A 121,896-nucleotide genomic window follows, 5' to 3' on the forward strand; every position below is an offset into this window, starting at 1 on the left:
AAAGATTAAGTTTTTAACAGCCTAAACCCCAGATTTTAAAATGGGTGGGATTTGAACATCCAGATTAAAACTGGGTTATTCTGGTTAGCTTTTACATCTATAATATTTGCATGACAGTGCTTACCTTTTGTTTAGAGGTTAAAATACACTGCAGATTATCTTTTTATAGAAAATCAATACATTTAGAACAGAAAGCCAACAAAATTTTGTTGGGTTACTTTTTAGAATAAAATGTCAAGTTTTGGAATACATTGTAGAATACTTAAAAGAGATGTAACATTTGGTTTTATTAAGAACTTCAAGAAACATTAATTTTATAGCTCATTAATTTTACAATGTTGTGATAGGCACAACATTATATAAAGAACTTTGCTTTGTGTTGAAGATTATAAAAACTGAATTTTCATTTGGCTAAAACTCCTAGTACTGCACCTGCAAAAAAAGAACATAAATCTGTGTTTGTTCTTGCAGACAAAGGGTGGTTGGGCAATTCAGCATCTGTTCATTAAATATGTGCTGTTGTGCCTGGAGGCAAGTACAAAACCAGGAGTTCTGCTTCATATGACCTGTTCCATTCTAGAAACCTCATCTGTATTGTTCAGTCTTGCAACACTGGCTACAGTCTTTTGTGAATTGAGATTTTTTTGGAACAAATTGAAATAGTAAGATTAAAAAGTCTTCAGCGTGTGAGACACATGATGAAAAGCCTTTGAGAAAAGTATGAACACACTCAAAGTAATCCAAGAAGTCTTTTCAGTCAGGACACAACCTTTTGCTTACCAAGTTTTAATTCATTACATTCACTATGAAATTTGCTAAAACTCAGGTGGTTGTTAGTAACAAAAATGAATACACTTGATTTTAAAATAGATTTATTAATCTATTCCTTAAGATTGCATAGAAACTCCTTGTACAGGAAAAAATAATAACTTCATTTTGCAGAAGATAAACAATACAAAGAGGCTGCACTGCAGAAAAAACAAATATTGGTATATGCTGACAGAAGTAGAGGAAGCTTTCCCAGAACATGGAAACACAGTGCAGTTGGAGGTGATGATAGGATTTGAATGTTTGTGTTTGAGAGTTCTTAACTTTAACATGAATGCATATTTCCTTAGGTGTCAGATTGTTTTCTTCCCACTGCAAAAGGATTTTTATCTTGACCATAGTAAATGTCATGCCAGTAATTCACAAATTGAGTATATTTAACAAGAATTTCAAGTGTGAAATCTTAATATAAGCCGTGTTGTGAATGGCTTAAAGTTCTAATAAAGTTATGTTTTTAAGGAGTAAGATTTCTTACCATCTCATCTCCATTTAAAAGACTAGAGAATGAACTATATAATCTTCGATTTTATGATATAAAATCTACAAAAGTCTTGCTAAATGTAAAGTGCATCTATGTAGTATCATTGCTAATTAGTCAGAACAGCCATAAAACTGGTACTTACTGTAGTAAATATCACCAAGTCTTTGAAATATCAGAAGAGGTATAATTTTCTGCTTTTTAGCTTCTTACTTTGATCCCCAATGTAAAAATAGCTTATAATTTAATGATTTGTTAATTGTAAAAATAGAATCTTGGTGTTTTGATCAGTTGTAACTTTTGTAACTCTCTAGATGTAAAAAACTGCTCTCAGGAAAGAGGAGAAAATGTTATACTTCAAATAAAACAAGGGAAAACTTTATTGTGGAAAGGTAGGCAAAGTCCTATCTCTGCCTATATCCCTACCTTTAAATAATGTCTTTTTTGACCAGTTACTCCCTTTCTGCAGCAAGGGTGGCCCTGACTTCAGCAGGTGAGAGTCTTGCAGATTTCTTAGAAGAGCTATCACCAGAAAAGGGTTCCAGCTGTCTGGCTGGCCAGTCTGAGGACTGAACAACAGCCCATATCTTGGGTGATGCTCACTTTGGTTAAATATTCAAGGAAATAACCAGATATAATCTCAGCTCTAACAGGAAAACTTGGTACAAGTATTCAAGTCTCTGTAAAGACATAAAAAGGGAGTGCATCTTCACCAAGTCTTTGCTTTAGATCAGGAATGTGGTTTTGAAGTGAATCTCCCTTTTTCACCCTTACTGTGCAATGGCTCATACAGCAGAGCAACCAATGCCAAACAAAAAAAAAAAATAAAATGCAAAACGTGCTTCAGAAGCACACTGGAAAAAATTACTATTGTGTTTACATTTGTATAACCATTTTGAGGCCAATATGTGAACCCAAGGAGGGGCTGAGAACTTTTCGACTTGCTTGCTGATTCTGGGTTGCTTTGAAACATGCTGAGTGGATAGCCCTGGAAGGCTGCCAAAGCTACAGCCAAAGTTGCAGCAAATGGCTCAGAATATTTTGCTGGAGAGGTACATGTTTTTTTTACTGGATAAACCAAGAGCCTATTCAAAGAAAATAGCACAGAGACACTATGCTCTGTTTTCGTGGAAAAGCTGGCAGCTTTTCAGGTAATTCAAAGGCTGAAAAAGTGGTGTGAACATTGAGTAACAAATATCTTCTCTTGTTTATTTTCAGGGAAACAACTTTTGTAGATAGGATTTTTATTAAGGAAATATGAAACACTTTTAAGCAGTACTTACTCCTAGTAGTAGTAGTATTTCTCCTTTGCTATATAACTATGAATATGGGTCAAAGAAGCCTATATGACCCTAGTCTGAATTGCTTCTCTGTGTAGATCCACACATATAGCACAGCACCAGTCCTTTGTTGAGGATGCTCTGGGCTAAAGAGGTCCTGTTTGCATCTGACTCTAATACCTCCAAGAAAATCCTTTTCTGACTTAAGTGTTTTGGCTCAGAAGGAAAAGAATAATTACAGAATGATTTAAAAATTATTGGAAAACATTTGAATTTTCTTTTGCCTTTCCCTTTTCATTTTTGTTCAAGTGTGCTAAAACAGCAGTTTTGAGGGCATAAGGCATCTTTGTGACTCAGTTGTCAAATAATACATCAGAGAAGCCAAGTGCTGAGCAGTATTTCCTTACCTTTGCTCTACTCACATGGCCTTCCAAAACCCAGAGTGTGAACAGTTCACTATGTAAGTAAATTTTGGATATCTCTTTTAGTGAGTGTTTCATGGGGACATGAAGTCTGCTGTACTTTGTTGCTTAATAGCTTGTTCTGAACTTTGCATCTGGGGACAGACATGGGGCTGTACAGCTGTGTTGGTGCACTCCAGTGTGTGGGCAACCCCAAGGGCAGGGCACTGCCCAGTGCCTGGGAGGAACTCTGCTTTCTGTGCCCCTGGGCACTGCCCTGTGCTTGGGGAGAGCTGTGCTCTCTGTGCCCCCTGTGCACTGCCCAGTGCTTGGGAGAACTCTGCTTTCTGTGCCCCCTGTGCCCCCTGTGCACTGCCCAGTGCCTGGGGAGAGCTGTGCTCTCTGTGCCCCCTGTGCACTGCCCAGTGCTCTCTGTGCTCTCTGTGCACTGCCCAGTGCCTGGGGAGAGCTGTGCTCTCTGTGCTCTCTGTGCACTGCCCAGTGCCTGGGGAGAGCTGTGCTCTCTGTGCCCCCTGGGCACTGCCCAGTGCCTGGGGAGAGCTGTGCTCTCTGTGCCCCCTGTGCTGCCTTGGCTCCTTGGGGTGCTTTTATCCAGAGCTCACTGCACCATACTTCACAACAACGGCTTCTCTGTGCTTGTTCTGCTGTCTGTGCACCCAGGCCCCATGGGTGAAATATCTGCTGAAATATCCTTTGTGAGACAAAAGACCTCAAGTTTTCTTCTCCACTGCTGCTCAGGAGTAGTGATTTAACTGTTTCTGGTGGCTGCCACTTGCTGCCTTTTGGCCACTGGCCATAGCATGAAGACATTATGATGCTTCTGACTGACTTGTAGCATTTTGCTTTGAATTAATGTGTGACAGGAAAATAAAGAATCCACTACTGTAACTGCTTTGAAAAGTCACTTTGGATTTAGAACATAATATTTAGAATATAATAAATATACTAGTGGATTTCTTGAAGACATCAATATCATTAACAGAATTTATACAGGACTTTCTCGGTGTCTTGTGCTTTCCTAATTTGTGTTGGGACCATTCATTAAAAAGAATAATGTCATATTTCTGTGATGCCTCTATAAATCCTGTATAATCTGTCAAGTAATAGATCTTATCTTAGTTCCAAGAGTAGATTTCTTCTGTATTATTTCATTATAAAACTCTTCTACAACTTGATTTCAAAATTAAATTAGTTAAATGTTATTACTGTTTCTTCTTTCCTGAAAGTGAATTGTGAACCACCTATTTCAGTTTTAAACTTCTGCCTTGGAGAAAGTTAATTTCATTAAAACGGTTCTGATGCATCTTTTGGCTGATAAGTGATGAAATCACTCTGAATCTCGAGGGGGAAATCCTTACAATCAACCACAAACTAGACAAGTGTTCTGTTTAATACCAGAGTTAAAAGAGGATATTTTCAAATACCTTACAAATTCTACTGTCCTTACAAATCTTGTCCTTGCTGCAGGATCCTTTGTAATTAGTTATCCTAAGAACCTTTCAAAAATGTTCAGTTTAAACTTTTGTTGCTGTTATTTCATCTTTTGCTTTTTTGGCACAACATCAGCGTTGGTGAGTGGCTGCTACAGATTCCCTTTGATAAGTCAATGTAATGACAGAATAAAAGGATGGCCTTTATTCCCAGAGAATTCCTCCTAGACCTTATCTGTAATGCCTCATATGCAGACTTCAACTACTGGGAAACTGAATAGGTGTTATTTGGGGTATTCTTTCTGTCTTTATTTGGGGTATTTAATTTCTGTCTCCTACTTGAATGCTTGTTTTTAATATTAGCAAATGGACTGTACAGTCACTAGGGCTCTGATTCTAAGAAATTTTGGACCTTGGGAACAACTGTAAGAGAAATGAGGAAGATCTACATATCAGCTGAATGTTATCTATCAAAACTTCCAGCTTTATGCATAAGAATTTTTTTCTCATGGTTTCTCAAAACAAAGACAAGCTGGGTATGATTATAAGGAATATAAATTCCAAATAATATAAAGAAGAAAATACTCTTCAGTCACAGGGCTAAGCTAATTACATTTACCATGGAAAGCATGAAAAATGAAAATCAGAAAGTAAATTACAATCCAAGAGATGAATCCCTGTCAGAAACTGATGGCTATGAGAAATAGCTTAGTTTCCAGTAGAAATCTTAACTACTCTTGTAAGCAATTTTGCCTATTTTAAGGTACTAATGAATCTTTCCAAAAGTTTTAAAGTGATTTAAGTCAGCTCTTTGTTGTCAATTCATGGGGCCACAGAATGCTGTGTTTATGATATACTCACCCATATGAGTCAATTGTATTGAAGAGACTTTTTTGTGCTATACTTGCAAAAATTCTGGGAGCAGCCCCAGCTCCAAGGGCACTTCCTACCATTGTCATAAATCACTATGTTGATATCTTGCCTTTCTTGGGAAATTCTTTTGTAAAACAGTGACTGCACTAAAATCTATTGCTTATGAAAGTACAGTGAGAGCTGTGCTCTGAGGATTTTTTTTCTCTGGAAGTCAACAACATATTTAGTTTCTTCCTCTCCATCCAGTTTGTGTGATATTTGAGTTTTGTAATTATTGATGCTTCAGTAGTGAGCTTGGAGCAACCTAGTGTTGGTTAATTTTGTAATAAAATACTCTGAGGATTTTTTTTCAACTCTTACCACTTATTCTGTCTGTTTTGAAATGTAGATTGTTTTGCTGTGAAATAGCTTTTAATTACAAAGTTATGCAGATGTAATTTTGAGTTTAAAACTTTCATTTCTTTGTTAGGTGATTTTTAAATTTTCCCAGCACGATTAAACCTTAGATAAGAAGGGCTCTTGGCAGGTATTGTCATTGTACAAATGAAGTTTGATATTTTTTTAATTTAGTGTTTGACTATGTTGAGAGGGGGCTGTAGAAATCAGAAACATATAACTAATCACAGTTGATCATGTTTTTGGATCAAAGTTCCTATAAGCCCAGCTATTTTTCCTGCTGTATTTCTTTTGAAATAAGCCTGAATCCTACAAACTCCTCATTGCTATTTTAGTGAAATATGAATAGTAAAAGTAGTACTGAAGGGTTTTAAAGTTTTTTCAATTATTAATACATGTGATAGACATTGGGAATCTTCACTGATATGTTTTTAACTGTGACAAATTGTCATCTTAGTTGTATTTTTGCATTTCCCAGCACATATTTAGCAAATATAATGTATTTAATTAATTATAATTCATTAATTAGCAGATGCAAAAGTCCAAAACCAGTGCAAATGAGGAAGCACCCAGAATCATGGAGTCAGAAAGATGGAAGATCTTGGAACATACTTCAGAATAAATTTTGATGGACATAAAAAATGCCCTTTATAATATCTTGGTTTTCCGTACTCTTTGGATATATTGCTGATCAGAGCAAGCAAATATTCCTTAGGACTTTATCCTGTTTTCATTGAGATAACAGAAATTCCTGTTGATCTCAAGTGTTTCCCAGTGTGTTTCCACAGTGCTTGTAGGAATATTTTTGTAGCCTAAGACAAGTTGTTTTCCATAGAGAGGAATGTGTTTTATCTGTGACTTCACACATGGAAGCATTTCATGATGTATTTGTAGATTGATTGAGAGTAGGTATTGACAAAAAGAGGTTCAGGCCATTAGAATATGATTCCCAGAGCTTCAAGCAGTTGAACTCTGTTCCTGATGGTGATTTCAGGAGCTGTCAGACTGCCTGCTCTCTGTGCTGTACCAAACAGTTTAAATCATTACACAGTATTTATTAACAAGGATCTCTTCACAGGGAAAATAGCACTTTCTCAGAACACTGTGAACCTTACAATATCTTTACAGGCACTCTTTTTGAAATGCATGTTTCAAATAAAACTAAGAAAAATAAAATGGCAACCTAGAGATCTTGCATAACTTGAAAATGTCAGGTATAATTTCACATGTTTACACATTCTGCATCTCTTTTTGTCAAGCATCAAAGCTTTGATACTAATAGAATAACCCCACTGCCAGTGTAACTTACCTGTAACAATTTTGGAAAAAAAATGTGGATAGTAATAAATTTTAAAAACCTGTTTCTGCAGCTTCTGAGGATTCTGTAATTCCTCTTTGTCCTCCTAGGCAGGAATGGAATGTATAATGAAAGAATATAGAAGACTTTTCCAGAACAGAGGTTATTGAAATGAGCCTTAAAATTAATTATTTCATTCATTAGCACTGCTTCACATTAGTTGGAAAACTGGTACCTTAAAAAAAAAAAGCCTTTTGTGATTCTGCTGTGAACTCTAATGCCTTTTAATATAAATGTGAAATGCTGCATCTAAGAAGCAGCATCTGATCCAAATCCTCCTTGAAATCATCTGCCTGTGACCTGCTGCTTTATTATCTCAGAGGACAGCTAGCAAGAAAATATCAGAGTAAGGAATGGGAAATGTAAAGCTTTGCTGGCAGGATAAGCCTGAGGCTTATTGATGACCTCTGCCTTTCCATTCAGGCTCTGAGCTGAAAGTTTCAGATCCTAAGAAAATACATATGTTTCTAAAACACTTCTTTGAAAATATTTTTTCTGAAATTGAAGCATTTCCTTCCCATGTTTGCACTGTTCCCTCTCATAGAAAATCAACTGGTCAGGTAAGTACTTTTCCTCAGAGCCAGATTTAATATTAATCAGAGGGAAAGCATGGTTCTGTGAGCTCAGCTGGGTTACCTGGGCTCATTTTATGCCAGGCCTGCAGCAGTACTTTGCCTTACGCTTCATTTTATCACAAAGGTTGGTCAAAAAATATTCACTTCTTATTTTTCTTTGCTGCTTCAAATTAAAAAAAAAAACCTCCATGAGGTGGATGAAAGGGGAAAAGTTTTTTAAACCACTTCTTCTTAATTATTTTAATGGAAATCCTTATAGTAGACAGTAGGGAGAAACTGGGTTCTTTCATCTGCCTTTTTCCTGGAGCATTTCCCAATACATGGGCAATTAATACTGCAAATTAATACTTCATTTCCTCATCCTATAGGCCAAATATGAACAGTGGTGCCACAAGTCTTTTTTGATAGTACCTGTTCTACAGCAGAGCTTTTTTTATCTTTAAATTTCAGAAGAGGGGGACCAGATATCACTGAGGGAGGGGACAGTGTAGTTTTGATGAAACTCCTCTAACATTTTAATTTTGGAGGTTAAGTCATCTTGTTTCATAGCCATTGTGCCTGGGGGTTTGGAAATACATCTCTGTGTCACCTGTTACACTGAAGTCATTGTCTCACAGGTGCCAGTGTGCTGACCTAAAGCTTTATTCAAGGCTGGAGTTAGAGAATAAATGTTGCATACTTGGCTGTTATCTGTCTCATGTTTCTGTAGTGATGAGACTTGGAGACATTTAGTACTCAGGGAGGTCACCTGTGGCTGCCCTGATGTTCAGAATACCTCTGAGGCAGTCTCATGATGACTTTTGCATTATTGTTATTAGCAAAAGTAAACAAAAAATTGTACTGCTATGAAGCTGAATGAATATTAAAGGCATTTTTAATCACAGGTTAACATTTAAGAGTACAGCTAACTGTTGAGAGCCTGTGGTTGTGCAGTTCTGGTTGGGAATTCAGCAGGATTTCTGGAATTATTTTTTTTCTGCCAAAATCAGAAATACACCGAACACCACCTCTCTCAAGATATTGCACTGCTGATACTGTTTGGATCTAGTAAATGTGAAAATTATGGTGAAGTAACACTCAACAGCACTTCTGTACCTTCCTGTCTTTTGGGATTCCTCAGTCTCACTCAGACAGAGTTGATTTCTCCAGATAGGGAAAATAATTACTATCAGAAAAGGATGAGATACTGGTGTATTTTCCTGTGCCCCAAAACCTGGTCTTATGGGAATTTGGTTTGAATATGTATTCTTTGGCCTCTTGGCTTGGAACTTTTCACTGTGAAATTGAATTTGCAGTTGATAAATCTTTCAGAGATCCAAACAACGACCTAAAGTTTCAACAAACTTAGTATCTAATTTAGCAGTTGCAATCTTGAAAGGCACAACAAAGTATTAAGGATTTATCTTTCAGACCACAGCTTTATAATACCCTGACCATAATGTTCAACAGTAAATAAAAAAAAAACCAACCAAACAAAAAACCCAAAAAACCAAAAAAAAACCACAAAAAAACCCCAACCAAACAAAAAAACTTGCTGTAGGCATTATCTTTCTGAAGCTGATTTCTGACAAGATATTTTGTTATTAATGCTCTGTTTGGAGAATTTTCTGTTACATCAGTTTGACTTGGATTTGAACTGAGTTCCAGAGGTGAATATTCAGTGCTGCAAAGTGAGTGCTCCACCCAATGCACTGATTATTCAGGTTCAAGAGATTTCTTTTCCAAATTTTCCACCCAATGTGTAGGGACAGAACACTGGGGATGACACAACTACTTTCTGTATTTGTGGGAACTGTTGCTATGAGCAGATCTTAGTCCCATATGTAATGTTTCATTTTCAGAAAGCAAAAAAAACTAACAACTCTTCACACACCACCCAAATAACAAAGAATTATTTATGACTGTTTTAAAATAATTTAAGAAAATTTGATACCTTGATAACCCCATAGTAACTTGAAGATGTTAATTTATTTGATAACATGTGTAAACGCTCTTATCTCAGACTGAACCCTCACAGCAAAAAAAGTTGGACCTATAAACTCACGTAATTCCTGCTTTAAGTGACAGATTTAGTAGCCAGAGTAAGAGAAATTTCCTTTTCTCTCAGTACTTAATCCTCAGATCATGGTTGTGAAGATGTGTCATTGTCAAAACTTTGAACCCAGCAAAGCAAAATGCTGAATTATAGGCATCTTAAATCTAAATTTGTGCCAGGTCCAGGTGACTTTAGCTGAGTAAAGTGAAGTCTTGAATCTGTGGATTATGCAGCCTTGGAGATGGGCAAAACCCAGCCAGACAAGGCCCTGGACAGCATACTCTCTTTATGTTGCTTTTATAGGACTATTGAACTTAAATGATCTTCATAAGTCCCTTCCAACCTCAACCATTCTGTACATATGTGTGGTTTTTTTTTTTTCTGCATAATTAAATTATTATTTTTCCCTGCACAGGAATATGTGAAATTACATGTGATCCTTGCACTGTGCATCTGGTGTTATGCATAAAAGAAATGTGACAGAGATGGAAAAGTAAGTAAAAATTTCATTGGTAAAACATGGTAACATTTTACCATCCAATGGCTTTACCTTCACAGTTCCCATGTCCAAGATATTTGAGGTGCTATCCTCTCAGAGGGGCCTTTATGGAGACATCTTTGTATGAAGGCCACAATTCCTCTTTTCATACACCCTATTTTAACACGCTTAGCCTTGAACCTGAAATACTGCCCAAAAAACATAATTAGTGACTTACCTTTGCACAAAAGGAGAGCCTGTAGAGATGCCCTTGGAAATTGCAATAATGGACATATCTTTCAGTAATGCTTTGGAAAGCAAAAGCGTGCTAATAGAGGGTGCTATTTGCTAATTGTCATAATTGGTCTAATTTTGTTCGTTATTTAATACTAAATCCAGGAGGAATAGAACAAAAATGGTTGATGCATGTAATTTATGGACCTGAACCTAAGCATTTAAGTTGTCTGAATATAATATTTTATTGTGAGATCTTGATGTTAGTATGTTTTTTAAGAATTCTGTTATTAAAAGTTTGACAAGTTACCTTGTGAGTTGGCTGTCTCAGTGGAAATACTGTGACCTGTATAAACATTATTAAAAGAAGGAAATGACAGATTCTCACTAGTCACTACTGACAGTAATTTTAATATTCCTTCACAATGTGTCTTTTGGCCACTGGTGTAATTTTAATCTTGGGATATCCTTCACTCTTCTTTCTGCATGTATTTTAAATGGTCTCTTCAGTTGAAGTTCACTTTAGCACTGCATCAATTAAATAGCCATTAAAAGTAAGAGTTGCACTGTGTCTGGTAAATTTAGGTAAAGAGGATGCTAGTTCTGACAGTGTTTTTTTTTTTCTTTCAAGATATTAAAAAGTTACAATTTTAAGCAGTTTTTATATTGATTTCCAGTATTTTGAAACACAGTATACTTAAAAAATTGGAATAATTATTTTTAAAACCATAATTGCTTGTCTTTAGAATCAGCTAAATATTAATTTTCATCATTCCTCTACTAGAAGTGTCACCAAAATAAGAAACATATATCATGGTATTTTGCTTTCTTTAATTTTATTTTTCTAAAACTCCCCCATTCCAAACTCCTATTTTCAGTATCAGACTGTGGGCAAAATGAGAGCAGTACCAGAACTCATGAGGGAAGACAAATAGACTATTCAGAAGTATTTTGAATTTATTTTTGATGCCTGGATTTTCAGGATTAATGTTTAATGTAACCCTCTTGCTTCTGAGTCTTGTATGGGTTTGGTTGGGATTTGCATGAGAGGTTTGCACAGATAAAGAGTCAGGGTTTGCACTGATTCTTAGATAAAGGTGGTGTTTCTGAGCTAAGCTTAAATCTCTACCACCATGGACTGACTGGTGTGGAATAGCACTGAGAAATGTCTCTTCTAATTGGAATGAGAAAAGTCTAAGGAGTTGAAATACAGAAGTTAGGAAGAGGTGCCTTTCTTCAGTTTTTCATTAGTTCCAAAATGTCTGATATATTTCTCTTCAGATTACTTATAAATGGGGAAACATGGAGACAAATTTAAATAAAGTTACTACAGATTTTTCAGCCTGTTGCAACAGATTAAGCTCAGACCTTTGCCCAAGAAGTTCTGCCAAAGAGTGCCTGAGGCTTTGCTCAGGGAAATATTGGCTGATGCCAGCAACAGCAGAGTGGTGGGAGGCAAAAGTTAAAGAGAGTGGGGAAAAGGCAAGTTATCCCTGCAAAATCTCTTACAATAACATCCTACAGATCACACTCCCCCACCAGAGCCTGAGCTCTGAGTGCATCTTCTTGGTATCCTTACCCAAAATGAATATAGTGAGGCAAATGAGGATACTTGGAGGGAAGGAGTTACAGGAAAAGAAATATATAGCTGGCTGGGGTGGGCTCCTCTAGGTTTGATACTAACTGTTGAAACCTGACAAAAAGTGTGAAATAACAATTAACAGACAAGTTGGTTTCTTTCCATGCCATAACTGCAAAGAAAAGTGACAGCTTGAGGCTTCACTTTCCTTGTGTTGCTTAAGATGGCAAGAATTTTTGCTGGTTTCTTGATAAGTCAAATGCACTTAATGCTTTCCCTTTTTCTAGTATATTAGAGAAGGTGGGCGATTAAGGAAGGAATGAATTGTGCCCTATATCCTGTGTCTGTAGAACACATCTAAAATACACTTTGAGGAATATAAACCACCTAAAATTCAAAGTGAAACTAGCAGTTTCACTGGAATTGGACAGTTGGACCAAGATGGGTTGTGTGGGAGAGAAGGAACAGTTCTTTTGATCAGACTTCACTATATCTTTTAATTATGCAGGCCTAACATAATCTAGTATTTTCCAGATTACAGCAGAAAGTGTGTGTGTGTGTATATATATATATAAAACTATATGGTTATATAGTATTTTTCAGATATTTTCCAGGTATAACTGAATGGTTTCAGCTCTACATTTTGTTAATAATATTTTATTATTTGTTGTGTGTGGAGTCATTGTCTCTTATGCTGCTGCTAATGTCTCTCATGGTTAATTTCAGAAGTGATCTTTGAATAACTTCTGATCTTGCAGTAAAATCCTCAGGTGCAGGTGCTGCTCTGGTCACTGATGTGACTCATGGGGCTGAGCTCCCTGATTCATATCAACATTCCTGGTGGTGACTGCTCATGGTGGGATGGACTGCTTGATAAGGGAGCAGGTATGGGATTTAAGCAGCCTTAGTTAGGTGAGGCATGACTGATTTGTTGATGCCATGGCATGACTCTTCCAACCTGTGTCGAAATTTGAGCCTCAGACACATGTATTTCATAAACAATCTCAACCTTCTGTTTTCTGCTTCCATGGAAGTTGTTCAAATGAAAGTGAATATCCCTAGACACATGTCCAAAATATTACATCCTATTTTCCTAGCATCCTGTTTTTGACAGTATCAGAAGTGTTTTGTTCTTAATGTAGATGAATAAGTTTCCTGCATAGAGACAGCCTCCATGAATAGAATATTTTTATTGCTTATCTCATTTGCTTTGTAATAGACCATAAGACCAGTGGGTCTATACCTTGGGTTGTGCTAATTTGATAGTAAAAATGGTTTACTGGGTTACTGAGCAATAAGAATGTCTGAAAAAATAACATCAAAAAGTACTTTCTTGTACAGAGTTGTGATAATTTATGCATAGTTGTATATACTGGTTTTCTGCTTTGACTATTTTAAGTTACTTGTATAGTTTCCTCTTAGTTTGCAAAAATCAGCCACTCTTACTAAGAACCAAAATTAGCCATCCTTACCAAGAACCAAACTTGAATCTTCATATACTTAAAGCTGAACCCACCAAGTCAGAGGTAGAAAGCTGTAAGTTGTTTGCTGTTAGTGTGTCAGAAATGATATGGTTATCAATTTTATTTATAAATTGGCTATCAGCTACTAAACTGAGTTCTGAATTGCTGATCCACGAGCCTCTTCTACTCACAACACTTGAGTTTAAAAATATTTTAAGAGAATCCCTAAATGCTTCTTTCTGCTATGACTACTTGCCATTGCTTTTGACTTTTGGATCATTAACTGTCCTTTACAATGACCTTTGCTTATTGGTGAACAGGAATGGGCAATAGAGCTTCCCATGGACTTTTAAAGAGCATTTTTAAATCAGATCAAAAGTTAATGATTTATAAAGCTAAGTCGTATGAGTGATATTCACAATGGAGAAGAATCGGGGAGTTCTTTACATTTTAGAACCTTTAAGTCCTTACCTTGTATAGGTTATTTATATAAAAAGCTGAGAAACTCCTACAGCTGAACTGAACAATAAGGAACTTATCTCTTAATCTTCAGCTCAGCTATCAGTTTGTGGTGAAATTAAAAATATTCTTTGACCAGCACCAGAATTTTACCAGTATCTATAGATAACTTATTTTGCTCTGCATTCTGAATCACAAGGAAATATTTCTTTTGTTTTAATTTTCTTGAATAAAAAAATATTCTTAAGCCGTAATTATACTTGCTCCTTCAGCATGGGGAATCCTCACTATTGAGAAGAATGCTTGTTTCATCCTCTGCCTGACATGCACCAAAGGAAAAACTAAATCAGAGGTTTCATATGCTCTGAAATATTTCTGTCAGTGTGACAGTCAATCCACCTAGAGCACTGTCATGTCATGGGTCTTCTTTAGGTTGATACTTCATCTAGAATGGATTTTTAAAAAAAAAATTAACCTTAATACTCTAGATATAACTCAAGATGAATATATATATATAGAGAGAACTGAATATATACATAGAAAGTGTGGGGCATTTGTATGTGTGGAATACATCAGTTTTGAGGATTTAAAAAAGAAAAAATGCATCTAGAAAACTATAAGAGTAAAATCAGACTACAAAGGTACATGACCTATCCTCCCCAATAATAAGAAAATTTTATCAGTAAATGTGCTTATTTAAGTCTGATTATAACATGGGAAATTCAAGGTCATGTCAAGCTTAGTGCTAAAAATGGAAATGTGAGAGGAGCCATTTCCTTCATGTTTTGTGTTTTGTTCATGTTGTGTTTTGTTTTTTCCCCAACATGGAGTTTTTTAGAAAAATATATTTTCACATGTACTGTAATGCATGTCAGGTCATTTTGAGGTCATAAATGAAGATAAAGCTATCATTATAGTAGGCATATCAAACACAAAGATTGGTCTCACTAGGGTTTTTATACTTGTGTCTAGAAGTTCTAGTTCAAAAAGAACCAAAGGGAAATGGCGGGGGGCGGGGGGAAGAGGCTTTTAGCATTTTTAGGACTCAGTGAAACATAAAAGTCTCCACTGTTCTGGATTTGGTGTCTGAGAGCCCTTCCTTTAGAATTGCAGAGCAGTTGAGGTTGCAAGGGACCTGTTGAGATTACTTAGTTACATGTCCCTATTCATAACGCGAAGATTATTTTTTACCTTTTCTTTTACATAACTTTCATGTATCCTCAGTATTCTTAGCATGCATACTTGTAATTTGTTAAGTCTGATAATTTAGCATTCTCCTGGTATTCTTTAGGACCAGGAGACCAAACATCCTAAAGGCCTCCTAGTAGGAGGCTGGAAAACCCTACACTAACTTGGGAAACCAAGGTTCTCTCTAGAACATATCCTGTAAACCAGAGATTTGGCACATCTGGGGGGAATTCCATTGTTGGGGGAATGTCCTGCCATTCATCCAGACCTCCCATTGGGGCACCCTTGTTAGATCTGCTAATTTGTGAGGTCTATAAGTTGTAGAGGTGATCTATCGTGTGTGTGCATTGCGGTGCATCCCACCTTGGCCAAGAGTTGCACCAAGAAGGATCCTTGTTAAAATCCTGAGATAAAAAACTCCTTATCCCTTAACCATGTCTGGCTCTCAATTTTTTAAGACCAGGGAAAGGCATCACTCAGAGGCAGCATCAACCAGAGCAGGCTGTGCAGGGCCAGCCCCTCTTTGTGTCCAAGGATGGAGACTACAAACTCTCTGAGCAGCCTGTTCCAGTGTTCCGGTGGCTGAAAATAAGGAAGTAAATCTAAATGAAATACTGGGAGCTCGTCTATCACCTGTGAATCTCTTGACAAAGAACATGGATTCTGCCCCACTCAGCACATATTTGTAGCAAAGCTCTGTTAGTTTTGCAGTTGAACAGTATGGTGTAGATCAAGCAGTGTATGGCAACTATATGCAGCCAGTAGACTGGCCTAAGTTAAATTGTTTTACAAGCAGCCATTTGTAGCCCTCGCATCAATGATAAATTCAGTATTTAAGTATTGTTTGAACAATATTTCTGGGTTTTTAAAAATTTTTCATCCTGCTCCAGCTTGGCCTTGCTTTACTAGCTACAGGAAGTTGAATTCAATTTCCCAAAAGCACCCGATTTTGCTGTTTATTTGTACTTAGTCATTATGTGAACTTTCCAAGTATCTTGAGATTACACAGTTGTACTATAAACACGGGAACTGGTTTCGTTAAGCTTCAATATTTTGGCCTGATATGATAGGAGATGAGAAGTCCTTAATGTGTGACTGCTGTGGGGCTCACTTGTGTGGCCTCACACAGAAAGAGGGTTGGAATGTCCCAGGGGAGGGCCTTGGCCTGGGAAAGCTTTGGGTGGCTCTGCTCAAGAAGAGCTTGAGTTGTTGCTGTGCACTTGAGCTCACCTGGCACAGCCTGGGGGAAAGCAGGGAGCAGGGAAGAAAGGCCACTTGTCCACCCTGTGGGGACTGGCACACGGCAGGCAAATCATGGCAGTGATTTGATAAAGATCCAGCAATCTCCTTCTCTCTCTCCCCTCATTCCTCCCTTCTTCAGCAGAAAAATGGGAAGTGTGTAGGGCTTTGTGTCAGTTCTAGGGAGAAACTCACCCTTTGTTGTCAGAGCTGTGGTAACACACTTCAGGGATGGGCTTAGGAAGATATTATTGCTCCAAAGGCAGTACAGATCTGAAGGCACTGAGTCTTTTTTATGGTTGTTCTTCCCTCTGGCTATAAATGTAATAGAAAATAATTGAAACTAAACCAAATCCCATTTTGATTTTACAGCGTAAGGGATGCACAACTTCAGTGTTTGTGTTACGCATGCAAAAATTACACTGGGATATTAAAAAAAATAGAAAAAGCAACTTCATGATTTAATTTAAGTGCATTTTTAACAGCATGTGCTTTTTGGTCAGCACACTCTGGTTTAGATAAACACTGTGCTGGCAAATAGTGAGTGACAAGGAGTGGCCAGTTAGCATTTAGCATGTAATCACTGAGTGAGTCATGAAACCAATATTGTAATTATGCCACTATGAGATCAGGTTTGCAAAGCCCCACATTTGCAAATATACAAAGCAGTGACTGAGAAGGTTTGTTGTTTGTTTGGTTTGGTTTTTTTCAAGATAAATGATTTTGAAAAAAGGCCCCTGCAAAATAAATTAGTCATAGCAAACTGGGAGATAAAATTCAAGTTCTGCAGGTGATAGATTTGTTAACTGTTGGTTTTGTAGGTGTTATGTGAAACAATGAGACATACCTGTTGTATTTTGTGGTTAAAATATGTTGCTAAGGTTGTAATGTCAAGCTAGGATTTTCCACCAGTTTGTGCCATCCTGGTAGAGGAGAAATTTCAGAAATCTCATATATGTGCAATTGGTCTCCTCTTTCCCTGGGGAAAATCCCTTAATGGTAATAGCCAACAAGGCTCATGACATGGTTGTATATGCTGTCGGCCTGCAGTATAGAATTACAAATGAGAAGGACAAAAGGATGTATTTAAAGGAATAGTGAGCAGAGGAAGGGACAATTGAGCCCCTCAGGACTGTGAGGCCTCAGTGGCCTCTCTGGAATGGTGGTTCAAGAATATTCAATCAGGATTTGATCACCCTTAGCATGGCAGTTTTATAATCACAGATCATCACACTGTGTGCAATGCCCTAAGAAAGGTCCCAGAAGAATAGCTGACTGTCTCCAGACTGAAGAGTAATCTAAAATCCTGAATATTTGGAAAGAGATGTTTGCTGTTCTGACCTGAAACTTTATTTTTGGGTCTCTGTATATTTAGGAGAGAGTTTGACATGTATTTTGATTTTACTTCAAATGGGACATGCCTTTTCAGAATCCAATTCTGATTAAATTTCTATAACTTAGAATAGAATGCTAAAGATGAAAATAGAAGTATATAGATGCAAATAGAAGGAAAAAGTAAAGGTCTCCTTATTCATCCTCCTATTATTATCCAAATTAAAAAAAAAAAAACCAACTTATAGTGGTGAGGGGGTGGATTTAAAACCTTCAGCCCACTAACATTTCAGTTTAATTTATTAAATGTAATCAAATCTCTGAATTTCTAAAATATGCCCATTCTGTGCTAGTTATTGCCAATGCACGTTTCAATATTTAGTAATCCAAATGTGTAAAAAAGCTGTTGGAGCTTTTAAAAAAAACTCTGAAAATCCATTTACACCTAATTTTAATTTGGTAGGGCTTCTCTGTACCTACTCTTATCCCTGAAGGGTATAAGTGAGATGGAGAATAGTTAAATAGCAAGCACAAATGTTAGATGTGAAATAAAATTAGGTATTCAGATTTAATCCTTCTTTTTATGTTTGGTTGAATGAAAGTTATGTCTGTTTACAAAGAAGCAATTAGTTCTTGAGGACTACTTATTCCCCTCATTAAATCATGTTTGTCAAAACAGAATCATTTACATAGTAATTAATTTTAATACAGCTTATCGTGGGCTCTTATTTTGGTTGAGAAATAGGCCCCCGGAGCAGATGTGCTCTTGCTGAGAAAAAAACCTCCTTTTGGAACCACAACTAAGGCACATGTGGAAAAAATAATGTAGAAAAGACTCACAAAACAATTGTTATTTAATAAATCCTTTGACTAATTTGTTTTGAAATATATGAAGAGCAAGTTCACCAGCTGCATCTTTGCTTGTTTAATCAAGGGTTTCATGGCCTCTTGGCTGACAGGTCAAGTGCCTATTTTTTCTTTATCTTAATTCAGAAAAGCCCAAAACCCTCATACCAAGCAAGAACTTGCTGTTAGAAAAGTGACTTATATGCTTGGAGAAGTCTCTGCATCACATTATTTGTAACTTGTGGTTGTATTTCATGACTGATGATTAATTGCATAGACAAGGGGTTATCAAAGGAAGCAGTAAATCAAGGAACAGTAGTTTTTGTTTCTTTTCCAAAAATTACATAAATTGCATATCATTGGAAATGCTGGCATAGTTATGCATTGGTTGCAGACATTAAAACCTCAGTTACTGAGCACAATTTTTGAAGATTATGATCCCAAGAGCTGCCGTTATTTCTGCCATTTGGAATAAATAGATCAGTTCCTGTCGTGGTGAAAGGCTTCAAACCAGGAGGAGTTCATCAAGGAAGGCATTCAGAAGCAGACTGTAGAATCACACCAGTTTGTCTGGGGCAAGCCATTATTTAAGGAATAGTTGATTGGTAAATATGAAATTATGTGGTCAACAATAACAAGCTTGCAGTGATTGTTGCAAGAAGGCTGTACAGTAAGCATCTCCCTGCAGTTTCTGGGGAAGCAGGAACTGTGGAAGAGGTGCTCCAGTGAATAGGAGACAGAGTGAAAAGGCTTCTCCAGCATCAGTGCCTCAGTAATCCAGCCTACTTTGTTCTTTTGGGCTGGGTTCTGTATCACATGTGCTAGAAGCCAACAGCTATGAAAGCAACTTAAGTCTTTTGCCTCCCTCTTTGGTCAACTGATTCCCTTTCTTACCCTGTGAGGAAGTGTCTCACAGTGCCACATTTTCTGACACAATTAACCCCATCCTGTGATCCAAACCAGAGGCAGAAAGCAAGTCTGTTTCTTTGTTTGGGACTGATTTTTATTCTTCTGCCTGGCCCTCTTCTTGCCCAGAGTGGAGAGCTTGGCTTTCCAGCACATCAGCTGATTTATGCCATGTGCTTAAAGTTGGAAATTAGAGCTGTCATTCTTCACTGCCCGATTTTTACTCTCCAGGAATCTCATTTCAGAGAAAGAAACTATTATTTCTTGTGCGTTTTCCATCCTAGTTTGAAATAATAAGGACGTCAGAATATGAACAGTAGAGACTTTTGTCTGGTTCAAAACATCCTTTGTATAGACATGTCATGACAATCTGAAATTTCCTCTTCTAGTTTATGAAATTTCTCTTTTGTTCCTAAGGAATATTAGGGCTCCTCCTTTCCCTATAATAAGAAGAAAGAAAAAAATAGCTCTGCTGTCGAAATATTTTGAGATGTTCTAGTTGTGAAGTGATCCAGAGAACATCAAGACAGTCATTTACTTGGCTGGGAAGGCAAAGAAAAATAAATAAAATGACTGTAGCAACAAATAAAAACTCATGAGCAAGCCTTTCCCAAGATAATTCCTAGCTCATAATCCTCTCTGTGAAAGGAGAGGCTCGTTGGCTGAAAGAGAAATGCTAGGCTGGGCAGCCTCACATGCAGCCTAATAATTTATGAATATTGCCTTTACACTTCAAGTAAATATTTAGAACAAGTCTTCTTAAAATTCATACTGAGACTTAGGAAAAGAGTTAAATACATAATTTTATTTCTTAATTATTTCTAACATTTTTACTCATCATATTATAAACTTTTGGAAGTTTTTTCTTCTCTGGATTTTAGTTTTGTTGTTCTAACATGTTTTAAGCTATTTTGAAATGTGGAATAGTGTCAAGTTGATTGTTTTTCAAAAGATGTTTTACACTTGACTATAAAATGATAATAGTGGATCACATGGAACTGAGCAAACCATAGAACTCATCTCAGAATATTTTTATCCAGGCTACAACAGAAAACAATTATTGGGATGCGAATATAATCTGGAATTTAGTGGAATATTCAGTTGAACCAACTTTCTCATTAACTTTGAAATGTTCAAATAGCTTATTTCAATCACTTGCTTTTAGAGCTGAAGAGGCAAATACATTAGTGTTTTTCAAATCAATTCTCATGAACATGTTTGCTCTGCATGCAAATGAATGAGCTACTTTGCTTAAAAGCCTTTAAAAATACCTAATCCTGGGAAGCTGGAGCCTGTAATTTTCTGTATACCAGCTTTAATAATGATTAATCAATTCTGGCTCTGGTGAAGCAGCTTGTCTTATGTAAGCAAGATATCTTAATATAAACAGCTCACTTTTCTCATTAAAGTAATTATTGAATCAAAGCCAAGGCAATTGTTTCAAATATGTTGCAGTTCTGCTCTTGTGTGCTGCTCAGAATCAATGCAGCAGAGCCCTGAAATATACTTACCAATGAATTCTCAAAAGAATTTGGAGGCTGCCTAGAGAATCCTTATATGTATCAGGACATTTGGACAGAAGTTTTGTGTTTGTTTGCAAGTTACCTTCTTCCTTTGCTGGTCACCTTTGGTTCCTTGAGGCAGAGATCCTGGAGAGCCATGCAGCAAGAAAGTTTCCTGCTGCCTGCTCCAGGTATAATTCTGTCTCTTTGGAGGAGATGCAGAGCAAACTGCAACACTTCAGGTAAAATTTCCTCAGGTGCTGAATGCAGACAATTTGGTATGAAAATATCCTGTGAGGGATGGAAAAAAATTCGCTGTTGTTCCTCTTCAAAACTGGCCAGGTAATAGGCACAGGATCCCAGTAAAGGGATACCTTTAAGATGATGGGAAGAGAAGGCTGAGGACACTGATGGACCAATCTTTTTCACTGCTCTGTTTAATTTGTACAGCAATAGAAAACTATGCCTCTCCACACAAGAAACAAAACAACTTGCTCCCTGACAACAGAAATCAGCCTCTCCCAAAGCACGCAGCTAGTTCAGAAACTGACACCCAACAGCAGCATGTGCAATTAACTCATACATTTTCAGATTTATAGGCAGTATTGAAAGAGATCAAGAGTCTTAAAACAAGTCATATGTAGAAAAAGCAAGCATGTTCACAAGAAAGGAGGGTTTAGTCTTTGAAATACCCAAACTTTTTCTGTCATTCATTACTCCTCCTTTTTTGATAGCAGCAGTCCAAAAACACTTCTTTCCAGTTGCACATAGGCAGGCTTATGTAGATTGTGCTTTTTATGGCATAACTGGAATAAGAAATTTTCTTAAAGATCTTTGCCATCATTTGAATCTCATACATGCTTACTGCTGAAAGCCCAGTGAAGGCAATAGTAAGTATCCTGGCTTTCAGTACGCAAGTAATAGCATCAGGGATTGTCTGGAACACAGGAGGGTAAAGACACTAAAATAAGAGATAAGTGTAGCAAACCACAACATCTGGTAGCTGACAAGGGAAAAATAATAGCAAAATTAAATGCAAATTAGGAACAGCAAGGAACAATGAAATAGCTTATGAGTAATGATTTCTCCATTCATTTGTCTCTACAGTGCAAGACTTGCTGGGATTTTTTTCTGTTGGAACACACTTTTTTTTTTGTTACAAAAGTAAAACTACAGGTATTCAGCCATGGAAATGTGTTAGTGATCAGTTTGCCCTAAATGCTAGCCTACAGAGAATAGCAAATGTATGTCTGGTTCTTGTGGGCTCTGTTACCGGTGCATCCTCATGCAGGGTGGATGGCAGGTCTTAGTTAACCTGCATAGCTGCAGTAAAGCTGGCTTCATCACCTCTTAATTTAATTGAATCTGAGATCTCTTCACAGCATTTGGAGAAATCTGAAGAAACATTACTTCTTCACAGCTCAGATTCAGCCAGATTTCTCTGAGAACAGAGTGACCGTGTGAATGTTACCAAAGTGACGAATGAGAACAGCGTGCTTGAAGTGTCATTGGATGTTTAATATGAGAACTGAAGTGTGAAAATCAGCACAGGAGTGGTTGCTCTAATGCACCTGCACAGCCCTGCCAGGGTAGAGATGGGTATCATGTTGTTCTGTGAGGTTTCAGAGACTGCAGCTCTGTGTTGGCAGTGCCGAGCAACTTGGGAAAAGCCATATCTGTTGTCCTGGTTCAAACAGGTCATTATTATCCACGAACAAATATGTAGCTGACAATTTGTGATTGCAAAGCTTCCTTTCAGTTATGCTTTTGGCCTGCATCCTAAAGACACTACATTACCAGTGCAGAAATGGAAATCTTGGGGATTGTTTTAAGTGCTGAAGAATCCCTCCCTTAACTTACTTCCTCCTTTATCAGAGGCACAGCTGATTAGATAGGAAGGCCTGCTGGCTGGCGCCTTCCCATCCCCTTTGTTTTTGTACCTCACTGCTCTGTGCTGCTGGGTCATCATCCTATTCATTTTTCATGACCTTACCTCATTACACCCTTTCCAATTGCAGCTTGTTTCTCTGACCTTGAAGTCCTACAGGCTGATCCAAAAGATCTAGGACCATGTTTTTAAGTTACTTTCTGGAAAGGCTAGAAACATGATGACATTTTTCAGCAAAGAAGCTTGTTTGTATGTGTACACTTTTACTTGTGTATTTTTTTACTGTTTTATGATGTAGTATTTGGCTCAGTGCTGTAGACTTCTTTTGCAGCCTACTAGCACCTTCATGAATTCTGCTGTTGAAGGATTTTTGTTTACAAACATTTTATACTTGGTAAATGTTTATAAAAACAAGTGGATAATCAACAAATATTGTGGGACTATCTGTCTCTATTTCACAGGTTTTTAGTCCCACTGCTTTGTTGCTTGTTTCTATATTGACTTTGTATGTTTCTGCCCATCTGAAAATCATGCCATTATAGGGCTTAGAACTCACACCTGTTTATTGCAGCCACAATAGATAATGTGTTGAACTTGTGCTATGGGCAATTAACTGAATTGAAAATATACATATATGCATTTTGATGTGCTTTACCACATCTAGGTGCCTTTGAATAGATATTTCATTTTGATTGTTGAGTTTGTTTAATGTTTGATTCACTGGTTTCCTATACAAACATTCAGTGGATACTCAAGTAGTTAAACAAGGATTATGATCCCTTATTGATGACAAAGTATACTATTGCTTATTAAAACTACTTCCTCCCTGCCTAAAATCATCTTCCTATCCGGTTCAAAGCCTGAAGAGATATGGAAGTTGTATGAGTGTTTTGAGAAAGGCTGAAATAGCCTACCTGTGTGAGAGTGCAAGATCAAGCTGTTATAATCTGCCCTCCCTGTGTGCTCAGTGGGCCGATGTGAGGCACTTCTGGCCAGGAGCTCTGTAACCTCACTTGTGTGGCATGAGCCCCTCAGCATCCAGGGAATTCTGCTTCCCGCGGGAGCCCTCTCAGACCCCATAGGCTGGGTGGAGTGGATGCACAGTCATCCCTACCCAGTCCTGAGAACAAGCACTTGGTGCTCCCTGCAAGGGCTTGAGGCTGAGCTTGGAGCAAGCGGTGCACAGGCAGTGCAAGCCTCATCAAGGCATTGTTTGTGGGTCACTGCATTTTATGTTGGCATCCAGTGTAGGATACCTTTAGGTATGTGCTGCTTGCATGCACTGGCTCCTGGCAGCTCTCTCTAAAGCTGGGAAAGGAAAAACAAAATCTGGATTCATCCACATGCCTAAACTTGGACATAAGTTGGTTTAACAGAGGAATTTATGGGTCTGTCAGTTCTGGCATTGATGTATTTTATTATAAAATCCTGTACTAGATGCATAGGCAGATGCAACCTTGATGTAAATGGGAGGATTTCTGGAGATAAATGTACTCTCTTTTTTTGGTATTTGTGCCTCAGAGAAAAGTTGCACTTATTTGTACCTCACCAGTGCTGTCTCCTTTCCCTATGTTCTCTTGATTGCCTTGCTAATCTTCACAAGGAAAATGGCCAAGATGTTTCATCCTGTTTTTCCTGCAGTTTCAGCTCTTTGGAGCCATTGACTGCTGCTGGAAATCAGAGCAGTTTTTGGGTTAAGGTAGAAGGACAGTAGTCGTGTGAAATAGGGATAGAGATATTTGTTTTATTCTGTGTGTGGCTCCACTTTCTAGTTATAATGACAATACTTTGAATCATAATAACATGATAATCATAATATCATAACGATAACGTGAATCATCATAACATCATAATGAGTAGTAGAGTACCCAATAATAAAAATGCTTTGAATAAAACCTTGCTGCTCAGTGTGCATAAAAAAAATGTGCTCAAAAATGAATTCCAATATATTTGAAAGTAAGAACTTTCATTTAGAAGCATGTAGAGTTCTAGAATCATTTAAAACTTGGCTTCTGTTAATTGTAGCTTTACTTTCATGTGGTGGTTTTAAAGGTGAAACTTGTTATCTAGAAGGACATGGTTCTTAAAAAAAAAGTAGATGGGTGCAGACTTTTGACACGAAAAGAAGTTCTGAGAAAGGCATTTTCTGGGGTTCAGTTACTCTAGAATAAAAGACAATTCATTTTAACAGAAAAATGAACTGCAGTCCAACCTAATATTTATGCCCATTAGTCTTTATAGTGTAAAATTGTTAAATATTAGTATATCCTATATATCAACTTTGTTTCTTAACATAATATTGGCTCTTATTACAGTACATGTGCTAAGTACCTGCTGGCCCCAAAAGATTCAATTCCACTGACTCAGGTTTTGTTACTGCAGCTGCAAAACATTGCTTGACCTGTAGCTAAGGCACAAATATAAATTTACAGGCAGAATATTGAAGAGAATTTAGGGTTATTAAAAATAACTGCTACTAAAGCTGAAAGGAAGTTTGTCTCCTATTTCAGCTGAAATTTAAAAAGTGTCTTATCAACAGCTTTTGAAAATCTCCCTGGAAAGATGAAAAGAAAATTATTTAAAAGAAATGGAATTGTATGTTTGTCAACCCCTCATTTTTTTTTCCTTTGCAACTCGAAAAACCTATTAGACTTGATGAAAAACAACAAAAGCTTTGGTTCATTAAGTGCCTTCAGTTCAAGGTCTTTCACTGACTGCCTAGGCACTGTTGCAGGCTCCTACTAATTAAGCATGTAAAGAACACGTGATTTGTGCTTAGAAAGTATTTTTTACAATTAATTAAGGCAATCTTATAAAAAAGTGTACTTTTTCTATCAGGAGATCTCACTTTTTGAAATGTTGGATAACTAAGGGAAATGAGTAATGTTTGATAAACCTAATTCTTATCCATTTTTGCAAAAATAATGTAAAAATATACCTCTTTCTTTAACTTCTCTTATAACACTTGATTTGGTGTAAGTCAAGCTTATGCTGAAGCAAGAGATGGTGTCTGCTTTAAGGTTATCAAAGCTTTATTTCTTGTAATGACATTGTAGAGAAGGAAAGAGGCTAAAAATGAGCAATTACCTACTGCTTAAGATGCTGTGCCATGGCAGCCACTGCACCAAGGGATAATCCAAACAAAGGCTTCCTCAGCATTCCCGGAAACTGCTCCCATTGTTCTTGCTCTGCTGCTGATGTCAGGTGATGATCATTGGCACTAAGGCTTGTCAGGATGAACATTTTCAAGAGCCCCACGTTTCTGAAAGAGACTGGAAGGTCATAAGAAAATCCAAAGAGGTTTTGAGGATTTTCTCACCCAGTCCCCAGCATGGCTGAGCACATCTCTTGGACAATCAGAATTAAGACTAGGTTTGATCTCTGCAGGAGACATAAATGCAGGGCCTAAGTAAAGTGGGCTGGACATTTGCAACAGTGAGACCTGAGAGTAACTTCTTTTAAATGAGTGGGCTGTAAAAATATGACTTACTCCCACAGACTGATTTTGTTTTAATGAAAGCAAAAGTTTATTTCCCATAAATGTTAATGTTTTGCTAAAGTTTCTATGTTTTTTAATGCCCAGTTCAGCCAGCTGCAATAGAACTGAAGATGCTGCTCAAAACCCAGCAGTCAGGGGCACTTCCTTCTGTCTTAAGTGCGGAACACACGTGGTTGATGGGATGGTTGGGGTGCCTGAGACTTGGTGTCTGTGTTAATGCTCCTGCTTTCATTCTTTGGTGTAATGAATGTCTTTTCATTTTATCTAAAATAGAATAATTTCTTCAGGAGGGATTGCTTCTTTGAGTGTGTACTGCAGAGTATAAGAATCTCCTGTAGGAGACCAACAGCTCAAGAGGATTATTTTATTGAAATATTTGTTCTGACTCATGTGCTGAGAGACGCTGACCTGAGGTCCCAAATATTCTGGCTGTGCCATTTGATCTTTGAGTTGTATGTGCAAGGTGAACACCAACACTTTGCTTTCATTTTTTAAAATAGTTTTGTGAAACTATTTCCTCAAAATGAGACAAATTTCAACACTTTGCCTACACTCCTCCTCTCCTTTCTTCCCTCCTTTCTCTCTTCTCTCTCATTTTCTTTACATCTTTCTTTATATTCAGCAAATAAAAAGCAAACATATTAATATTGTCAGTTAAATTTTTGGCCTTTCAGCATTTATATTCAGCTGTTAGATTATTGTGAGAAGTTGGATATAAGTAATATTTATGAATATATTATACATACCTGTAGTGAATAGTTAATTTAATAAAGACAGGCATTGTAGGCAGAGTTACCCATCTCTTCTGTCATTTATATTTTTATGTTATTTTATAGTCTGTTTCCACCAATAAAAGTGGTCACTGCTACACAGTGCAAATGGTCTATTGTTCAGATTTTAGGCACTACAAGATTTAATTGATTAATTTAATTGAAATGCATGAAACTAACAACATAAAAATGTTGTTTGCTTTTCAGCATTAGATGCTTAATTAGTGATTTGGCAGATAGGACAAGTAGGGAGGGTATTTCCTGATGGTGGATAATTCATTAAGTTGAGTGCCAACAGAAAATCTAAAATCCCTTAACTGCCATTAATTAATTACCAGGAAATACCTGGCTCGGGTGGAGGGGGTCATTAGGCTTGTCTTCCACGTAAAACTGTGAAAGGTGAAAAGAAATCAAAATAACACAGGCAGTGCATTGTGCAAAGCCAGTGGAGAGCCCCAGCAGTGTCCAGTCACTGGGGCTGTGCAGTGACACAAATGGGCTACCACGTCTGTCCTGTGACTGGCACAGCTCAGAGACACAGAACCAGAAATTCATGGTGCCTTTGGGTTCAGTGTGCACTGCTGTGACCATGAGTGGTGCTTGGAGCAGGGCAGTGCTTTTATATTCATATTTAAGAACAGTTAGGCTTGTTAATACCTCAGAGAAAAGGCTTCTTGAATGGTCTAGGAATGCTTAGGCAGTGGCTTCTCTCCTAACACACATTCACACGTGTTGCAGGATATCATGTTGCTAAAGTGTGTCTCTGAGGTTTCTTCTTTTATGTTACAGTCTACAGGTGCTCATTTAGTACTGTAAATTGCTTTACTAATGGAGACAATAGGTAGTCCTTGGTAACAAATCATGTATTATTTTCCAATATATCAAAGGAAAAGGGAGGAAAACCCAATTTCCTCCTACCCCCCCCAACACTCCCTTTCCTGAGATGTCTATGTAATTATTAACCAAGAGAAGTCTTGTTTTTCATTGAAATAGAATCTCTAGTCTGAGGTGTGGTGAACGTGTGATTTGGAGACTTCATGACTGTGGAATACATTTATTTCTGCTCACACAAGTCAAAGTGAGAGGAGGACCAAGCCCAGAGAGGCAGCTTTAGTTTCCTTCTAATGAGCACAGTCATCCTTCTGATAACAATAAACACAGGTAAATAAAATTGGGAACTGCTGCTATTTTCTATCATCTCAAACTCTATCAAGATTTTTCTTTTCTTTTGTGGATGGTTTATTGACTACCTGAGCACTTCAAAGTAGGTTACAATTTACAATTTTAACTTTTTTTTATTGGTTAATGTTATAATTGTCAGAGGAGATTTCCTCTCCCTTCTTCCCTCCTTCAACAGCAATTGGGAGTTATGTTTGGAAGGTACTCACATGCATGTAATCAAAGTTCAGTATTTCAGGTACTTTGGGAGCCCAAACCTATTTCAAGTTAGAGTAATAAAGGTTACTAAAGAGAAAAAACATAATCCCTAACATATTTCATATCAGGAGACAGTATATATGCAGTTATACTGATAAATTTCTTTCCAATTATTAAATTTCCCATTAGTGTGTACAAACTTGCCTTAAATACAACAAATCCTGGAGTGTAATTAAGACAACAGAAACATTCTAAATACTCAGGATTTTCACCTAAGTTTTTATTTCATAAAATGGAGTGTGGTGAGGGTTTCTGAGCTCAGTTTGTGTACACAAGACTCTTCAGAAGTAGATCTGACAGAACATTTGAATTTACTTTACCCAAGGAACATTTCCACCACTTTTCTTCAACAGGCTGTGCAATAATTTTTTTCCACATCCTGACAGCATCAACACCTGGTGGGTGAGCCCTGCAATTTTTCCATCATTGGATTTTCAAGAGAATATGTGTGGCAGAGATAGGAAAATCCCTTTAAGCAGTGGTGCAAGAGGTGGAAACTCAAATGGGACTGAGAAAGAAAGGGGGAACTGTAGGAAGTGTACAGCAAAGAAGTTCATTTCCTTATATTTGTTAAATGAGTGAGTTCCCACACATTCATTTTGGCCAGACTTGTGTTACAATTTTAAGTACCCTTGAGAATCAGCTGATACCAGGCTTAGATAACTTATTGAGCCACTTTGCCTTTTCTTTAATAAAATAAATCAGATTTTTTTTTCCCCCAGGATGCTGTGTCTCAGCAAAATTTTAATGCCTTTAGGAAGAATAGGAATTCTAATGTATCTTAAAAACCCCTGCCACGGTTATTCAATGGCTAGTTGTTTAAATTTAAACAGTGTTCCCATGGGACAGGAAAAACTGCTGATAAGAAACAATGCCGTCTAATGGTAAAGATCTTATGATTGTGATCATTCTATTAATTCATGTACTTTCATAATAGAACAAGATATCTTGTACTTACAAATGAGAGGTGGATATTACTGCATAAACTAAATACAATGCCTTTCAAGCTCTTTGTTTAGAGGCTGTCTAAATAAACAGCTCAAATCCCTCTATCACTGAGATGAGTGGTGGAACTTCAAAGGCAGAAAGAACATGCCCACTTTATCTGATCTAGCAGAGATACAATGGGACAATGACTACAAGAACATTTCTATTTTTTTCAGATGTAAACCTAAGGACAAGAAAAGAATGTATTTTATTGCTCTGTTTTCCCTGTGGGACACACCTAGGAAATATTACAGTGTACTGATTTTTCTAAAGTGAAGATGAAATTGCAGATCATGTCTGCAACCAGTTGCCATTCAGAAGACACAGCTCTGTCTTTCCAGCTAGACAACTAAATTATATTTCTGCTGTAAAAGCTAATATCATATGGCTTAAAACTCAGAGCTGCTGATAGCCTTGTCCTAATCTTAGAATCACCAAAGTGGTTGACATAATGCAGTTATTAGAAAACTTGATTTTTTGATGGAAACTACCTTTAGAAGTTCATATGGAGAGTAATTGCTATACATTCTTCATGAGGAAAACTGACCAAATATTTGCAATTTGTTTGTTTCCTAGAAAATGTAGAGAGGGTTTCAATGCCACTGGAAATCAAAAATAATTAATTGTTCTACTTAACTAAAGGCAATGTATTATGTTATGCATTACAGAAAAATAAATCCCCCAAGTTTCTTGTAGGTAGTAAATTATTTTTTTAATAATTCCTTGTTCAAAGATGCTTGGCTCTAGTCACAATAGTGACTAGTATGTTATGCCCTGATTACTTGATTCCAACAAAAATGGCCTTAAGGTTTGCCAGCAGAAGTTCTGATTAGAAGATGTCCTTAAGTTTGCAAATAATGATTTTACTGTGACATAAAAACCTGTTTTGAGGGTGTGAGGCTCTGAGGATGGAAAAGGTGTGTACAAAGACATGCTTTGTAGCTCACAGCTACTGTTAGAGCAGGAGGAGTTCTTGCTGAGGCAATACACTGCAGAAGGCCCTGAAATTGCTAATGGGAATCTTGGAATTAGAGTTCTTACAGATTCCTTTGCTTGTCTTAGCATTTTATTTCATTATTGCACACTGAGGCTTACTAGGAAATTAGATAATATGTGGATTTTATTTATTATACTCATTGTAATGCAATTAAGTCTTTATGATTCAGCCTGCAAATATAATGTGGGGGGTTTTATGGGAAATTTCAGTTCAGCTTCCCATGTAAGTGTGTGGGAGGAATATGAGAACATTATTTCATTTTTTATATCTACTCTTATTCAGTACCTTTCCCATCATATTGATTTTGTACATTCAATTGTACATTTGGTGCAAATTGCCCTGGCACTTAAATGAGTCTGTGGATATGAAGTTTTTAAGCCCTTTTTTATTTAAACATACCTTTGCTAAGAATCTTTATTATGATTTTTTAGCTTTGACTTTCTCTTCACCAGTTCCACCTGCTTTTCTATTTATTCTCTAGCACAAATGGCAATAAATGCAGCAGAATACTTGTTCTTTTCTTTTAATAGTTGGTAAGGACACAGAGTATATCTTTAAAATAAAAGCATTTTATGAAACTTCATTTCATGCCAATGCTTCAATGTCTATCTAATACTGGGAGCTCCTACACCTATTAAAGACCAAAGAATAAGAATAATTATACTTTTAAAATAATTGACTTCCCATCTTGGGTCTTTAAATTTACCCATTATCTCTTCTCCACTGTAGGCCTGTGCTGATATATATATATATATATATATATATATATATATATATATATATATGTAAATATACATATATATATGTAAATATACACATATATATGTAAATATACATGTGTATATATGCATGTATATATATACATATAAAATAATGCAGGTAGACAGAGCAGTGTGTGTTGTGTATATCCAAGGCAATGTAGGGTGGAGCAAATGTGAAGTTTGTTCTAATGTAGCTCATTCTAGTGCCAAATCTCAGCTGATAGTTGTTCTTCAGATTTTGTAATTTTTATTGGAATCTGCAGTGCTAGCAATCAGAACACACTGGGGATATTTCTATGAAAAACATTTTTATCTTCAGCACCTTTACTAGTGCTGAAAGACATGAGGCTGCACCCAGCTGGAGTTTCAGATCTTGGGGTGCTTGCAGAGTTGGAAGTGATGGGTTGTGTTGTTTTCATCAGTAAACCAGACAACCTGAACACACATATCATTTGCACATGTTGTCAAGACCATGTCAAGGCATAATTCTGGGTACTAAAAGAAAATAATATAATACTTTATTGAATTCAATTCAGCCAACCATTTTTAATGAATGGTACTATTGTTATATATTTTTAATGTATAAAATACTAATTTCTAAAAAACAAGGTTTCTGTGGCTTGAAATAATTTGCTGTTCTGCAAATTAAATATGTTTTTCATTACTCTGCCTTTTTTGCTGACTTCCAATTCCACTGTCTTTTTCATCTACTATTCTTAACTCTTGTCTGAAGGAACTCTGCTTGCTTTAAAGACAATTGCAATTGTCTGGTATTACTTCTGACTTTTAAACAAAGCCAAGCAGTAGCCTTTCTCCTTCCAAAACACCATTGTATTTATTTTATGACAAATGATATGTATTAACAAAACTTCAGGACTAATCTGGAGCTCTATTACACAGGATTATGGGGTTGCATATGCATGTCAAAGTTAATCTCACTGGAAATAAAACAAGCAGAAGTAAGTCTTCACATCTCTAAATTAGCCTTTTAGCTCAAAGTAAAAAAGTTACAATCTATTTCTGAGGAGATAAAAAGATTGAGACTTGCTTTTAGTACTAACTTACATGTGCAAGGGCTAGAGTGTTCATGGCATAGTTCTGCCTGAGAATTAAATTCTCAAAGTAGACTCTAGCCATAAGGACAACCTCCCACAAAATAAAAACATCTTGAAGAAATGTCAAAATGAAAGCCAAATGTCAGAAATTATGAAAAAAAACATTTAATTTCTGATTCCTAACTTTTGTTAGGTGCCCACTGTGTTGAAAGTGAGGAAGAAGCTGCTCTGAACTGTGAATGTTCTGGAGCTGGACACAGAAACCCGTCACTTGTGTCAATGTGCAAACCCCTCTAGTTTCAGCAACAAAAGTGAGTATCTCCTACCTCAGCTTGAAATTGGAATGACTTGACTCCATATAGTTTAAATAGCATAGAAACTATCATGTTCTTGATGTTATTTGGTTTGTTCTGGCTTTACTAAATATCAGTACTCTTCATCCCCAACTAGATCCTAAACTTTTTCTCCTTGATAATATTTCTGTTTCTAAATAACTAATCACTTATTCAGAATGCAGAGACTTCCATTAAGGTGTGGCAGTTGTTGTGTAATTGGAGAGCACCACTTCTCAGGTATTTTGAAAAATACATGCAAGGTATGTGACTGAACTTAAATGAGAATCTGTGGAAATCTTTGCTTTTGGGGCAGGTTCCTTCTTGCTATGAAAAGGATCTGCAGCATTCCCTGATGATCTCCCAGCTGACATATGTCCCATCCTTTCTTGTTTTACTTCATCAGTTATGTCACTCTTCGACGCTTTTCCTATTGCATTCTCATCATCACTTTTCTTATCTCTTTCCACATTTGTTTCCTTGTGCCATTGCCTCATTCAGTACATTACATTCTCCAAGTTCCTTGACAGCTTCTAGATTGATTTCTCTTTTTTTCTTCTATGCAAAGGTTTTGTGTAGCCTTTGATTTATTTTCCTCTTGTACCAGTTCCTTTCCTGCAATTTCAGTTGTACAGCCCTCTTGCAGTGGTCTTAACAATTCTCTGCCTTTAATGGCTTGCACAAAATTAGGATTTTTCAGTCACTTTCTGGGATTTTGAATTCCTCTGTTTCTAGCATTTCTTATTACATCTGGACTTAAAATCATGTTAACCTCAGCTGCAATTGATTCAGCAGGACAAGCATGAGTTTTAACTATACTAAGTTTTAAATATACCAAGGGAATCAATCTAATCAAACTTCTTCTTCAAATTATTTCTCCAGCAATTTTTTTTGCATCCTGCTTCAGTCTCTCTATCTTTCTCCACTAACACACACCCATCTATGATTTGCCCTTCTTAAACTGCTTTTTATAATTTCTGTACTTCATAGAGAAAAAGAGGAGAGTTTCTCATGCCACTTTTACTTTTAGCATAAATTATTGTCACTGGGATTGCCCAGTTTTTGGGATTGCCCAAAGTATGTATAGATCGTGTGCTAAAAACAAGGGAAGAAATATTTCCCCCATGAAATTCTGTTGATCTCTGGAGAATTACTTTGAACTCTTGTTTCAGAAAATCTTTCTTTCCACTGTTCTAAGTTATATATTAACATTATAATTTTTCTAGGCTTACTAGAAGTTCATTTGACTATTTTCATCATTTCAATGTTAAAGGAATTTTTCACATTAAAGATTAGGAAAAAAGCATATTTGGTCCAACCAAATATGTGAAAATGTAGCAACATTTGTGTTTATTTTTACTATTGTGAAAATCCTACTATTTGAGCAAAAATTTCCTGAAATTAATGAATTATTCAAAGTAAATACAACTTTAAGAAGATGCAGGTTTGGTTTGACTTGTGACCAAAATAAAGGGAAATCGTTTTCATTCAGAACTGCTTATTGCAGCAGTTTACTATCAGTGAAGTAAATATTTTACATTTTCTACAGCCTTAAAAATAACACAGCATAATTAATATTAATATAGTGTATTTTTCCATTAAAATATCATTTGTAAAGCAAATTATATTTTATGATTATGTTATGATATTATATTATGACCTTCTCCTTCATTAGGAAGGCTGAGGAAATAATTTAGAATTTATAATGTAGGTTTAAATTCAAATAATATTGTCAACTTTCTTATGATGGATAAAAACTTACATTTTAAACTGGAATTGCAGAGAGAAGTTAATTTTCAGAACTGAGTGGTGCTGCAACATTAAACCAATCTGTACCTACTGCCTGAAACTTCCTAAACTGACCAAGTTTTATGAATATATTTTGTTTCTTTAATTTTTTAAAGATCATGGCATTTGTTCCTTTTTTTTTTTTTTATCTAAATGTAGAGCCAGTGAAAAGGCAATGCAGAAGCTGGGGAGAGAGTTAAATCTTCTTTCTAGTTGCAGACACAGAATTTAATCTGTGGAAGGAACAGTTCCTTCCTTTGCCTTTTCATGCTCTGTTTCCTCACTCTGGAGACTTACTAGACCAGACCAGTCATGGTCTAAAAATGACATTAAATTTGGAATCGCTACTAGAGTTCACCAAGTTATCCTGAGGTACAGCTGTTTATTAGAAAATGTGCTGCTCTCAAATTCTTCATTGCATTAGGTACAATGAATTCTTTTTCCCCAGAATTAGATTTTTCTTCTGAAGTATTTATTGAACTCTGTTTTTGTGGTTCTTGGTTTGTATTCAAAGTTTTGGAAGACGAGCTAATGATTTTATTGCTACAGAAAACAAATTCCAACAATTTTTATGCAACCATTGTTTTTGGATTTGTGGCTGATTTTAGCTTTTGTCATTTTTTCCTTTCTGATTGAATTTTCCCAGTGTGAAACACACACTAATCCCAGGGAAAGGCAGGGGCAATAAGGGATAAACACAGTATCCTGTTAGGAAACAGTGCTTCATAGACAAAACCCTCCTTCTCCTAGATTGATATTGGACAGAGAAAATTTGTTGTGCTTATATTTAAAACCAGTTTCTAGCAGGCCAGTTCACTTGTTCCTGCACTGGGCTGTATCTTATCATTTTATGTGCTGATCTCATCTCAATTCCTATTTAATATTTTATGTGTGGCAGTGAAGTCACATCAGCAGTGCTTAAATTGGCATGAGAGGACAAAAGTCAAATCTTTCCTGCTCCAAGCTGTAGTCCCTAAAGACAGGAATTTTGTGCCCTGTGAGGCAGGAACCTTGTTCAGTCACAGAGCAGGGAAGGTATAGGTTGGATAGGAGGAAAAAAATTTTCAGTGAAAAAATACTCAAGTGCTGTAATGCTCTTCCCAGGGAGGTGGTAGAATCACCATCTCTGGATGCGTTTAAAAAAAGATTGGATATGGCACTTGGTGCTGTAGCCTAGTTGAGGTGTTAGGGCATAGGTTGGACTCGATGATCTTAGAGGTCACTTCCAACCTCCTGATTCTGTGATTCTGGCTCAGTAGGACAGCAGAGCAAGCAGTAAAATATAAACTAAAGTCAGTCCAACTGCAACCTGAAAATCCCAGTTGTGAAGGTTGACCCTGTTTTCTTCACCAAAACTAAAACTTGCCTGTGTGCTTGTGCAGTGTGAGAAACTGAGTGAATGTTCTCACAACAGAGGGACCAACATGAGCCCTTTTTCCTGCCTGAAAGCCACAATCTGTGTGAGTGGCTTTGTGCTGAAGCCTTGCAGGGCTAATCCTTGATGGCAGTGTCTGGCCCAGAATACAGATCAGGTGCTGCTCCACTGCTTTGGCTTTGCTTGTGGGCAGTGTGTCAGCTGTAAAAAGAGCTGATGTATACACCTCTACTAATCCCCTGAACAAGGCTCTAATGAAATATCTTAATTGGAGCTTCCACTAATTTTAATCAGATTTCCCACTGGGAGTGTTAGCCCATGAAGACACCAGCATCTTTTGTGTGCTCAGTCTGATGTTCCTTAAGGCTGCTGACAGGATCCATAGTGGAGATACATTAACTGCAAGCAGAATTAGGATTCCTGTGTGTCCTGAGGGGTCCTCAATTCTTTACAGGTTCTCAGTGCAGGCAGGAAGGCCTTACTAGGGTTCACATGAAGCAAAAGTAGGCATGCTCTGAAGAAAAGCAGATGATGAAGACAATTCTGAGAATGTGTTCTTGAGTGAATACAACTTTGTGTTTGTTTGTAATATGTGTAACCATGAAGGGATTAAAGAAAGAGGCCTGAATGAGAGCTATTGTTAGCAAAAGAAAAACTCACTGCAGAATAGGAAAAAACAACTAAAGAACCAAAACAAAATAAGAAACAAAGGGTAAGCAGGTGCAGAAAAAGAAAAAAAAAACCAGTAGTTTATTTAAACATTTTAAATTTTGAAAGTAAATCTGTTTCCTCATTGTTCTGAAGAGCCAGATCATAATTGCACTGATTTACTGTCTTCTTTGATGCTTTGGGCTGTCAAGTTGCAACAGAAAGTGAGTAATTTTGCTGATAAGAAGGAAATTTTCCTCTAAGTTTGAATTATCTTCTTTTTGTTTTACCTGTTTTTATGGGTATCTATTGCTTTCTTATTTAGGCAGCTTTAGGGACTTTATTGGAAGTTTTAGCCTTAAAAATGAATACTGCAATGAATTCCATTGTCATTAGTAAAACAAGGAATCGTGTAGAAAACCCCAACAAAATCCAAGGCACAGGGAAGTCAGACATACATATATAGTAGGAATGGGCTTCTGTCATGGTGAACTTATACTTGGAAGGGACCAAATAATAAGAGAAATGTTATTATCTCATTTAAGAATGTGGGATGAAGAGCAGAGCAATGATGTGACTTGACTAATGGTGTAGGTCTGAGCTGGGAACAGAATCCAGACTGCCTGACTCCCCATGCAGAGCATTAAACAGATTGCCTTTCTCTCCTCCTTGAGAAATAAGTGAGGGCTACCTGTTTAACAGCCTGGATTTGGTGAAACACACGCTGTGTATTTGATTTAGTGAATTGTCTTTTACCATGATGATGGTATTTTCTAAAAGCATCCACAGTGAAACTCACTGATTATAAATGATTTATAGGTTCAGTGTGTCACTACTGTAATGATATTTCTTTCTGAGCAAAGTGACTGTATCATGTCAGAAGACACTGGTGTTTATCTTTCAGGCAATAAGCACCAGAAAATGCTGCACAGGATTTCTGTTCTTCCTAAGCCACCCTTGTTAACATTTAACCCCAAAACACATGGTCTAAGTCAGAAGGAGCAAATATAAATCTGCTGCCTCAAAAATTATTTAAAATATATATGCAAAATTCCATTTTTTTGGACTTAGCATTATCTAGTGTGTACTGCAGAAAACTCCTTTAAAACCAACCACAGCGATATAGCAGTGCATGTCCTAAAGAAATGTTCTTACAGTCTACCTCTATAAAATCCATTCTTCATTTGTAAATTAGAATCCCAGCCCTGCTGGAGGCTGAATTGGGTAGACTTTAGTCTGAGAGATAGACAAGTTGGTAAAAGGAAATTACCTAAAATGAAACCAAATCAATGTTTAGAGCACAAAAAGGACTCACAAAAGACAAGAAATACATTGCTTAACTCCATAGAAGGAGTGTAGAAGGGTGAATGGTACAATCTGTAGGAATGGGGGTTGAAGTGGAACTTTCTTTACTTAGTACAGTAACTGTGACAAAAGCTGGAGTTTGCACATTATGCATTCCCAGACATGTCCCAGAGCTATCTTTAATGAATGCTCTTCTCATTAATTTAAATGCTGCGAACATGCAGCTAGCAATAAGATAATTGAAGTAGTTCTTAATTTAGAAGCAGGCTCTCTGGTTATTCCACATGAAGAAGCAGAGCTATAAATTGTTAAATTCAAGGCAGAGATATGAATTTTCAGAGATGCATTTAACAGCACTGGGTAGGGGAAGAAAAGAGAAATGCTCGCTGCTCTTTAAAGGAGGAAAGTGACCACGGGTTTGAAGGACTATAAATTGATTTTCCTAAGGCTTACTGTCTTCCAGCAGAGACTTCATCTTCATGGTAATTAAAGCTTCTGGGCCAAGAGCTCTCTTTTTGTTTCCTCCTTGCGCAGCACTAAGGGCAAAAAAGTTCTGGAGCAATAAATTGAGGGACCACAGTAATTCACTAGGAAGAACATTGGGGAGACTATAACACGAATGCAGGTAATACATCATTTCAAGGGCATTATAGCAAAGGAGAAAAATTCCTTCTTTCTTCTGCTGGTGAATTCAGGAACTTTTCATATTTGTTACTAGGACACCTGCCACCCAAAACTTGGCTTTGTGCAGAGGGTTACCTCTCTCCTTATTCATTTGAACAGTTTCCCTGGATTCAATCCTGACTTTACTGTCAGTTATCTCTAATTTCAGTTTTAGCAGACATGTGAGAGTGACCCAGCATTGTAAAGCAGCTCATGTTGAAATATTTTTCTGTAAAAACTTTCAGATGTAGGGAAGTTCAGAGGCTTTAATCTGAAACCATAAAACCTGTCTGCTTCCTTACTGGAGGTTGCTCCAAAGCATTATGAACTGAAGATTAGAACTTCTACCTCTATTGAAGCTGAATTTAGCTGGCTTTGCTATTGTGGCATTTTACGTCAATCTTGTAGAGAAATGATTGAATAGGAATTAATTGTGAAAAAATTTGAAATATCTTAGGAGAGTATTTTATCACTTCTTCTTCAGAAGAAGTGATGTGAACGTGTAACATCTGATAATGAATTTCTACCTCTGTGCATCATACTCAACAGTGTAGTGACCTCTTTAAAAATGTTTAAAATTAGAACAACTCTGGATTTTCTTTGGTTTTAAAACAAGAAAAATCCCCATACTTCTGTAATTTGTTTTTCTAATAAAGCAGGAAAAATAGTTCAATTTAAATATTGTTTGATGTAAGATAACTGAATTTCAGCAAATCTGGCTTCTAGCCTTGCTTTGTATTACTGTATTTGTCTAATACAAATTATGCAAAATTTAATATTGTACTGGAACGACATTCTTAATTGTATAGTTCTTTGTGTCTAAGAAAAAATCCAAAATTAAAAAAAAAATGGAAAAAAGTCATATTTAATGTCATTAGTTTAATATCCAAGTGTAACAAGCCTATGGATAATAAACTGATATTTTAACGTACTGGGAAGCTCTTAGCCTGGCCATCTGTACCTAAATCTGTTTCAGAATGTTCTGTTTTTTCTTTAGGAGTCTGCTTCCTCAGCTGCTGTCAGGGAGGCACTGCTGCCTGAACACTGCGTGTGCAGGTGGGTACAACCCTCACCATTTAAATACAGCTCTAAAGGTTTTCTTACAATGTGAGGGTAAGGAAGAGGAGAGAGATCTTTCTGTGCTTTTTAATGTTACTGCCATGAAACAATCTACTTCAAACACCCTTCTGGCCATCCCTCATGGTGCTGGCTGGCACTGGGAGGAGAAGTCACCCTGTGGCAGCAGGAGTTCCACTCAGTGCTTGGCTGGAGGCTTGGTTGTGGAGAAAAGTAGATGTGGAACAAGGTTCTCAGCAGGTAACAGGAGGGAGAAGACAATCAGGGTGTTAGAGCTGAGTCCTTGGTGTGCTGGCTGGTTTGAAGAGGGAAAATGTGGGACACCTCTTTGAAAAACAGATGTAAAGACTATTTTGCAAACCACTCTCTGTGGTTTGAGCCAGGGTGCTGCCAGTTAGGAGCTCTCCCTCCTGCCTGCCCACTGTGTAGAAATTAGACCACAGTAGGAATCTATTTGCAGTACTTGGATTTTGATGAAGTTTCTTATGTACAATTTTCCCCCTGTTCCATCAGCTCTCTCTCAAAGCTATTTTCTCTGTTATTTAAGAATGGATGTTTTTGTTGTTTAGGATTATTCACTGAAAACTTACATTGATTTATAAGACTTGAAAATTATAAAAATGATAAAAATAAAACCTCAGGGTTCAAGTCTGCTGTTCCTAGTGAGATTAATCTCTTATATATATCTATAGCAACCTAACATGAGCAGGAGCCACCTGTGAAATTTTTGCTTTCCTTCGTTTTCTTATTTTTAAACAATTCTCTTCTTTTCAGCAGCACATATGCCTTTAAATGCCTTTAAATTTTATAATTTTAACTTGTCTTGGAGATTATCTGAAAAGTCTCCTGGATATACACAACTCATGCAGTGGGGCATTGAGGTGCCGCTGTAAAATTTAAAGGACTGAAGAAATCACAACAGTCACAGAATTCCCAGTCTTTTTGGTGAATGATTCAAAGGAAATCACTGTGATTATAATTCAAAACCACAGTGATTAATTCTCAGATTTTTTTTGAGATAATATTGTTAGCAATTTTCTCATTCTGGTGCGTCAAAATGTCTGACAATGGGTAACATAAACAGCAATACAAGAAATAACCAACCCACTGTAGTTTTTTTGAGTGTATTTGAGAGCACAACTCCTGACCAACTGTCCAAAATCTCTTGTTTTCCACCGGGGTTTTTCTAAACAAATCTCTTTTCTCTCAGCATTTGATGCCACTTTTAGCTACTCCAACACTCAGGTTCCTCATCTGAGTCCTGTTCTCCCCAAATATATAGTAACTATTTAAACAGTAAATTAACACATTTATTAATGGATTACACGCTTTGGTGGCAGTGCATGAGATCCTGTAATTCTGTTGTTGTACCTTACTTCTTCTTTCCCTTACTCTTTATTAATTGGATCAACTAAGATTATAAATTCTTCTTTTATTCTTATCAGGAAAAATTAATTGATCTGTGGAATTTGTTGCTTAATAAATACTCAGGAGAATCACTAAAAAGATTTTTTTTTCCCTAAGAATTCTATGTTGGGCAGTTTTGAGTTTTCAAAAACGTAAGAATCATCTGGTTCCTGGAAAAGTCTTGCAAATTTCTTCTTCAGCAAACAGGCAAAGTTTGCACAAAATAAAAACACTTTTGACAAAGAGAAATGAGTCCCAAAGTTAAATTCCAACATTTGAGAAGTGCATATTTTTAATATAACAATTCTGCTGTGAAAGCAAGTGGTGAAATTGGAGTTTAGAAACCATGGTGTTTTTCACAGCATTCCTGGCTTCCCTTTCACTTTACAGCTGGCTTCCAGTTATTTAGTATTTCACATCAAGCATATTTCTAAATGAATTCTGAAGAAAGACTTGGGAATTGTCAGTTGATGGAAGATCAGTCTTCATCTTATAAAATTACATTTTCCTCTTTAAGTAGGATAGCAAACGAAAATTCACCTTGACTTTTGTTTAGTTAGACCTATGGCTAGGGAACAATTCACCTAAAGTCTTTAAAAATCCACAATTCAGTTGCTAAAAAGTCCATCTAGCAAACCCTACTAGCTTTTGTCAAAAAATGGGTTGAGAGCTTTATATGGCACATAAAGCCCTATTTTTCTGTGGGATAACTTGGTGAGTTTCCCACAGTTACTAAGAGCTCGTGAATGTTCACAGGCTCATCCCCAAGGTTACAGCAAAGGAGAGACTTTTCAGACATTGCTCAGTGCTATGGGTACATTCTTGGTCATCCTTTGACAGAAACAGTTCATGCTTAATTTGGGTCTCATGACATATTGAGCAGTACGTATATTTAGAATTAAATCCTTTGGAATCCCCATGTAAATACAACAGGGTTAATGTAAGGCACTAACTCTGGCCTTTCACATGTTGGTTGGTAAAATCCACTGATCAGTACCTTTGAGCCAAACCTTTTAAAGACACTTCCCTGAACATTCCAAAGCAATCTATGTTTGCACTGAAGGAGGTATTCTACACAGAAGAAGGTATTTTGGTGTGTTTCATGTCCTGGTGTTTATGCACACTGTGATCATCTTGGCCACAATGTTTCCACTAACTGTGAAAGAAATGTGTAATTTATGCTGTGATACATCCTCACTCAGAGTGTCCATCATAAAATCCAAGTGTTGAGGGTTGAGCATCCCAACTGAGAAGAGTTTTTTCTCTCTTCCCAGCACTCAGTGCTGTTGCTTTGTGCTACTGTGGGGCATCAGAGCTCTGTGCTGGCTGTTTTTTATTTCTTTATTTTCTTTTTCTTAAGAGAGGGTGGTGTTTGGGGGAAGTTTGTTTTCTGTTAAAAGTGTAAATCCCTTGGTGTAGCAGCAGTGCCTCTCCAGATTGCTCCTGCAGTTAGTCCTGATCCTTTATGGAGTTTTGAATATTGCAGAGTAAAAAGAAATCATTATATTAAATAATATGCTTGTTCAAGCACCAATTATCAGTCTTAAGGTGGAGTTTTGTGTGAGAGTTCAGTCTGGGTGAAAAAAGATGGAACAATGAAAAGCACATCATCTCTTACTGCAGCCAAATATTTGTAAACTGAAGTTGCTGAGCGTGTAAGTGGTAACAGTCATCTTGCAAACAGATGGGACAGTCCTGTGTTTGTGAACTTTTGCCCCAGGAAGAAAACGGGTAAAGGAAAGAGGAGAAAGTACAAGAAATGCTTAGTAATTATTACTTATTGCACAGTATTACCTTGCAATGATTGTTTTACTCAGGCATATGTGTATAATATTCATGGAAGTGGTCTCAGAGTAATTCAGATATCACATGTAGGTGTAATTTTGAAAATTGCCACTGGATGTTTGTGTCATTTTTGGGTTGGTTCCTTTTTCTTAGTCACAGTACACAGTGTGACAGAGTGGTCACTAGACTATTCATGATGTCATAGATTAAATTGCATTCTATAAACAGAAATTTACACCCTGTACTTTCAACTGAATGGAAAAATCATTTAAAATTTGCCATAAAGAGTCTGCACTTTCGTTATGTTAAAATCTACTTTGCATTCTTAGTAAATTAAATTCATAGGGTTTGTGAAGGTGTCTTAGAGTGGTCTGAAATTTAGATGAGAAGGTAATGAATTCAAGGGTAATCATTTTTCCGTGCAGTGATGTTAAGTGCTCATCTGCTTTAAAGCATGAACTTGGTTGCAGAATATTTTAACTTTTGATGGTTTAGAATTCCCTGCGCACCTTGGCTGCCATTAATGCAGGATGTTGGTTTTCATTGGTAGAGTTTTTTTATATCCTGTTTCATAACTGGCAATATCCAACTGTTTCATACACAGTGAAATCATTAAGACTTCCACATGTGGTTAGGAAGGAAATTCTTTCTACAGAGGTTTGTACATGAAATCTATTGGTGGGTTTGTTCATTCCCTTATGTTCTCTGAAATATGCTTTATTACTTTGCAGCACCCTAACAGGGTCATCCTCTCTCTAAAACTCCATTGACACCTTCCCCCAACCACTGCAAGCTGCCCACGGGCTTTCACCATAACCCCTGAGGCACAGCCAGAACAAGGCAGCTGGGGATGGCCTGAAGTTAGTGCTAAAGGCAGAGACACTTCTACATTCAAATCCTCCAGCTTCCAGTACCAAGCTGGTCAGGTCCAGGACACAGCACGTGAAGAAGCTGGGAACAGCCTTTCCATCCTTCAAAGTAATCACCAAAAGTAAGTGCTATTTTAGGATAAGGCTTAACTAACTTCAATTTGGATGCTGCTGCCTCTTTCAGGGTTCAGTTTTCAGTACCAAACTCAGTGCCTGTGCTTGCTTCCATGCACTGTTTGATATCAGGTCCACTATACCAAATAGCATGAATATTGTAGGTTTTCCAAGAGCTTTATGCATAACATTTTTTTATGTTAGTGAAACCAGCTCCTTCATGGAATATCAGTTTTTTAGTTCTGGAAAACACTTGTTTATTAGGCAATAATATGTATAAAAACTGTTGAGTCATAATCATTTAGGGGCTTTTGTGACCAATGATACCTAGTTGTTTTCACTGCAGCCTGATGCCATGGAGAGCCCCTCTCATGTTTGTATTTTCATTAACAAAACCCCACATTTACACTGTGAAGATTTCCAGCATTGCAGATTGCAATGAGAATGAAATCTGTTGTTACTGTACTGTGTCAAATACAAACAGCCCCTCCATGGAGCATTCTGCTCATGTGGATACGCTCTTCAAGAACTTCATGGCAAAGAAGGTAAGTTTAAAGAAGTTTAATTTGTGTAACCAGGCTCAGACTTTGTGGCTAAAGGCACTCAGGTAACCACTGAAACATTTTCAGCAGGAAAAGGGCCAAGAGGGTGGGAGGTTTGGTAAAGAACATTTGTAAATCTTATTACTTCCACTCTAGAATTCATAAATTCCAGCAGCACAAAAGTTGTTAATTTAAGGGTGCTGCCAGTAAAGGATAGAAAACTTTTAAGGATTAGATTAATTATCAGTCCTAATTGTGTAGCTAAGAACTCTAATAGGCAGAAACAGAACAATTTCTAGTCAGCAGAACTTCTCAGAAAGTTTTCAAGCTTGTTGCTCTAAATTAAATGAGCATTTTTCAAATGCAACAAAATGTTCTGAATTAAGGTCATAACATTGAAAAAGTAGTAACTAGAAAAGTGGAACAAAGAAAGCTGCTTTCTATGGCTTGGTTTCTTATAGAAGACAAAGCACTGATTACAAAGGGTGGTTGACATGGTGGCAGGACATGAAAGAACTGCATTAAGCATTGGAGCTACTTTCAATAACACAGCTGGAATGACTTTAATAGAACTCTCAAAAAAGTTTTTTGGGATATTTTGAACGTGCGTGTTCTCTTGATTTAAGGTATATTAAAAGGTTCTGTAAATATATTCAGTACTGCTTAGACTTATAGTCTATAGATAGCATAACAGAACTCTTTAATTTCCATGGGAATATTCTTATGCTTATTTCATTGTGAGTTTCAGATGAAAGTTTGTGTTTCTTGGGGTTTTCATAAACAGATGGTTTAAAACTTTTTTAATGAAAATACAGTGTAAAAGCTGCTCATGTGAGCACTTGATTCTGGGAAAGAAAATAAAAACAAAGGTTGAGGTTTAAGATAGTGTTAAGATCTTTGACAGTGGTTTCTTATAAATGGCTTTACCTTTTTGAATGTAGAAATATGAATGCTATAAGAAATTCATAACCTTTTTATTGGGCTGGTACATATTGTTTAGAAGTACACAACATATGTTGGTTTAGTATAATACTGCACCAGTTGTGACTGGCCATGACTGGGTTATTCAAGCTCTCTCATTCATTTTAGCCAATTAGTTTGGCTGCTTATCAGGAAGTGACTTCAGTAAGGAAGCACAGTAATTCAATTATCAAGCACTCCTTTTCTTACCCTTCCAAGAAAATGCATATGAACTCAATGTAAGAAAAACATTTATTTGCAGCTTCTTGTCTGTGATAACTCATTATGTTACATGCAGCATGATTCACCCCAGAATGCTTATCTGTCATGGAGGGTGGGAGGAGGAGAATGAAAAATTCTAACATGACCTAAAATGTATCATTGCCTTGTAGGCAGTGAGACCATTTCCAGGAGGAATAGCTCAGTTATCTGTTTGGAGGAAATTCCTTCAGCCCCTGGGCCTTTTACCCTTTGCTCCTGATCACCTTAAGACAAGCAATTAGAAAATCTCCAGCTTAGGAACCATTTTGCCCTCAGGGCAGCTCCTGCTCTTTGTGAAAAACTCAGTTTGGATTGCTGAAATTGTAACGTGTCTTCTGAATATTGTTGTTAATACGTTTTAAGAAACTGAAATAATTATAAGGATTGGAGAGTGTTCAGAGCATTTCACAGTCACTGGTCAAAGTTCACACTCTTTTGCTCTCAGTGAGAAGGAAAAAATTAATATAAGACTAAATTCACAATATTGCATGACAGGCAACTGAATTATCACTCCTAAGAGAAAATCTAGCTTTGGAGAAAACTTCAGATGGCTGTGAGTTATTTTTTTATGGTCTTTACTGTCTTAATTTCACACATATAAATTCACAAAAAAGAACTATCCATACATTAGGTTGGAAAAGACCAGTGTCAAATTCAGCTGTATTTTTATTCAGGAAGACAAGACATCTTCGCTCTGCTTTGAGTGCTGTGCATGGCTTCATCATGCAACTACCTGATGGAAGATCACCATTTGTATTGCAAAAGTTGGAAAGAGCTTCTCATTTTTTTCATATCAATTTATAGCAGAGGGACCCTCTAGTGTTTTTTGTGGTTCAGAGTACATAACCTCCATGCATGCTCAGCAATGGGCCAGCAAAGTGTGTGAAGTAGCCATGCTGCAGGTAACATGAAGAAAGCTGTAAGCTGAGCCTAGAACTCCTGTGTCCACAGCTGGACATTGATCATTCTGGGCAGAAATACAGAGAAACAAGAATGGGCACTTAGCTGTAGGAGAGAACACATTTATCCAAAGGGCTGTGTTGTATGAACAGATTATTTAAAACAATTACGTAAGTAAGAAAGGGAAGATTTTCCCTTGTTTAAAACTAGGATTTGAAAGATGGTATGTCAGATATCTTTCCAACAGTTAGTGTTTTGTTGTACGACTTTAAAGAAACAGGCAGAATACCAATTTGTGTCTTTTTGGACTCTCTCTTGCAGCAGGCTGTGATTTGCCAACTTCTCCACTTCAGATATGTTTGCCCTGTGTTCACCACCATGAGAGTGTGGGGATTTATTCAGGAACCTGAAAGAGGAAACAGATAATTGCAGAGGCTTGGGCCAACACTGGCAAGAAGCAGGAATGTCAGTCCACAGTGTGGGTTCTCTGCTTGCTTTTTCTACCTCTGTTGGGGTCAGGATTGAAGGCACTCAAGACGATGGTTCATGTTCACACTCAGGTGCTTATTGTTCTTATCAGTGTCACAGACTCACAGCCTTATTAAGTCTTTGATTAACAAGGCATAAAATGCCTAACCATCTCTTGCTACAAGGTCTTTTAAGGCTTAACTATCCAATTAAAAAATGACACCTAAATTATCTTCCCTTTTAATCCAATAACTGATCCCTTGAAGCCCGCAGTGTGGACTTTTCTGTCCAATTACAAAATATCACCCAAACCCATGAAGAAGAAGGAAGAAGAAGGTAAAGAACAACCGTCTCCACCCTAAAACCTCTGTCTTGCTTCATATTTATTACTAAATTCTAAAACACCAAACTCTAAGTTTTCCACCCTGTGATATTACACACTTCTAACCAACTACACACCCATAATCCGAATGCTATCAATCTATTTTGGAACCCCTCTCTACAGCCCAAGGTCAAATGCAGTGCTCTCCTGTGAGTCTGCACCCCTCAGCACAGAAAGCCCAAAATTCTCAGCATCCAGGGTTCCACCAGGTAGCTAAAGGATTTGGTGTTACTGAATAGCAGGATCTGGGGAAAGAGGTGACCCTGCAGGTTTGTGACCCTGCAGATTTCTGAGCATGCAGATTTCTGAGCATGCAGATTTGCAGATGTCTGAGTGCGCAGATTTGCAGGATTCTGAGCATACAGGTTTCTGAGTGTGGAGATTTGCAGATTTCTGAGTGTGCAGATTTCTGAGCATGCAGATTTGCAGATTTCTCAGTGTGCAGATTTCTGAGTGTGCAGATTTCTGAGCATGCAGATTTGCAGATATCTTGAGTGTGCAGGTTTCTGAGCATGCAGATTTGCAGATTTCTGAGTGTGCAGATTTTGAGTGTGTAGATTTCTAAGTGTGCAGATTTGCAGGTTTCAGAGCATGTAGGTTTCTGAGCATGCAGATTTGCAGATTCCTGAGTGTGCAGATTTCTGAGGGTGCAGATTTTGAGTGTGTAGATTTCTAAGTGTGCAGATTTGCAGGTTTCTGAGCATGCAGATTTGGGAGTCTGCAGATTTGCAGACATCTGAGTGTGCAGATGTCTGAGTGTGCAGATTAGCAGATTTGTGAGCATGCAGATTTCAGATTTCTGAGCATGCATGTTTCTTAGCATGCAGATTTCTGAGCATGCAGATTTCTTTACAAGCAGATTTGCAGGTTTCTCAGCATGCAGATTTGTGGTGGTCCCAGCGGTGTCGCTGCCCCGGCTGCCGGCGCAGCGGTTCCCTTGGAAGGGAGCCCTGGTGGAGGTTTGTGCCCAAGGGAGCTGCATGAATCAGCAATCTGCCACTGCTGCTTTGGAGGGATGAGAGCTGGGCCGAGCTCCTGGTGAGCAGGCTGAGTGGTTTTGTTACTGGGACAACAGGGGTAAACTTCAGCTGTGTGCAGGCCTTCCCAAGGAGAATACTGGCACAGTCCAGCTGGGAGCAGAACCGGACTTGTGCAGCCTGTGCATCATAGGCACGAACAAATCTTAGTGCTGTTGTGATCAGATGGAGAAAATATTTATAATCTAATTAGCTTGGGCTGGGGGAAAGAAAGTCTGGAGTCATGGACAAGCCACATTGTTTGAAATTGTCTGAAAAGACAAAAAAAATTCTTTTGCAAAAATTATTTTGGCAAATTCCTCTCATTTCCAAGAGCAGACAGATGAGTGTTTTAGATATAAAGCATGACTCACAAATTGAATATAAACCTGGAATGTTTTAAGGATTTGAATGTACTGACTAAAAGGACAAAGCCCAAAGCATCTCTGCTTTGAGTGACATCAGAAAACATGAAAAAAACCTGCAGCTTTCTTATTTTGCCCCAAATATGAATAGCATATTTTTTTTTTTTAAATCTAGGATTATTGTTCAAGGTAAGAAGATACAAATTAACATTGAAGATATTAAGTCAGTGTGCTGTTATCTCTTGAAATGTGTTTAAAGTGAGAGAAGGCAAGATTAGATTCGATATTAGGAAGAAATATCTAATCCTTAGATTAGATATTAGGAAGAGAAGCTGTGGCTGCCCCATCCCTGTGGGCACTACAAGAGGCACAGAGGAGCCTCAGAGCTGACTCAACACTGCTATTCCAGGCTGCTCCTAAAGCTCCAACAGGCTGCTGGAAGGAAGGAAGGGCAGGAAGCAGCTCCAGGCAAAGCCTCTGGAAGCTGAAGGAGGCAGCTGGAGTTTGTGTTAGAGCAGATCTGAGTTCTAGACAGGACCGTGTTGTTATCAGGGAGAGCCACACTGCGAGGCAGGGAACGAAAAACTGGGCTCTGCACCAGTAATTGGTGATGAGAGTAGATTTAATCCACTGTGCTTGAAATGATGCTGTGTGTTGACAAAAGGAAAATGTTAGGGATGAAAAAACCCTATATATATAGGTCTAAATGGCATATGACATATATTGGTCTAAATGACAAGACCAGAGAGAAAAGAATATGATAAATTTTAGCATTTCACAGTTTTGCTTTTCATATTCTGTATTCTGGATGTACAAAATATTTTGATTTTCTCTTCTGTATTTTATCCTAGCCTTTTCAAAATAATGAACCTTTTCCTTACAAAACAAATTCTTAATGAAAAATTTCTACTTGTTGTAAAAGTAAACAATTATTTCCTTCACTATTTCCTTAATATTTGGAAACTATAATTCTGTAAAGAATTTTAAAAAAAGGTAGTTGGCTGATTTTCTTAGAGGGGAGTTTAGTTACTGTATTTCATAGTAGAAATGGAGTTTAGTCTGTAGCATTTGTTTTATTGCCAATGTCTGTGCTTTTGTGCATTTGCAAAATGCACGTTCACCCACTCACGCAGATCTTGAGTGAGACAGTTCTTGAAGGCTTATAAGCTTTCTCTAGCACCTTTTTTTTTTCATTCTTTCAAGATATCTTCAGTGTCTTTGCCTAGAAAAATTATATTTGTGACTCTTTGCTGAATTGTGGGCCATACCAGGTATGGAGGCATGTGGTAAGTGGACAAGAACAGTAATTTTTGACACAAAATTATTAAACAAGGACCTAATACTAGAAGATGCTGATTTACAGGTTCAAAATATTCCCTGGGCTGCTGGAGAGCTTTGTTTTACTTCCCCATTTGCTACTGATGGGACAACTGTGCTTGGACGTCTGCCAGAGTAGATATTCCAGAAAAAAGTACTTCATGGTTTAAAATATTTTCTTCCAACAGAAATAAAGCAATTTAAGTAAAAAACTCCACAAACCTATTTTTATTCTGGAGGAAGAGTGCTCTCAATGGGAGTAGCTAGTCTGGAATAGCTATTGTGCTAAACTGCCAGTGTATGAAGGGAGCACTTGCTGATGGGTACTGCTAAAGATTTAAAAAACAAACCAAAATATTAAAAATTAAATTAGCTGTTGAAAAGGACATCTTGGCTCTTAGAACAGAGCCAAGATAGACTCAAAGCAAGCAAGATAGCTAAATGAAATAAATATTTAAACAATAAAAGATCAGAATATGTTTGGGCCTGTTCAAATTCACAGGAGAGGTGAAGGTCTCAAGGAGCTTTTCTCTTGCAGATGTTCCTGTATGGCTTACGGGAAAGAAGAGAATAATCCAGTGTCAGCTAAAAAGGGACCCCTGAACAAGTTTACTCCCAGGATGGCTGGGTGCTCAGAGACCTGCACTGAACTGACAGGTAAAAATGGCTCTTGTCATGAGAGCTCAGCTCCTGCTCTCTGAGCTCTGGCAGGGCAGATGCAGCTCTGCGAGGCTGGGTGTGCCTGGGGTTCACAGCTCCTTGGGAGTGCAGCCTTCAGAGGCACTCAGGCTCATCTGCAGGTGAATTAACTCTGAGCCTCAAAGCAGAGTGCTGTGATTTTACTGACACATCCTTGGAGAGGCTAAATATTGTCATTTCATATCACATGACCATGCTGAGTATTTACAGATAAGAAAGGGAGCTTGTAAAAATATAGTGACAAGATCAAAGCAAATGGGGAGAAGAAAATTCTTTTTTACTGAATTTTCTGTCATCACTAAAATGAGAACATGTTGTTCTCACCATGCATTTGTTAGTGAGAGGATCTTCCTGTTCTCAATTTTTAAACAGTTATTTACACTTCACATGAGGAATAGTCTGTTGGGCCTTTCTCTGCAGTCAAAAGAACATACTAGATGATATTTCATGTATCTTTAGTATGTCCTTTGAGCTGCCTTGTTTAAAAAATGGAGTATAAAAATGGTGATACAGAAATGCCTGCCAGCATCCTCCTTTAAATTTGAACATCTCTCTTATGCAAGGAAGTGTAATTTTGGACCTGTAATTATCACACAGTGCAGATAATGCACTGGTCAAAATCACACTAGGTCTAGAAAAGGAGATTCACTGCAATACCCTGATGATGATGGCAATGAGGCAGCAGTGATAAAAACCCTCTAATCTTAGCAACAAGGGACCGATTTTTGCTGGGTACCCCTGTGTTCTCTCCTATTGTGCCCTGAAGCCAGATGTACATGTAATGATTTCAGTACATCACATCTTTCAGTTCATTGTGGGCCTGAGAACGTAACGCAAAAGCCAGGAAAAGGTGGTAATTTCAGTGTCAGTTTTTAAAGGCATCATTAACTTGATTCTTTCATTGTGTATTTTAATGTACTTCAGAGCATATTTTCTCTCTTTGTTGTAATTCACATTCTCCTGTAGATGTCAATTATTTGAGACTTGAAGGAAATTTTGATTCTCTAAGTGTTCCTTGCTAAACGCACAGCATGTCCATCAGAGTGCACAGCTACCTTGCCCTTGATTAGAGGACACACCCCTATCAGGAGTTTTAAAATCTGATGGTTTTCCTGCCTGTAGGTGATAATGCACTTTCAGAGGCTGCTTCAAATAAGTGCTGTAAAAGAAATGTATAGGACTTCAGCAAAGATATGGACAGAGCCCATACAGGAGAGTTAGAATGAACAGAGAGTCAGCTGGTCAAATGCAAAATGAGTTGGAAAAACCACAGATTCTGACTCATTCTGCATTTGACCAGCTGACTTCACTTGTGGTTGTTAAGAAAAACAGTAATTTTCTTCTTCCCAGTAATTTTTAAGAAGCTGGTGAATGGAACATGCCAAAAGTGTTCCATGGGCAGACTGCATGGATGCTGCTGGTTTGTGAAAATGATAACAGTGCTAGTTCAAGGAGTCGTGGAAGCAAGCAGGGAAAATTTGCTTCTTAAGTTTTATTTATTTAATGGTGCACACCCACCTGTATTTAACCCAAACTCACACTACTCCTCTGCAATTTAGTTAGTTGCAGTTCAGAAGGAACCACTACTAGCCTAATCATTCTATAGATTACTGCTTTCAGATGCAACCAAGGGAGACTTTATTAAGAAAGAATTTTCAACCTTTAAAAAGGTCGTGCTCAGTTCAGGACTGTTAGGATGGTCTGGATGTCTTATCCAAACTGCTCCACTTAAGTCTATGGGAACTTTCCTATCTAGCCTAGACAAAAGAGATAGTATTTAATTCTACAGTAAATACCTCAGACAGTAAGTCTCGCTTTAACAAAATAAGAATGATTTCTTTGTCTTGGCACTCTTTGTTGGGAACTGGGCTGGATGGCTAAGGAATTCATCGTGTAGAATCACTGTAGATAAGGCCAGATGATATCATGTTGAGCATAAAAGAAGGGAAATTAAAAAAAGAGAAGGTAAAAGAGATGTGTGGAGTTGCTGTCCCTTCCTCTCTGCTAAGTGGGCTGTGTCCACTACTGCTAATGGAGGAAGCCTCAGGCTTAATTTTTTTTTTTTTCCTCTCATCAGCATGTCTGTGTCTGGAAAACCAGTGGGCATTGTCTGCAACTAGATGGGTGTGCAATTTGTCTTTATTCTAAACTGCAATTCTTTTACAAGGACAGAAGAGAGACTGTTTTTAGAATTCTTCAATCAGAGACAGTCCCCTTCTGTACAAGCATCTCTTTTATTCACTTTCTCTTTGGTTTGTGCTTTTTTTTTGTTTGGTTGGTTTGTTTGTTTGTTTGTTGTTTTGTAACACTGCTCTATAAGCTTTGCATGCTAATGCTGTCTCTGGTCAGAGCCACAGAATGTTCTGGGCTGGAAGGGACCCACAAGGACCACTGGGTCCAACTCTAAAGGGAATGGTCTGTCCAGGGATTGAGCCCATGACCGTGGTGTTATTTGCTCTCAGTGTGCTCTGTATTTCAGTAATTCTATGCTTTATTTATTTTATGCTTCTGCTGCATTGGGAATAGGATAAATTCCTAGATTTGCCTGGCTTTCAATTTGCAGCCATCACTGCATTAGGAACTGTTGGGGATTCCTGCTCCCATCAGTTGTTTCAGCAGCACTAAAAGGCAAAAACAAGGAGTGCTTGAGGAGAAAGTCAGCTCAGCAGGGAGAGTCCAGCCAGAAGCCAGCTCTGTGCATTCTTCCTTGCAGGAAGGAGCAATGCCAGTTACTCCCAGTGCCAGAACAACTTTGCCTGGCAAATGAGTGAGGTAAAGGCTCTCTGAGGCTGCACTTCCTTCATCCCTGTGCCATGAAACTCAGGGAGTGCTGGTGACTGCCTCCCTGCACTACTCCTGCACAGCTGGGAAAGGGTGCTGGGCTGGAGCAGTTTCCATCTCCAGTTTCCATCTTTGGGGACGGCTGGTGGAAAGGAAAGCATCTTGCAGAACACAGATTACTGCTGAGGCCTGGCCTTTGGTGAATACTAAGAAATGGGAGGAAGATTTTATTTGAAATAATAAAAATCGTGGCAGTGCTGGAGAAATACTGAGACCTGAGGTACTGGGACAGGCAGTAAGGTGTAAAACTCAAAATTTTTTGCTGGAATTTAAATAGAAAGTATATTTTACCACTTTAAATGCTTGTACTTCTAAAAAAACCCTCACTTTACGTGGCTTAAAAGATAAAAATCTTTTTCCATTATATAATGAAAACATAATTATATAATGAAAACATAATTATAAGTAGTGCTGTTGTTGTCTGCAACAAAAACACATTTAGAGAGTTTTGCTACTAGCATGTTTCTATTTTTGCTTTCAATATTTTCATTATTTCTGTGAAAGCTTCCTGATTGAACCTTCTTCTCTCAGAATTTTTTACACATGAATTGCAGATCATTCTAATAAGCATTTTAATTACAGCTAGAGAAGACTATTTAGAGCACTCCTGACTGTTAGAAACAAGTCCATGTGGGGAAAAATAAGAGGTAATTAGTTTTACATGAAAAATAGCTGCTGTCATTTTCCACTGACAGAAGGAAAGGAAAACAATTTTTACACCTCATACCAAATACACACTTGGACTGGAAAGGACTGTTTGGCTCAGAGTGCATACCTTGAATTTATCTGAAATTTAACTAGTTGTACTACAGGTATTTGCTATGAAAATTTTGAAGGCCTTGATATTCTAACTTTCTAAATTCTTGTAGCAAGTAATTATCTTGCATCATCTGGATAAAGAGCATCCCAGTTATGTTAAATGGAGATGCTTTTTGTAAGAGGGTTGGAAATATGAAAATCAAGGCATTGTCAGTGCACTGTGCTATAACCCAATGGAATAGTATAAATAAATAATAAACTAGTAAAAATAAATAGTGAAAAAAATAGTAAAATAGTATAAATAATAAATAAATAATGAACTTGAGGAATTTTCAGGTCATCTCAGACCTGAGAGCTCGTGCAGTGAATTTTCTTGTTGCAGATCCTGAAGTATCTCTGGTGGCTGAATGCCTGCAGGCTCTGGAAGCAAACCCTGGAGTAAGGAAATTTTTACTGCAATCATCTGCCCAAACTATGCCAGAAGGAGCCAGTGCTTGAGGACAGCTGCTGGAGGGCAGTTGGCATCCCAGGATGGGAGTTGCTGGTGAGGAACAGGAACAGGTCAGGTATGGGCCGGCCCTGCTCTGTGGCTGCAGATCCCTCCAGGACGCCCTGCCAAATGCACTTTGGGGATCTCTACTAAGTGTGCAGTATCTGCCTCCTGTTCAAGGTTAGCGAAGGAAAATGGGATGGAGTATGTGTGTTCCTAGCTCTTCTCTGATGTTTCAGGTCTACATCCAGGGCAGTGTAAGGGACAAAGTCATTATAATTTCTCTAAGTCTATAAATATGTGGTTTGAAAGGCAGAAATGCTCTGCTTTGAAAACTTTTATACCACATTAAAAAAACAGGCACAGAACAGTTTATTCTGCTTTTTGTCCCCTTTGCTCTAATGCCCTCATATCTAGCAATGTTTTTTTATCATCACCATATTTATTGTGTTAACTCTCAGATAGATATTACTGTTTAGTGCAAGCTATTTTTTGTAGCATCTAAATATTGTTCCCTACTTATCCAGTATTTTGTTTTCTTAAATATTTAGATGCAAAGGTACTGGAGATAAATGGAACAGCTGTCTATGGACTTCACTGTGTCAGACACCAGCACTTTACAGTGATCCCTGTCCAATGCATGGAGAGCCTTTGGGAGGAGTTTCTCTGCTACAGGCAAACATTTGTCACCTTTCACTTGCAAATATCAAGGTAAGGAACCAAGCAAATACATGAATACTTGTGTTCAAGCCTGTTTTCTCCTTTGATAATTTGTGCGTGGCTTATGATTATGTATTTGCTGTACAGCTTTGGGATTCCCTGCTGGACTCTGCCCCAAGCACTGGCCAAGGGCCCACTGGCTCCAAACCAGTTCTCTGTATAGAAGGGTTTGCTCCTGGCTCCTTCACAGGGAAGAACTCAATTTAGATTGCCTGAATCCACCAATAAAACTTGGATTCTCCAGACAGCACCAGTACCTCTGGGCACTTTTTCCCTTGTGGCAATTTTTCATTTTGATACCGATTGTGAAATCTGAATTTCCAGGAAAGATCGTTCATCTTAAGTCAGGAATTAACAATAGTGTGCAAGCACTTTTCAGAAAACTGGCTTTAATGTTTTTTGTATTTGTAGTTAAGCTTCAAAGGAATTAGCAATAATCATATGATCTTTTCTCTTTCTAAGAATTTGTATTTAGAGTGGTGAATCTTGTTGAGGGGAAGAAAACTTTGAAGTAGTCATTAGAAGCAGTGGCTGAAAATATATTTAATATTTAGGGGGCAGTGATAAAACTGAGTTTAATTTAAAAAGAATCTTGTATGTTATTTGCCTCAAATGAAGCATGAACTCCATGTGGATGAATTGGAATTGTTCATTTAGGGAGTATGGTTTAAAAGATGTTAAAGAGCTCCAGCTGTAGGGTGATTGATAGATAATTGTAATTATAAACAGGGGTCTGTCACTGCTGCACTTGCAGTCAGACTCACTTTGGAATGGATCTCTAGTTCAGAATGAATTTTGTATTTTGTTGGCACATGGACGTTCAGAGTCAGATCATTTTCAAAAGCTAAAACTTTGGTTTAGAACTGTGACTTTAATGGTGACTGCCACAACAAGAATGTGCAAGAAACACTATTGGAGTAATTGGAATATTTTCAAAGGCAGTAATCTTTGTATCTTGCAGAGAGTGGAACTGGATTCTGTGCCAATATTGATAGGATATTGCTAAGTTTGTTTGAATATCTTACGCTTCCCTATAAAATTATATAGGAAGTGCAAGGATCACAGTTTAGTCTGAGGGAGTTTGTATGCTGGGTTTAATTTAGCTTTTTAATTGCTATTGGGAACCTGCATATACTGCACTGGAAAATGCTACTGTAACTGTCATTTATGTTCCTTTTCTACTGCTGTGTGTGAGTTACAAAAAAAATGTAAGGAGAAACTTTTGGATTTACTTCTTCTCTACAATTACTTGTATAATTGTTAAATGGACCAGTTCTAACTCTGTACCTACAGAGAATCAGTAACGGGGGAATAGTGGTAGAGGACTGAAGGAACAGACGTAACTTAGAGTCTGTAACAATTTCCACTGCCTGACATTTGGTCCCAGGAACTGAGAATCAGAAAAACCTACCTGCAATTACAGGAAGGAGTCATGAAGTGAGGCAGGAGATTGTGCATTTCTTGGATGGATATTGGCTCTTTAAATAGGGATAACAGGCACACAGCATTATTAACACCCAGTATTTAAGATCCCCTGGTGTTGTTCAATATTCCTTGGGTTTTTTATTTGAGTTCAGGTTTGCTTATCTACTTCCTCCTCAACTGAGGAGATTAAGAAGACAGACACACCCAATTTAGTCTCTGCTGTTAGTTCCTGATGAAACAGACATTTGGGCTTAATGTAAGTAAGTATTACAACTTTTTATTAAAAGGTGGATTAAGAAGACAAGAAATAGGAATATTAAACTTTCAGGTAAATAATTTTATGTCCAGTCATCTTATATTATCTGTACAAACTTCCTGCAGAAATTCAGCTCTCTAGTATTAAATATAAGTATTGAAAAACACTTAAAAGCACAACAATTGTTAGTAACTCTATGTAATTACTTTCTCCCTGGGTTAATATTTAACTAGCACAGAGTTAAGACATCTGTGAAAGCCAATTTAGATCATCTTTGTTATATTACAGCACAAGAGAGATGAATAAATTGAGTAATATTTTATTGATCAGAAACAATACTTTTCTCAGCAATTAAAATGCATGATTCATATGAACAAGGTGAAAATGAAACATCCAAAAAAATAACTTCACATTTTTTCCCTTTTCTTCTTAGTGTAAGCAATAAATACAATGCCATAGCTTCTATTAATCTTATTTACATAGTACAATAAATGAATGTTGCCTGGTTGCCAGCCCAAATGTTTCTTGACATCAAAAGGAGTACATGTTGCAGCATTTCTACAGCCAAATACTCTTGTAGATCACCACCATGAAAAACTGAATAACATAAATGCCAACATTAAAAAACCTACTGAGGGACCCTGCAATGCAGCCATTTATTAATTGAAGACAGTAGCATTAGACATTTTCTCTCATTGAATCGTAACATGCTGGTGTTACAGATAAAAAATATAAGACAACTATTGCTGTAGCCCCGGTAGATTGATACAATAAATCCTCACTAAATAAAAAAAAAGAAACAGCAAATAATAACAGGTACTAAACAAATAATAATCTGCATGTTCAAAGGAATCTCACAGCCCTACCAAAAGAGATTTTACTTCCATCCCAGAGAAGACAGCCATGGACTACAACATTCTGTAAAGTAGAAGAGAGCCATGAGAAATCAGCATAAAAATTTGATTTTAACTTATGGTGACAGAAAAACATTTTAAGAATCAGACCCTTCTCTTAGCTATGTAGAAACTGAAAAAAGGTGAGGTAGGAAGACAAAATAAGGAATTGGTATTTTCCAATGCAAATTAGATTATCTAACCTCAGCAGGAGAGGGGAATACAGCTCTGCTATACCCTGTGACCCTTCACAGCCAGAAAGAGTTTCTTGCACCTCCAGCTGGCTGTATTTCTTTTCCAAAGTGAAAATGGGGGGGCATGTGCCTAGAAGGAAGCTGTGATTGTCCACCTAGAATTAGGGTTCTTTCTGAATAAAACCAATTTTCCCTCGTAAATTATAATTACACATTTCTCTAATAGAAATATATATTAAATGACAAAATCTGTAGTCTGTTAAATTTGAACTGCCTCTCTGAGATTGAAGCTTAATTAAAGTCTAATACTGTATCACACTCTAAACCAACATCTGTGTGTTAATTACAGCAACAATCCACCAGGTACCATGAAATAATTGTCTAGTAATGTGCCATAAATGGTTTACAGCACATTGAAATGGACAGACACCTGTCTGGGCTTTGCGTCTCAATGGTACCTGCAGATTGTGCAAAGGGAACTCAAGACAGATTTATACCAGCTGATGATCTGGTCCCACAAATGTAAAGCTGCTACACTGGGCTCTTCTGCACCACTGATATCTTCAGAACATGGCACAAATGTTAAGTAACACTACAAAGATCAGCAAGCAGAGTTGTAAATAACCTCTAATCATGTTGTAGTAGACATTGTTACTGTCATTCTTAAAATTTGAGAGAGCGTGACATCTGATTGCCAGATCTCACACTACTCTACACAATCCAACAGATTCTTCAAATCATCTCCCTCAACTGACCAACCAGTTCTGCAGAAAAGGAGAAATCTTCATTTGTGCATCCTAGCTGAAATTCTATATTGTGAAACGCTATCATTAATAAAACACTTCCTATGTTCAATTTCCAGACATAAGAACTGTAAAAAAAACTAAAGAAAGGTGCAAGTGGTAGGACCTTGCCATGTCCTCCTAATGTTTTCTTTGTAAGTACAAAGCACTAAACTCCTTATGAAGTCACAAAGTAATAAACACTGAAAATTACCTAGACACTTTTGAAGCACAGAGAAAAGCTACTGACAAAAATGTTTAAATGTCAAAGTCAAGGTGGCTTGTATACAATAATTTTGTATGCAAAATTATTTCAAACTGGTCTCAGAAAGAACTGTCTTCCAATTTTTTGACTGGACTACATCCATCAGAAATATGTTCATTAGCAAAACAGTCTGTTACAGTTCCAGCATCTACTTTTTCTTCTGCCTAATTTTGGTTTTTCAAGTAGATTTATCTGCAAATGAAATGTATAAAATTTTTTCTTACATTTTTAATTTTCAGTGAACTCACCTCGTTTCATGCCCTCATTCTTGAGCATTTTTGTCATTTCACTTAACAAAACTACTATTTCTTTAAAGCATAAAGATTTAAGAAAAATATAAAGTTTCTATAAAGATACATTTTCTCAAGACCTTCCTGACAACCTCCTAGTTTTCAGTGAGACCTTTATGCACCAGCCAAACCAAAGAAACAACAGATAAAGTACTGTTCTTAGCTAATTAACTGAGATAGAGATTCAGAATCAACCAATCCGAAATAATATCGAAATTCTCAATCCATAAAGTTTTGAACCTTTGTAATACAAAACTTATACTGGATTTTCCAGATAATGAGAATAACTAACATTAGTTTGCTTGGTTAGTCTGAGTCTTATACTGGCTTTAAAGGTAGTATAACATGTGCACTGTGTTCAGTCTTGCACGCTCACCTCAGACAGCAGAAACAGCCACAAAATTAACCAAAACTTTGCCCCAAGAATGAAGGAATAAGTTATCAAGCATATGGCCAGAGAAATACATAAAAATAAAATCAGAACAATGCCACAAGGAATTCTGTACATGATCTTCTCCAGTTGAATAAATTCCTTAAGCATACAGTGAAGTTCCACCAGCTGCAGTTACTACGAGTGTCTGGAGGGACTTACAGTGACTCAGGTTACTCCTTTGCTCTCTGGCAGTGAGGCCTCATCAGTCTTGTCTTTGTTAAATCCAGAAGAAACTTCCATACAATTCAGGAGAAGGAGATACTTCTGAATATCCTGAAATAGCTTCAATAAAATTGCTCAAATCTTGGTGCAAGATAGTACATTGCAGTACAGAAGTGCATGAAGGCTCACACTGGAAGTGGTGTCTCTGTGCTTGGTGTAAAACAGTGGGAAGAAAACAAACTGGCCAAACCAAAGCAAAACATCAATCTCTTTACCTAAAACAGCAGTATCTATCTTTGAATCTGTTACCTCAGACTACCTGTCAGGATTTTTGACAGCCAAATAAATACTGGACCAAAAAAAGAACCTGGAAAACTTCTTGCTATTATTGCACCTACTTAAACCATTTTGCTTTGCTCTATTTTAGGTTGAATTAAGACAACAGAGTACGGTATTTACACTCTAAGATTCTATAGGCAAAAGAAGTGGCTTCAACACAGCACAGTCTTATACAAACTTCCAAGAAAATAAGAAATCCTTCATTGATTCCCTTTGTACAAAAATTTGCCAACTTTGTCTACACAGTAGAAACTGAAGAGGCAAAGTTTTTATCCTTGTATAAATGCACATACATATATAGATATATATGCACAGATGTCCATACTGTATAGATACACAAACACAAACAGCAGTATATATGCACGTGTGTATACACACACACACACATACACATGAGAAACATGTCGGTTTAGGAGAAGAACATACCCCAAGGTAGCTGAGATCTTCTGGCCATGAAGTCACTGGATCAGCTGTGGATTGGCACAAGGCATGGGAGAGGGGGCAGCCCCTCAGCCATAGAGCTTCTCAGTCTTGAGACTGTCCATGTCGTGGTAGCCCTTGCCGTTGAGGTGCTCGCTGGCGCAGTCGTGGCCGTAGCCGTAGCCCTGCACGTCGCTGATGGTGGACACGGTGTAGGAGGCCGTGCGCATGGCGTCCGAGTGGCTGAAGCTGTGCTCAAACTGGATCTTGTACTGGTTCCAGTGCCTCCTCAGCACTGCCTGCACCTGTGCCCCGACACAAAGCAAAACGCACGTAAACCACGGCTCAGGGGCTTGGTCGTTTGTCTCTTCGTTCTTTGTCTCAGCCAATGGGGCAGCAAGGCTCAGGAATCCTGGGCAAGGATACCTACCTACATGCCATTTAGCACTTGAGGCATTCTGAATTATTCACCACTTAGGTAAGCACAATTTTTCAGCAAATTTGGTGTGAAGTAATGGTACTTTACAATTGTAGTGTACTAGCTGCTCAGACAAAGCACAGGTTACAGGAGGAACAGCAGCCACACAATTTTCTGCTTCCTCCCCTGGGAACTGCAATCCAGTATAGGACTCTGCAATCCAGACTGGAAACAGAGGTAAAAAAGGTAATTTCTTTTCATCATTAGTTTCAAAAGGCCATATCCTCAGTATCTTTAAATTAATTTACTCTCAACAAACCATAATTTACATTTGCTGTAATCATTACATGATTTTAGCACAAGTCGGTCTTTTGGCACAAGTCATTACATGATTTTGGTCACAAGTCAGTCTTTCCCAATTTCTGACCATACCTTAAGCAAATGACAAGAAGGACAAATTCCTGAACTCCACATTTCTAGCAGAGTTAAAAATAAAGCTGATAAAATAGCTGAAGGCCCCATTGGTTTACATGTCTCCACTGAAAGGATGTGATGTTTGTCATGGCCTTCCTCCCCTCCAATATGGTTAAACACCTGTGCAGAGTGGAGCCATGAAGTGTCACATTCATGAAATTCCCACAGAATTAGTCTTTCAGGGCAGATGCCAAGTGGGGAATGCTAACAATGGTAACAGCTCCCGTTGTTGCTTTTTCAAACATTTTTCTACCTTAAAAAAAACTGCCTACAGGTCATGAATATTTAATTTCCTTTTCAGCCAAACTTTGTACAGAAAGCAGTCCTATCTGCTAACCAGTGAACAGTGACTGCCCCAGTTAATTGTTGATATTGTGGGTAAATATTTTTAGGATTTTCCATATGTCTTCAGGGCTTATGTTTGCTTTCCATTTCCCTCACACAATGGCTCCTTTTGTCTAATTTTACTCTGGCTTTAATCATGAAAAATAAAAATAAATACAAGAAAAGGGATGTAGTTTTTAGACTTCCTGCAGTCTGGTATCAGAAACCTCTGTTTAAAGGAGGACTTCATTATTCTCAAATCCTTCACAAGGAAATGTTAGAGTAAGGAAAGAAGTATCAACCAATTAACATTACAAATTAGTATTTTAGGGCAAAGGAAGTGCTTTCTTACTGTTCATAAAAACTTTCTAATCCACTCCAAACATCTAAACACAAATCTTCAAACACTGAGAAATCAATTATCTTAATAATTTTGAGTTTCAGATCTTACTGCTTTTCATATCAAAATTGTGTACTTCTTCAGAGCCTAAAGGCTGAGTTCTGGTTTCAGCATGGGAAGCTTTTGATTAATCAGTATATGTATTGCATAGAACCTTAGAATAGAGCAAATACAGAACCTTAAGTCTTTGCACAATTTGAATCCATCTCCTGTAATCTATCATAAAGCCAAGACAAGGAGCATATTCAAAATTCCAGCTTTTCCAAGAGGGAAGCTTGGAATTTAGTTTGGAATCAATCAATCTGTGTTCATCACTAAGCTATGTGATATTTGCTCTCCTTTCACAGTCAGTTATTTCAATAAGTTCAGAGTTTGAATGTAGACACACATGCAAAAAATTACACATTGAGCAATTTTCACTGTAGACAAGACAGACTGGAGGTGGGGAAAATGCCAGCAACTGGAACTAAATGGCTTAACAAGGTCAAAGAAGTCTCTTGGCAGAGCTGGGAGATTAACTAGGCTTGCCAAATTACACACTCCACTCCTCTCTCACACTTCTCCTGGTTCCTTCAGTAACAACTGTTCATCTTATTTTTGCTTGTTAATAGCATTGGTTAACCAATCCTAAAGCATTCCATAGCTCCTGAGAGCCACCAGCATCCCTGCAAGACAAGTGTCTTGGGGCTAGTGCCAGGGAAAAGCAGTCCAGCTGCCCCATGCCAGGGACAGAGCTATAAAAGGGTTTCCTGCGTGGGCAAAGAGCATTTCCTCTCTGCCTGCCCCAGTGCCCATCATGCTCTCTCCATGCATTTCTCACTGAGCCCCTGGCATTCTTCCCAAAGCCTCTCCATACTGCTGAATCGGGACTGCACCCCTGTCCTGCTGGTGTGTCTCTTCTTGGAGGGTCTTGTATCATTTCATCTGTTGTGAGAGGCTTTCAGTCTTCTCTAACCTTCCAACCATTTATAGAAAAAAATGGGGAAAATCACTTACACTCTGTTTAACAACATGTGTGTCTGCTCACAAAGGAGAATAGAACTTTTACCACTTTCTCCTCAGCTTTGAGCAGTGACACAGAGCTGTAAATTCAGCTCAGGAGGGGCAGAACTTTGTAAATTTGTTTCAAGAAAGGATATTAAGGAAAGCATTTAATGAAAAAATATTGTAATAATATAATTGTGTTTCTCAGTCATTAACAGAGATGCTGGTCCCAGCTGGAAGAGTCTCTCTTTCTTTCTCACCTTATAACTAAATAATGGCTGGATTTGATGAGTTTGCAGGAAGGACTCCTTCCAGTCAGCCCTATAACACTGGTAGCTTGATGCTGGATACCAGACAAATTAAACAGCTCAGTAGCCAACCAGGAGAAAAAAAAACCAAACCAAACCACAACACAGCCTCATCTATCTCATCTATTGTACAACAGATTGTATAACCTTGCAAACCTGAGAATATGATCTTCATGGCAACATTTCTATGGAGCAGAAGGGAAGTGAAGGGAAAAAAGCAAACAAACCCCACAAGGTTTACACAGATCGTGTAGGTCATTACAGCATCTGCTATTAAAATTTCAACAGGAATCTTCCTACTGGTTGATCAGAGATCTGGGACAAGCTTCTCCTCTGAGCACAGCCTGTATGACCCCAAAAGCCACTCCAGGCCATCTGAAGCTGGCAAACCTGATGTGTTGAGAGCATCTCACTGTGGGCTGCTGGCCCATGAGCAGACTGGCTGAGTGTCCTTGGGGAAGCCCTGCCACAGAGAATCCAAGCTGAAGGGCTTGCACATCCACCCTGGCTGGAGGAGCTCTGTGGCCAGCAGCTGCAATGCCTGCAAGAACTGGATTTGACAGGCCATCCCTGGCTGCTCTGCTCAGCAAACTGGAGATGTTCCTTGGCTACAGCCAGCAGCACATACCAGCTATTTTTCTTACACTTCTTAATTCATCTTCACTGAAGTTCTAACCTAGCAGATCACTTCCTTTCACTTTTTAGCCAGTAAGTGTCTTGCTTGAACAGGATTTAGCTGCTGATATCTGGTACACACTAAAATGTACAGTAACAGGCTAAGACTTAGAAAGAAACTAGTGCTTTTAGCATTTTTTAATTGCTAATACCCTCAGCCTGCAGTCCCACTTGCTGGGGCTGGAACCTTTTAGGAGAAAAAGGAGAAAAAGGAAAGACATTTTTTCTGTGCTGGGCATTTTTCCCTACCTACATTCTCCCTCTTTGCATTTCCTTACTGATACAGTTGTTCATAAAGCACTAAGTCCTTTCTTGATCAAGGTTTACTGAAAATAATTTTTAAAAAAGCAAATAGTGATCACTGAACCCAAAAATGGTTTAAAAAGAATAAATTTCCACTCTCTAGAGAGCAAATACAGACATATATTTTTAACTTAGTCAAGGTCTATGGTCTAAAAACTGAACTCCTAAATTAATAAATGTTAAAATACCTACGTCTTCCTTTAAATATTGTTCTGCCAGTAGATATTCAAGCAGTGATTCACTTATTAGCATTTGCAGGAGTTGTGGAAGAGCTCATCTTTTACCACTGATGAGCCCATGGTGAATTAAGGGCATGACTCAGGTTTGGTTTTTCTTACACAGCAGAATAGGATATGTTAAAAAATATGAGTTTGTAACAATGAAATATTAACAGCAACAGGAATAGATTCCAAAATCAATCATAATTTAAAATTAAAAACAGCCTTGGAAGAAGCACAAGGATGAAGATAGAACTGAGAAGTGGACAGTATTTTTTCATAAAAACTGCAGAAATTTCACGGTTTTCCACCCCTCCTCAATTTTCTGCTGGAGCAGAACAAACTTATTTTTTTCAAAATAGCTGTTTTTAGAAGGCATTCTGAACTATACTATGGCATTGTGAAGGCATCCTGAACTTTCTGCTCTGTAGAAGGGAAAAAGTGTGTGAAATGACAATGCAGAGTGAGGGCGAGTGATCAGATCCAATCCAGAACACTTAATGATGTTCTTGTTTTGAAATAAATGTATGAGTAGAGACTTGAACCTGCATCTAGTCTATGGTAAAATCAGATCAAAGCCCCTCCCCCAGACAAAGCCTATCTTCATCTTTTCTGGCTTCTTGGCAAAAAAAAAATAAATCAGTGAGGCTCATGCATTTGGGTGGGGGGATGCACAACAAAGACACACAAATAAACCTTCAAAGCCCATGGTAGTCTCATTGCAATTCTGTCAGCTTTGGACTTGGGAAGAGAAGGAAGGGCAATCTACACTAATCAATTCTAGCATTAGTGAAATATTTACCTTTGAGTAAAAATTATGGCCTAATAACACTATAGAACCATACTGACACAATTTTAGAACATCTGATAAAAAACCCTAAGGGTTCAGTCTGAGGAAAACATCTGGTTACTCCCAAATTTCTGCTTACATCCTACACTGTAACCACACTAAATGTAGAACAAATGAGCAAACAGATGTGTAGGAATAAGTATAGGACTGTAATTGTTCCTCTGCCAAAAGTGTTGGCAAATTACCAGTTAGTTTTTTTGGTGGGGGTAGTTTTGTTCATTTGTTTGGGGTTGCTGAGATTTTTTTTGCAAACAAGAGCAACATTAACAATTTCAGATATATTTTTTTAGCCTTCCTACTACTTTGATCTCTGACACTAAGCCTCTGAAAGTGTACTCTCTACAGCCTGGGGCAAGAGTTTCTACATGAAAGTCACCCTGTGCACTCCAGGGACCTTGAGCTAGCCAAAATAACAGCAAAGCTTGTTAGCTTCAACAGGATCAATACCATCTATTGCTGACACCTGGCACAATCCTCTAATTTCAGAATGAGGTCTGTCCTTGGAACTGGCTGATCATGGTGCCTTAAACACGTACTTGTGATCCACACAAATTCCTGCTACAAGTGCACCAAGCTGTTAAGGTCTGACTGTTTTTTCACTTGTGCTAAAAAACACTTTTCCAAACCTCAGCCTAAAATTTTCCCAGAGAGCCTCATAAAACAATCCCAGACTCATAGAGGGAGTTTGGTTGGAAGAAACCTTAGTGACCATCTAATTCCAGCCCCCTGCCATGGGGTATAGCCATACCCCAGCCCAGCAACACCTGTGCAGTGTGGTCCCGTTCCTGCTACAGAAGGACCAAGCAGTGATTCTCCAGGATAACATCTGTACAGCTTCCAACACAGACAAATACACCTTCTGAGTTTTTCCAGACCAAAAAAGCCTTCTGGGTGTTGAACTGCTTTTCAGTGTTATGATATCTATCTGGACTTTATAGCAAAGTAACAACTTTCTTCAATTTCTTAATCAAGACAAATGTGTAATAGGTCAGCACCCAAGAATCAGTCCTAACACACTTAATGGTGCCGTGAATGATCCCACAGTCCTTTCCAAGCTCTGCTCTTGGCATCCTGATACTTTGCTTTCTTATTTTAATTTACACAAATTTAGACATAAAATTAAAAACTAAAAAGAAAATACTACCACCTCCTCAGTTGCTGAAACAAAAAAAGAAAAATTATTATAGATATAGTAAAAGCTGTTACTCTACCTCGCCATTGAAGAAGCAGAAAATTGTAGCCACCAGTAGACCCTGTAAAATAAAACCAAAGATTTTGCTTTAATTCATATGCATATGGGCTATTTCAGGTGTGAGATAATTAAAGGTTTCTGATAAAATTCAGATATAGATAGCACAGAAATGCAGGACAAATCTAAACACGATGAACTACTTCTAAAAACAGACCACTAAAAACATGGGGCCATCTTTCTGCCACCATGTTTCCTTCCTTTGTAAACTGGAAGGCAAATACATGAAAATCCAGCGTACTGAGAAATCAAAGACTACTTTAAAAACTGCAATAACACAACCATTTCTCTTTTATTTGATTGCCATGCCAGCTGCTCTGAGCTGAGGGGAGGCAGGGCTGCGTGCTGCTCCCACCTGGTAGTGCATGAGGATGTGCATGACGTAGTCGTACACCTCCTCGGCGATGCGGCCCTCGGGTCGCCACGGGAACAGCACAAACTCGATGCCAAGGAGGGGGACAAGAATCAGGGTGGCTCTCACTGCCTTCATGTACAGGTTGGACTCAGCCTTGTGGGTGTCTTTCAGCTTGGTTATGAGAACACGAACGATGTTCAGCAGGAAGAAAAGGTTCACCTGTCGGAAAAGGAAATGACACTGAGAAAGAGGTCTGGAAAATAATCCCACACACTGACTTGTGAGACTGGAAACCAGACAATGCAAACTCTCACTGCTTGTATAATCACCCTGTGATTATACAAGAGATATCAGATAAACATCTTTGAACACCTTAAAGTAAGTGAGATGTGGCTCTAACTTCCACCATCCACACCCATTCCTCAAACTCCCTAAGCAAAGTACCTGCCAGTGGTAATAACCCATACACCTTTCTCTCTGATGCCAGTAACAGTGCATGGGTGAAGGATTGAGTCTTTTCAAGTTGGTCAAGAAAGAAGGATGATGCTTTTCCCTCCTTGCATTTAAATATGGTTCTTCAAAAAGCTACTTTTTATTTTTCAAATGTGAATTCAGTAAATTTATAGAGAAGGTAAAATCAGAATAATAATTAAAAAATCACCAAAATGCTGCTACAAGGAGCTGTATTCCTCTAGCCAAACATTGGATTTGGCATTCTTACAGTAGCCAATGGTTGGATCTTTTACTCTTTCAGCAGAGCTGCCCATGGAGCAAGCACTGAGATGATGCTCTATATCACTCCCTTGCACTACTGAACTTGTTTATTTCCATAGTTACTAAGGCTTTATTTTGTTAGAAGTGGTCTATCTCTGTTTTTTTTCCAGGTTTGACCAGGAAAAAGAATCCCAAACTGTCATTATGAGCAAGCACAAAACAGATACACAGGTATGAGTATGGATACACACAGACACCCCCCAGGGATGAGGCACCGGAGCCTCAGCAGCCCTGGGGATGATCCCAGCCCACCCTCACCTCCTGTGCAGCCCCTGGTGGGAGCTGCAGGCAGATGAGAGCCTGGGAGCTCAGCCAGTCCCTGCCCTTGTCCCAGGCACAGACAGACAGAGGTGCTCTGGGGAGCTGCTATGGAAGGGACAGAGGCTTTGTCTTTGCTCCTATCTCTGCCTCCATAGGATTGTCTGCCCTTGCCAACAAAAGGGGGAAGGGGAAGAAGCTGGCAGGCAGGCAGACAAATCCCTTCTAAAACACATCAGAATTCCTGGTCTAGGAGGAATTCTCTGTCTTGCTGTAGCACAAGTGCAAGCAGGGAAGGCATTTCAGACCATGGCTGTCACGCTCCACAGCCCTGGCAGAATTCTCTCTGTCAGTTCAGGCTTTCAGAATAAATAGCTGTGTGCTATTATAGCAACATGGTCCTTTACAGATATGGGATGTTATTTATATTCTACTTACATGCTATTTAAATAACTCTAACAGGAAGCTGTTTTACATAGGAAACTACTGCATGAAGTTCTCCTGGAAGCCTCCAGCTACCTTTAAGCTTTGTTTAAACAGCCAAGGTCTTCTGATTCTTTCTCGAGGGATTTATTTAGATTTTATGTAGCCCACGATCCCTATCCAACTTCCTATAGTACATGCAGACAATGAGTCCTTCCTCCATTTCTAAATTTAATCCTTCTCAAACATACTTGTTCAACATTAACACATCTCAAACACTGAGTTTTCTATCCTCTCATGTTTTGGTAGTGTGGCCAATTCCTACAACACTGTTCTTAAGTGCTAACTGAAGATGAAAGCTGCAGCAGCCAGGCATAAATAGCAGCACCCAATGAGCTGTTTCTTTTACAATATGCACAGAGTTTTTCTATTTGTTTCACCCACCAAAACTAAAATGCACAAAATTAAGCATGCAAAGAGTTTGCAAATAGCAGAAAGGGAGGAGGCAAAGCAGAAGACAGAGCTGAGTAGAACAGGATGAATGTCAGTACAAGTATGTAGCACCAATTTTGATGAATATCTCTTCTGTCAGAAAATAAGAGCGAGGTTGGGATGAACTGAATTTTTAATTCAAGTGATGAAAGTAGCTCCTGGTTTTAAGTAAGGTGCTGAGTAGATTTTTGCATTTAAGCAAAAGTAGGGCAGTGGAACTCCTCGTATGCACATTATCATCAAATTGACTGTGATGGTTTGGAAAAGCCCAAAGGAGCTCTGTTGTGCTATCTGCACAATGAACACAGAGTGAAATAGCAACAGCTCCACAGTAACCTGAAAATTGAACAAGGCAACTGAGCAAAAATAGAAACAAAGGCAGAGAAGGCAATCCTAACACAAAAAATTGTGTTGCTGCCTATACTGGAAACTCAGGAGCATTTAGGGTCTGGCTTGAGAGTGGCAGTGAACTAAAGCCGAGTTCCTAAGTCAGTAGGGGCTGCAGTTTTTCAGTTAAACTCTCCTCATGTCCCTGATATTTCTACTTTTCTCAATGCTGAGTTTGCACTTAGTATAGTAATCCTTGTAGTTTAAATTCTGTTTCAATTCTTCCTAGGAGGATATAAACAGGTGATTCTCACTCAAGGCACTCAGATATTTTTAGATATGAGTTGATAGGCACTGTCTGGCTTTTAGTACAGTTGTTCAGCTCCATATCTTTGCCTGCTTGGACACAATTGAGCATTCAGCTTCTAAACTCCTAAGCCTATCACGGAGTTCAGCTTAAAGTCATTAAACACAAGGACATGAAAGACAGGAGAGCACCTGAGCTTCGTTCTAGCACACCTTCACTCAGAACTTGCATCTGCAGTGGTCTGTCAGACTGCAACAGCAATAAATAACATCATTGCAGGGAGAAAGGAACATCCCTGTGACAACATTATTTTAAAAAGTGGCATAGCTAAGTAATCCAGTGGCACCCAAACAAAGAAAACCACAAGAGCATTGGCACTTTACATGGAAATCACTACTGGTTTCACTGAAGTGCAGACCAATTCCTTTTCCCTCCCCCCTCAATTTTGATCAATATTTGTCTAGCATGCAAACTAACACCACCCTCTGCTGTCTCATTCCCACTCTGTTTCTTTAATTGTGATTGCTTAGGCAGACAGTTGTAATTTAATGGTCAGTTGAAGACAATTCCAATCAAAGTGCAACCTATGTCTGCTCCTGTTTCTTTGGCAGAAGAACTGACCACAGTTACGTAACAACAGGGACCATAAAAGCAGCGTTGTTTTTAACTTTATGTAATTGTAGGATTTTCAGTGGTGTACAAGAGTTAAATTCCCATTGGTTTCTGCCAATTCTCCCTGGCACCCACTTGACAGTCCCCTTCACTTTCTTTGAGATCTGCTCCTGCAAATAGAAACAGTGTCTTCCCCCTCGTTATCTAATTTGCAGTTTAATGTTGTTGCTTAAACGTCTACTAAAGCAGGTCATGCTTAGTAAAGTGTGGAAATTGTATCTGGCAAGCAAGCTGCTTAAGCAAATGAGGGTTCTGTTCACAAAGCCTAAACACATGCATTTAATCTAACATCTTTAGCCCTGCCTTGTCTTTTCTGAATTGAAACAAAAAAAAATCTTTTTTTTGCTTCCAGAAAGGAAAGCAACTCCTTTAAAGTACTTTCACATTACAGGCAAGATGTACAGTTTAATCTGTTATTCCTAGATGATTTCCAAATAAATTTACTCATTGTACTGAGGCAAGAAAAATACAAGAGAAACACTTTTAGTTCAGTCATGAAAAATATAGGAATATCAGTGAACAAAGTTGTAAATTGCAAAGAGGATGGACAAAGACTCTGTCCAGACCAACCCCACAGAGATGATTATTATGCCTCCAGTAAAATCAAAGAACATTCTGAATGTGGCCTTGGGACTTGGTCATTTGGGATGGATCCAGAGCATTCGAATCCCACAGGAGTCTGGCCACTTTCAGTGTGATTTTGTGGAGGTCACTGCTTAGAAGGCTGAAAAAATGACCTTACATCCTAAAATGAGGTCACTTCATGGAAGATAGTACAGTCTTATAGCTTTTGCACAAATTTTTACGTTGCTATTTAAGCAAATTCTAATACAAATTATTGTTCAGCTTGAAAGAGTTTTACTTAAGTGAGGTATCTGTGACTAGACACCAGAACAATGGGAGCAACAATCCACCACAAAACCCCTATACTTTTCTGTGAAACAGGTTTCATCTTCTGTGTAAAGCAGAGAGAATAAAACCTGAAAGGATCTAGAACTGGGTCTAAGTTTACAGATTAGAACACAGCTGATCCTTACATGAAGAGATAGAGCAGACCTGTCTGACAGGACAAGAGATTACCAGCAATAATTCACACCCCAAGGGTCACAGCTCTCCATAACTCCATGGGCATTGCTCTGGCTGCCCAGACAGAGGGGCTCAGGTGTGTCATGGTATCACCACAGTCTTCAAAATTTAATTTCACTAGTTAATTTCACTGTGAATGAAAAAGGGATTCACAAGAATCCCAGGATTTATGCAATGGTCTTCTGAGAGAATCCTCCATGCACTGAATGCCCTCCAAAGGTATTCATTAACAAGTTAACTGAAGGGCAAAGTGTAGATCAGAAACTGGAATTATTTCCATAAGGTTAGGAAGGAATTTCCATATAGGTTTTTTATTCCTAATCAACTTCGTTTTGTGAACTGAAAAGTGGGGAGCAAAGTCAGCAGCCATGGACCCAGGAGTTTGGCCAGATCAGCTTGAGGTTTCTGCTTCAATAAAACAAATGACTGTCATACACAGTCAGGGGCTAATCACATATGGAATGCTTCTATGCTAATGATGTTAATTATGATAGTTGTTTAAGTGCACACCTATTTCTATTTAGCAACAACCCACTGCCTGAATTCCATAGGGTAAATCCAGTCCTAGTGCAACTGACCAAAAAGATTGATTTTTATGCAGTAATGTCCTCAGTTACTCACCCAGAATTTCATTTAGTAGTGAACACTGAATAGAGCTGGCACTGACTTGGGGTGTCAGGCAGAACAGCGTGCTCTGAGATTTCCTGAGCACTCCAGAAGCAGAGGAGCTGCAGTACCCCAGTGGCCAAAGCAGACAGTGCCAAATTAGTATCAGAGCAGGGCCTGCCACAGGTACCGGCAGAACCATTTGCACTGGTTCTCTCACAAGCACCTGCTGTGATTTCTCTCCATCCCATATTCCCAGCCACAGTCAGTCCTGGCACCCAAAGCCCCTCTCCCTGAACCTCAGACAGTCTGGTGGCTGCTTGGCCACAGCTCAGTGACACAGTGAGGCTCCTAGCAAGGTCCACCTGGCAATTAGTCTGGCCATGAGAGGCATTCTCAGCTAAAGGAAGGATTTTAAATTCCCTTCCAGTACTCCAGGAAAGGTTTAGTCCTTCTTTGTCTCTAACATTTAAGTGGAATAATAATCAACATTGCAAACCCTGAGTTTCTCCAAGGACCAGAAGCACAGATCCTTAATAAGGCCAAGACTTCTTGTACCTTGTGTGTCTGAGGCACCTGCTGGGTTAAGCAGCAGACTCACAAGTGACAGTGACCTCTAAATGTTAGCTTAAGGCTCTTACCTTTGTAAGCTCATCAAGAGCAGCCAGAAAAACAAACACAAGAAAACAAAAATATTATTTAGAAAATGCTTACCAAGAGAGCAGCACAAATAGGGCCATGGATGATGTAAAGCAGATGAGTGTCAGAGCTGATCCAACAACTACAGAAAACAAACAGGAAAAGAAAAAAAAAAAGGCATTTATTAGCTTTGTTGGGTTTTTTTCCTTAAAGAAAATATAAAAATTTTGCAAAGCAAGCTGAAGCTACTTACTTGTCATTATAATATAAGCTTCTTGCAACAGCATGTATACAGGCAGGGATCAGTGGAAAACCTGTGAGGAAAAAAACCAGCATTTTCTTCATTAGTAAAAAACTGGTTAATAACTAAGCAAACTTTCATGTTTTGTAGGAATCTTCTGTATTTTCTCCTCACCCAAACTATATACCTGCAAAGAAAATAAACTAACATGGACCAATTTAAACATTCTGAGGGCTGTGTGAAACCTTATTCCCACCGACTTGCCAAGAAATCCACAGCAACACACAGGAAAGGCAAATCAACTTTTTAGAACACAACAAGTGATCTTCATTAACAGATGCTTTTCAGGCTGCAATCTGCAGTTACAGCAAATAGGAAGGTAATATTAAAATGGTGGTTGCATGCATGAGCACAGCTTTAACAGTGGTGAGCATGTTCTCACTGGTATGAGGATGAAGTATCAACACCATGTTGTATTCAAAAAAACCTTTGAAATTAGACTCAGGAAATTAGGCCAAGTGGAAAAAAAAAATTTAAAACGAATAAGCAAATTAGTAATCTGGGACCCTTGACACTCTGGTGGTGCCTGATCTTCAGGAGCTGCTGAGCACCTGTGAGCTTCCAGCTGTGCCTGCAGTGGGACAGTGGCCCAGGTACCCATCACAGTGGAGCTGGGTGTGCCAGTGCAGGGAGGCTGCCAGAGCCTTCACTTTCACTTTGTGAACAAGCCCTTGTGCACTGTCTGAGGTGAGTGGGCTTGGCTTGTTGGTTTTGATACTGATACTACTCGAGACGTTCAGTTACAGCTGTTCTGTGTTTGCTTAGTGAACAATACAGGTCAAATGGAAGTGCTGGAAAAATAAATCCTCGGCCATCTCCAACTCAGCTCTGACCCTCCACCCTCGGCACGGCGAGACTTCTCTGAAAACAAACATTCACTCCTGAATAAACATCTCTGAGGTGAGGAACAATGAATAATTACTTCTTAAGATCTTTTTTGTAATAGGAGACTATTTTCTCTATACAAAGGAGGAGTCACTTCCTGACTGCAGAAATGCATAATCTTTCTCTCTCAGCAGAGGTACACACAACTTCCTACATTAATATTTCTAAGCTTGCTAAAATGCTACAGACAAAGAATTGGGGTGTGCCATGGTCACTCAAAGCTGCAGCTCAGAGAGGCAAAGGTAGGGGTGTTTGAAGGAAGAAGAGGCTGCATTGACCTGAAAATGCACAAGGTGAAATCACATACCCCAGCCAAGAAGGTAATACCACATCAAGTGCTGCTTCTCAGCAAAAACAGCCACCACAATCAGTGTGTGCAGGTAAATGCCTTCACACAGCATCCAAAAGTAGTTGCAACCCATCAGGTACAGGTAGATGAACTGTGACACTTTGCAACTAACCTGCAGGGAAAGAAGAGCAGAGTATGACATAAATTTTTGATTTGCAGAAATCTCAGAGCTTTATTTGCAAAGTGGAAAAAAATACCACTGGAAATAATGTTTATTCTGCTTTTCAATACAATTACATATTTATTTACTTTTTAGAATAGAATTTTCATGACATTGCAATCCCCTACTTTATGGTGACATAAAACTAATATCTGAGTCTGGATTTTTATTATTCCAACAAGAGGACCCTGAGATCCTCCAGTGTGACAGAATGCTGCTGTGATATTTTGCCTTATTGCAAATATTGCCACACTTAACCATTCCAAATCCTTAAATTATCTGATAGTAACCTCACAAGAAATGTACTTTCATGTGGGTAATCCCCTCTCAGTTTACCCATCACAACATCTAACTACCCCAGAGAACAATTCATGTTTTTAGAATGCTTACAATACTTCCAGTTTCAACCTACTCCTAACTGCACATAGGGACTGAGAGCTCACAGCCGGTTTTGGAGGAGCCTGGCATTTATTATTTCTATTTAGCTTCATTAAAAATATATTCTACAGTTCAAATGCTATAAAATAATTTTTTGGGAAGTCTAAAATTTGAGGTTGTGAATAAGGATCAACAGTTAACTTGCAGATTTGGTCACATTAAATCCTTTTTTCCCCCTCCTTCCAATATCGCTGTCTGTTTGATTGTTCTATTTCTGCCACTTGGCTTAAAACAAACCAAAACCCAATATTGTTTTACCATTTTCTGCTACCTAACTCACTTGATGATGATAATTAGCAGCTATCTCAGGTATGTTTTCCAGCACACTGATGACTGCTTCTACAGGAGAAAAGGAAATTATCTTTTTACTCAATTCAGCTTCTGCAGTTTTTAACCTAACTTCCACAGAATTAAGATTTATCTTCCATGTCTAAATAACAATAAAGCCAGAGCTAGGGATTTGTTTGTTTATGTAATTCATATTTAGAATATTGTGTTGCAAAAATATTCTTAATTTAACTGAAGATGGCCAAGTTAAAGCCATAAGAAATTAGAAGACAGATCCAAAAGACCTTGCAAAACCTTTTTTCCTGCCCTTCCTTGGTGAACTCAGCTGTCAGCCTCCCTGAACCTTATACTCTCACAATAAAACACAACCATCTAGAATAGGCTTTCCTGCAGTTGTTTCAGGGCAGAAGCCATTCTGTGGAGCTGGGAAAAGGCATCCAGTGAGCTCAGTCCCACTTTTACCATTCCACAGCCTGCAAAGTGCAGCGTGCCAGGCACTGTGAGACATCTGCTGCACAGAGCATTCCATCAGCTGAGCACTCCCACCTCTGCTGCAGCACTCTCTGAGCCACTCACCTACAAACAAACAGACTTTGCCAAACACACTTTCACTTACTGGGTTGGTTGCAACTAATTCCTGGTTGTTGGCAACGGCCGTCAGTGAAATTATTGTTACAACAGAGTTGCAAACAAAAGAGAAAAACAGATTTTTATGCAGGGTAATCCTTTGGCAACTCAAGCTCCTGGAAAAGAGAAACAAGAACAAATGAGTACATGGGAGGACAACTATGTGTACTTGGGGACAACTCTGACATTTGGAAATGTTAGAGCTCTTGATTTTACTAACAAGTCCTACATCAACCCTTTCTTCATGTCCAGAGCAAATTTAATACAGCAAAAGGAAAAAGAAAGTACATTTAGATCCAATATGCTTATAGTTATGCTTATAGTGGCCAGCTGAAAATTATTTAAATGCTGATAATAATTTTCAGAAGATTTACTTTTCTTTTGGTTAGTACCTGAAGAATTTCCCAATTACCTATCACACCAGTGCTTGATGAAGCTGTCTTACCCTGTTTCCATTCCCCCAAATCTGTGCAGAACTTTTGAGGGTAATTCCTGTTACTCACATCCTTGTCATTTTTCTTCCTTCAGCCCAAAGTTAGAGAAGTACCTAAATAAGCAAAGTAATGCAAATCTCCCCTGACTTTTGTGTATAACTAAGTTATAAACAATGTATAGGACATAATTATAAAATCCCTCGAGAACTGCATTTAATTGTGGTAATTTCTAAAATTTGCTTTTAATCTTGCAATAAAATGAAAGAGAGAATATCTTTGGAAGATAAAACAAACAAAAAAAAAAAAACCCCAAACAAACAGAAATTCAAATATGTCAAAGAATGTTGAACTTAGGTGCAGCAACTTTCTGTTTTTCTGCCATTCTAGAGGAAGCAGGAATAACTTAGTGTAATCAAGGAGGAGGGACTGCTTCTCATTCAAGTTTTTCAGTGAATTCCTGGGTTGCTTCAGAGACAGCACTGAGTTGCTGCAGAGTCCTCACACCTGCCTGTCTCCAGGTAATGGCCAGAGAGATGGAGTGCAGCTGATTGACCCTTGGGAATGACCAACTGCGGGAGAAAATCTACCACTTACACACATGCCACTGAGAGAAATCAGAAATACATTCAAAAGGGCAGCAGGGGACATGTCTAAACTGTCACCCAAGGGAAAAAAAAATAAATCAAGTTTTCTGGCATCTTCAAATAGCTTGCCTGGAAAAAAAGATAAAGGAAGGACATTGGTGATTAATTTTTAATTTGAGAGGATAGAAGGGAGACCTTTACACTTTTTCAGAGAGATGCAGATATGAAATCTTCACAAAGGCTGGAGGAGTATATTGACAGATGAAACAACAACCAAGGTGGCCCAATGAAAAAAAGAGGACAGCCCCATAAGCCTGGCCACAGGGCAGACCTTGGCTGCATCCTTGCAGCTCTCACAAGGGCAGGGTACAAAGCACACACAGATGCCTGCACTGAGCTCATGGTACTCACTGTGCAAGCCCTGAGACAGACAGTCCAAGCCCATGGCACTAAAAACAGGGGAAGGAAAAGGAAACCCCTCTAGAAACCATTGCTGCCATTTAACAGGGACCTACAGGAAACTTTGGTTGCCACGTGCCATTCGGCTGAAGAAAACACAAAAGAAAAAGTTTCAAAATATGGAAGACGGGGTTGCATATGAGTTTGAGGAAAAAATATATTCCATCAGGCTCTTTAAGATTTTATTTGAGTCTTGTTTTAATGCCCCAAAAGGATAAAATTTAATTATTATAACATGTAGGGTCTTACATTCTTTGCAAATGTATTTTTCTATGTTTTTTTTTTCCCCCCTGTATGTTTTATATATGAAAAGAGAGACAATGCTAGATTCCAGCGAAGGGCTTTGTGTAAACAAGTCCTGAACAGCTCTGGAATTCTGTCTGCTTATTGTTAAGGCTCAAGGCTCAGGCGAGGAAGAGCACGTACAGCTAATGGGGCCATCGCTCCGGGTCATCCCGCAGCTGTTCCTGTTGAATATTCACACACACCCATCCACACCCACCTCCACCCATGCATGAAAGGACTGAGAGGATCACCGGACAAGGAACAGAAAGCAAGACTGATGACATTTAAAAACTAAGAATGTTTTTGGTAATAAAAAGATTTTTCCTAAGCTTCCCCACCCTCTCTCTTCTGTTATCCTTCCTATAGTCCTTTATTCTCACTGTTTTTCTTAATGACATAATATCCTTTAATCACTTAATTCTCATGTTTATGATCTAAGTACATTTGAATGACAAACCCCTCAAATTAAACCTCAAATAAAAAGAGACTTCCTACTATATTATCTATTTCCCCTCTTTTTTATTTTTATTTTTTTTACTCCTGTATATCTTGGGAATTAGGGAACAATTAATTTCTCCAAAAGAAAAAAGGGTGACATGTTCAAATGTCACCTAAGTGGGTTTGAGATCTAAGTTTTTAAGGTATTTCAATACTGCAAAACTCAACCAGTGAGATCCACATAAGCACCTAAGGGGAATTATCAGTTCAGATGACATTAACTGAGTGATTTAGGTAGCTCTGTCTCCATAACAATCCAATAATCAGTGTTTTGCCCACTCTCTCTTTAATACACTGCTGCTCTCCTGTGTGAATGCTGTCATGGGATTTGATATGACACTTGATCAAAAACTCCATTGTTTCAGGTGGGTTTGTTTGTTGGGTTTTTTTTATGTCTGCTTTGATTTTTAGGTGGGGGCACCTTTGAAAGTGCAGCTCCCTTTTATCCTAAATCACTGCTTTTTAAATTATTCTCTTGCCTCATTTTTCATTCTTTATGGCAACCATGCAATTATTTTAACATTTGCATCACGTGCATGATCTCGAGTACGTTACAGAATGACAAAGCAGAGACACTGCAAGGAGTTACTTTTATGTCTCATAGATGAGTTTTCAGAGATGTTCAGAGTTCCAAGCTTATGACCCATCTCATTCTGTTAAATCAAGAACTCCAATGCACTTGGGGAACACAAGTCACAAGCTGGACAAGTATTTCCAAGGAGAAAATTTTATGAAGAAAAAATAAAACTTAAGATGCAGAAAAATTTTAGTCCTAAAAATAATTCAAATCCCAAACAGTTTATATTTCCTTTGAGGAAAAGTTCCAAATTCCTAGTCAGATCTAAAGATACCCTAATGATCAGAAATCCAGAAAATGTTGTCTGGAAACCGTCAGTTGACTTACAGATTAAATGTTTTGGAAATGACAAATTCAAAGACACCCCCCACAATAGGAAAAAAAAAGTCCACCTGTTAAAGCTATGAATAATTATCCAAGCCTTAGCTGATACATAATACATCCTGGTATTAATCTAGGTCCTTAAATACCCTTCTGCTACTAAAAATACTTTATAGGAACTGTACATCCCAAGAGAACAGCTTGTAGAGGACTTTCTTTAGCTTCCTTTGAATTTTGTAATTTCCTTTTCCATCCCAACATAACCACAGTCTAGAAAATGTGGTTTGTGGGTCTGGATTCATTCCATGTGGTTCTCTGAGGATGGATGATCCTGCTCCCAGGGAAGAAAATCCCTGGATGGTGAGACAAACATGACACAGGATGGCAGCACAGCAGACCACCTGCTTTTGCTGTAAGTGCCACAAGCAAAGATGAAATTACTTTGGTTTTCATATTATGGTATAGAAAAATCATGCTTGACTCTCTGTGAACTTATAAAATCATCTCCTACTCCAAATCCTTTTCTTTTTCCATGTGTTAAAGCATTTTTCCTGTCACATTAGATATTTAGTCTGTTAAACTTTGTCACATATATTGCAATAGTACTGTCCATTTCTGTGCAAAATCAAAGCTCTTATAATGACTCAGAGCCATTTCACACATTCAGTTTGTGGAAGGAAAGTGAATTTGGAAAGGAGAAGCATTGTTTTTACAGATAATACAAAAAGAAAGTGATTGAAAACCAATTATTTGTGTTTTCCTCATGAAACGAGGTCAGAAAAAACTGAAATACCATCTTGAATACTGGATTTTCAAAGGAAAGGCTACAAAGTTGAAACCCTCCTGTTTATGGGGGATTTGCAGAAATGCTGCAGAAGCCTGGGGAAATAATGCACAGCTAGAGTGGAAGCACTGCTTTCAGACAGGCTAAAAAGAACTTTTGTTGTTTTTTTTTTTATATCAGCTATCAGCTGTCTCCACCTAATCAAAGCCCACAGCATGAGAAGAGCAGCATCCATGGGCGCTGGCAGTACCTGCTATTGCTATTTAAATGTCAGGAGGAAATGGAGGGAGGCAGCAGGGGCAGGAGCAGGAGAGTGTGAGGAGCAGATGTGCAGTGCCAAGGAGAAGGTGTTTATGAAATGATTAAAGCAGGCTGACAAGGGCAGCCTGCTCTGGCCACAGCAGCAGCTGGCACAGGGAACAACTTGTCTTTCTCAGCTCTGCCCATGTGGCAACACTCCTGGGTTCACCTTTCCACCAGGCCTCAGCAGCTTCTTAAAGGAAGAATAAAAGAAAAGGAGTCTTTCATAGGGAAGCAAAGAAAGTTTACCAGATATGAAGTAATAAGACTAATTTTAAAAGGCCTGTGTATTGTATTATGAGCTGTTGGGACAATGGTGACACTGCTCAAACTTCCTTTCAAGAAGGTGACATAATTGTTAGTCAGCAGATGACAAGCCTGTCATATACAATACTGTGAATCAAAAAATGGGATTATTCTTATTATTCCCATTTCTACTGTAGCTCTCAGCCTTACTTCCCTTACAGTTGTCATATTTTGTGAGTACCACTTTGGAATGTTACTGTACCTAGCAAATGTCATCACTATTTTGGTTTCCACTTGCTCTTTAGTCCAGTTGATGCTTGGCATAACACAGAATCACAGAACATCCGGACTTGGAAGAGACCCACAAGGATCACTGTGTCCAATTCCCAGTATCATACTGTCATTTGTCACTAAAGAAATCCAGACATCAAAAACCCCAAATGAACAAACCTTTTCCTATTTCCTATTTTCAATATATTCTACAGGTTTTGGCTTGCAGGTTTTTGATTTTAGATTTCTGAGAAAAGAAACCTGCATTTTTGTTACAATATAAAGTCCAATGGCAAACCTATATACTGGCTTTCTTCACCTTCCTGCTCCATCTAATTTTATTTGGATGGCTGGTGTTCCAAAGCACTGACCCACTGTGGCAACCACTGATGATGGATTTTAAATGTACTTACTTAAAATAAAAGAATATGCCAAGAGAAATCAGAAGTGATGCAATTGAAAGTCCATGTCCGATGATGGCCAAGTAATACAAGTTCAGAGCAGTCTGCAACACAATAACAAAGCCAAGTGATTCTGACAGAGCTACTGCTGATAAAGCACATATTTATACATCTCTTCTTGCAAAGTGACTACAGTACTGATAAGGAAAAGACAAACAAAACAAACCCCATTTCAGGTAATGATGGAACAAGTCTTTTCTCAGCATTTAAAGACCCTTCCTTCAAAGTGAGCTATGATTATGGTACTGGAAATTCAGTTTTTATTGACCATTTCAGGAAGGGCATGAAAAAAAATTGACAATGACTCAAAAATAGTGAAGACTATTATGTTAAATAGTCATAATTATGTTTCAATATTATGTTATGTTAAATAAGCCTGCTGCCAATTATGGAATTACAAAAATCTGGGTAGGTACAAAAGGTAAAAAAAAAAAGAACTGGTAATTTAATATTTGGAATATGTTCATGTTGTCATTAATTCTTGTAGCTAATATATTAATTAACTAATTAGTTTTATCAGAACACAACAAACCTTTGCTCTTAGTCATGGAATCTGTCTTGCAGAAAAACCCTTGCTGCATTAAATGTAAGGGCATCATTTGGCACATGAGGAAAAGAAGATTTTCAGGTTGAACCTTATACCCTCACAATAAAGCACAATTTTGGGTTCCATAGGAAGAGTTAGAGCATGCATCCAAGTGCTCACCTACTGCAAACTCTGTGCATCCCCTGAACTTATCATTCCAAGTTAGAAGAGAGTAATTGCAGCTTGCTATATATACTGACTTTTGAGATTAACAAAGAAGATAAAAAGATTAGAGGTAAAGCTTTAAGTAGGCTGTAATATGACACAAGGGTAACTCTTGATGTGCACTAGAAATTTTCAAACTGCAATTATTTTTTTAAATGAGATAGCTTCCTTAAAAAAACAAACCAAGCATCAATGCAATAGGTATAAATGGAACTTATTGTGAAATTTGAAAAGCAAACAATTTGTGAGTGAGAAAAATCGAGCGTTACCCCAAAATGCTAAAATTTGAGATGTATAAATGACAACAGCCATTCTAGGACAGGTCCATATCCTGTATCACCCCCTCACTCAGTGGCCAACCTAGGCAGAGGTGCATTGTCAGGACTTAGAGATTGCCCCACACTTTAGAACGGGCACAAGAGCGTGGCACAGCAGGGAGCACTGCTGAGGGCAGTAAAAATGAGAATTAACAAAGCACAACAGCCCCAGTTACTGTGCAGTGTCCCACCCACCTTCCAGGCACACTGAGGAGAAAATGCTGCTGCTGAGCAAAACAACACACAACTGCAGCAAGGCTGTCCTTGGAGCTGTTAGTCCATATAATGGCTTCAGATTTGCGACAGAGTTGAAATATGCTGGCAAAACAGCCTGAGGGGAACTACCTCACTATTCATAAAGGGGGATTGTCATAGATCTGCTCCTTTCTGAGTAATATCCTCCATTCTCAGCACAGTATTAGTAAGAATCAATGAATTATGGCAATTCTGCTAATAGAATAAAACTGCCATTACCAAAATCAAAGTCTCATGATTTGAGAAAAAGCAATAATAAAGTGCCTTATCCTCTGTAACCATCTTTTGCCCAATATGGTTTTTAGGTAAGAACCCTAAGGCATTTCAAGAGCAATGGTGCAGGCAGTTAGAAACTATTACAGGTCAGATTTCTTGACACAGTCTGCTACTACTGAACCCTTTAAAACATGAGGTTCAAATTAATTTAAAGCCTCTCCTAGTCTGTGGTTTGTATTCCTGGTTCTTGGGAATTCACAGTTTCAATTTACTGCTTCTTCCCATGACTGAATGTTTCAAAAACATAAGGAATATTAGTGGACACAGAGTTGGGGAATGGTAAGCAATTTTGCCCATTGTATCCTCACATACCATAAAGTAACTCTAAGAGGTCATTAAAGAGATTTAGTTTTTCTTTTTCTAAATCTTTTAATGGATGGGCATGTTCAAGATAAACTGAAGTCTATAGAAAGAGCATCTATACACAGACCCACACAAGTACAGAGCCTACTTTTGATATATAGAAACTTATGAAGATTCTCAGTTCAGTTTCTTGACGTGAGTACCATGCACTCGTTCCTCTCCTACCTTCACTTTTTCATGAGTATAGCTATTGCACTGAGTGTAGTTTGTCCAGGTCCTGTTGCTTTCTGGGTGTCTGAACCAATTCCCATTTGGATCACAGATCTTCGTAACTTTTTCTGCAATCAAAGTTGACGGAACGAAAAACAAAAGAAGAAAAGTGAAAGAAAAACACAACAGTCAGCACTGAAATTCTCTTTCCTGATGCCAAGCATTTAATAAAGATTGGCAAACACATGACAGCTTTATTAATATGACTAGAGAGACTGTGCTTGTTACTATGAATTCTGAGAAACTTGAGGCCGTTGCTTTTGCTTGGCAAGGGCGACCGATGATGTGATTCTCCTTAAGAAAACAAATAGATTTTCCTTCTCCAATCCATTAAATATCAAAATACATTGAACTAACTGTTAGAGAACTACCAGATGAAGTGACAAAAATATTTAAATGGCTTGCTTAATATCTAAGATGGAAACTGAAGTCTAATATCCTACCACTATAAATTAGTATTGGACAGGCAGGAAAACATAAATAGCAAAACTGCTCAAAGAACCAAACTGGAAAATTGCTGGAAAACAATGATTTCTATCATCAAATAGAGCATGAAAAGACCCTGGGAAATACAAAGAAATCCGTGACATTTTCCACATGCTCACAAAGCTTTGCCCACAGAAACAGGAAAGGAATCAAAGTGGGAGAAACTCTTTGTCAGCTTCAACTGTTAAATTGAGGTAAAGCAGTAAGTTGTATTTCTTCTTGTCTGAGAGAAAAGCTCATCTCTAAGAAGAAAAAAGTGTGATCTAACTTAAATTCTGACTGCCTAATCTACAGAATCCCTCAGGGACACTGATTTTCTTTTCTAAGCTGTAACTTGTCAGTTTTCTATGAGATAGAAGGAAAATGCAAATAATGAATCTTGAGTTTCTGAAATCCTGGAGCATTAATGACTTGACTGAGGCAAACAAGAGACATCAAGCCCCCAGACTCTAATTTCAGTGAGAAATGCATTGCTGTAGTAGTCCAGGCACTCATACCTGATGGGTTGAAATCCTGAAAGTAGTCAGGACAACGCTGCACCGACACGGTTCCAGCAGCAACATCACTCCAGCACAACCAGCCATCCCAGGTCCTGTTGCAGTAAGGACCTGCAAACAGAGAGACCTGGGAATCAAGTAACTCTTGCTGCAGAATGTTCTTTCAAAGGTAAGACGTAGGATTGGGTAAGGTAGGTTTGCAGCAATGGGGAAAAAAAGAGAAAAGATTTGGCAGTGGTTGATTAAAACTTCACTTAACAGAGATAGCAGTTCCTTATACATACATTTCTTTGAATACATTTCAAAATCTTCTCTCCTTCACCTTGAAATGGCTTACATCTACAACTGGCAAACCTCAGATCTAGAATACTGTGGGCAAAAAAATTGATTCATACTTAATAATGTACCTTAGCCAAGAACCTCACTCTTTGAAAGACAGCTTTACTGAATTTTACTACGTTTTGGATGTACACCAAGCCTGTACATATGTTTGCTTGTTCACAGAAAACACAGAAGGCAGGAGAAAGCAGCCCCAGCTGCTCTGCCTCAGGCTGGGCTGAGCCTGCAGCAGCCACTGTGGAAAACACTTCCCTAAGTGCCCAGGAACAGGGAATCCAGTGTCCCTCAAGAGCCTGTTCCAATGCCTCATTGCCTACACACATTTCAACATCTAAATAAACCTCCTTGAGAATGAGCTGGCATTTTACAAACAGCTTCTTTCCGAAAAGTCAATGACGCAGTCATTCTGTGTGCCTCCCTACAAATTTCACGATGTTTTTATTATCTCGCTGCAGTTTTCTTTTAAGGGCTGATTAATGTCTCCATCTCAAAGGCTGCAGCTCTCTAACATCGTGTAATTCCTCCTCATCTGAAGTTTTTCCAATTTGTGCAGATCCTTCTGAAGCTGTGAGGGCCCCTTATGCTGTGGGCATGAGCTTACACTGCCATGTCTGTATCCATTCCTGACCTCCAGGCACTCAGCTCCTCCAAAGAAACATTTCAGAAGAAAAAAATCTCCTTGTAGAAGAACCCAATTTCACCTTTCCTTGCCTCAAAGGCCACTCAGCATTTCCAGACGCTTCCAAGTGAATACAGCAGCAGGTGGAGTGGCTGAGGTCAGCTCTGAGTGACTTACCAGGAAAAGCAGTAATGACACCAGCACAACCCTCAGAGCAGGGAAACTGTGTGGATTAAGGTACTTACAATTTTTTAAAGGCTGATGTGACCAGGCAGACAGAGGTATAAAAAGAGTATGAAATGAAATAAGGTGGTAAGATTAATTAGTCGTGATTTTTAATGTAGATATCTACTTAAATTAACATTTTCTTATTTCATCAGAAAGAAAAGCTTTGTGTTCTATCTGAAGTGGTGCTATGGGCAGATAGTATAACATATAACTTCATGCATCCCAAAGTGATGTTTATAAAAAATTGAGAAAATAATGTTAAAACCTGAGAAAGAATTGCTAGCAAGGTAAGAAATTAATATAACCAAAGGACCCTGAATTACTGTAATAATATCTGTTGACAACTTATTAGCAAAGCCTGATGAGAAAGCAATCTCTACCTTCTTTCTTGTGAATAGGGTCTTGCATGATCTTCTGGTAGCATTCATACTGTGCTGTCATGATTTTATTCCGTGTAACACTCAGCTGGGCAAAGTCCATTGTGGAGTTCTGCTGTCCCTCAGCTGGAGAAGCAGTGGCAAAAAACTAAGAGTAAAAACACCTCTTTTAGCAAACCACAAGTACAAGCTCCAACATAAACTTTTTCAACATCAATCTTTTCAAATACTGTACGTTAAATATTATTTTACCGAAAGAGAGTGATCTTTAAATCTTATTACTGACAATATGATTTTATGTTTTTCTGGCAATTCTTACTACTGAATCTTGATAAACATCTCCTGAACGAGCATAGGGTAGGAACAACTGGCAAGATTGGTAAATAAGAATGGCAACGAGCATAGAAAGCATTGAGATAGTCAGAAGCATATGAACAACTTTTCTAAAACCCAGTGAAATATATCAAAGTTTAGTCTAAAAGACGCTTCAGTCAGGCCCAAAATGATCCTTTACAAAAAATGATCTTCCATATATTTTTTGCACTGAAGCATTTAGCTTGTCCAGAGCTATTTGGTTTCTCTGTAGTCAGGTGAACCATAAAGTCAACCCTCAGAACAGAGAATGTTATTCAAAAGACAAGACATCCACTTTGATAGTTGTTAAAATTAAAAATTTAAAAAATCTTAGGAAAGTTGATCATGACCAAAAACTGAACCTTTTAAGTGCATTTTTAATAGTAATTAAATATTTTATGGGAAGCTACTAAGCTTCACAGAAAAACAAAGCTGCAGATTGAAATACTGTACCAGTGCTGTACAAGGGATAAAATTTCAGTTTCTGAGGATGTCTCTGAATCTCAGTTGTCTCCTCCTGCTCTTCCTGGGGTCTGCAGGGTACTGCCTCTGTGTCACTTGTCCACTGCTACTGTTCTGAGCCAGCAGAGAATATGCTGGATTCAGCACAGGTAAAAACTCTTTCTGTTCCTTTGCCAACAGAATTTAACAGATAACAGAAGATAGATAAAGATCCTGTTGTGCAGGAGCTACATCTGAACACAAGATTAGCTCTTTCTGTGCTTCCATGTTAATAATTTCTGTGGTACCCTCTACAGGGTTGTTAAAGCTGGAAGTGATTTTAAAAATTCATAAGACTCACCACAGTAACCAATGAGAAGAGCAGCAAAAATGTGATCCAGATTTTTGTCATTTTTATATCTGGTGCAGTCAATATGTAGCTGAATGAACTCAAACTGCAATAGGAGAAAAAAAAAAAAAGGAAAGAAATTTAGGAATTAATGAAAGCCAACACTGATAAAAGAGTTTCACATTTTATTTCTGAACTAGAACAAATTGATGGAGGTGCTCTCCATTTCTATTCATGCATAGTGATGCCATGTGAAATACACAGGGATGCACCAAAACAAGGCACTCAGTTCCTCAGTGCCTCCAGTGCCTCAACCAACACCTTCAGAGGGTTTGTACCAGCCCCAGACACAAACTACACTCTGGCCATCTCTGCCTTTGGGAGCCCACAGCAAACTGCAGGTTGGCTCCCTCAAATACACTCAGGCTTTCAAACACACACATTTATTTCCCATTTTACTCCCATTTCCTCCTGATATTTAATTTTGCCATTTCTGGATCTAGTGAGAAGCCACTTCATCCTGAACTTCCAGCTTTGCAAGGGTGATGGTAGCAATGCAAGAATTCATTGTGAGTTGTAAAATAGTTTCTGTATCTGCAGAATCTGTAGTTTCTTTACCTGTCATTAGAAGAAAACACAAATACCCAAGCCAGGTATGACCACCTTACACTGCAAACTCTTCTTGGAATTGATTCTTGAAGTGAAAAATTCTCCCAAAGCATAAAATATACACAATTATTTATGAAGCATGTAAACCATCCATTCAGTGTAACCCTGCCATAACAACTGCCTCAAAAGGAAGGGAAATGTCAAGGAATTTTGTCTTTTAATATTTCAGTGTCCTGAGAAGATCACAAAGCTGAGTCTGGAACTGAGATAAGACCTTTTCTTCTGATTGCATCGTGGCAAAACTCAGTTTAGTTATTACAACTGCACATTTCAAAAATCCAAGTATCTCACTGCAGCAGCATTATGAAGCTATTCTCAGCTAAAAGAAAAGCAATAGCATGTGCATGAGCTTAGCTCCCTGGTACAGATGAATGCACTGCAGCTCTCAGAATGTGATGAAAGACACAATCCTTGCACACCAGCCCAGAGACCCCACTGCCAGAGCATCCAGAGGGCAGTGGGTGCTGTGCCACACACAAACCTGCACCCTGGCCAAGCCATATCCCCCTCACAGCACCCCTGCTCTGCCTCTGGAAGTTCTCCCTTCCTGCAGTGATGTGCTGTGAGAGAACAGGGGAGGACAAACAATTGGCTCTACACCGGCAGGCAGAGGTTATGGTACAAAAAGCTCATTTCAACCCTGCCCCGGTCACAAAAAGCAAACATTCAACATCAAACTCTTCTGCTTTTATGCTGGGACTGGGTCCTCCTAATACAACTATAGTACACTAAACAGCTTCTTGCAGGACATATGAACTACTAAATATGAAGTTATTGCTGTTTATTGCACAGCCTGCTGCAAAGACAAGAAATGTGCTGTAAAATCAGCTGTGCCTGTTTAAACCAGACTGAAGTTGTATCCATAATCTTCCTTCTATTTTTACCAGTGGCATGCAATCCTGGAACACTGCTGCAAATTGCACAGGTGAGGCTCTGAAATTCAAATCTGAAGGATCTTAAAACACTTAGAGGAAGACCAATTAGCATATATGAAATATATCCTTGCTTTGAGCTACTAATTGCCTGGAAAATCCACATGTTAAGAACTAAAGTGACTAGATAATTTTAAAGACCTTGATCTGCTAGCTAAAGAAAAATTTAAATACCTTTGTGCAGTGACTAAGGCTTGACTAAAACCAGATATCTAAAATATATCTAAATTAACAGAAGGGCAACATGAGCTCAATTCTGCATGAAAACTGGGGGCAAGTGCGATTAATTCAAACTTATCACATGTTTCATTCATTTAAAGCTGTGTCTGTTTTCCTAGGGGGAAAAAACCCTGACCTTCTAAGGAAATTGGAATTAATAACTTACTGTAAAGTAATTCACCAATATTTTATCTCCCAAGTATGACGAAGCACATCTGTGCAGGGTTAAAACCCACAAGTGATGCACACAGGCCAAGCCAAGAGATGAACCACAACTAGAAAATAGCAACAATAATTTTGTGTATGTTTTTCTATACATGTATACAAGAGTTCAAAATAATTTTCTCTACAATAGTTCCAAAAATCCTTATGCTAAAACAAATGTTGGATGAAAAATTTAAAATGCATGTTTGCATATTGCTCTCACTTAGCCTTGCTTATTTTAATTTATCTAGAAGATACAACATCATATAAACAAAGGCAGAAATGATCTGCTTTGATTCAGAGTCCAAGTTTATTTCTGTTTCACAATATCAAAAGTCATCTCTTAGCTCAGCTCCTTTAATGGTCCAAGTCTTTTCATACCTAGTAGTTCTGCAGACATTTCCCATCAACTGCTCCAGTATCTGCTGCTAAATTATTAACTCTTCCCAGGAGATAACATGTCAAGTCAAGCCTATAATGCACTCTGTGCTTTCCACTCATTCCTCTCAGTTGCTAACATATAGAGAGGAAAAAAAAAAAACAACCCCAACCACTGCCTTTTTCTAAACATCACTGCTTATGGACTTAATTACAAAATGCAGGAGGGAAGGTCCTTCAGATGCCTGTTTGAACTGCAGGAAAGCATCTCTTGCATCACTACATGAATTCATTCACTCAACATTTATTCCAGTTAGTCTGGACAAGACCTTTCCAAGGAAAATGAAGAACTTTCTTAGGGATGGACAGCAATATATTCCATTGACTGAGGCAGCAAGCCAGTGCTGCTAAGAAAGTCAGGCTGCTTTTATTAATCATCTGCTCTGATGAGACACAAACCAAGACTAATTCTCTGGAAGTTCTTTCCCTCTCAAAGCTGGGAGGTATTAGGCACACAAGAAATTAATAGTGAAAAGAGACCATTCTTAGGTTTCCTCAAATAATGATGCTTCCTCAGCTGTTCTGCTGTTGTAAATCTGACAAGTCCATCATGGGGCAGAGAAAAGAATTGTATTGGATTGAGATTAACCTGAGTGTCCTGAATGAATCCACTCAGCAACAGTGGGAATCTGCACAAAAGCCAGCAGGGCTGGGATTTACAAGGCAGGTATTGACTGAAACTGAGTCTGAGAGTCCTCTGGCTGAAGTATTTTCCCACTAAAAGGCAACATGAGAGAGAATAGAATGGGGAATTGTAACAGTAAATCAGATCTTCCTGATTTTGAAATATCGTTTTTATTTCTGGTGCATGTTTGTGCATTTAGTGAAGACTGGGATAAATTAAACAAAGCAAAACAACAACAAAAAAGGAGCTGCCAGTAATGGTACTGCCAAGGCCTAGGCTGTGTTTGTCACTGATTGCACTGACACCTACTGAAGAACGAGGAATTAAAAAGGAACTGCAAACTGGACTTAGCCAAAATAGTCACTGGTATAGCTTTAACAGATGTTCCCATTTCTCTTCCTCCTGCTTTCTCTACAGAGCCATCCTGCCTCATCAGCTGTTTCTACTTTTAACTTTTCCCCATCCTCCCAGGAGTAAGCGGCACCCTTGCTGAGCCCCAGACACTTCCCCTTTCAACCATATAGTAAAAGGGTTAAAAAAAGCAGTCATTAAAAAGAAAAAAAAAATCATTTTTTGAACTTGAAAACCACCACATTTTGTAAAAAACAAAAAACACAGGCAGCTTTCACCTCAAGCAGTTCTCAAATCTGACTTCAAGTGAGAATGCAACTCTGTGGGAGTGGGACAGGAGGGAGAGCCTACTTATGGCACTGCAGGCCTGTCCAAAAATGCCCCAACATTTTTCACTAATTGGTAATCTTTCATTTGCCCAGAAGCCAACAACACAACCATTCCCAATGACAACAAGGAAAAAGCCACAAAACTTGTGCTGTGTACATTATTTACCTTGCAGTGTGCTGTAGCCTTGTAACACCAGACTTGAACATGTTTGCATACAGACATATAACCTTCATCTGAAAATGGGGTCAGGATGGGTATTTTCTTGACACTTTGCTACTTCTGGTTCTTTTTGGAGGCAGGCCTACAACTTAAAGTATTTAAAACCTCAGGAAGTGTTTGGTTGTTTCAGCCCAGCATAAAGGCAAAACCAACAAGATGGAAAATGCTTTTCAAAGTGTCCCTAATTTGAATTTCTGTTCAAACTGTACTGGTAATAAAACAACTCCCCCAAATCAACAAAACTAGTAGCCTCAAATGAAATTCCAGATAGAGCTTCCACATATTCACTCACATAAACCTTCTGGGAAATACTTCTCTGACTAAAAGGGCTTCACAAGTGGGCAGCAGCAGCCAAGCAGTAACACACACCGGATCCACTGAGTCCTGCACTGCAAAATCTCCACACTTACATTAGAGAACAATGCAAGGCAGTCTGGAAATCTTCCTATTTGGGTAATCTGCCTTTTTTCTGAGAGAATCACTTCTGCCAGGATTTGAACAAACTGCTCAATGGTATCCCATAATTGCTCACAGCTGTATGTGTGAGAATTACTCCATTCTCCTGATAATTACGCAGCTTTAAAGTAAAGGTAAATAAAATACAACATTCTCCCTCATGAAAAACAAACATTCTTTCTCTACCTTTCTTTCCAGGAGTTTCCCTAGGAAGAAGTTGTGGCACAATGGCATTTACTGTCTTCTTGGGGACTAAAAGAAATAAAGAGACACAGTGGCACATGTCAATTTATCCCTGAGTTATTCTACAGCACCTTCCCTGTGCAGGTGGCAGCTCAGCTCAGCAGGAGAAAGTCCTCCCTGTTTAATTCCTGGGCCATGGCTGTGCTGGGCTCATGGTGCAGGTCTGTGCAAGCAGGAAATTTGGACTGGCTCACTGAGATGTTTCACATCTTGCATTCTCTTTATTAGCACACTTTTTGCTTTTGTTTTTGCATGGCTCTGGCTGCATGTCAGAGGCCTCACAGAGATTGCAGAACCATCTGCATATGAGATTACACAGATTAAATTACTCCTGGGTGCTTCTTCCCATGAATAGCTTTTGGCAGCCATTCAGATAAGTTTTGTCACCTGCACCCAAGAGAAATTACTAGCAGTAATTGGCAACACTCATGGCCAGTTCCAATAACACCTAAAGTAGTATGAACCTATGACTGAGTGATGGTGCTGCTAGTTTTCCTCTATTTTCTAACACTTCTTTTGAGCAGTTCACAGGTGTGGATGATGCTGCAAGTTATTCTGAGGAGGTCCAGGCAAAATCCAAACCAACCAAAAAAAAACAACAAAAACCTGAGCAAAAAGTGCCACCACAACAAAGCTCTCCAAGTAAGATTTTGGAGGAGGGAGTATCTACAAGGTTCTTGCCCTGGCATATTCTGCAACTCCTGCCCTTGGTCAACCTTAGTCCTCTCCACACAGCAGACTGCAGAGCAGATTTTTTGTGGTTTTATCCATCACACCAATTTTGGCTCCTTAAAACAGGATTTCCACTGATAAAAACAGTAAGAGTATTTCCTCCTTGATTTTACATTTGAAGAGTCTTCTCTTGGCCCTTGTGCTTTCCATTCCATCCCTATAAATTATGAAAGCTCCGTCCCTCCTTGTCCAATATGATGAACTTCCTACTGACTTCAGGACATAGAAAGCCAGGAGTAGAGATGGTGCAATGCCATGTGGAAGAATGGCCAGGACTCACTGAGGGTCACTTTTACAAGTCATCAGGGTATCTAGCCCTGCCAAAGAAATGCAGCATAGGAATTTTAAAAATATTGATGCAAAGTAAAATTATTTGTCTCTCCTGAGGAACTAGTTGTTAAAGGAAGGCAAGAGAGGTTCAGGCAAAATAAAATCTTTACCAAGAGACTGCTGGGGCTTTGCTGTCAAGAGATGCGACTGTGATTTCCAACAGTTTATAGTTCTTAATGCCTCCAGTTTCCAGTGCTATTTGACTACTATTGTGTAAGCACATTGTTATCCTTACTTTACAAGCTTAACCCTTTTCACCCCATAGCCCTAACCCAGCTGTATCCTGTGCCTAAAATCCATCAGCATAGCCACATATGCTGCCAGGCATAACTCACCATGTTCCCATAACTCACTTCAGAGTTCTGGGAGCCACAGCACTGAAATTCCAGAGCAATCACTCAAGCACAAAGCAGTTTTAAAGGGAGGCTGCTCTGCTGAATGAAGTTATCTGTAAAAATCCACTATCAAACGTCCTAGAAACAGCTATTAACAGAAAGGAAGAATAATTTACTATGACAGAATAGTAAATTAATAAAGTCTAATAGCTGATGGATCAAAGTGATGTAGTTTTGGCTCTTCCCTTTTATAATTTTAAAAACTGTATTATAGGCCTGTTACAGTAATTTAAAAAATACTTGGAAATACATCCAAGTAAACTTCCCTGAAATTTTACTTCTTCCAAAACAACTGCTGTAATGTGGCATGGATGTTCCAATTAACATGCTATTTTAAATAAAAGAGAATAAATAAAAAAAGCTCATTAGTTCTTTTCCATGGATTTGATGCTATGAGCAAGCTGGAGAGCTCCCACCTTGTTACTAGGTATGCAAGTATTGTTACCTAGATACATTTATATATGGATGATACTCTTAGCCATAGGATTTAATTTTAAGTAGTCCTGGCAGAAGCAGAGAGATGCACTCAATGAGCCTCATGGTCCCTTTCAACATCAGAAACCCTACAATAATATGTGAAAAACACAGTATAGTCCTCCAAAGAAAATTTCTCCCCCTTCAAGCAAAATTATTTCTGTTTTGAATTAAAGCAAAGGCAGCATGAATTTATGAATTCATCAGACAGACCTTGGGGCTTGTGTAACACCCCTGGTTGAGATGCTGCAGTGGGGTTTCTTCCCAGCCCCTGCTGTTTCAAAGCTGCAGAGCTACTGCTGCTCTGTGTGCCCCTTTCAGGCAGTGCCTTTTTTATCTGAATGACTCTGCTTGATGCTGTTTACCAAGTAATGACCCAAAAGGGATCCAAAGGTTTCTTTGTGAAAATGTTTACGACATGAAGTAATTTTCTCAACTGGCTGAGTTTTAAAAGTTTTTTTGTTATTTCTTCATTGACACATGCTAATTTTACAAGAACAGTATTGCCACAGTTCAAAGACTTTTCCCAAGGTCAGAACAAGGCAATGGGAAAATGGGCTAAGCAAAATGTACCAGGACTTTTGTTTTTTTCAGTTTGCCACTCAGGCTTTTTCTCATTGGCCCCAGCCCAGTTTGGCAGCTGAGCACATCCTATGAAACTCACAGGTTTTACACCAGTTTCCTTTGAATTCACATTTAGAATCTAAATGTGAATTCAGTAAATTTAGAATTTAGAAGTGTGAATATTTACGCATAAATATATTCTCATTCAGTTCTAAGCAAAGCGATAAAGTTTCAAAATCTGATTTTTTAATGCAACTGTTAATTTTCAGGTGGACTGTGGCACAGCAGCAGCTCAGAGCAGGATGGGGAGGGAGCAGGTGGCCAGGAAAGGGAACTGCTTTTGCCAGGATAAACAAAGTGCTGGTGCAGCCACTGCATCAGAACTGGTGTCCCAGCTTTGGGTTCACCTTTGGTCAATGACTTGATCAGAACTGAGGAACAAAGTGCAGCAATAAAGTCTTCATGGAAATGTCAGAGGCACTATAGTCTTCTCACTTTGTGTTGCACTTCTTTCTTTTACTTAAAAATCCCAAACAACAAAACCCCAAAACACAAGACAGACAAGTAAAATATCCCCAAGGCAGCTTTCACTGGCAATAATTTTAGTCTGGCTAAGGATGAAATTTCAGATGGAAAGTTCATGCCAAATATTTAAATTTTCTCTCATTAGATATTTCTGATGCATTTAATAGTCAAAAAAACTTCAGGTAAATTTAAGGCAGCTTTAGAAAAATTCAGTTTGGTGTACTTATTTAAAACAAAATAAACCACCAGCTACTTCAAAGCCTTTACCAGGTCAAGCTAACTCACCACAGTTCAGAACATTTCCTTTTAAATATAAAATTTCACATGCCAGAAGTCAAAAGTGCAAGCTCTGGAATATTTCACCCTTTGAATATTAGACAATTCATGTTATACTGTGCTAAATTATCAAAACTTCTAATCCATCCTGTAGAAAAGCCAAGAACAAGCAGCAGCCAAAACCAAACTTTTGAATTCTAGTGGTGTGCAGCTTGCCTCCTTTGCCTTAATTAGATACAGATATTCCCCATCTTTCCTATGTCTTTGCATCACTAAAATGTCAATTTAACAGCAAATGGTTTAAGCTGGGCTCACACAGGCTGTAAAGGAGTCTGTGAGACTCAAGAAAGTTAAACCACAGGTAGTTAATCTCAACAGTATGGAAGGAAATTACCTTCTGCATCCTTTTCTATGCCTGCATATTGGTATGTGCACCTGTTGAAGTCCACACAGAGGAGGGCAAAGGCTTGGGAATGACCTCTAAGGGAAGAAATGATGGATGCATATCCCCAAAGGGCAAACTAAGAACACAACAACAAAGCTTTTCTCTTTACATTTAGAACCAGAGCCTTCCTTTTTATCATTTATACAGGGAGATATTGCTCTTTCTCCTCACAGACTAACTGCAGAAAATCACCTTAAGGCAGCCATAAAGTGGGCAGTGATAGAAGGTTTTCCCATCCTCTGCCCACATTTCCTTCTGAGATATTGCTAAAGCAAATGGTATTTTGCATTAACATTATTTTCTGTCAATCTGAGTTAACAGTAGCTTTGCCAAACTGAGAAAAGTATTACCCATGGTTGTTTCTAAGTCTTCTAAATGGGAATTTACCTTCAGCTCCATCCACACCCACAGGAAAATCAACTTAAGCAAAACTCTGACACAGGCCGAAGCATCCAGGAGAAAGAAACACTTGGCCAGAGATGTTGTCAGTTTAAAAGTCAATTACAGGATCAGGGCAAGTAAGTAACCAGCTTAACAAAATGAGCTCCTTGGGACAGATGCAAACTGCTACCCAGTGGCTGCAGTAACCCCTCTCAGTCTATCTCATCCTGATCTGGACACAGAGGGCAAAAAATAACTGGCACCAGTATAAATAAACTTGAGACTCAGCTTGTTTTGCTACATACAATCCCCCAAAGGGCATTTATGACTGTTTGGACAGGCAATGCCATTTTCAACCACCTAGAACATTACTGAGTGTTGATCATTATGAACTATCATTGTCAATGTGCACTTACTTTTAAAAGAGTAATTTATTTTTTCCTGAGCTCAGTCTTTTAGTCTAAGTAGAAATCTTTAGCACTAAGCAGAAATCTTTAGCACTAACTGAAATAATACATTTCTATATCTTTTCTGAAATACCACTTAGGCAAAATTTCTTCTACCTGAAATTGCATATAATCCTTACCCAAAAATAGGAAGCTAAGCCTTTTCTAATTTTCAAATTTTTCCAGCAATCGCATCTTGAAGCCTTAATTCACATTTTGAAATACTAGAGAGCAACCATGCTGAAAACTGGACAGGCACCAGTCTATATACTTCAGCAGACACCCTGTTCCATTTCCATGCTGTGAACAGAGAAGTGATTCTGTGCCACTGAAACAATCCTGCTTGCAGAGCTTCTGCTGCTGTGAAAAGCCTGAACTAGCAGGAGCAGTGGCTGGAGGAGCTGAAAATTTGTCTGGCACAGTCTGACAGCCACAGCCACACATGTGGGGGCCAGCACAGCCCTCCCTGCCATGCCTGGAGCCACGGGCAGTGCCGCATCCCTCGCTTGTGCTGGCCCTGTGTGCCTGGCTCTGCTCAGGCGCATCCCGTCTGCATCCCACACTATCACAGAAATCCCTCTGCTCCTGCCAGGCACAGCTTCACAGACAGTGCCAGCTGCAATCTGTAGGAAGCAGTGTGAATGTTTCCATGAATTCAGTTGAAGATCATATGCTCAGGGTGTGGCCGTGGGAAAGACCAGTGTATCTTACACACGGTCCCTGAAGTGCAATTAGTGTTCCTTTAATTGCAAACAGACTTTTCCATATCCTTTTGCAGTATTCCGCCCTCTCTTACCTGAATGAAAACCAAAATAAAATGCTGTGGATGTTAAAAATGGTACATAAATCAGACACAAAAATCTCTGCCTTGATAAACTGGAGTCTCACTTGGACAAGACTATGAAATACTACATATCAAATGTAATAAAACATTGCAAGTTTATAATAGTTTGTAATAAAACATTACAATGTAGCTATTACAGGCACTATAGCTGCAGCAAGAAGTGCATCAAGCACAGCAATTCTGGTCATGAATTGCATACAAATTTTATTTGCACGCAAATGTTTACATTTAAGCACATTTTCTCCCCTCCAGATGTAATATTAACAATAATATAAAAGGCAGGAAATGTAACGGAAAAATCTCAGTTTTAAGCTTGTCAAAATTGCAAGCAAATGAAAATATTCCCTGCAAGCATGGAAAATATTATATGGCTTTAAATAGGTGCCCATATTTTCTGCATAATCACATCCTGCATTTTTTTTCCTTGAGAAAAATAAACCTCACAGAAGCCTCAGACCAATTTCACACTCCAGAAAAAAAATCCTTGGCAAAAACCAAATCCATGGAATTTGATGGGAAGCTTTTATAAGGATGTCTACCCAAATTAAGTTAAAAAAGAATCATTTGGGTTTGTACTTGTACAGAGCAGATCCTGCCATTCTTAAGTCAGTGTCTCAGATACCAGTGCAGAACTCACAGGCATTAGTTTGGCTTTGATGCACAGCTGGGACGTCAAACTTGCAGGCATTACTTCCCTCAGACTGAGGTACCAAAAGTCACTAAGAAATGCACTTGGAATGCATTTTTAATTTTTTCCCTGTATTTTTTAACTGAATCAGACACCTCAAAGGCTCACCCATTTCATGCACCTGCAGAAACCCTGGACTTGCACTCCTCAACTGCGACCCTCTCAAAGCTCTATTTGTGTATCCTGTCCCACAGAGCATGTGAAAATTCAAGTTCATCTTGCTGAGAAATTCTGCTCACAGCTGCTTGCTTGGCAGAGATTTGGCTGGGGAGGGAAGGGACAGAGGGAGGGAGGAGGGAGAGACAATTTTCCAAGCAATGGGGAAAAACAGTTCAGAACTTTCATCATCAATGGCCTTGACATTGCTGGAGCCAACGGAAACAACATCGCCCGAGCGAGGGAACCATTCACAAATAAAACATCTCCTGCATTTATTTCTATCGTGGTAGCTTATGCCAAGCTTCCTTTGGTGAAATCCAGATTTCTCCTGCACTGGCTTCCTCCTGCTGTTGAGAGAGCAGGATATTTGCTGAAACAGGCAGGTGATGAATGAGATATTCTCAATTAATTGGCATATATGCTGGAGAGAGAATGGTGTTCTCTTCTGAAGCTCTAAGAACAACTGGCTGTGTGTTTTTCCAAAAGAGATGACAGGATTTCTGTGCTGAATTCTAACTGGATACAAGTCTTGCTGGCAGGTGAATTCCCTAACAGGTACATCTCTTACTGACCCTGTCAGAGATTTTATGGAAGCAAAACTGCCTGGCAATTGATAAAGCCCTACACCACACCAAGAACAGGTAACATTTCATGAGGTAACTTCTCATTGCTGTAATTCCTCCAGGATTCCAAAAGAAATACAAATTTTCAGGAATGAAGCCTGGTTGGTTTCCTCCCCAACCAGTAAACACATTTCCCTTTCTCAAGAGAGCATTAGAAAACAAGAACTGCACAAGTCTATTTGATTAGCACTCAGTGATGAGTATAGGGTACAGAAATCACAAATTCATTTTTATTCTTGGTGTTCCCTTGTCATATCCCAAGCCTTTACTGACTCTGCAGTGCCAAACACTTCCTGAACATCATTCCAAACCTAGTGGCATTTTAATGATGACATTATTCATTCCAGATATCATATAAATGTTTTATAGAGCAGGAAGAAAAGTACTTTTAGCTTTGTCTAAGCCAAGAATGGATTACATAAAAACCCTGATTAAGAAGGACACTGAAAACTTTATGTGTATTTGGGTTTTCTATTCTAAAAGACATCATTTCCCAACTATTAATTCAGTAAGATGCTGAGATTTCAGAAAGCACTATTTGCAACCACCAGAATAAGTAAATCCACACTCATGTCACTGCCACCAGACAACTCCTATCTTTGTAATCATTGTTGATCCTCAGGCTGCTTCATTACACCACTTTACAAAGCTTTGGAGAGCAGAAGGAAAATTTTTATGAGTGTTTTTAAGGAGCAGAGAACTTTAAATCTGGAGTGGCCATCACCCAGAGATCTGAACTCTGAACCCCACTTGGCTGGTGATCTCTGAGTGTCAGACTTCACATGAAATACGAGATCTGTTGGGAATCAGACTACCAAACTGATGGGAAGTCCAGTCTAATCCAAATGTGGAAGCCAAGTCAGCTACTGAAAACACATAATGCTATCAGTAGAATCATTATCCTGTGAAGAAAATGGTTTCAATTCTAGCAAGAAAATAATAAAAAATAGCCCTTCAATGCAGTTTTTCCTGTAAGGTCAAAGAGAAGCACCAGAAAGAATGTAAAGGAGAGACAAGAGCAAGAGAATTTGAAAAAACCCCTGATCCTAAATCAAAGAGTTGAGAGTCATTTGATATATTCAGTAAGGGCTCTTTGAAAGAATTCTTAAGGCATGTGTGGCACTTACAGACATATCTGTTGTGGGTGGTATTTTAACCAGCCTCATGTCTGACAGACAGTCTGTGGAATATAAATAAATTTCAGCTTCTAATAGAGATATAATTTTCACTCTCTGTAGGAGTGAATACCAGTGTGAAGTGCAGTGTGTTTAGGATCAGTCCACTTGGACTTACAGTTTTTGAGAAGCCTACAAAAACTGACAGTTTTGAAGGCCACAAGTAATAAAACTTTTAGTGTGCTGGAGGAAAAAAAAAAAAAAGAAAGGAATTTAAGCAATTTGCCCACCACCACTTTGCACACTGTGCCACAGCTGAGGTTTAAATATCCATTCAGCAATTAGCAATCGATTTATCATTCATTTCTCTTGGGATTGTCATCAGAAGGACTGCAAGCAGAGAGTAAAATTCCTTGGGTTAAGAGAATACCCAGAGAAATGAAAAGTCAGGAAAATATAAACCAATATTTCTGCTAGGAAATAACCAGTCATTTATAATCTACACCAGTTTTTCACCCGGAGTTGTGAAGTACTGCCTCTGAGAACCAAACTGGTACAGCCTCCCATCATGTTCCACCTGCAATTCCAGCTGCCAGCTGCAGGGTGGAGATTGTCTACTAAGAGGAATTGGAAATCTCTTTTACACATAATCACAAAGCAATCACAGCTCTGAAGCAGGCCACCCTGACAGGGGACAAGAATGTTAAGGAAGGACAGGAACCATGAGAAAATTGCTTGTCGGAGAATGTATTCCTAGACAAAAATGTGAAAAACACTACAATGCAAAATAGAATACAACTCACCTTAAAATAGCATGAGTAATATGTTAGTGCTAGGTATCTATTTAACACCACCATACATTCAAAATCCAGCACCTGATAATTACCATTAGTGAGGATCAATTAAAAAATCTGCAGACATCAGAGTCAAGCCTTCACTCAGATTTTGAAACACTCAAACTAAAGGTGATTTTGAACAACTGTACAGTCCTTTTAGTTGAGGAAATTTATACACAGTGGTCAAAGTACACCAAGGAATTCTCAAATCCCTGCACTCCAAACAAAACAAAGGAACTGAATGGGTGTTAACTTCGGAAGCTAAATTGAGCTTTTTAAGTCCAGCACCATCAACTATTTTGCTTTCCAAAAAATACCCCAGAGACACCCACAACACATGCTGCTGCAGTGGAAATGGACCTGCCCAGCTAATCAGGATCACCCTTTTTATTTTTAATCGACCTTTTACAATAGCAAAAGGTGATCAACACATGCAAATATTGCAGAGAGCACAAAACCATTAGAAATAAACCTCTGTCTCTCATTTTTCTTGCTCAAATCTGCAGGTGGGGTGTTTGAGACCAAAAGAGTCTCTAGTACAGCCTCCATTTACACCATGGTTGCACTCAGTTGTAGCTGCACGCATTTGCCAATGCCGCCCCTCACCAGGGTGGGTCAGGAGACAGATGAAAGGCTAAATTCCCTGCCTGCCACAGAGCTTCCTGTGCCCTCTGAGATGCCCTGAGGGTGTCAGAGACACTTGCCAAACCTGGCCCTGATGGATCTGCTGCATCCTGATGGACTGAGCCAGGCCTGGTGGGTTTCCCAGGAAGCAGCAGGTGCCTGAGTGCTTGCTGGGTCATCCCATCCAACCCTACACATGCAACACTACAAACCCTTCCCCTACAAAAAGCTGACCTGAAGGAACAGAAATAATAATAATAATAATAATTTTTAAAAAAGAGCCCCTCCTAACCAAACCCACACCAAAAAAAAAAGAAAAAAAAATCAAAATTAAAATTTGATGAAGAATAAAAAATTAAAAAAAACCAAAAACAAAACAAAACAAAAAAAAAAAAAAAACAACAAAAAACACAGCACGTTTGCATTCTGTTCAGTTTCACTGAAGTCACTGAGTCACTACATGCCCAGAGCAGAACCAAACAAGTCAGAAACAAAGGTCCTGAGGAAAGGGGGTCACACACACTGGGCCACCTCCAAGGACTGCAAATAAAGGGCACCTTGCTAAGCACAACTTTTGGAGAAACCCCAGAAAGAGCCAGGAGAGCAGGATGAAAATTTTTGGTGAGCTCCCACCACAGAGCTGTCAGCATCTGGAACACAACTGGAGCAGTTTTGCAGTGACTGCAGAGTCCCAGCCCCAGGACAGATGGGCACTGGGGGCTGCCCTTACTCTGTCCTGTTTACACAGCCCTTTCTGCAGGAAACAGCTCCTCCCAGGGCTGAAGGGACCCAAGAGTCAAGTGATCTTGAGTACGGAGAGGAGGGGGAGGAAAGGGTGGTATTCTTTCCCATCAAAGATCATTTTTTACTTAAATATCATTCCCTGTTGAACTTAGACTCCTGTTTCTGAGGCTGTAATTGACACTGATGGGCTTTGCCAAGCAGCCCTAAAAACAGCAGCTCTGAAGGTATAACCTTACAAAAGCAGTACAGGAGCCCCTTTCCCTGCTTCCCAAGGGAGCTCAAAGAAATGTAGCTTTGTAGAGACAATATTTGGCAAAGAGATTTATACACTTAAGGAGAAATGCTATTCTGCACTGAAATAAGACCAGGCTGTGAATCCAGATAGTCCCTTGAACAATTAATAAGTCCTCTCAAGTGTTTTCACCACGTCTGGAAGAGCTGAAAAACTCAAACAGAACATGCACTATAAATAAATAAATAGATAAATAAATAAAGTGGATCCACGTTGCTCTGTGAGGTTTGAGTTTTGCTCAAGGTCTTTTCCATGGGCCTTTAGGTGATGGTTCAGCTGGAAATGAAGGGCCCAAGAGATTTTTGTGAAAGCAGAAAGGGATACCCTGAGTCCCAGCCCAACAATGCAGCTTCCAACAGCCAGGACTGGGTGGACTGTGTTAGGAACATCCCTCATTACTGCCCTGTGTGCTCATGGAGCCTGCTGATAATTCTGCTTTAGCTATTAAAACTGTTCTGTTTATGAAAGATACTACACTTTAAGCGATGGATTTTCATAGAGTAGAAACCTATCTACGACTTTTAATTACTTCTTATTTCTCAATTCAGGTAGTGAGCTTTGAAAGGTACACTGTGTAATTTTAATATATTTATTGGGAAAAACAATTTCCACAATTTGCACAATTTAGGCTGTGGAAAGTATTTCTAACTTCACTTGCATTTGTATTTGACCTCGACTAGCGTAACTTGAAATTTTCTTTATGACAGTCTGTTCTAGGCTTCGAGGCAAAAAAAAAAATTCCAAACCCAAACAAACAAGACAAAAACTCCACCCAGTTTGTATTAAACTCAAACCTATGCATCTCCTGCTGTTTTCTACCATAAAATAGCTCAAATGCATTTCTCTCAGCAGCATCCCCTCTCCTGCACGACTGTGACAGAGTGGAGATGATCTCCGTGGGACTGCATTGGTTTCTTGGCACAAGTGGTTATGACGTACTTGCTGCTCCATCCTAAGGTTTGTCAGCATTCCTTGTCCCAGCTGGATCTACACCCCAGAGGGACAACTGAGGAATTACTGCAGTATCTGAGCTGTGGGTTTCAGACTCGGCTGCATTTATGTCCAAGGGATGAAATGCTTCAGTAACTTCTGTGTTATTGCACGTTATTCAGCTCCTATTTCTACTGAAGCCCATGAAAATAAGAAAGCAGAACTGCCTAAATTATAAAACTCTAAAATTTCTAAAGGCAAATCTTTACACTCTTAAGACAAATTTATGTCCCATGCAACAGTCAAAGAGCTATGAACTGTTTAAAACTGTGAAACTCTCTAAGTTGTCTCATTTTGGTACACCTGGCAGTTAATTTCAATTAAGGTATTTTAATTTAGCTGCAGAGACAGACTTGTTGAGACAACTACAAATGTGAGTCTTCACACATTTTTCATTCTCCCTAGGCTACTTCTCACAGCCTGATGGCACATTGGGAACAGACTGCTCCATGGCATTTCTGCAGGGTTACTCCCCTGAAGTGCCTTGTGGCTTGTCAGCCCTCCCTGCCCAGAAGAAACCTGGGTGTGATCCTGGCTCTTCCCTGACAACCTTCTTCATTGCAGAAACTGTCATTTTATTTCATTTATTCTTTCCATACTTCATTGGCCTTTGCACTATCATGAGGCAAAACACAGTCACTGAAATGTAACTAACTTATTGAGGGCATCAAAAATTATTAAAATGCACAATGCTTGATGCTGACATTATTAATCCAATTTCTTGTGGATGAAAGAAGAAGGACAGTTCGAGTAGGTGGTGAGTATTGATCCTGTCCTCAATCACCCAGATGTTCAAAGTGTCTTTGTGCACAGTTCCTCACCATTCCTGGAGAAGTGAAGTTGTACTCTTAGCAAATGCTTAGGGGGCAAATAAGAATTTTGTCACTGACAAAATGTTGTCACTTTGACAAAATCTGAGTCCGTTTGAGCCACAAGTTTAGTAAAGTAAAAAAGAAAGTTAGGGAGTTGTTGTTGATCAAGACTTCAAACAAAACACAAGCATGCCCTTCCTTTCTGTGCTAATTCTAGGAGGAGAAGGAAGTCAACACAATTAATGGCTGATAATTATAAAAATACTGTGTTACTTTATATAGTGCAGCATATGGCTTCCATAAACACTAAAGATGTCATACTGCACTCCTTTCAGACAAGTCTGGATAATATTATATACTACCTTTGTTAGCTAAATGTGTAGTTAGATTTAAGATATGTGAGTCTCAGAGTACTAAGTAGTTCCCAAGACCATTAAGGAGAAATTATTTTTTCTGCAAACAAGTCATTGAAAAATAAATTCAGTTTCTTAAGGTATATATAGAAATTAAAAGCAGGATACTAAAGCTCACTGGTCTATGTCTGATTCAAGATGGGAAATCCAATGTCTTGAGCATAAAGGTTCCAATTCAATTACACCTGTGAAACAACATTAAGTATTCTAAAATAAATGAAAAGCATTAATTGCATTATGAAAATATAATATCCTGACCCCTGAGATATTCTGATCCCTGAAAACAACATGTCACTGCTAACAAATCAAAAACATCTGTTTCCACAACATTAATTGGTCCTAAGAGCAATTTGTTGTGGAGACAAATTCTGAAAAACTTAAGAGAAAAAAAACATCAGGATGGGACAGAAGATAACAATGGGGAAAGAGCTCAATGCCAGTATCTGGAAACAAACTGGCACATTTTCTCCAGCTCATTGGAACCTGGCACATTTGTCAGTTTTACAACATTCTCCAGCTACAGCTGCAAGGTACAAATATGCACAGGACATGGTATGAACTTAGAGCATGATCATATACAGACCCCTTGGAACCATTCAAGCCTGAAAATTTCTGGCCCTTATGTTAAAAAAGTTACCTAATAGCCACTTAAAATTTGTAAAAGCTAAACTACTTACTCAGTTAGGTGCAATAGCCAACTCACAAATTAGGAGCAAAGGAAAACAAAATCAAGTTTATCAGCAAATACAACCACATTTGACTTGAGACCAGATTATTAGTAGCAAGTCCTCTGTGACCTGACTTATTTTAGAGACACGTGGTTTCCATATGCTGTTTCTACTGTTGCAGATCTGCAGACTGGGACATAAAAATTCTGTACAAATTTATAGTAGGTGGGGTGAGATGGTGCTGAGGCTGGTGCCCAAAGACTGGGAATGGATCAACAAATTCAGCTCCTCAAAAAAGAAGCTGCAATCAAATACATATCTGGATAAACCAAGTAGCCTTCTGTATATTTAATGCTCTTGCAAGCCCCATCATATTGTGAACAGAATGCACAGAGCCACAATAATTTATCTAATAAGAGCAATTTGAAACTAAGCTTAATAATGTTTGCTGAATTAAGGCTGATAGGAAGGTACTAGTACAAAAACACTTACCAGTTTACCAAGAGCTGGATTTCCCCCCTCAGAAGTGAATATACTTTCCTGTCTCACCCAATGCAGGAATATTGTTAACACTTCTTCATGAGCCACTGCAACAGTATGTAGGTGCTAGAAAAATGCATTTTCTCCCCAGAAAAACACCTGTAAGTAAATAATGATAAATTCTAAAAGAGCACCCTAAACTGTTCTGTAGCCACAAGTTATGCTGACCAATGCTCTCCCTCCCTCACATTCATCACATAGATAATGGTTTCCTCCTAAAAGGCTAATTAATTTAAACTTACCAGATTATCAAACTTTATTTGAGGAGAATATGGATGCCAATAAATAAATACAATTTAAACCACACATATCTTATTAGTTTACCTATTACAGAATGCAGGAACCATAAATAGGAGTCAGCACTGGAAAACATCTATTTGTCCACACAGGTAATGTGTGGCAAATGTGTTTTTCTTTGAGTGATTATGTTTACTGATGCATATCAGTGAAAGATGACAAACATTTCCAGTGAGCTCAATCCTACTTCCCTGAGAAGAAAACAAAAACAAGGAGCAGCACCAGCTGCTTGGCAGGGCTGTGCTGGAATGATAACATGGTCTCAGGGTGCTCTTGCTCAGGCCATGGAATTAATTACTGGCGAGTAATTAACTCAGCCACAGCAGTGACAGTTGCTTCACCTTGCCCAGCCAGTTTTGCTCGTGGTGCTCACTGCCTCCATGCAGAGCTTCCCAGAATTAGTTCTGCATGCACTGCACATCTCAAGCAACATTAGAACTAAGGAGTGGACCCTGTCAGACTATGAAATATGTACATCTAGAAAAGATTTGTGGACAAGGAAAATCTGATATACCACTAGCATAAAACTTTGCACTATATCTACCTGAAACTAAATTATAAACCCTATTTTATATAATAATATCCACCCACTAATTCGAGTGAATCTTCATTAGCGATCCAGTTTTAATTAGAAAATTAGTATGAACTGGTTCTATAGTTCATTCTGCAGAACTTTCATCACTCTCCAATTTAAGAGATTCTTGTTCATAAGATTACACTTGTTTGTAAGAGAATGGAAAATGATAAATCTGAATTAAAAAAAAAAACCAACAAACATAGGAAGGGGACAAAGAAAGAAGCTAAAATTATACAAAAGTCCTTTTATACAAAGTGATAAAGGAAGAATAGCAACCAAAAGAAAAAAATTCAACCAAAAGCCAAAAAAGAAAACCAACAAAACCACACACCCAACAAAGCCACACCACATCAAAGAAAGTCAACCACAAGCTCTGCTGTAACTGTGTGATTGTGTAGGTTTCTACACTTCCTCGGATAATGTTCCAGAGTTGTTGGAAATCTGGACAGGACTCTCATGAGAACAGGCTTTCTGATGATATTTTAGATACTCCCAGGTTATAAGCCTGCCAGAAAAAATGCAAGAGCAGCCTTTTTCCATAGTAGTTTTGTACTTGCATTCACACTGCGGCAAAAGAGGAGGAACTGCAGAGATGTGTAACCTTAGACAGGGATCAGTCACAAAACTTTCCATCTTCCTGACCAGGGCACAATACGGTACAGAATTTTAGGGAAGATGCAAGAGAAGTCTGATTTAATTCAACTCACTTCAGCCTTTTCCAGTTTTGAAAAAAGTATTAATTGATGCTACTTAAAACAAAGGCCTGACAGGACTCACAGTGCTATTCAGTTTGTTACCAAATGGTTTTCTAATGAAGAGCAAGGATTCCTGTGCTGAGCACTGTGCTGTGAGCTGAACAGGAAGGATTCCTGCAGCTTACAGATATGGCTGGTAAATAAAACAGGATGTTGCAAAGGTTACCTTCCTCACACAAAACAAGGAAAATATTGAAATTGTTGGAAGACTGAGAAAAGGGATCTTCCACCAGCAACAACAGTAACATGCTCACTACATTTTGGAGGGGGGAAAAAAGCAATGTAACAACTGATTTTCTGTTACTCCTTAATGCTGGCAACAAAACTAGAGGCAGTTTCATTCCTGAAAATAAAAACATAACCACAACTTCCACACATGTATCATGCACTTCTTTGCAAGAGATGCAACACAGAATCAGGCATTGTGAAAACCATGCTCTTGTGCAGTCAAGACAAAGCAAGTTAAAAGGTCTTCTGGGAGAGGAGATTCCTGGCTCAAACATCTTTGTCTAATTGACATAGGTTTGCTTCTTTGACTTGTTTATTACAACAGATACTCTCTGTTTTTATGGGGAGAGAACAGTAAGTTCCTCCAGAGTGTTGCAGAAAAGTGGAAATCCTTTAACTAGACATTTGTGGATACAGACAGCTTTGAAATGCAGCTTTGCAAAGCCCAAGACTCTTGGAGCACAGGAAGAGGAATGAAGACACATTCGGTTATTACACAGAGATTCTGGCAGATGAAGAGTCAATAGCATCTGAGGAACACAAAGCAGAATGAAAATAATTACTTCCATCTCTTGGGGTATTTACCTTTTCAGCTGGGAAAAAAGGTCTGGATATTAACAAATTCCCAGGAGCAGCACTGGTTTGTCTTTGAAAGCTCAGGTTCTGCAAAGTGGGGCAGGAAGGGCAGCTGAATCTCTTCAAACAGAGAAGTTGCCAGATAAATTGGTGCCCTTCCTGTTAAGCCAAAAGGGCCCCAAACACACAGAATCCATATGACCCATGACATCATCAAACACTGGAAGTTGTTAACCAAATGCCCAACGTCAGGAAACAACTATCTGTCTGTGACAAACTGAGTTCTTCCCTCTCTCTGGGACTGCAACTAATTTCTTTACTATCAAAGTTTGTTTACAACCTTTCTCTCTCTTCTCTCATCAAAAGAAGCATTTTCAGCAGTCACTTGCAGGTTTCCCCTCTGGAAACCCAAAAGAAATTGGTTTTAACCTGCTTTGTGGTCACCTTACTGGAATGATATCTACCAAAAAAAAACTAGTGCTCTTTGAAATGGTCACCCTCTAGGAAAACTGATGAAAAAAATCATCACCTGTAATCCTTCTGTCATGCTCAATGCTCTGAGTATATAAATGTTTGTTTAAAAAGGTTACCAATGGATTCTGGAAATCCACATGTATTTCTTGGGGCTTTTAAAATTCAATAAAACATTCATCCACATAAGATCATGTGGTATTTTAGGAGGAACACTTTAGCTATTGTTCTGCAGTTAATTAAGACAGAAATACTGTTGATTGGCAGTAATTAGTTTCTTCATTTTTACACTAAAAGCAGTGCACACAGCCCTTCCTATACTAAGTGATACATCAATTTATTTTTTTAAACAGATGTAAGTAACATTAGTAAATAACTACTGAGCACCCTCCGTATCTCACCTTTTAAAAGTAGTACTGCTGTGCACCCAATGTACAAGAAATTTAGCATCACATACTTACTTTTCAATATTTCATGGTCATCCCTAGTTTCTTCCCCCCTCCTTTTTAACTGCTTCTAAAGGATTTGCAAACTTTTGTGTGGCATTCACATGCTCTGAACATAATACCTTCACCCAGGGTTTTTTCTGCTGGGAAGCTGAAAGGCAGCGAGAGGCCCCAGAGACAAAGGAAAACAATTCTTATCTCATTTGCTTCTCCTGTGTTGTGCTCATGTGGAATGTGTTTGGAGATTGCTTACCCACAGGTGATTGCTTGATTGGACTCCAGTGCGAGTTGTTTTGACTCATTGGCCAATTGGGGCCAAGCTGTGTTGGGACTCTGGAAAGAGTCACCACTTTTCAATTATTATCTTTTTAGCATTCATTAAGTATCCTTTCTGTATTCTTTAGTATCGTATAGTATTCTTTAATATAAAATAGTATAATAAAGTAATAAATGAGCCTTCTGAGAACGTGGAGTCAGATGCATCATCATTCCCTCCCCTCACCGGGGTTGCCTGCATTTACAATACCTTTGGCCTTGCTTCATGCTGTGAGCATCATCCACACAGTCTCACCAAGATGTGGACCCTGTAAGCGTGCTCCTTGTAACCTGAAAGATTGTGTAGGATTGAAGACTCAAAAGGAGTCAGAGAGCTGAAGAACAGTGACTGGTCTCTAACGAGCCATTTGTCAAACTGGATAAAAGCCGTACAGCTTACCAAAGCTTTCAAGGAGCAGCATTAATTCTAGTGTCCCCCACTGTCACCTCGTGCCCGTGGATATGTCCCTTGTTCCCCTGCAGGAAGGGCCCTGCCACGGCCGGCTCGCGTGCAAAGGCGCAGCCACAGCCACGCCGAGGGATCCTCGGCTGCCAGACTTCCCCTCTCAGCCCTGCTAACCTCAGCCCTGACCTGCAGTACCCTCAGTTTTCCATTCCTCAGCCTCTCTTACGCAAATATAGCCCAGGATTCCAAATTGGGCTGTGTTTATTCCAGGAACACAAAGACAACCGTTTTCACAGCTAAGAAAGTGACGCGTCTTGATAAAAAATTGAGACGTTTTCATACAATGCCGAAAACAAATGCAGTTTTCATCAGCATCCCAAATCCCTGTGGAATGGTTTCTATGGTTTCTAGTCTATTCTACTAATTCCTGGATCGCTATGCCAAATTCATGTCTTCCCAAGTTTGACTGAATCCCCTCTTGCTTGAGCTCCTTATTTCACATTAGCTGGGAACCTTCTCCAATGTTTCCAACTATCCCTATTAGCAGGTGTCTTTCAGGCAGAAAGTTAATTCAACTGCACACAGAAACAGTCCACAATTCTTGCTTCAACTAGATGCTATTTTTCATCTTTGCCTTTCAAATAAAACTGAACTGATTTGGATTCCAAGTGTTGCAAACCATGGAAAATAGCCTATATGTCAAAAAAGCACTGCTGCAAATAAGCTGCTTTCCTTTCAAAATTCAAAAGCAACATATTTTTCTTTTAAATTATATACCTAAGTTTTCCAATTCAATAGCCCCATCACAAGATTCTGTGATATCATTTTGCTAAGTATGTTAAGGTTAATTTGCAGTTTGGTGAAAAACTTCCTTTTGTCTTTCCTTTTTCAATGATGATAATTACCCCATACTTTAAAAATCCATACATTTATCATAAATATTGCAAAGCAGCTTTGCACAGAGCTATTAGAAAAAAACCTTGATTTCATCAAATTGACCTCTTCTAGAAAATGAACAGTTCAGAGCCTTACAACACCAATTAATAATAGGGTGCTGACAAATAAAACAAGCTGGTAAATATGAATCTTGTTCATAACAAGATTGCACAAGAAAATATACTGCAATGACCCTGTCTGAACATCCTGTAATAGCCCATTGTTCCTCTCTATTACTGTCATTCAGCAGTTTTTTTTTAATAGCGGATGCGTGGCAGCGGAGGAACCAAGGCAACGTGGGACTGCACCTGCACAAATCCTGCCCATCCTGGAGGTGAGGAGACAGCCCTGGCACTCCTGGATGCTGCTCACTGCATGTGGAGATCTGCACAACCACCCCACATCTCTGCAGAACTCGAATGAGACAAAAATATTCAGCTGTAAGTGCCTGAATGGTTTGTAAACTGAGAAGAGAGCAGAATCCTTTTACCTGTCAAGGGTAAACTACAGGAACAACAGGAATTAATAGCGGAAAAATCATAAATTCTGAGAGATCGTGGAGTCTTTCAGACAATACATTGTGGAGAGACGGGAGGTGTCCTTCTGTTCCACAGATGAAGAGGAAAGGTGGTAATAAAGATCTTCCAAGTGTGAGAAGTGGGTATCGCACCTGCTCTCTGTGTGAGGAAAGATGAGCTAACTGAGCACTGCAGTTACTGACACCTTCACTAGACCACGGACTGAAACCCAAGCATCTGGTTTTGCTGTCTAATTAAAACCCTGAATAGACAACTGATTTCATAACTATTCTGTGAATTCATGTCACAGACAAGCAGTGGTTTCTCACCAGTTAAAGGAATCTTGCTGTTTATCAAAGTCTGACTGACCACAGGACACATGATTGAGCCCTGTCTCTGCAGCAAGAGTCATGCTAAAGGCAACATCATTCCATTTACTGATTTGTTCAGTTCACTTGCCTAAGAGAACAACATTTTAAGGTTCAGACTTTTTTTTTCCTTTGTGCATTTCTTATTCCTTCCATCACTTTGTCTTCCTTGCTACCAGGCTTCATTGTTTTACTGTTAATTAGTGCTCAAGGAAGGAGGAGTTGGACACCTGTCCTGCTTAAAATCTGTTAATGTTTAGAAATAGAAAAGCTCAGAATTCTATGAAACACAAGGGATAAAGAAGTTGTAAAAATAAAACAAAACAAACCTCTAGCTTAACAATTTCCACATTCCTGTTTGGTGTAAAGCTATTTTTGAACACTTTGGTTTGGCACATGTGCATTCCCTGAGGAAGCTGAGTTATCACCCATAACTCTGTCATGCCAGTTGGTCTTCACTGGACAATATAAACTTCTCTTCCCTTGCCTATGCTGACTTAGAAAGGGTTTTGGTCCCTAAAATCTGCTTTGAACCAGGGCTCTTTTGGTGCTGTGTACCCTGGAGGTGTCAGCAGCCACTGCCCTGCTCCGGTGCCCCAGTGCCCCCACAAAGACAGCACAAGTATTTTGCCAGCCTTCCAACAAACCCTGAATTACTGCCACGTCCTTCACTGGTCTGTAATGTGACTCTAGGAAAAGCTTAGCATGTCAGCAGACTATTTTATCCCTGCAGCCCTAAATAAAAAGTGTCCAGTTAAACTACATTGTCTGAATTCTCCCCCTGGATTGCATGCACAGTTTTCAGAAGAGGGATCTTCTGCAGAGAAAGAGTTCTACTTGTGCAAACTCTTCTGAAATAACTGAGGGAGAAAAAGGAGAAGAAAACCTAGGCCCAGCAGCTATCCCAGTGATCACGCTGAAAGGTTAAAAACATCTGAGTGACTTTCCTAGGTACTCTCTAAATGCTAATATAGCACATCCAGCACACAGGGTTGGGGGAACAAAAGGCTCTGAAAGGACCATGCTGTGACTTCCATAATCAACCCAATAAAGACACTTTAAAGAGTTGAAGATGGACCAAGATCACCTCCTTTAGTCAGAAATTAAGAATTTCCAGAATGAGAAACTAAAAATAATTTCAAATGAATACGACTGTACTCCAGACAGGATTGTTTGAGCTTTCAGTTGTAACCATTACTCCTGTTTTAGATAAAACCTACAATGTGACAGCAAATAAATATGAAACAAAAATCTGTTTTCACCGGTGTGTAATCTGTGGTAACGTTAATTGCACTTAGGACATAACACACAGAAAATTACATCTGATATAATCTTTCACACCTTCTCTAGGGAAAAACGATGGAGGGTGAGATCCTTAGGTTCTGTAGGACAAGGAGAAGACTGCAATAGCAGAGTTTAACTTGATGGGAATTCTTACTCTTATTTGCATATTGCTTTCTAAAGTTCTTCTTTTCTAGGACTATAATTTCCCGTTTGTTTTCAGCAGAAAGGCTTTCATTTCCTGACACACACACACACACAATTAACAGATTAAAACCATTTTTTTAAATCCCTCTTTACCCACTTCTTCTAAAACTGGAGAGGAAAAAGAAAAAAAGACACCAAAAACCCAAACCAAAACAAAGGAAAAAAACAAACCCTCCCCCGCAAGCCCCACACTGGGCTGGCACGAACATAACCACAAGAAAGGCAGCAGCTCAGCTCAGCGTTTAAGTGCCTACTTAGCATGTGCTTTCTTCCCAGCTGCTGCCAGCCACACACAAACCCAGCGCAGCCCCGGTGGCCCTCCGCGCATTTTAATGCAATAAACAACACTTTTAGTAAAGAATGAAGAATGTGCAGGGGTAGCCACGCAGAGAGGACTTGAATAGCGCTCAGGAATGAGCCTTAATTTGGCTTTCCTGAGCTTGCTGAAGCTAACTTTTTGCCCAGAACACAGTGAATCAATGCTGAAGAGGTTCCCCATGGCGATGTTATGGTACCAGGAAGATGACTCTGAAGTTCAACAGGGTCGTTTATGGAAAGGGCTCCCACCCCCACCTTCCCCTTCCAAGAAACTGGACGTGTGAAGACAGACATTTCTTTGAGAGGAAGGATAAGGCAGAGGTTAATTTCATCTGCATGAGGCAGCATAGGATAAGCTGTTGGAAATACTGTCAGGCCACATTCTTAATGCCTGGCAAAGTGACTCACTCAGAGTCATCACAGGAAAGGAAGTTGAATAGAATCAAAAACGGAACAGGATGGGGGCTTAAACAGGAGAAAGAAGTGAGAGAAAGGAAACTGGATTGTTTAAAGTAGGCTGAGGTTACAAGTTCTAGAATGAGATTATTTTTAAAATACGTATATAAAATAGATATCTGCCAAAATATATACGCATATATAAAAATACATGAAGGTATATGCATGTATTTGTAAAAAAAGCTTCTTTCCATTTAAAGAGAGACTTGTATTTGTGGATTGCCTTCCAAAGATGCCTGCTGAGGTATTTGTTTCTGTTTAAGGTGGAAATAAAATGGTCTGGGAAATAAACAACAATCCCCTCTAGAAACCCATAAATTTTTAAGGATCACATTCCTATTCCACACAATATGAAACTCTCAGAATATGGAGCTCCACACTCACATAAAAATCCACCACAATACGACATCCCTACATCATTCCCTAAAGAAACACTAAGCAATACACTAGTCTTTCTTTTTTTCCCCACACCAAAAAATTCAACATTGACTTTTACTCGAAAGTCTGCGACACACGGCAAAGTGTCTCTTCTCCAAACTTTTTTCCTGTGACAGTTTGGATGATGAGCCACCTCACATATCCATTTCAGGTAAGTCAAACACACACCATATGCAGACTGTCTCAATACATAAGCCACTTGCAGAAGCACCTCCTTGACTTCATCCCAACTGAAAACACATCACTCATGCAAGAGAATGTTCACCAACAAAAAGAACAATTTTGCTCCCCAAAAAAGATAATAAAACCATTTTTCTAATATCATCAAGGCAATATTGAACTGAGTCACAGCTCTTTATGTTTCAGCCACGTCACCTGTGGGTACAGGTTCTGACTGTCCTTTTTCGTGTTCAAGGGGACACACAGAAAGATGAATAGACACATTAAATCATATAACTAAAAAAAACCAAATTTCAGACATAAGGAGGCATGCCTGGTCAAAAAATTATTCTGGAAAAATGAATTAGAATAAATATTTCTAAATTCTTCTTTAAAATATTATCTCTGTTTGTGTAATATTTCTTATTTAATCCCCAGAGTGACACCTGCTGGATTTCACTAACTGAAACTAAAGGGCAGATATTGTCATTATACAGAATATCTCAGGATAATAATTGCAAAAATGTGCCATTTTAGTACTAAAAGGCTGTGGAGTAGAATATTTTCCCTCCATTTAGGGTACTAAGTAAACACATGGCTGTAACCATAGAAAAAGGAAGTATAGTGTCTGAAAGTCTTACTCATTTCTGAAAAGTAAATTTTTAAACTTCTATCTAGGAAGGATTCTAGGACATAACATTTGGTGACAAATTGTATTATTTCGGAAAATACTGATATGGAAAAAAGACTTTTAAATCCTAAAACAAATTAATTTGGGTATAACAAAATGTTCGCAGTACATCCTTTGTTTTAGTTTAATGAAACTCTAAAACTCCACCAGAATTGCCAGTAATGGGATAACATAAAATTTATTAAAATTGTTTGGCGAGATTTTACCACTGTAATGGGGGAGGAAAAAAGTAAGGAGAAAATCTAAATGGTAATTCCAAGAGTGATGCTTTGTGCCCATGCAGACCTTCAAGGCAGTGCAGTTTTCAAGCTGAGAATATCAAAGAATAGGTGGAAAAGATGATGCAGAGTTTTTAGGAACCTAAGATATTCAGCCTAAACATTCAGTAAACAGTGTATGAGTTAGGTGTAGGTGCTTTGAACATAGTAATTAAAAGAAAAAAATTACTAATTTCTGTGGTTGGCTCCCTGTTCATGGTGTTACAGGGGAAGTCAGATGGGTATTGGCTTCATTAAACAAAATCATCACTAACTTTTGAGGGGATGTTTTTCCACATGTAGCCTGTATGTCCCAGACATAAAACCAAAAATTCAACATTGTTTTATTTTCTAAAATCCAGTCAGAATGGTGAGCTACAACTTAAAAATGGCCAAAACTGCCAGAAGAGGCTTGAGTGACACTTAGGATATACTAAAAGGTAACAGCCTCAGACACACATGCAAATTTACCACAAGAGTCTGATTTCTTTTCTTGAAGGAAGAACATGGCTTCTCTCCTGGAAAGTCTTTTTTGGTGCATTAGAACAAGTTAAGTGCATTTCAAATGCATGTTTCCAAAGAAAAGCAACTCGAAATAGATGACTTTAGGACAGCATATACTGCAGAAATGATTGAAAGTGTTTGCACAGAGCTAGGGCAGAAAAAGGATGACTTTGCTGGGAAAATGTAAACAGTATAAACAAACTTGGGAGACTGAAGCATGAGAGACAACTGTTAAAACTTTAAAAATGTGAAAGTTTAGCCTTTCAGCTCTGCCCAGATTCTAAAATAGAACAAAAAGTGCAGCTAAAGAGAAATGCTCTCATGGAACCCAATTTCATAAGACCTTCTATTTTACCACACTGGCTGTGGAATTCTCCATTAAGGTAACAGGTAAGAAAAAGGCTGTTTTCTGCTGCTCTTTGTGCAAGTTGCTTGCACTGAAAACATCAGAACTGCCAACGTGAATACAAAAAGTAGAAATAACAGGTTGTGTCCACATACAGAAAGCTTTCTCTGTTTTATTTCAAACATTAGAAAGATGCAGCATTCAGATGTATGCAATTCAGAATATTAGCACGTGTGATTCCCAGTTTTCCAAACAAAGGATAAGGTCTAGAGTGAATTTTCCTTTGAAAGTTTCTTTGTAAATTTAGGTTCTCTCTTTAATTGCTGCATTGGCAATAATGGAAGTCAGCATGAAATAGACCTGCATGCATTGTATGCAGAAATAATATACCAAATATGTTATTTTATGTCTAATGCACATAAACACATATTAAACCACACCTATTTTACTGCCTAAAAGTTATTTGTTAGCCAACTCGCATCTGTTTTGATGGTAGCAGTATTCATTACTTCCTCGACACAGCAGTACCAAGGATATAGTTAATTCCAGAGCTCTGACAATTTGCTACACCAAACACTGAAAACACTTCCCAGGGACAGAGCAGTTCCACGAGCAAGTGAAGGCTGTTTTCAATAAAGCTTGGCTGGGGAAACTGCTGCACATGGAACTCGGTGACAGCGCTGCCCAGGAGCAGAGGTGGCCGGGGCTCCGAGGGGAGGCAAATGCTCTGTGTGTGTGTGCCACAGGGGTGGCAGCTGGGCAGCAGCACTGAAGGGATTTTGGTACCAAGTCAAGAACACCGTAAACACAGTGGCAACAGATGGGAACAGCTTCTAAAGGAGAAATCCTGCTTTGTTTTCCTAACTGTAGGCTTGGACTTTCCTCAATGGCTTTAATAGATAGCTTATGCCCAACATTTACTATAGCAGTGACTAGATTCACTTATTCTAAATGTCACTGAATACATGTTATTATTAAAAATCTATCAGTATAAAACATATAATTTCTTCCAAATGACCACAAACCCATTTTAATTGCCTGACTGCATGGCTTCATGGACTTCTGTGGGACCAATCCTACCCAGCTCCAGCACAAGCCAGGAATGCTACTGGACAAAGATGATTATCTCAAATGCACAGAATATAGCAGCAAGTTAGAAATTATCTATGGCTGTCAAAGGAAATTTTTAGTGTGCTTTCTTACCTCAGTTTTGTTCTTAATTCTATCCTGGTCTATAATCTGAACAGCAATTCCCAGCTAGCCCATGGAACAGTCCGGTGTAAGGGCCTTTACTGACCCAGGTAAGGCACTGGTCACCCAGAGAGACATATCCAGATCTGGTTTTCAACTGATCACATGCGTGATCTGTTTTTCAGATCATCTTTTTCAACTGAAGTTCTCAAAAATTACACAAATTACCAAAAAAAACCCCAAAACCCAGCTGCCAACAGACAGCAGAATGTGCATGCCTGGATGGATGACCATCTATGTATAACTCCTTCAAAAGAAAAATACCCACATTTAGGAATGTCTTGCCCTTTGACAGTCGGTGGAAAAGTTCCCACAGGCTCTCAGTGGGCCAGGATTTCAACAGTTGTGTTCTAGCAAGAAAAGCCTATTCAAAGGGACAAGTGCTACATCTCTTAACACAGAGAAAGGCTCCAGCTGATCAGAAATTCAGGGTGCAGTAACATTTGAAGTTGAAAGGACACACATAATGCAATTCTTGGACCTGCAATCTATCTTAGATAGCCAGGTACTTCATTTTGTCCAGTGGAAAGTTCAGTCACACTGTTCTATATCAAGGCCCTGACTGTCTCTGCTTTAACCTGCAAACAACATAGATTCTGCCATCCAGCCTGCAACCATGCACATGCCTGCCACATCCTCTGTGGGCACACACACCTCAACCTACACCAGCTGCTTGTGAAGAACAACAAATAAGAATCTAAATCATTTAGCTGGTGTACTTCTAAACACAGTTGATCCCACTGCACTGATCCTTAAAACGACATAAGCACCTTTTATGTGAAGTGCCATCTCCATTGACTTAGTGTCACCAAGTGCCTTTTGTGTGGAAGATTTCCAAAGTTGGATGAAGACTTTGGGATTGCTCCTTTATGCAGTGAAATAGATGAGAGTTTAGGCAAACTAGAGAAGAAAACACCATGCTAATGCAGATTATTACTCTTAATTAAGAATTTCAGACAGTACCACAGCGTGTTAAAACAAACACATGTTTTCAGATGTGGTCTTCTATTGATCTAGATCTAGAGTGCCTTCTTCCAGTGCAGCGAGAGGAGCTCAGATTCAGAGCACATCCCTGAACAGGTTTCAGCTGTTAGAAGCATTATCAGTACAAGGGAAGGACAAGATCCCCAGCAGGCACAGGAAGACTGGGAAAACCGCATTGGCACAATTGTAAGAGCAGCAAAGTCCATTCCCAAGGCAACTGGAGTAAGTTTATTAAGGCAAAGAGGAAAAAAACAAACCTCAGTTATTTTTGTAATTATTTCATTCTCTTCCCTTATAAACTGCATGGATAACTGAAGGAATCGTTGTAGATCTTATCCAGGTGTGATTTATAGCCTAACAAGATTTATTTCTGGTTCTATGGCTCCACTGCTTACACACATGAGCAAATGACTAGAATTGGCAATCTCAGCACTGCAACCGCGTTTGTAAAACCAGAGGGTATCACATCTGTTTTGGAAAGCTTGAGGAGTGGCAAGATTTCTAACTGCCTATCAGCAGGCACTCGAAGGCACGGAATCACACACTTGCCACCATTCAGTAGTTTCTCGAGGAAAGGAAAAGTGGGCAATCAGCTGTCAATAAATCAGCTCGGTGTTCGCGGTTAAAAACCTCAAACAGCAACACGCCGGCACGCGTACAGGCTTCAGAGCAACCCAACTTTTCCTCAACCAAACAGAAAGCCCAAACAAAACAGTAGCTTTATCTTTTAAGTTGTGTAATTACAACACAAAACCTAATTATGAAACAACTCAAGTACGACCTCTTTCTGGTACAGTAAGTTTAGAGAAATACTCAGAGTAAGCAAAGCTACACCACTTTATCACCTAATTCAGCCTCTATTGAAAGAGCTGCAGTTGTACTTGAACTAGTCTTAAGGACCCTTTTCAAGCCAATGAGCCTCTAATTCTCTCCAGATGCAAAGAGAAATTTGGTTGAGGTTTCAGGCAGAATCTTTACAGCGCGGGCATTCTATCTATCTATCTATCTATCTATCTATCTATCTATCTATCTATCTATCTATCTATCTATCCTATCCTATCCTATCCTATCCTACCATGCATAGACGATAACAAAACCAGTTATAAAATCAGCTCAACACCTCGCTCGCTAAAACTAAAGGAAGGTTTTCCTCGGAGCCCGTGCCGGCGCGGATTCCACATCCCACGCCGAGGCTGAAAAGCCAGAGCACACACACACAGACACACACACGCGTGGCTCCGCTGCGCTCGGGTGGCACCGAGGGCGAAGAAACAATGAAACCGCACTCACCAGCCGGGCTCCTGCTGCCAGGGCGCTTCCAGATACAGCTGTGCGGAGCTGTCTCGGATAAAACTGAGCGCGAAGCTGTCTCAGATAAAGCTGTGTGCGGATCTCTCTCTGATAAAGCTGTGTGCGGATCTGTCTCAGTGTGCAGAGCTCTCTCAGATAAAGCTGAGCGCGGAGCTGTCTCAGTGTGAGGAGCTCTCTCAGATAAAGCTGAGCGCGGATCTGTCTCAGTGTGCGGATCTCTCTCTGATAAAGCTGAGCGCGGAGCTGTCTCAGTGTGAGGAGCTCTCTCAGATAAAGCTGAGCGCGGAGCTGTCTCAGTGTGCGGAGCTCTCTCAGATAAAGCTGAGCGCGGAGCTGTCTCAGCGTGCGGAGCTCTCTCAGATAAAGCTGAGCGCGGAGCTGTCTCAGCGTGCGGAGCTCTCTCAGATAAAGCTGAGCGCGGAGCTGTCTCAGCGTGCGGAGCTCTCTCAGATAAAGCTGTGCGGATCTGTCTCAGTGTGCAGAGCTCTCTCAGATAAAGCTGTGCGGAGCTGTCTCGGTGTGCAGAGCTCTCTCAGACAAAGCTGTGCGGAGCTGTCTCAGTGTGCAGAGCTCTCTCAGACAAAGCTGTGCGGAGCTGTCTCAGACGAAGCTCGCCCGGTGCCTCCCTATCCAGCGGAGCGCGGTGTGTGTATTCCCGAGCGGGGCTGGGCTGTCCCTCCCGGCGGAGCTGCGGGAGCGCCGGGAGCGTGTCCGAGGGCAGCGCGGAGCGGCGGCGGCAGCAGCGAAACATCAGAGCTTCCTGTTACATCACCGACCCCGCCTGCGGCCGCCTGGAGTTACTTTTCTCTCCCGAATGGCATGTCCCGGGGAAGCCGGGCTCCCGGGGCATCCCAGCCCCGGCGCTGCCATCTGCTCCCGGCCTCTGCCCGCACCTGGCCCCGGAGCGGCTCCGCTCGCTCGCCCGCACGGGTTCCCGGCCGGCGCTCGCCAAACACTCACTGCCCTGCTGGTGAGGAGACGAGCACTGTCCTTTCACGTATCGAGCCACTGAGATTCGTCCTCCTCCTCCAGGCAGACCCATAGAAACAGATTAGTTTGGACCTTGATTCAAAGGGCACTCGAGAGCTGCTTTCCTCCTCAGTGAGCCTGACCTGACCCAGCCCCTCTGCCAGCGGCTGCATGGCACCCCATACCCTAAGGGCTGAAAAGCTCTGCACAGAAATACCTTTATTCCTCTGAGGGAAAGCAGCTGCAAAGGTCGGATCCGAATTCATTTACAGTACCACTATTTTTTTCTTGGGTACAAAGCAATGCATTAAAGAAATAAGTCTTTGAAGTATCAGGAGTAGGGAAAAAAGCAACAGGAACATTGTTACTGCTATCTCTATGCTATCTTTTTCTAAGCACTGGTGATTTGAAAGCACAAGTATGAATGGTTTGAAAACTGCCATGAGAGAGGACAAAACAAAATGAGTAGCAGTCTTTCTACAAGAAAGAATGACTTTCTTTCTTGAAAGAATATTCAGAGAATATTGTACCAGAAACTAAAAATGTTTTTATACAATCAATTCCACCACTATAGAACAAATCTTTGCCCTCTAAACTAATAATGAGTTACTGTATGCACAGAAGAACACTATGCTGAAGAAATGGGGAGTTCATGGAGCATCAAACTCAAATTATATGAACACCCGTAACACCAGTACTCCTTAGGGAACACCACAAGAGCCTCCCAAAAGCCACATTGTGACAAGGATCTATCAAAATTATACTACTAAATTTGCTCATAAAACAACATAAAATATTTTGTTTGCTTCTTGCTACCTGTCACTTATCCACTTCTGTTTTTTTTTCCCAGCAGAATCATTTGTGGAACACACTGTGAACTGAATGAAAGAGTTAACCTGGGCATTGAAAGCATTTTCCTCAAGAAGGAAAACAGCAAGAAATACAAAGCTAAGGGGGGAAACCCCCATAAAACAAACAAACAAAACTTCAAACAAAACCCAGTCCCAATCCAGGGTCAGGAAAAATTGAAAGAGGGAAAAGAGGGCCAGGAATACTTTAAATCCAAATGGCCCCTAGACAATAAAATTTTTGAAATCCCACTACAGGGTTACCAAAAAAGCA

The 121,896-nt window shown here is 38.9% G+C and overlaps 1 protein-coding gene across 2 annotated transcripts; it reads right to left on the minus strand.

Moving 5' to 3' along the window:
- Positions 1 to 57,361: 57,361 nt before the first annotated feature.
- On the minus strand, positions 57,362 to 120,707 carry CALCRL (calcitonin receptor like receptor). Of its 2 annotated transcripts, XM_036386846.1 has the most exons (14): positions 119,785 to 120,707; positions 105,662 to 105,808; positions 87,120 to 87,213; positions 85,967 to 86,111; positions 84,401 to 84,511; positions 83,373 to 83,485; positions 81,198 to 81,289; positions 76,016 to 76,142; positions 74,472 to 74,625; positions 73,232 to 73,292; positions 73,054 to 73,120; positions 67,395 to 67,613; positions 67,002 to 67,043; positions 57,362 to 61,141 (listed from the first exon to the last, which is right to left on the minus strand). In XM_036386846.1, the coding sequence occupies exons 3-14, from the start codon at positions 87,168 to 87,170 to the stop codon at positions 60,926 to 60,928; spliced, it is 1,398 nt and encodes a 465-aa protein (XP_036242739.1). In that variant the 5' UTR covers positions 87,171 to 87,213; positions 105,662 to 105,808; positions 119,785 to 120,707; the 3' UTR covers positions 57,362 to 60,925. The 2 variants fall into 2 exon arrangements, with proteins under 2 accessions (XP_036242739.1, XP_036242738.1); XM_036386845.1 differs by lacking the exon at positions 105,662 to 105,808.
- Between the last annotated feature and the right edge of the window lie 1,189 nt (positions 120,708 to 121,896).

Source organism: Molothrus ater, chromosome 7 (assembly GCF_012460135.2).
Source record: "Molothrus ater isolate BHLD 08-10-18 breed brown headed cowbird chromosome 7, BPBGC_Mater_1.1, whole genome shotgun sequence".
In the NCBI taxonomy this organism is placed as follows: Eukaryota; Metazoa; Chordata; class Aves; order Passeriformes; family Icteridae; genus Molothrus; species Molothrus ater.

Excerpts from the sequence above, each read along its gene's own strand:
- CALCRL (XM_036386845.1), bottom strand. The coding sequence starts at position 87,170 with ATGACAAAAATCTGGATCACATTTTTGCTGCTCTTCTCATTGGTTACT. Across the intron at positions 76,143-81,197 it reads GGCATATTCTTTTATTTTAA|GAGCTTGAGTTGCCAAAGGA; the intron begins GTAAGTACATTT and ends TCTCTTTTCCAG. Across the intron at positions 67,614-73,053 it reads CTATTTGTGCTGCTCTCTTG|GTGAACCTTTTCTTCCTGCT; the intron begins GTAAGCATTTTC and ends CTTTTCCGACAG.